Source organism: Barbus barbus (assembly GCF_936440315.1).
Source record: "Barbus barbus genome assembly, chromosome: 5".
NCBI lineage: Eukaryota > Metazoa > Chordata > Actinopteri > Cypriniformes > Cyprinidae > Barbus > Barbus barbus.
This window is the reverse complement of record NC_136733.1, coordinates 1,990,624-2,093,903: the sequence shown is the minus strand read 5'-3', so window position 1 is coordinate 2,093,903 and position 103,280 is coordinate 1,990,624. Positions and strand designations below refer to the sequence as shown.

The 103,280-nt window shown below is 35.4% G+C and overlaps 4 protein-coding genes across 4 annotated transcripts; 2 read left to right on the top strand and 2 right to left on the bottom strand.

Annotated features, from left to right (window-relative positions):
• Positions 1-16,769: 16,769 nt before the first annotated feature.
• On the top strand, positions 16,770-49,426 carry LOC306869436 (uncharacterized protein; the record flags this gene model as incomplete). Its single annotated transcript, XM_079416215.1, has 13 exons — positions 16,770-17,011; positions 23,890-23,991; positions 25,846-25,974; positions 26,470-26,547; positions 27,018-27,086; positions 29,138-29,173; positions 30,619-30,669; positions 31,137-31,244; positions 32,610-32,790; positions 41,944-42,197; positions 43,693-43,935; positions 44,702-44,824; positions 49,222-49,426. Exons 1-13 carry the CDS (start codon positions 16,776-16,778, stop codon positions 49,424-49,426), a joined length of 1,815 nt encoding a protein of 604 aa, XP_079272341.1. The 5' UTR covers positions 16,770-16,775.
• Positions 49,427-55,276: 5,850 nt separating this feature from the next.
• On the top strand, positions 55,277-59,697 carry hspb1 (heat shock protein, alpha-crystallin-related, 1). Its single transcript, XM_079416333.1, has 3 exons — positions 55,277-55,724; positions 58,045-58,108; positions 58,882-59,697. The coding sequence occupies exons 1-3, from the start codon at positions 55,319-55,321 to the stop codon at positions 59,045-59,047; spliced, it is 636 nt and encodes a 211-aa protein (XP_079272459.1). The 5' UTR covers positions 55,277-55,318; the 3' UTR covers positions 59,048-59,697.
• Positions 59,698-64,146: 4,449 nt separating this feature from the next.
• On the bottom strand, positions 64,147-78,603 carry ywhag1 (3-monooxygenase/tryptophan 5-monooxygenase activation protein, gamma polypeptide 1). Its single transcript, XM_079416987.1, has 2 exons — positions 78,411-78,603; positions 64,147-66,644 (listed from the first exon to the last, which is right to left on the bottom strand). Exons 1-2 carry the CDS (start codon positions 78,495-78,497, stop codon positions 65,988-65,990), a joined length of 744 nt encoding a protein of 247 aa, XP_079273113.1. The 5' UTR covers positions 78,498-78,603; the 3' UTR covers positions 64,147-65,987.
• Positions 78,604-81,275: 2,672 nt separating this feature from the next.
• Positions 81,276-97,646, bottom strand: LOC306870493 (scavenger receptor cysteine-rich domain-containing group B protein; the record flags this gene model as incomplete). Its single annotated transcript, XM_079417805.1, has 10 exons — positions 81,276-81,589; positions 84,568-84,669; positions 86,057-86,371; positions 87,006-87,077; positions 87,334-87,411; positions 89,876-90,190; positions 92,541-92,606; positions 92,744-93,070; positions 96,179-96,211; positions 97,529-97,646. 10 exons carry the CDS (start codon positions 97,644-97,646, stop codon positions 81,276-81,278), a joined length of 1,740 nt encoding a protein of 579 aa, XP_079273931.1.
• Positions 97,647-103,280: the final 5,634 nt, after the last annotated feature.

The window sequence follows — 103,280 nt, the reverse complement described above, 5'->3', positions numbered from 1 at the left end:
CGACTGCCTTCAGCAGCCCAGTAATATCTAGATAAAAAAAGGCTTTACGTAGATCTGACATAGATTTGCTTCTTACGCTGGAGATTATTTCTGATTTATGTCCTCACAAAGCTTCTTAATCAAGGATCTGACTTCCCTGTTTATAAGACCAGCTCAGACTGGTATGATTTTCCATTCTGCTTCAGACTGGTTTAGATTGTTAGAGACATTTAAAAAGAGCCGGTGAGTGATTTAAAGGGACAGTTCAACCAAATTAAACTTCTGTCATCATTTATGAACCAAAACAGCATCAAACAGTCAAAATATCCTCTTTTCCATTGTTTATTTAAATTTTATATAAATGTTAGGACAAAACATTCTTAATTTAATGTTTATGGAACATTCTTTAATATTTGATATACATTCTAAATATTTCATTTGAAAATGTTCTAAGAACATCATTCTAGGAATGTCCTCATGATGTTATTTGTACTTGATGAACGTTCTAAGAAATATTTTTGTAACCTTTAAGGAACATTCTAATCACGACAAGGAATAACATTCTTAGAACTGTTAAAAAACAAACATTATAATATTTGTAGAATGTTGTAAGAAATGTTTTTGTAACCTTTAAATAATGTTATAATCACAACAAGAGAAACATTTCAAAACGAATGTTCCCACAATGTTTTTATAACCTACATTTGTTATCTGGGTTTATTCAGAAGAAAGAAGGGCAACCAAATTAAACTTCTGTCATCAGATATAAATTCTAAATATTTAATATTTGAAAAACATTCCAAGAACAACACTCTATAAATGTCCTTATGATGTTATCTGTACTTGATTAACATTCCAAGAACCTTTCTTTGTGAAATAATGTTCTAGTCACAAAATAAAAACTAGACATTTTAACGTTCTTAGAAATAAGAATGTTTAAAAGTTAAACTAAATGTAAAAAAAAATGTTAAAACAAATGTTTACATATTGTTATATTTTGGGTCAAAATAAAGTTAGTTGAAAGTTGTAAGAAACATTTTGTAACCTTTTCATGACCAGAAAACTGGACATTTTAACATTCTTAAATGTGACCCTGGACCACAAAACCAGTCTTAAGTGTCAATTTTTCGAAATTGAGATTTATAGATCATCTGAAAGCTGAATAAATAAGCTTTCCATTGATGTATGGTTTGTTATGATAGGACAATATTTGGCCGACATACAACTATTTTAAAATCTGGAATCTGAAAACAAAAAAATCTAAATATTGAGAAAATCTCCTTTTAAAGTTGTCCAAAAGAAGTTATTAGCAATGCATATTACTAATCAAAAATTAAGTTTTGATATATTTACAGTAAGACATTCACAAAATATCTTCATGGAACATGATCTCTACTTAATATCCTAATGATTTATGATTGGCATAAAAGAAAAATGGATAATTTTGACCCATACAATGCATTTTTGGCTATTGATACAAATATACCCCAGAGACTTAAGACTGGTTTTGTGCTCCAGGGTCACAAATATTTAAAATAATCGTTCAGATTATGTTTTTTTTGTGTTTTTTTGGGGGGGGTTATAACTTTAGCAGAATGTCATAAGAAATGTTTTTTGTAAACTTTAAATAACGTTCTAATCATGACAAGAAAACCAGACATGTTAAAGTTTTAGAAACATTTTAAAACAATGTTCTCAACATTTTTATAACCTAAATTTGTGACCCGAGTAAAATGACATGAAACGACATGAGATGATGACAGAATTGTGATTTATGGGTGAACTGTCCCTTTAAAAAGTACATTTGAATTTCCTTTAAATCCCAAATCCTTCTGTTTATGTGGATCCTAATTATATAACATTTGTAGGTCTAATCATGCGAGCACATATGCACTGTGCTGTAAAAAAATAATGTTTTACAAGAAAATTCTATTTAAATCTTTCACATTTAGTTTAATGGTATTTCTTTACTAAATTTACTAGCATTTTCTAAATAAAAATGGTCAAAGTAGCCTAATTCCTACATTTACATTCCTTCTCATTCTGTGCATTCTAGATATTCTGATACAGATGGGCATAAAGCACACGCTAGTTAAGACATGACGCCCCGTCATCGAGTGCACATATAATCTCATCAGCATCACAACACGACAGCGCTGGGATTATGAAACAGAGTCATCATCACTCATTCAGACGTGGAGACAGGGGAAAGCATATGAGAGTTTATTTGATTCACTGGGTGGGCGCAATGCATTCATATTCAACATGCATTCAAATTAAATCCAAATTGACCCTGTTGTTCAAAAGATTTCTGTTTTTAAGGAAATAAATACTTTTATTGAGGAAGGATGCATTAGGCTGATCAAAAGTGACAGTAAATGCATTTATAATGTTACTAAAGAGTTCTATTTCATATAAATGCTGTTCTTTTGAGCTTTCTATTCATCAAAGAGTACTGAAAATGCACATATGATGCATCACAGCTGTTTTCATCATTGATAATAATCAGAAATGTTTCTTGAGCAGTAAATCAGCATATGAGAATGATTTCTGAAGAATCATGTGACTCTGAAGACTGGAGTAATGATGCTGAAAATACAGATTTGATCACTGGAATAAATTACCTTTTACTATATATTCACATGGAAAACACTTATTTTAAATTGTAATATTTGACAGTATTACTGTTTTTATGCAGCCTTGGTGAACAGAAACTTTTTTTAAGTCTATTTTCTTTTTCATTCTGCTTCACTCACTTATTTCTCCTTTGGAGGATGTTGTATGACTCCAGCAGGAGAACGAAGGAGAGAGAGAGATGCTGTATTGCTGTTTTCCGCATCACGGATGCTGAGGGTCAGAGCGGATAGAGCCAGATATAAGCTGTCAACAGCTTTCACCTGTCCGCTGATTGATCTCTCTATCAGTTTCTCTCTCTCTGCTTATTTCACATGACAATGCTCTCTTGTTCTCCCTTTGGCTCGCCTCCATCTGTCTCTCTTCATCATCTTTTATTATCACTGTCCTTTTCTCTTTGTATGCGGTCAGAATATTTCTACATGCACTTCATGCTTATAGCAGATGAGATGGAACATGTGCTCACATAATGTTGGATTATGTAATAATCATACATTTAAAGATATAGAAAATTCTGTCAGCATTTGTGTCTTTCTAAACCAGATTCTCACACTGGTAGAACCTTTTGCAGAACCTTTAGGTACTTTTATAAATAGATGTTTTGTTTGTTCATCTGCTTCTGTTTTGAGTTCATCAACTTCTCTGTCAGCAGAATTATTTTGCATTAGGAAAGAAAAGTAACATCTAATGGATAATCCATCCTATCTTCAGCCCCGCTCTAATTGAATGCACATATTTAATGTGGCTTTGCATGTCTGATCTGGTCCAAGTAAGACAGGATCAAAAGTTCTGCAACCGCTTGGTTCCTGCAAACGTCTTATATATTCATATATTTTCACCACCTGCTCACCAAGCCTGCATTAATTTGATAAAAATACAGTAAAATCAGTAATTGTGAAATATTATTGCAATTTAAAACACCCATTTTCTATATGAATATATTATAAAATGTAATTTATTTCTGTGATCAGCATCATTACTCCAGTCTTCAGCATCACATGATCTTCAGAAATCATTCTCATATACTGATTTGCTGCTCAACAAACATTTGTAATTATTATCAATGTTGAATTTCATATTTATTTGTGGAAACTGTAATGCATAAAATAAATTAAATATTTATACAAAATCTTATTGATTTATATTTTTTCATTTTAAATTAATATTATAAAAGTACACAGTTCTATTTTACTAGATGCATTGTATAATGATGCACACAAAGTGCAGACTTTTGATCAATTTAATGCAGGCTTGCCAATGTAAAATATTCATTTCTTTCCAAAAATTGTCCTGTGTGCCAAGGATTTTTTATTTTTTTTGCATTCAAAGTTGCATTCCAAATCCAGTTGGCTCAAAATTATGACAGTATAAAGTATTCCTGGAAAAATGGATTTCCTTGTGTGTGAGCTGTTGTGTTTTTCTCTCAGCGGTCAGCAGTCCCAACACCTTCTGCTTTTGTCAGATGCTCGGGTCGGTGCAGCGCTGTTGTCCTTGAACTTCCTGTCGCAGGCTCTCTCCAAACGCTAGAAAAGAATCCTGCTGTTGCCGTGGATACACACAGCAGCCGTCTGCACCTGCAGTTCACTATTAGACACCGACACCCCACCAGCAATCCCTCCATTACTCGCATCATTCCACTCATGTCTGTGCAAACACAGCAGCCTTGATACTTCACACATTTACAAAAAATCTTCAATATGGTGGTTCTGCTGAAAATCAGTTTATCTATACAGAAGATAAATGGGATTTTTACTACTTTGCTCTATAGCAAAAGATCTACATGTTGAGTATGAATGAATGTAAAACTGTGCGCTTCTCACTTTTTTGTTTTGGGTGGCTTTGGCAGTTCTAGCTTTTATTCAGCAGTAATGCATTGAATTGATCAAAAGTCTCAGTAAAGACATTTATAATATTACAAAAGCAGAAGAGACTTTTTTCAAAAACTTAAAAAATGAATTGAAAACGCAGTATGGTTGCTAGGCTGTTCTATATAGTTTCTTAATGTTTTACCTTATTTTATCATCCACCAGGCGATAATTATGCAACTAAGATGCAGAAATGATTTATTTTTAGTAGCAGAGAATTTGATGCCTGGCGTTGTTCAGATCAGATTCTAGTGATGGTTGACTTGGGAAACAGCACTAATTATTTTCCCACCTAATGTGAAATCCATCCTGAAGAGTCTGTGAAGTGCTCATGAAGATAATTACTGGGTTTCTGTTCTAAATCGACATCTAAACAGTGGCGTGGGCGGACACATCTGACCAATCACAGCAGAGCGTCATGCATGAGCTCGCACCGCCAAACGTGATTATCATGTTCCTTCTCGCTTATTCCTGATGATATGAACATGTGAATTCATGAATGTTTTATTAGCAGAGACTCTAAATGAGCTGCTATAATGAGCACATTGTTGCTGTTCTAATTTGGTCTTCATCATTTTTGTCTTTGTAAAGTCCCTGCGAGTCTTTTTCTGAACATCCGTCTCGCTCTTGCCCCATTTCTGTTGTCCTCTCGTCTCGTCTTCCTCTCTCTCGCTGGGAGATAGTGGGCATCAGCGTTACTTTGGCATCATGGAGATACTAATGTACTTTTTGTTTGTATTTTGAATTAGTGTTTTCATTTTATTTTAAGTCATTTTTATTTTATTTTTTTGTAGCATGTCTATGAAGTTTAGTAAATCAAGTTTTCATTTTTAGGTTTAGTTATTTCTTTAACTTAAACTAAACAAAATATTAAGCAACTAAAGTTTTATTTAATTTTATTTTTCAGCTAATTGTTTTATTTTCATTTTTTCATTTTAATTTGATCTTAAATTGACTATTTTTCTGGGCATTCGGTTATGTGCATTTTAATATCTCTATATTTTTTATAATTTATTTTTTTTTTTTTAGTTGTTTTAATACATCAAGTAAAATATTTCTATTTTGATTTTATTTAATTTCATAGTTTTAGGAATTGTATTTCAGCTCATGTTTATTTTATTAAGCAATGAAAATAATGAAAAAGATAAAGCATTGAAAATTCAAATGTCAGTTTAATTTAATTAGTATTTGAATTTGTTTTACTAATTTTCACGTGCATGTTTCATATATTTCATATTTATTTTATTTTATTTCAGTTTTAGTTTTGGTAATTTAAGTACTTCAACTTTTCTTTCTTTCTTTCTTTCTTTCTTTCTTTCTTTCTTTCTTTCTTTCTTTCTTTCTTTCTTTCTTTCTTTCTTTTATCAGTTAGTTACCAAGGCAACATTTTTCATCTAATATTTAATTTAATCTACATTTTTTTTCAATATTTTAATTATCGAAAATTATTTTTAATAGATGCAGTTAACAATAACACTTTCACATGCTTTATTTGCAATGTGCTAATCTGCAGTCTCTCTCTGCTCATTCTCTTGCATCTCTCACCCACATACATCGTAAAAGTTCAATATTCCATTAAACCTACAGTATAAAAACACAGCTGTGGGAGTAGAAGCAGAAAGACGACTCATTTCCTCCTCCTATTTTCTTTCAGATTGCTTCTGCTCCTGCCGCCACCTCCGCTTTCTCCTCGCTCATTGATTTCCGCCTCCATCTTTTCTATCTATTCATCTGTCTAACCCGTCTGAGACTTGTGTGTTTAGCTGTTTGTATCACTTGACTTTACGCGTTCGAATTTTAAGGTTGGAAATGGATACCGGCATGCATTTTATGACCCTGAACATAGAGTCAATCAAGCGTGATTTTCAATTATCAGCAGGCCTGCGCAACACATCCACAGGCTCCGTTCCAAACGAAGAGAGCTGCCTACCTAGACGGCGTTTTGGGACTTGATATGAAGGCTGTTTCCAACAGTAGGTGGTAAAATTATTCTGCCTTTTGATGCTAAATTCTAAGGAAACATCGCATGCAACCTTTCACAAATAAGATCATCTTAGAATGCAATGCAACAAGCTAAATTGCCCAAAATAGTGATACTATTTCATACCCAATACAAACGCCAACTTCTCACTAGGGTTTTGGAACGGAGCCGTGAGGTGCTGTTCATTTGCAAACCTTTCCAATATAATAGTCTGGTGTGTTTGAATCAGATCTTCTTCCAGTGAAGATGCATGTTTAAATAAAACATTGGGAATCAAAAGACTCTTCGCTTCTGCTTTTTGGGTTTATTCATCACTCTCCCTCTCTTTCACTCCCTTCACAGCTCTTGTTTACAAACTTCGTTCTTCAAAGTATGCTAATGGACGATGTGACCCAGATCTGTGTGTGTGTGTGTGATGGGAGGGACATCTGGCCTGTGAGGATGAGTGTGGTTGGACTCATTATGTTGAAGTGGAGGCTGAAGCCATAACCCTCATACTCTAGAGAAATCACTTTCTGCATTTGCTCTGAAAAATTACTTAATTATGTGTGTGTGTGTCTAGATCAGTCATAGTTATGTGAGTTACAGCAGATGCTTTATATCCCGTATGACTTGCACAAATAAAGCTCTTCAAAAATCTAGTGAGCTGCCTTGTTGGCTACTAAGTCAAATAAAGCTCGTAAGTGACTGACTTGGAGCACTAATGCACAGTAGTCATGCAACTCATAATGGACTGTGGTGTAGTTAGATGTTAGCATGTGTTGTAAGTCCTGAAAGATTTATACAGTATCGCTACAAACCTATTCTCAAATTATGAGTATGAATGAATGGAAGCTTGTTTCTGTCACGGGATAAAAAATAAAACCTGGTTACTGCGACTTTTTATCTCACAATGCCAAGAAAAAAAGTCTGAATTGTGTGAAGAAAAGTCAGTCAGAATTGTGAAAGAAAAAGACACAATTACCTGTTTTATTCTTTAAATCCATGGCAGAAACAAGCTACTATTCAAATGAATGTGAAACTCCATGGTCCGTTTTTTGCTATTATTTAATTCTCATTTATACCAGACTTTGAAAAATAAACATTTTTTTGGAGGAAACTGCGAGATGTTTTCTTGTGCAAAACTGCAAAATCAGTCACATGTCTGTTAGGATGTTGACTTTGAAGAGGCTTGAATTTTGAATTAGTGAGACTCTTTTATACCGACTGAAATGTTGAGAGTGCTGTTCAAAAGATTGATTTTTTTAAGGAAATTAATACTTTTATTCAGCAAGGCGGCATTAAATTGGTCAAAGGTGACAGTAAAGAAATTTATAATATTACAATAGATTTCTGTTTAAAAAAATGCTGTTCTTTTGAACTTTTTATTTATTAAAGAATCCTGAAAAAAAGTATCATGGTTTCCACTTAGGCCAACTGTTTTCAACATGATGCTGACAATTCAGATTTAAACACAGGAATAAATACATTTTACTATATATTCACATAGAAAACAGCTATTTGAAATTGTAAATATATTTCACAAGATTGAATGAATGAGGCATTTATATACTGTTAAAATTAAGGTTTTAACTGTATTTCTGATCAAACCAATGCAGCCTTGGTGAACAGAAGAGACTTCTTTTAAAAACAATAAGAAATCTTACCAACCCTAAAGTGTTGAATGTAAGTATATTTATTATCAGTAAAATGCATTATGTGATTACCGTCTTCCTGAAGTAAATGTGATTATCTTAGAAGGCTCTCAGTGAAGGTTTTTCTCAAGATCTCAGGATCTTTACCCTGCTCAGACACATTAAGGCAAGTGTTAAAATAATAAATACGCCCTTCGCTTCAATCCTGCACAGCTAAACTTAGTTTCTTTGGCACTATGGGAGTTTCTTTAACACTGCTGATTTTATTGGCTCTTTTTACAACAACAAAATCTTATTGATTATCATCTCCTTCAACCCTGTGAGACTGAAAGTAACCGCAAAAAGGAGATCTAGAAACCCTCATATTACCTTGACTATCATACCGGCAAAGTATTTGGTGTTGATGATGGTGATTTTATGTTTTTACAGTGATATTATGCACGTTGCATGCTGCTTTGCGCTGCATAACGTGAATGCATTCATTACAGTGTGTGTTTGTGGCCATGCATTTATTATAGTCTTTAGGTCTATCAGTCATTGGTTTAATTCACTGCTGTAAACACAGTGTACATTAGCAGTGAATTTCTGTTGTTTTCTACCAACAAAACCGCTGAAATATTCACACATTGTGTGTATGTGTGTGTTTCAGTAGGTAGAATTGATGTTCTGGGTCAATGTGTTGTGCCCGGTGAAGGTGACATGATGAATGTTTGTTGACTCTCTGGACCTGAAGCTGAAACAATTACCCCGCTATTTCTGAAAAATACACACAAGGCAAATTTACACGCTAGAAAGTCAACAGTATGCCCTTTAACTCGCCCTGCCTGCTTTATGTGTGTGTGTGTGACTTTTAGCAGAATAATCTGTTTTAGCATGGACCGAAGACAGTATGTGATGCTCTTTTTTTAGAAAGGTTTCACACAGCTTGAGCTTGAAAAATTGTTAAGGTTAAACTGAAGTTCATGAAACAACTTCAGCACCAAATCCACAGTGCGATGTAACCAGGTCAGTGTTATTAGTTCAGCAAACACGTCTCCTTTCATTGTAAATGTGGTGCATTAGAATCTGAGGTAGTAACTATTATTACCTAACAAGTAACTATGATTAGTAATTTAGTAAGTAATAGCGCTCAATTGAAACTGATAGTTCACTATTAGCTAATCAATAACTACTATTTTTTTTATATATATATCCTGGAGAACTACTAAGAACTACAGGTTCATAATGAATGTGAATTATGCATAATGTATAATTAATTCTAAAATGAAGATCATGGTAACCCATTAGTAATGACTCAAGTGTTACTACATCCTTCTGAAGAAATGACTAATTATTTGGATCAGTACTCTAAAGTGAAGATCACGGTAACACACTAGTAATGATTTAAGTGTTACCAAATCTAGCAAAATGAATTACTAACCAAAACCTTACAAAATAGTGAAATGCTCAGATTTCATTATGAACTTGATGGCTGAAGTCTTATATTCCTGTGAATGAACACTGGCCTGATTAAGTTTGCTTTCTAGACTCTTGCTCTGAAATTTTTGTAGAAGCACATTTCTTCTGAACTTTATGATTCGTTTTGTAGAGCGTTAGACTTATTTTTTGGTCTTTTAAATGCACGAGGCGACGCTGACACACAATTTTTGTCTCCTCAGAGCCGTAGGATAAAACAGCCCTGAGGGGAAAAAGTGAACAGTTTCTTCCTCCATAACTCCATCAGCTGTGGAGGATTATTCTGCTTCAAGAACAGCTTTCTTCTACCCTCAGATAATGGCACAGAAGGTTATTTCAGGTTTTCTGTGAATGGAAAACTTTTAGAACCGGTTTTATGTCTCTGTTCATTTTGTATCCTCAAAGCTAAAGAGAGCCCTTCAGAAGAAAATGAGAAAATGGTGGCGCGTTCGCCGTGTCGGCACTCTCTTTAAGAGAGGCAATAAAGCTGAGAATCATTTGGAGGAGGACAGCTGCCCTCTGGGAAAGGCGCTCAATCTCGGGGTCTTTCATTCGCTTCATTCTGTGAGATCGACCCGTCTTTAAAGGCCACGCCACTGAAATCAAGCTGATTCAGGTTCGCCCCACTGAGCTTCTCACGCTCTTCTGCTCTGGCAGAAGTCTTGTGTCTGAGATGAAACTATTGACAGCGTAACGCAGTCTGTGAGGAGAGATGCTGCAGTTCACTGGAAGTATTGAGGGTCTCGTGTAGTTATATAGACTCTTATACAGTTATAGACAGTATGTCCTGAGGGCCAAAGATCAGGCGAGATATTCATCTGGAGCGTTTTGAATGGGGGTTTGTCTCACAAAGATCAGTTTGATGCTCTCCTGGGCACTTTTTATCTTCATTATTTATTTACAGACTGTTTCCACCAGCCTAAAAAATAGCTGTGTTTCAAAACCTAGTGAGCTGCCTACTGAGACAGCATTTTGAGGCATAAGGAACGCTCCCGACACAAACATTATGCTTCCTATAATATAACTTATTTAAGACCAATTCTATGACAATAGTATACATTCACATACATGCATTCTCTGGGTAGATAGTTTATAGCATAAGTAAAATCCCCATATATGTTAATAATATATGGTGATAGTTTTTTATATGATATTACATGCAGCAACAATATAATAATAATAGTAATAATATGTATTACACATATATAAACATACATGCTATATGTTCCAATTTCTAATGTTTCATATATGTCTTTTTATTTAGGATTCTGTCTTAATAGGCTGCTGTCATGTATGCAGCATGTTGGCTCACTGCAGTTTTGGAGCATAGCTAATTTTTTCTGTGTGAGAAGCAATGATGCTTTTAATGTAATCAGCTCTAAAACAGAAAGTGTTTGTTCCTGACATTTGCCTGGGGAAAACATGAGTTAATAATAGATAATTAAAATAATGCCAGAAGATGTTTTTACACGGTCATCAAGGATACGCAGAGAGAATGTGGGCAGCCACGCCATCGTTTTCAAAAGTGTCCGTTTTGCTCCGTTTACACTGAAACGCAACCCCAGAGTTTTCAAACTAAAACGGGGTCTGCAGCGTTTTCAAAAACCTCGGAGTAGTGTAAACGACAAGCGTAACCGTAGCAAACGTTGTGCGTTTTAAAATGAAAACGCACTAGTGTAAGCGTAGCCTAACATTCACAAAACCTAGAAACAAGTTATTTCAATAAAAAACTGGGTGATTTAAACATTGAGGAAACATTCAAATGTAGTGCTCTTATAATGTTTTCAAAATGACATGATGGAATGTTCCTCCAATGTTTGCATAACCAAGAAGAAATCCACAAAAACTGGCAACAGAATTAGAATGTTTCTATGAACTATTACCTTTAGTTTTGGTTTAAACCCGTATGCTATTATTAACAGCATTGCTGGTGGAAGGAAGAGTTGAAGCTCTTTTAATGGGAGTGAATGTCTGCACAGACTGTGTCTTATAAACATACACTTAGCATCCTTCTGTCTCTTTGCTGTTTCTGCATTTTGCAGATTTATTCCAGGCCAGTCTATAGTCTGACAGGCGGCGAACGCTGTGACGGTCTCTGGAGTACTGCTATTCTAACTCAGTCTCATCGGGCACACCGAAATAAATGCACCACTTTCAGCCGTTTTATCCACACTGGGCTGGACGGCGTGCAATCGCTGTCGCTAGTTAGTATCATAGCTGCTGGTTACAAAGGCAGAATTAGTGCAGTGAGTGAAAAATAGGCTGTGTAGATTGAGGTTAGAAAGACCTTCAGAGCTCTTGAGGAGGACTTGAAGAATAACACAAGATTGCATTGATGAGAGCTGGAGCGAGGGATTTCATGCGGCAGAAATCATGCATTTTACATTCAGAGAAGCAGAGGAATTGAACAAGATCTAAAGTTCCCTTTTCTTTTGCTTTTTAAGGCCATTAATCATCAGTGTAATGATTCATAGTCATAAATCATCATTAAGTTGACTTTGAAGCAGAATGACGTTTAGGGAAAAGGCAAAAAGTGCCTTATTTAGGAATATGAAATAAAAAAAATTTTTTTTTTGAAATGATACTCTAAATATGAAACTAAAGCCTCTTGTATATTTTATATAAATATATATATAAAAGCCGAATGGAAATATATTAACAACTGATGCTTTTGTAAATATTATATTAAATGATTTATAAATTATACTGGCAGTTTTAGTTTCAAATTAAGAGCATTGTTTCGTTTGTAAATTTTTTTTCATATTTCAATATTATTTAGAAACACGAATACCCATTTATAACCATTATTTCTAAATCTACATTTTGTGATGTCCATGCTTTTCTCATCTAATAATGACTTTAAATTATCTTTTGGGGGGCAAATATTGATGTGCATTTAATTTGAAATGATCTAATTAATTGGCTAATTGAATTACTGCTAAACGAATTACTGCAATTGCAAAGCTTTCTCGAAGGAAACTGGGATCATTCTTAGTCATGTGTGTTATATAAAGCAGAGTATTTAGTATTTGTTTTGCCTGGAAGCAAACTGTAGGCATACACAGAATAAGATTGACCATTACAGGTCACTAGCGATCTCTGTGAGTTTATCAACACCCACTAGTGTTGTAGTCTTCATTTTGCTGACCAGCCACCCACTATCTGGTGCATATTGAGCGCTGCAGGGACGTTCACATTGACACTGATTCAGTCCCTGGAGGTCGGCAGGTCGCTGTAGAACTGGATGTTAGTATGCAATGCAACTTGACCACAGTATCCATCTTATTAATAGCACATATTTCAGCTTGTAACATGAAAAACTGACAATTTATTAAGTAATATTCTTATAAATATTCTTTTTTTCCCCTCAAATTGCTTTTATAACGATTCAATTTTTTGCCTGATTTCAGATTATGTGACACTGAAGACTGGAGTAATGACGCTGAAAATTCAGCATTGCATCACAGAAATAAATTACATTTTACAATATATTACAATAGAGAGCAGTTATTTTAAATTGTAATAATATTTTACAATATTATTGTTTTTACTGTATTTTTGATCAAATAAATTTAGACTTGGTGAGCAGAAGAGACTTCTTTCAAAAACATCTAAAACACCGGCTTAGCATCATAGTGCAGACTTTTGTATTTTCCTTTAAAAAATGTATGGATCTAGTTAAAACTGTTGAAAATGCTAGTGCAGAGTGCCTTCGTGCTCAGCTTATTTCTGACTGATATCAATCTCTTGTTCAGTCATTCTTGAGTTGTAAAAGTTAAATGGCACTGCAAGTCTCCAGGTATCACAGGAAAATGCTGATAAGTTTTTACCGGCGGTAAACTGACAGTCACTGCACTAAAGAGCTTAATTGCCCAGTTTTGACTCAAAAGTAAACAGTATTTTTTGTTTTGTTGAACTGAGTAAAAGGTGTCAGCACAAATTACAACGAAGTAGAGACTATGGGAACAAAACAAGACCATAACCAGCGGTTTTTAATTATACTCTGGAGAGAGAGAGTTAACCGTACGCTTATTCAGGAAGACATCTGTGCTACGTTTTTCCTCTAATAATCCAAAAATTAAGATTTATATGTATATGCAAATACATATGAATATAGTGTAGCACTATTTACAAGTTTAGGGTCTATATGTTTTTAAAAGAAGTCTCTTCTGCTCACCAAGGCTGCATTTATTTGATCAAAAATACAGTAAAAACTGTAATATTGTCAAATATTATTACTATTTAAAATAACAGTTTTCTATTGTAATATATTGTAAACTGTAATTTATTTCTGTGATCAAAGCTGTATTTTCAGCATCATTACTCCATCTTCAGTGTCACATGACTGATGCTGATTTGATGCTCATTTCTGATTATTTCTGATGCATTTATTTTTTAGGATTCTTTGATGAATCGAAAGTTCAGAAGAACAGCACTTATTTGAAAAAGACATTTTTCGTAACATTATGTCTTTACTGCCGCTTTTGATCAATTTAATGCATCCTTGATGAATATAAATATCAATTATTTCTTTAAATAAATTTACAGACCAAAACATTTTAATGGTAGTATATACAGTATTACATAAAAACCACCTCAGTGATATCTGTCAGGTAGTATGAGCATTTTATCAAATAATATCTTATTTTAATGACGATGAAGGTCAGGTTAGTGTGTAGCATTTTCTCTGTACTTCACAGCTAGTTTGTACTGACTTTAATAGAGATGGGGACTTAAATCTCATTTAGTATGTGAGAAGGGAATAAATCAGTACAGTATGCTGCTTCATGTGCTGTGTAATTGCTTTTACAGCCATCAAAGGTCACATGTCAGAAGACACAATGAATATAAAGGGAAATAATTCAGAGACTTATGGGGAGAATAAGTATTCAAGTCGCAGATATCTGAGGCAAAGATTTAGCGTGTGATGACTCCTCCTGCTGTTCCACCACCTGTTCAGCTCTACGCCACTTCGTGACTTTACCCACAATCCACGGCGAGCTAAACAACATGGAGAACACCACCCTCCATGATCAGTCCATGCTGGAAAACAAGCATCTGTAATCGAAACCTTTTAGCACCCAGCTCTGACTGCGTGATTAAAGAGAAAAGAGAATATTTTACACTCTACTTTCTATGCACTCCTGTTGTCTCTTCTACTGAATCTAAACAATAATATAATTTTTATTAAAAAATAAGATTTTTGAGGCCAAATCTCTCCAGGTAGTTTGTCCAGGTAATTCATATTTATATTTTAAATCTTTTTTGCTCATGATTTATATCATAACCCACATTCATACATTTGAAGATGATATGAAGAATTATCAAAATAAATGAATGAATTCCATTTTTTTATATATAATATTGTTACATATATTTCACACAGTTTGCTGGTTGTGGATGTTGAATAACATGCCCTTTTAATAAGATATATAGAAATAAATACATTTTTTATCAATGGAATGGAATCTAACCTATTTTCAAAGTAGGTTAAATGTTTTTTTTTTTAAATAGTTATGTACATAAAACAAATATTTCAGACATACATATGACATCCAAATAAACAGCAAAACCTTTATGGAAATGTGACCCTGCAGCAAGGACCTCACGCAGGGAAAGATCATGTGAGAGTTTGCGGTGACAGTGATGAAGGGAATGTATTGAACTCTATTTTGAAATACGAGACCATTAGTCGCAGGTTCTGGGATCTCATCCAGACGCTTCTCCTCCTTTCTCATTTTTGTGGTATATTGCCAGCAACCAATATGATTCGATCAACTCAGCAAAAAATACTGCCATTTATTATACCACTTCATTCAGATGAGAATATCTTCTTTGTGGATGGGAAATACTGGCCGTATGTTAATGTGACAATGGACTGTGTTATTCAGTCAGTCATTATACGTGTTCAACATCGAGATGCCTGTGAGTTCATGGTTTCTGTAACATAAAAGCTCAACTTGCATTGAAAGAGACATTTCCTCCTAATTTATATCTGTATGCAATTGCAGTTTGTGTCCTGTACAGAAGATATGGGCGAAAATAAAAGCTTGCATGTCTCTATTGCTGCTTGTGTTGTTATCAAGGCAGAAAACAGTCATGCCTTATTTCTTTATAGTTTCTGTCATCCTCTTAATGTGGAAGTCGTGGCCTAATGGTTAGAGAGTTGGACTTCTAACCCAAAGGTCGCGGGTTTGAGTCTCAGGTCCGGCAGGGATTGTAGGTGGGGGGGGTGAATGTCCAGCGCTCTCTCCACCCTCAATACCACGACTGAGGTGCCCTTGAGCAAGACACCGAGCCCCCAACTGCTCCCCGGGCGCCGCAGCATAATTGGCTGCCCACTGCTCCGGGTGTGTGTCTTTATAAGCCTTGGACTTCTTCCAGATTGCCGAGTATTGTTTAGCATCTGTCACTGTGATAGCTGCTTTACGGAGCCTGTCTTAAGTTTTCCTAGTCTAGTCTAGTCACAGTCTTGCCTGTTTTTCCCGTGTTTTTGATTCTTGCCTGTGTTTCTTAGGTTTATCCAATGCCTTGCCGTTTGGATACTGTTTGCCTCAGCCCGGACTATTGCTCATGTTTACGGATTACCTCTTTTGTCAAGCCCTTTGGATATTGTTAGCCGCCGATCGACCACGCCCGTTTAGGATACTTCTCTTGCCTTGCCGTCAATATACCTGTTTGCCATTGTCAGAACCTTGCATGTTTAATGACCACGTTTTTGAATAAAGCTTTGCAGATGGATTTTGCAGAAAAAATACAGGAAAAACAGCAATATTCTGAAATTATAATTAAAATTTTAGAAAAGTGTGAATATTTCAAAATGAAATTTATTTCTGTGATCAAAGCTGGATTTTCAGCATCATTACTCCAGTCTTCAGAATTCTAATATGCTGATTTGCTGCTCCAGAAAAATTTCTGATCATTATCAATGTTATTATCACAGTTGTGGTGCTTCATATTTTTCTGGAAACCATGATACATTTTATTTTTCAGGATTAAGCTAAAAAGGCATTAGCTAAAATAAAATGTTTTATATATATATATATTACTTTATTCCAGTTAAAATTAATTTTATTGCGATTAATGAATATGTTTTTTGTGAATACCTTTAATTTCAGTAGTAATATAATAACTCTGGTCTGTGATGTACTTCCTGAATCCCTCTGGAATTGTTGTTAATATCAGATCTCATGTCTCTGTGTTTGTGTCTGTCAGAGTGCCGTGGCCATGTATGATGGGGCGAGGGTTCCCTCCCCTGAGGACACCGCTAACGGGGTCCCATTGCAACCCGAGACACCTGCGGCCACATGTCCCAAAGCCGACGAGCAGCCGGAGGAGGAAGAGGGAGTCCCACCTGAGCCTGTTCTGGTGAAGAAGGCTCACCGTGAGATTCTGGACCATGAGAGGAAGAGGAGGGTGGAGCTGAAATGCATGGAGCTTCAGGAGATGATGGAGGAACAGGGGTGAGTGAGTCACTGATAGCACCATATGTGTGTGTGTGTGTTTAGCTCTGTTCCAAAACCTAGTAAGCTGCCTTGCCTATATCCAAAGCAGCATCCTAAATGGACAGGAGCCTCATAAGTGACTGGAATCGAACTGGATTCTGTAGCCTCTCTTTACAGTGCACAGGACCCATCTAGACACATTTGGCAGTAGCTTTCACGCTGCGAAATAGTCTACTAAGGGAACCAGTCCCTCGAGACTGGCATCTGGTGTAGTCAGAGCGGCTAGTTCGGTGCCCTGAAGCGGCGAACCAGCAGGGAACAACCGAACCAGCTGCTCTAGAGACCCCCAAAGGGGTGGCGAGCATCTCAGCTCCGCTACGGTACCGGGCGGAAGAGACTGAGATGTACGCTGAGATGTACGCTCATATTCCAAGCCTTAAACTGGCTCTTCTTAGCCATAGCTAAAGACAGACAACAGTAAATAAGACTGACAGAAACACAGAGCGCCTGCTGAATGACAGAAAGCTGGCGCCGGTTTCACCGCACGTGCTTTTATACCAGCTGGTCATTACGTCACCTCGCCCGTGACGTCCCTCCCATCCATTGGACAGATTTCATTGGTATTCAGAGCCGGTTACGCTGTAGGCGTTCCCCAAAGCGTCTCCTGACGCAGCTCGAGTTCCTGAAGAGGAACACTTGATTTTATGGATTGTTGCATTCTGAAATGGGTCAGAGCACAATTCATAATTCTCAATTGCATTCTCAATATTGCCACAAAGTCCTCTTCTGTGGTCAGTTTTCTTTTTCAAGTCAGCTATTGTCTTGGCAGTGTAACAATTCCAAGAGAATCCTGCAGGGTGAGTTTGTTAAAGTGCTGACATATTAAGATAACTAGTTATCTGACTAACATATCTGGCACAAACTATTGAAGGTATCGTTCCTTTTGAGTACTTTTGGTACTTAGTTCCTTTTTTGTAGTTACAGATTTGTGAATTTCTGTGAATTTCAGTTCATTTGAATTCTCCTTCTTTAAAAGTCCTTCTCAGTCCAGTTCTGACCGCGCCACAGCGCTGCAGGAAGCAGTAAAGCAAATGGCCTGTAATGCTGCTGTATTTGTGATGTGGTGGAGGATTTGTGGCCTGATTGACATCTGCTCTAATCCTGCAGACGTCTGCGCTCGGCCCGCGTCTGACGGCCTTCTGAAGCAGCTCTGAGTGTCTCTAATTAAACAGCAGCTGTGTGACCTTGAGGCAGAATGAATGATGGTGATAAAGCACACAAACACCGCCGTGGGGGAACCGGCTCAGCGCACAAAAGCTGATGAAAGATTTGCTTCAGTTCAGGATTAGAAATCTACTAACGTGCTTAAATGCTTAGTGAATGAGGTGCTGAGTGGGCCTGAATTTCTGCTTCCATTCATCAAGAAACAGAGGAAAGCATGTTTGGTTTATCAGCAGTTTAGTTTTGGATTCCATGTGTAGAATGGATAGTTTCAGTGCTGTCATCTGATTGGTCAATCCAGTGGGGATCTAGTTTATATCACTGCACAGCTGCCATAGAGAGACTACATTCGTTTACATGACAACACTAGTGGAAGAACGACACCAATCTTGACAAAGAAAATAAGTTTGAATGAAAATGCGTGTCCTTAAATTTTATTATAAGAGATAATAAAAAATTTACCTTTTAATTTTTTTAATTTTAAAGTACTTTATTGGCATGACTGTGTTTATACAATACTGCAAAAGCATTATATACAAAAATGTATATACAGTACAGTACAATATAACCGTAATATAATTAAATAGTAATTATAAAAAAGATAAAAAAATATGAGTCAATGAGATCCAGTGTTATTTTAGTGTTATTTATATTCTATTATAGTATTTATTAATATTTTGAATTAGCTTTAATAAAACAGCTCTTGAATTAGCTATATTTTCATATTTTAATTTTAGTTTGTTTTAGTAAATTTGTTATGTGCTTTTATCATGTTTATATTTCTGTTTAGCTTTATTTTATTTCAGTTTTAGTTTTAGCCATTTTGTACTTTGTTGTTCGTTTTTTATTTTATTTTATTTTTATTGGACTTTTTTATTAGTTGACAGTAACAATATGGAATGACATAAGTGAAAGTAAATGATGACAGAATTTTTATTTGGGTGAAATAGAATAGAATAGAACCAATGCTTATCAAAACCTAGTAGAATATGGCTCCTTTAAAAGCCTTCTGCACCACTAGCGCCGACCAGTGGAATTATGAAAATAATGACTGTTTTCAAACAGGTTTCCCAAACATTGCACGTCAGACCATCTCATGTTTATTTTCATGCTCTGCATCTGGAAATGGATTTTCGCTTGTTAGGAGCTTTGAGTAATAGTTATTAGATTGATGACGATGTTGTGGAGCAGGATGTTGGAGATGGAGGAGGGTGGTGGATCAGCCATCTGGCAGCGCGCACACACACACACACACTGCATGATTACTAATTGTGCTCTGCTTTAGGAGATGTTGGCTCTCCATATGTTCGTCCCGGTGTGAGTAGCAGCAGACGGCATGCAGCTCTGTGAAAGTCAGACGAGCTCTGTGTAGCGTTTGCTGAAGATCTGCTTTTCTTGTGTTAAACATGCTTCAGCGGCCGCGTGTCCTTTGCTTATCTCTGTTTGTACAAGAGACTTCCACATGCCATCTTTGAGGCTTTTTAAATGGACAGTTCAGCCAAAAATAACATTCTGTCATCATTTACTCACACTGCTGAAAAACTTGCTCTTCATTGTTGCTCTTTAATCTCATTTGCATTTATGCATATTCAAACGTGACTCATGAAGATGCACCGCTTCAGGTTTGACTTAATGTGCATCTCTTGATCAAGTTTGAATAAGTGTAATGAGATTTGAGAGCTTGTAGAACCAAGAATATTGCACAAACAAGAATAAATATAACCAAACATGTTATATGGATCTGAAAAACATTTTACATTTTAATTGCATAGTTTCTATTTTGTAAAAGTTTTTACTTTTAGATATAGTTTCCAAATACATTTAAATGTCAGTTTTAAATTGTTAAATTCTCTCAAACCAGTTGCAGTAGCAGTATATGATATTTACATCAACACAAGAAAGACTGTAGACTGTAAACTAAATACGGCCTGCAAGCGTTGGTGCTTCACACATCTTGTTGAGCAGAGGTGTGCTGTTCTATTCTAAGCGACTGGACATGCAGTTTTGCACCTGTCTGATGATAAACAGGTGAAAAAATCCAGCAGTAGTTGGTCGTCTGGCATTTTCACTCCAGCAGGAACCAATTAGTGGAGTGTTACTGTTGGAGTGGCGCTCTGGTTAATCGCTCCACCGCCACCGGCTACACCAGCAGCCCAAGGCCTCCATCTGCCCCCACCTCCGGGATCAGACCCGTCCGCGGCCAGAGAGATGTGACAGACAGATGGAGACGAGGATGAGGCTTCATGTATTATTGACACGCTCCCTGGAGAAACGTGCTGAGACTCACAGATAGATAGATCGACTCCAGTAAGGAAATATGTAGTTCATTGTGTAACTGGATTCCCAGATGAGTCTGAGGCTCATTAATATGCACGAGGGCTCCACGTGAACATTTTTATTGGACTTTAGCATTTAACCTTTCTGTAAACCACCAACCAATCAGATCAAATCATGCCACGTTAAATAAACACTTATTTCAAGTCAAGTCCAATGCCGATATTGGTTTTGAAAGTACTTTTAGACTTGTTTTTAGAGGTGGAGCGTATTGTTTTGAACATGCATTGTCAGGTTTTTGGGTAGAGGAATTAATTATGAATCAAATGATTTAGGAGCTGTTGATTACATCATATCAACATATTATAAGAAGGGAAATGTAAAAAGTTTTAGCATTGTGTTAATTTAAATAATACGGCAAGACACACTTATAGTTAAGTTGTTATTGGTGTTTCATAGCCATATGTTGTGTGCGGTTGTATGAGAACTAAATAGATAATAAATTCATATTTATGAAGCTTACTTTTCCTTCACTATATTCCAAAGCATAATATCTGACTATTTACTCCGCTTAATTCATGCTGTTTCTTGATGCATTACTCTTTTAAATGTTTTAAACACTAACAGGTCTTTCTCTTTAGAAAGAAAGACAGAAAGAAAAGAAAACAACACTAAATTTCAACATTTATTCTCCATATCCAGTCGTCTTCGCTGAGGTCAGTTAGCAATGTCCGTTTCAAATCTTTTGAGCCAGGTCTTTTTTTATGAACCACAAATTACATTTAATGCTTCATTTATGAATTCAGGTGATTTAAAACTTTCAGCAGTTAACAAAAATATTTTCTAAGAACTTTCTCTGAACATTCAAAACTTCCAGTTTTTTTAATTAAAAAAAAACTTTTTTTATGTTTCTTTTCCAAGGAAACATTCCATTTTGTAATTTTGCAGTCATTATGAGAATGTTACTTTTGAATGATTTCTGAACATTCTGAAACAAGTTACAAAAAACGTTAGATAAATGTCCAAATACAATGTTTCGGAAATAATAAATAATGTTTGTGCTAATGTTTTGAGAACATTATTAAAGACCAGATAACCGAACAAACGTTCTACTAACATTATTGAAAGAACAGTTGGTCGTAACCTTGAGAGAGCCTTTCCAGAATTTTAAACACCTAAATTGATCTTGTTCGCAATAAAACTTTCACTGAAATAAATTCTGCATGAGTTGACAATTTGTCAGTACAGTCTGCACCATCAGTATTGATATTATTGATCAATAAGCTGCACTTCCGGTTTGTCACGCAGTGCTCTATAATCTATCTCTATATGCTCTGCATTGAACCGCCGGCTTCATTAGGTGCACAGGGGAGTATGTGCTATTAATCGAGGTTAATCAGCGCTATCGATTCACGGTTAAACAAAACAGACAGAAGGTGCATTAATGTCCCAGGAGTCTTCTGCTAATGATTGCGACTTTGCTCTTGTCATTATCTAATTGGCTTACTAAGGCCTTATCCATTGTGGCCAGAATGTAGGTGGTGTGTGTGTGTGTGTGTGTTACAGTTGCTATTTCCAAACATGGCTAGAGCCCCCTGCAGGCCATGTTGGCAAAGGAGCCCATGTTCTGCCTTCCACTTATTTTTATAAACAGAAAGTGAAATAGCAAGTAATGTGCGATACTGAACAGCTCTATGCTACATATTGAATTCACTGAGTGGAAACAATTGTCATCTCAAATATACAGTTTGTAATAAATTATTAGTTTTATTCATCAAAGACACATTTAATTGATCAAAAGTAATAGCAAAGACATGTATAATGTTACAAAAGATTTCTGTTTCAAACAAATGCTGTTCTTTTGAACTTTCTATTCATCAAAGATCCTGAAAAATAAAATATCAGAGTTTGCACAAATACATGCAGCAACTGTTTTCAACATTGATATATTTTTGAATGGTTAGTGTACGCATGCTTATGTTATTTATTATACAATATTGTAACATTTGGAAACCCAATAAAATAATTGGTCACAAACGAGATATTAAAAATTATAGTTGATTTGGGTGTTGAGCGTTTCATTGAGAAAACATGTCAGATGCAATGGATACAGCATCTGTATTAATGGTAAATTTGTTCAAATTATTGTTATTTTTTGTCAATTTAAAATAAAACTAAATTGCATGGACAAAATTCCACATTATTGTGCAAATAAAACAGAATATATGATGATTCAAGTTACAGTTCCTTCTCAAGAATAGAAAATAAAAGCAAAAATACACCTGATGTATATTCGTTATTCCTCATTGTGTAAATGTAGAGAGAAATTTAGCATCTCTGTCTTACTCCAACCTGATTTGAACACACCTGAGGTCATAATGACGACTTCCAAACTCATAAACACACACTTCCCGGGAGGACGTGAACGTACCAGAAATGTCTTTAATCAGTAAAATTCCTAAAGGAAAAATGTACAAAATAAAGTTAAGTGAATTAAAAAAAATTTCAAATCATCAATGATCATGAGCTCGTTATAAAGACATTAGAAATATGTGCGTGCTTCTCTTTGTTCTACCCGCTGTCCTCTGCTCATATTGCACAAAAAAGCACAGAAATTCATTTTTATCTTGTGTGTGTTTGTGTGTGCGTCTGCGGTGACTCTCTGACACACATATTTCACTTCATATATTTGATAGATTTTTTTTCGCTCAGCTTGTTGCATATAACTTTGTCTCAGAATTTGATGAAAGAAGGAAGCACGTCTGTGATGCCTCAACATGTTGTGTACATAGGAAACCAGTTTGGAATTCAGTTCCATTTCTTTTTGCACAGTGTGGGTTCAAATGTTATCAAGCGTACACTGTTGTCTGTGTGCTAACTGTCAAGTCACTTTTGCCACCCACAGATTTCTGCATGGTGACATTGAGTGAATATAAAGAGTGTTTCTCCGGTCCGGCGCCAATCACATTACAGCCAAACTGGGTGGCATGACAGTCTTACACACACACACACACACTACACTAATCTTGTTTCCTGATGGATGCGTTCTGGAGAGAACAAGAATGGCCCGTTTAATATCCAAACCCATAGCACGACCGAATGTTTCCATGTTGCATTTATTCACACATTTTTAGCACATCTCTGAAAGAGGCAAGACTAAAACTAGACTTTCAGACTTTCTTAAGACATTGTAAGTGGTGACTGGTGCAAACGTTTTTCTGGGTGGTTGCTGGCAAGGTTTAATTATGGTTGCTTGACTCCCTCCATCAAATGTTTGCTGGGATTGTTTCACCTGTTTGATCATCCAGTGAGTGTAAATCACTCCAGACCTGAAAGAGTCTTTAAACCGTGTTTTATTGAGGAGATTGTTGTCAGTTGACTGCTTTCATTTTTGTTTGTAGATATTCCGAAGAAGAAATCCGGCAGAAGGTTGGAACGTTTCGGCAGATGCTGATGGAGAAGGAGGGTGTGATAACTCGAGAAGGCTTGCACCCACGTCCACCGTGAGTCAATCACACATGATGTTTGTCAGATAGTAAATGAGCAAACCATTGATCCGCTCTGATCCTATTTTCCACACGTAATTGAATATAGTGTGTGTTTCATGTAGAGACAGTATCGGATAGCGTTTGTGTGTGATATTGTATTCCTATGATTAATGATAATGCTGACCAGCACTGATAGACACCATCCAAAACACAGATCTCAGTGCCAGGGAATAGATACTGCATGTTTAATAGATAAATGTACATTAAATACAATTTCTAGAACTAGAAATACTTTAATTTATGTAACTTGCTGGAAAACCATTTAGCTAAATAATGCAATGCACAAATTCCTCACAGGGATTGAAATGAATCATTTCTATTTCTGGTTCATTTACATGACCTGTCTTAACAAACTGATTCACTGAAATTAATCTTTGGGAAGTGCATTCTCTATTTTTTAGCTACCGATGAACAGAAACCTTTTTAGCACTAGTGCATCAAAATGAAGCACAACTGATGAACATTAAAGACTTTAGCTATATAGTGTATTCTATAATCTAATGTTGTCATGGAGGATAATGGGAAATGTAGCTTTGTTGCCTATAGCATAAAGACAAGTCATAACGTTGGCTTACATGAAGTCATGTTGAAATAGGTTCATAAATAAGGCTGAATGTGTTTGTTTCAGCAGGTACACATACAAACTTTCTTATAGCTTGTGGGTGCAGGTTCTTTATCAGGAGCAGAAGAAGGCGATGATTTAATATTCTCTACAGATCATAAATGACCCTGTGTTAATGCCGTAGCACAGCCCAGAGGAAACCTCAGCGACCGTACATCACCTCCTTCACCCAGAGACCAATCTAATAAAAAAGCCTTTTCATCTTATACCTAACCTCCATGTTCTGGCCATTCTGCCCACAAGAACTCAGAGCCTGAGCCATTATAGCTCCAGTAACACAACATTCTGCTATATCTTACAAATCTTTTGTTCTAGCAGAGGACCCTTATGTTGTCATTTAACCCTTCTGTTCCATCATAGGACTATTATGGTGTCATTTAATCCTTCCGTTCTGTCACAAAACCCTTGTATTGTCATTTAACTCTTCTGTTTCATCACAGGACCCTTAAATTATGTTGTCATTTAACCCTTCTGTTCTGTCGCAGAACACTTATGTTGTCCTTTAACCCAAAGAACCCATATGTTTTCTTTTAACCCTTCTTTTAAATCATAGAACTGCTAGGCTGTTAATAAAAAGCACTTTTGCAGAAGCAGGATGGTGACATTTACCACTGTGATGAAGAAGCTGATCATTACAGCTTTAGATAATATTGCCTTTAGTAGTGGAATGCTAATTTATTTAATCAAGACACATGTTAGGAAGGATAATGAGGATAAGTTAAGGCTTGATAAAAAAGTAAGTGTGACAGAAAATTAGATCTGTTAGTACCTTGCCAGGAATTCTGTGAATTTTCTCATTATCAGCTGTCATTATCACATTGTATAATCACCTTTATTCTATTTCAAAGAAATAATTGTTTCTTTTTTTATTTAGAAGTTATTGGTATGGGAAAATAAATAGATGTTGACTTAACACAGAGAAAAATGCTCACAGGTTGCTCTTTCGTAGATCAACTTTGTCTCAGCTGTTTTTTTTTTTTTGTAAATCCCTTAGAAAAAAATAAAAATGAGCCTAGAGGTGACACACATTAAAGTATAGCGTAAAATGAACATACATTAGAGTAAAATGAAGACTTTCAAATCTGAGCACAGTTTGAGACACTGCAACAATGAGTCAGAATAGCTCATTACTGCATTTTAGACCAGCGCAGGTCATGACCTTTGACCTTTACCTCCTGCATGCACAGGGTTAGGCTGCTTCCTCATGGGGATGAAGATCACGTGGAAAATGCTGCGTACATCGAGGGCTATGAGAAAGACTATGATTGGGATGGAGAATATCACGAGAAAGATTCAGCTGCCAACGATGACTGCAGGTAAAAAGCTAAAAAAAAAGGAGCTCTGAACTCAACACCTACACACTGAGAGAAACTGAAAATAAATTAATGAATAAAATTAATACAATTAAGAAAATGATTTAAATTTCCATACATCTACTTAAATACTATTGAAAACATCTCCTTTATGCAGTTTAATGCAAAATAACTACACTTCTCACATTATAATCACTGAAGCTCAATCCAGTGATTGCCGCTGTATGCAAACATACAGGAAACACAGGACACAGGAAAAACAACAACTTCAAGCCAGGTGCTTTCATTCTGAAAAACAACAACAAAATGATAGCTGATGATGAGAAAAATAATGCAAAGCTAAAATGTGAATTTTACTTTCCAAAAGGAATTAACAATGTAACAGAATTGATTACCTATATTAAGTATAACATAAAGTAAAATGTTAATAACTTACCCCAAATATATATATATCCAACACTGCATTTGTTTTACTCAATTTCTTGTCTTCTACTCTAGATCCAAGTGGAAATCCAGCAGTTCACCTTCCCCTCGGCCAAAAAAGAGGAAAAAGAAGAAGGCAAGAAGACACAGTCGGTCAGTGTGCTTTCTGTGATTTAATGCAATGCAGCATCATGTACTGAAAAGTCAGTTCACCCGGCAGCCATTGTATACTGTGCATAGTTTGCAAATGTTCTGTATGCAATGCATAGAATACTTAAGTAATCTAAGACACTGGTCAAGCGAGCAATATACAACAGAAACACTGTTTCCAACAATGCAGTGAGCTAAAAATTAAACTTTGATTGCCCGTGTGATCTCTCGCGTTGAGTTTTTGAGCCAAAAATTGAAATTAAATGTTTAGACGTTTGTTCGGATTAAATAAATTCTAAGTATAAACAGTGCTAGTAATGCTTGACACTTTATCAAGAAACAAAAAGTTTTTTTGAGAGTGAAAAGGGTCAGGGAACATTTAAATATAATTCAGTGAAACATTGAAGAACTTGATGGTATGTGCTTGTGTGATATTTCATCCAGCAGTATTGTTGTGTTTGTGTGACCCACAGAGCTGACAGCCCGTCTCCAACCCGCAGAGACAAGAGGAAGAAAAGCGGAAAGAAACACAAAAGAGACAGGTGTGTGTGTGTGTGTGTGTGTGTGTGTGTGTGGTTATTCATTCACACAGGTATACATCATTCACCGATCAATTAACACTGATCTCCCTGCCAATATTCAATAGATTATACTGTATACTGCAGTATGCAAACTTTCAGTATCCATACCACACAAATACCAATATGACCTACTACATTAGTCAAAGTGTGCATTATACACAAAACACACTACATGAGATACTGCATCCTACAATGCAATGCACTAAATCTAAATTTCCATGTCTAATAACACAAATAAACTTACCATAATGTTATTAGCCACTATTTTAAATATGTTTATCACTTTATTAAATCTTCTTCACCTGTTATTTTCTTAGATTGCCTTAGATGAGTTCTGTTTATACACAAAATTGGATTAAAAATGCAAAATAACATTAAAGATTGCAGCATAGAGAGATCATGTGACAACAATGTTGCAGTGATGCACATTGCTTTACATACTTCTTCATATAGTAGGTATTAATAAACAGTATACTTTAGATGGCACTTTTGTATGCTGAACATAATAGTCTCAGAGTCTAATTTTAATCTTTGACAAAATAGAAAATGGCTCTTTGAAGAGTAGCTAGGGCAGATTTAAACTGTTCTTGTTCATAATTTATTATCAGCGTTTGTATTTTGACCAGAGGCATCAAGGACTTGAGCAAACTCAACTCAGTGTCCAAAAATAGCACCAGACATGAACAAGACAAGCCTGCTTTACACAAAGACCTTTACGCATTCATCAAATATTCATGATAGTGTTATGTCAGAAATATCTGCTGTATGTTGTGCCTTTGCAGCCTTAAAACGTCCTTGTCTAAATATCGATAACCGGACGTGTCAGCATTTTAGATGCTTCGGTTTCTGTCTTTCTATTATTATACGTAATGTGTATATCTGTGTATCACTATACAGGTTTCTTCTGAGTTTCCTCTTGTCATGACTTCTACTCTATTAAAATTCATAAGGTGGTTTTTCACACAGCAGTCTATTTTGAACATGCTATATGATTCTCTGTATAGTGGTCTTGACACAGAGTTAGCAATGCAATTCAATTCCCAAGGAACTCATGCTGATAAAACATAAAGCTTGTATGTGATGTTACTCACTGTGGATAAAAGCATCTGCTGAATGAATAATGAATATCCGGCTCACAGGCTGATAGAGTTTCATATAGCCTCTTAAGTGTATATTCAGTTTTTAATATTTTTTTGCTAATTTCTTCCAATTCAATGCAGTCTTCTCTGTACAGGAGTCAGGACAGATCATTTTTATTCATCTCACGTTACCCTGACGGCTTTATTACAGCTTTTTCTCTCCTGCCTTTTTTCCTATGTCAAGAAAACATGACAGGACTGACAGATGCTTGGGTGCTTGTGTATCTGTTTGTGTCAGATGTATATAATAGCGAACACACTACGGAAACATGGTGGATCCTTTTGTAAATGTCTTATCACAGCAGCTTCAATACTGTCAGACTGTGTGTGAGGGGAATAAGTGTGAAAGAGAGTTAGAAATTGAGCGTATAAAGTCATGTATTTCTCTTTTCAGTATAAATTGAGCAAAGACGTTTAAAGGTGAAAATGTGGTATATGTATTCTGTGTTAAATCACTCAAAAATCCGCAAAAGACACAAAATCTTCCAACTAAGGCAAAAGTTGGTAGGACAGATGTATTTTAACCATTGTCTTTAACGCAACATAAAAATATATGGATATTTAAACCACATTTAAAAATGAATGTTACTGCATTAGATATGAAATATCATATAAATGCCACATAATTTTTTCTTTTCACTAATGCAACTTTTCTTCATTATTTTTGCTCAGTGTCTTTTAATCAGCTGGTATTTGTTTGATTTGTAGTGGATGTCTGAAGTCAGTTGTCCTTGATTTATTAATGGGCAACAACACAAGATCTATCAAATACTGAATGCTGAAGCCTAAAACTACAAATTCTACTCATATAAACAGCAACCGTTTTCTGATAGTCATAATCTGATATCTAACCCAACATTTCCTCTGTGTCAGGTCCACATCTGGCTCAAGAAAGAAGAGGAGACACAGGTAAACACTGAGCTACCCTAAGATCCTTTAGATTTTATGGTTTGGGAACTGTGCTGGATTAGGTTTTGCAGAACCAACATCCACTTTACAGTTTTTTTCAAGAGTTTCAAGTTTATTTGTATAGCGCTTTTTACGATACAAATCGTTGCAAAGTAGCTCTTTATATATTTATATATTGCAGAACCTTAATATATTTAACTTATGGCAAAATTTGGTAATTCTGTATGTTGTCTGAGCGTTGGCATCCTCTGAGGTCCTCTGAGTGGTTGGCATCATCTTTTCTCAGGTGTTCGGTCATCTCAGATCATTTAAGGGTTGGATCCAGACTGAAGCGTCTGTCATTCCTACAGAAGAAACAAATACAGACATAATTAGCGTACCTGCTGTTCATCAAAGCAAAAATTATTTGTTCAACCCAAGCTAAAGAATAATAATAATGCACATTATAAGTACAAGATTATAAGATGCATTATGTGAATGCTTGGCTAAAGAGATGTGTCTTTAATCTAGATTTAAACGGAGAGTGTGTCTGAACCCCGAACGTTATCAGGAAGGCTATTCCAGAGTTTGGGAGCCAAATGTGAAAAAGCTCTACCTCCTTTAGTGGACTTTGCTATCCTAGGTACTACCAAAAGTCCAGAGTTTTGCGACCTTAGAGAGCGGGTTGGATTGTAGCGTGGTAGAAGACAAGTTAGGTACGCAGGAGCTAAACCATTTAGGGCCTTATAGGCAGGTAATAATATTCTGTAAATGATACGGAACTGAATAGGTAGCCAGTGCAGAGACTGTAAAATTGGGGTAATATGATCATATTTTCTTGATCTGGTAAGAACTCTAGCCGCTGCATTTTGGACTATCTGTAGCTTGTTTATTGAAGATGCAGGACAACCAGCTAGCAGTGCATTACAATAGTCCAGTCTAGAGGTCATGAATGCATGAACTAGCTTTTCTGCATCAGAAACAGGTAGCATGTTTCGAAGCTTGGCAATGTTTCTGAGATGGAAGAATGCTGTTTTTGTAACATGGGAAATATGATTTTCAAAGGACAAGTTGCTGTCTAATATAACACCCAGATTTTTGACTTTAGAGGACGTAACAGTGCATCCGTCTAGTTGTAAATTGTAATCCAAAAGATTCTGTGTACTGTTTTTTGGTCCAATAAGTAATATCTCTGTCTTATCTGAATTTAATAGGAGGAAATTATTGGTCATCCAATCTTTTACATTTTTTACACAATCTATTATCTTAGATAGTTTAGAAGTTTCATCTGCAGGTACCTTTTTTCTGAGATTTTAGTATCTTGAACAAAACTGAGTTTCAGAAGTGTTCACTGAAGCAGTAACATAATTTAACATAATTCTGTTTTGATTTTAAGACTTTAATGCTCCACACATAACCTCTAAATTCAATGCTTATTTAGTTATGTGTTTGTTTTCTCCTTTCAGATCTGGGAGCCCCAAAAACAAACACAAAGACAAGAACAAACAGAAGAAGAGGTGAGGGATGTTTATTCTGCTGTTTGCTTTTCTAAAAAAGCTCTATGTTCAGAATGATGCTTTCATGCATCATAATGTCTCAGCCTGACAAAGAAAATCCATTGCACTGATTACAGAGTTTAATGATTTAATGATATTAATGCTCTAAGCATTGTGATTTTTCACTTTGGATAGTAAGCAAGCAGGCAACAACCATCTAGAATACCTTAGCAATTACCTATTACTGACAACCACTTGAAACATTTTAAAAACTGCATAGCAACACCCTGGCAACCACCCTCAACACCCTAGTAACCATCTAGAATGCCACAATAAACACTAAGCCATTCAACTACATAGAATGAATGATGAAGCGGAGTGTGTGAGTGTGTGTGGTGTGACGTGTGTTTGTGTGTGTCCCGCAGGTGTTCAGTGGAGTCTCCCAGCAGGAGTTCTCAGCACAGAGGCAGCTGCTGTAGTTCCCGCAGGTGTTCAGTGGAGTCTCCCAGCAGGAGTTCTCAGCACAGAGGCAGCTGCTGTAGTTCCCGCAGCGGATCCGTCTCCTCCACCGCCAGCGTCTCCAAATCACCCAGCAGGTGCGGCTTATATTCGGCCTCTTATCTCCATTTCACAGGCCCTCCGACAAACCTCCTCTAACAAACATTTACTATGGTGAACATAGTTCCTGCCAAAATACCATGGTTACTACAATAAGACTGTGGTAATGTGGTGTTAGTCACCACTGTCATCACAGAAAGGGAAGGAATCACTATGACAGAAAGACAGAAAAGCTTTCCATAGTCATTTATTATGACTTTACTGCACTAACTATGGCATGGTTAATCTGTGTAATGACCTACACTACATTTCAACATTTCAAAGCTCAAGGCAGCATTTATTTGATAACAAAAATACAATTATATTGTGAAATAATGTTACAGTTTAAAATAACTGTTCTATGTGAATATATTTTAAAATATAACTTATTCCTGTGATCAAAGCTGAATTTTCAACATCATTACTCCTTCAGTTTCACATGATCCTTCAGATATCATTCTAATATGCTTATTTGCTGCTCAACAAACATTTCTGATTATCATCAATGTTGAAAACAGTGCGGCTTCATATTTTTGTTGAATGATTCATTTTATTTTTCAGGATTCTTTGATGAATAGAAAGCTCAGAACAACAGCATTTTGTAAAATATATATATTTTGTAACATTATAAATGTCTTCGCTATCAATTTGTGCTTAATTTCTTCTTAAAAATGGAAAGATCAGGGAATTTTAAAAATGTGATTTCCAGAATAATTTTTTCCCCTCCTGCAGTCCATATAAATTGTTTAAGTTTTTTTTTTTTTTTTAGTATTAGAGCATCTGCAATATCTGTAAATTCAGTTTTAAAAATCTGCATTGGTCAATTTCAGATTGATCCCAATTGATCAAATTTGAAACTTTTAAACAACCTGCAGTATGATGGACTATATAGTTTATTATACGTGGTACACAACAAATACACTGCAAAAAAATATTGTTTTTCACAATATTTGTATCAGTACAACTATCTAAACACTTACTTCAGTAGCAAAATTATTTAGGTTTAGTCTGATCTTGTTCTCTGAAATTATCAAAATCAAGTGAGTTTATACTTAAAACAAGAAAAATATCAGCCAGTGGGGTCAGAAAAATCAACTTCATTCAAAGGGAAAACAAGTTTAATTTTCCTTCTCCATTGGTAGACATTTGTTATTATTTAAAGCATGAATTTTAATACATTTTTCAGAAAATGATACATTTTGCTTCTCAAATAAATGTCTTCATTTAAGAATGTGTAGATATTTTACTGAAAAATAGTAAGACAAAAATATGATTATGAAAAATGATTTTCAGCAGTGCACTGCCATTGTACTTGTTAGTGAAGCGCTAAACTCAATCCTTTCCAATCTGACCTCTCAAACCAGATCGAGTGCAAAGTGCAGGAACGACAGGGACAAACAGGAAGGAAGCCACCCCAGCCACAGCCCACTGCCGTCCCCCAGCACTGACCAGCCAATCACGTGGCAGAATGGGAACCACAGCGTCCGTGTACGCAATGGCAAAGATTCAGGAGCCAATCACACGGAGGGGAATAAAGGGAACGATGTATGTAGTCTCCTTTACTTTACCTTCATCTGTTCTCTGCCGTTTACACTAATAATCCCACAAACACTCTCTCACACAACCACACACACACACACACACACACACACACACACACGCCAACTGATTCAGTCATATCTGTGTCAGCTGACTCTTTATCTCTTTTCCCTCTTTGGCTCCATTTTGTGAGTTTTTCTGTTCTCAAGCCATTTATGTGTTTTTTGGGAAGGGTTTTTGTTTTGTCGAGACATTTTCTTTCTGTAATAATGTCATGCTTTATTTCACGCACAAGCCATGTTGACTTTTTCAGTTCTAGAAAGAGAATGAATGGAAATATTGAGGATCCATTTAAAAGTTTTTCTTACAGTGGAAACTAAAATACAACTAATTGTTGAACATGTGGGATTTCATGGAAGCACCAGCTCCATCCCGAAGGCACAATCTTGCGATGTTTTTTTACATAAAGCATCTATTGGTAATTAATTCAATAGCTGGTGTTGGATAACATCCCATGAAAGAGACATTTGATGCCTCAACCAGATTAATTATAAATATTTTGGTAACACTTTTGCTTCATTTGTTAACGTTAGTTAACTAAATTAGTTAACATGAACTAACAATGAACAAAGTAAATGGGTGCCGTCAGAATGAGAGTCCAAACAGCTGATAAAAACATCACAATAGTAATCCACACCAGTCCATTAATTAACATCTCTAGAAGCCAAAAGGTATTTTTGTAAGAAACAAATCCATTTTTATGGACATTTTCAATTCAAACCGACTAAAATATAAGTCCATAATCCATAATAGCGCTTCCTCCAGTGAAAAAGTCCATCTCCTGTTTTCTCTCACAGGCACCCATATATTTGTTTAGAACTGTTCTGGACTGTTTTTACTTGTAAACAGTGCTTGATCTGAGCAGATATCGCTCCTGATTCAGATTAGATGACGTTTCACTGGAGAAAGCAAGGTAACACTTTATTTCGATAGTCCACTTTAGACATTGTACTAACAGTAAGTAACTTTGCAACTAAATAGCAGTCATTAGAGTATTAGTAGACTGTCTGCTTAATATCTTCTAACACTTCATTTTGATGGGTCCACAACATACTGACTATGAGAAACTTTGCAAGTATATGTCAACTTATTCTACTAACCCTAAACCTAAACTAACAGTCTACTCTGAGAGTTAGTAGACATGTAGTTGCAAATGAATGAGAATTAGTTGACATGTAGTTGCAAAGTTACTTATAGTTAGTAGATTGTCTAAAGTGGACTAGAAACAGTAACAGAAAGCAATATTATGGATGGAGGACTTGTATATTAGCCGGAAACAATGGTTTGAAATTAAAGCGTCATAACGATGGATTTGTTTTTTTACAAAAACACAGCTTTTGGCTTCACAAGACGTTACCTGATGGACTGGAGTGGTGTGGATTAATGTTATGTTTTTATCAGACTCTCATTCTGACGGCACCCATTCACTGCAGAGGATCCGTTGGTGAGCAACTGATACAATGCTACATTTCTCCAAATCTGTTCCCATGAAGCATACTCATTTATATCTTGGCTGGACAGAGGGTGATTACATATTCATTCTTGGGTGAAACAATTTAAAAAGATGAATGCTACTTTGAACAAACAATAACTAATTGTATTTATATTAACTAAGATTAATAAATGATTAAAAAATAAATTGTTCATTGTTCATCAAATGCATTAACTAATGTTAACAAAAGAGACCTTGTAAGTGTAACCGCTATTTTGAATATCAGTCTAAACTTCATATACAACAATGTAATTTAAATATGCATGACATATTTTGTATTTATTCATACAGTCACACAGTGTCTAATACAGCCACAATTATTCAGCTAATCTTTGACCTGTGTTTGGAGAGATATCAGATATCTTACTGTATCTGGGACGGGTTGCATGCAGTTTTTCAGAAGTTCTCATGCTCTCTTTCTCTCTCCTTTCATTTGCTGAATTCATCCCTCTGTTTTGTTGATTTCTTGACCTCTGTGAATTCACATGATCTCTTCCCACAAATAAATGCCCAAACTTTTCTGTCTTGTTTGTGTAAAAAGCACTCATATGATTTGGAACTGGACCGAGTAGATTAAATGGGTATGTCTACTAGTTTTTCTTGTCAATACAGTTGAAACTCTCATTTTCTGCTAAGTTTTACCGTAGCACCCTTTTCCAGATGTGTATCAGGTGTTCAAAGAGCCGATGATCTGTGACCTGCAGTCAGATCGTCCCTTATTATTGATCATTTTCTGTAATGTAAGGTGAAGAACTATTAATCAAGAGATGGTTTTCATTGACCAACCCCTCAGACGCTTTTAGCCAATCAGCTGTCATTCCTGGTTCTGCTGAGAGGATGAATGAGTCTGAATGTTACAATCACAGATAGGAAATATGTGGCTGATCTGGATTTGTCATTAGCACCGCCATCTTGGAAAGGTCAATGGATTGAAACATTATATAGTCCTTTATAAAGAGTTTATTGTATTCTTCAGTTTATGGAGTGCGTTTCAGATTAGGAATGTACAATTACAATAAAATGTTTTCATATTTATTATTATTATCAATTAAAAAAATATTCAGTTTTTTTAGTTAATTATTTTTAAATTTATATAATAATTCTAAAAATGTCAAATAATAATAATAATAATTATTATATCCATAAAACAACCTATTTTTGTTCATTGTTCATGGCCTCGTAGCTTTAATTATAAACTTCAAACAGTCAAAGCTCTATGATGATAAATTGTTGACCAATAAAATGTTCTTATTTTTTTATTTGTTTGTTTGTTTATTCATTAATTTATTTATTTACAACATACCACTGCCACTAAAAAACTGACATTGTTGGGTAATTAAAGAAATGCCAGTTTGGACATTATGATTTTGTATGGCTATGTTTGTTACTATATCTAAAAACCTGTTTGTTCATTTTATTTATGTATGGCCTTATAGCTTTAATTAGAAACTTTAAGCAGTCAGAGCTCTATAATAACAGTACAGGGTGTGTTATCAATACTCATTTTGTTACATTTTTAATTTTATATCATCTGGAATAAGCAGAATTGTATGGTGGTATAATTCTTATTGACCTTTCCAATATGGCGGACATGCTGATGTATTGTGGTAATTAGAATGGTTGCCAATTTGATTTTGCTTGTAAATACCAATAAGAGAATAATTCTGCATCATTCCCCCAAATTTTCATCCAAAACCAACAACAAAAAAAATGCCGTGTTGGGCCTGTTAATGCAGCATCTATATCTGTGATCAAAACAAGCTACAGATTCATGAATTCTCTCTTGGGTAAAGGCTAACAAATCTCCACTGACAAGGGCCGGTTCAGTGCCATTGGTGATTTCAGATGGTTTTCATCGACATGGTTTCTAATGCTCACTTTTCACTAGCACTTGCTATGTATAAATATACATTCTTATAGTGTAACTAGGTGTTTGTTTCCTTCCTGTCAACATTTGAGTGGTGTAATGTACGTCTAGATGTTTGACAGGGACAAACGGACGCTCTGTAAACATTAGCCGACAGCAAACTACACTAACTAGGGTCATTTAGTAAAGTTGTTACACTAAAAGGGACCCAAGCCATTTGGATTCTCTTCCTAAGCGAATGTGGCATCTTTGCATCCTTTGTGAAAGACTTTTGACAATTGCTGAGAGCAAAAATCTACTTTTAGTGTTAGTGAGTGCCAACAAACGAGCACTAAATTCTCATTGCGCAGACCGATCGATAACGATACGGCTTAACGAACGTGACTGGGGTCCCTTTGAGATGTTAGTCGTCCATCCTAGAAGTGACCACCCTCCACCCAACACCCCTCTCCCTTCACCCGTTCATCTGTGCTGTCCGTTGTCCCGACATGCTTTCTCTTTTCCCATTAAACCACATTGCGCATGCATGGCCATCGATATTTACGTTCCTTCTAGCAAATTGGATTTGTTGAGATTTTGTCGCACCCTAACGCTCCTTAACGTACGATAGAATGTGGCTGCACATGTGTCCAAGCGAAAAAGACAGCAATTCATGTAGATTGCGTTGGGGGTTTCTTATTCCTGATTCATTTTGGGTTCTTTGTTGTTTTTGATTTTTCCTTTTGTATGTCCACTCTTTTTTTGTTTTGCTTCGTTTTGTTGGAATTGTCTCCTTTAGTCTGTGGATCAATTATCTTAGCCTGGATACTAAAAGAATTCATTGTCTTTTTCCCATTTCGCTGCGGAGAATTTTCCTTTCTCCTTTTTGTTTTTCCTTTTTCTTCCTTTGTTTTGTTGATATTGCATACGTGTCACTGATTGAAGCGGAAGGTAGGTAACGCTCTGCCTACGCACGTGGAGAATGTGACAAGCACCCTAGCTTGACATCAGTGTCTCTCTCTCTTTTTCTCTCTGTTTATCTGAGGAAAACCAAAGGTTGGCAGGTTGTTTTTCATTGTTTTCCTTTTAGAACTGTTTGCTCTATTTTCATTCTTTTTTTGTTTCAATCTGAAATCTACCTTTGCTTTCATGCTTCAGTCTTCAGTACACTGCCCTCCCCACAGGTCCATCTCTTGTCTGCGTTTTACTTGATTTTTCTTATCATATTTCGGTAGAATGCATTTCCTGTCTGTGCCGCATTCCTTTTGTCTTTGGTGAAATGGTACATGTCATATGATTTGGTCACTTTCCCTCCTTCTTATTTTCTGGATACACAAGGGCTGTTTCTGAAGTATCTGGGGTTTACATTCAGTTGTGTTCATTTTTTTGTTTTTTTATATGATATTATTAATATTGTTATTTTTCTTTTTTTGTTTGTTTGTTTGATCAGAAATCCTTGCCTACCGATGGTAATAAAAAAGAAACAGATGGATGAATAGTGTAACACATAGACATTGCTGTGCTTAGTGTAATATTTTAGCCTCAATTTTCAATTCTGCTGCTAAAGATGATCAGTCTTAGCTGTGAAGTCTTTTTTTAAGGACCCCATGAAATCCAAATGAAAGTTTTGTGGTTTTTGGTTTATGTGTGTGAATTTGACCTGATCCATACATTGAACATTTGGTGTAGAAACAAACGGATATTGCTTGTAAATTACACAACCATCAGGTAACATATTAAATTGAATGTGAAATTTTGATTAGATCATATTGCACCTCAAAATCAAAAAGAAAAATAAATATGTATGTATGGATATATAAATTATATATTTTATATATGTGATGTCTTTTCAACACTTTTTGAAAATGTTATAGTACATCCATCCATCTATTCATCATTGTCTGGGATTGGGTCACGGTAGCAGCAGGCTGAGCAACGACACCCATACGTCCTTTTCCGTAGCCACTTCCTCTAGCTCATCCTGGGGAATCCCAAGGTGTTTCCAGGCCAGCTGAGAGATATAATCCCTGGATCTCTTCCCAGATGGACATGCAGGAACACCTCCACCAGAAGGTGTCCAGTAGACATCTCTACCAGATGCCTGGACCGCCTCAACTGGCTCCTTTCAACGTGGAGGAGCAGTGGCACTATTCCATGGCCTCAGATTTAGAGGTCCTGACCCTCATTCCTGTCGCTTCAGACCTCCCAAGTAAGCACTGAAGGTCACAGCCTGATGAAGTCATCAGGATGACATCATCTGTGAAAACCAGTGATGCCACCCTAAGGCTGATGATACACGGGAGAATATTTTAAGCAGTTTTGCTGGGCAGCTTTTTATGGGACATGTTGCTTGGTCACTTTCCCATTGAGAATGGGTAACAAATTTCTATTGGGATATTTTAGATCAGTTGTGGGCCCTGTGTCTCATCTGGTTGCCTGTTGCCGACAACATTGCTCAAAAAGTTTCCCCGTGTACCATCAGCCTTTGACCCCCGATCCGGACACTCCATCCCCCTGCTCTGCCTTAAGATCCTGTTCATAAATATAAAAAAACAGGATTGGTGACAGGGAACTGCCCTGGCAGAGTCCGGCACTCACTGGGAATATGCTGGTAGTATAGAGCACGCATGAACCTGGATGAACCCAGCACCCCATACTCCCGGACCACACCGCTGCAGTATAAGCAATCCCGGGGAACATGCTCATGATCCTTCTTCAAATATACAAAACACATGTAGACTGGATAAACAAACTCCCATGCCCCCTCCAGGACTCCTGCCAGGGTAAAAAGCTGGTCCAATGTTCCACATCCAGGACGCAATCCGCATTGTTCCTCCTCCAATTGAGGTTCAACAATTGGTCGGATTCTTCTTTCCGGTACTCTGGTATAGGCTTTTCCAGGCAGGCTGAGAAGTGTGATTCCTCTATAATTGGAACACACACTCCGGTACCCTTTTAAAAAAAAATGGGAACCACCACACCTGTCTGCCAATCACCAGGCACTGTCCCACATTCCCACGTGATGTTGGACAAGTGTGTCAACCACAAAAGCCCAACTTCATCTAGGGCCTTCAGCTTCTCAGGGCGAAACTTGTCCACCCCTGGCACCTTGCCACTTCTCCTCCCACACCCTGAGTCTTTTCTTCCCTGACCACTGTAGCTGCTGGCCTTCTAGCCTTCCGGTACCTGTTGGCAGAATTGGGAGACCCACAAGTCAACCAGACCCGAAAGGCCTCCTTCTTCTGCCTGACGAACTCCCTCACCGCTGATGTCCACAGCGTGTTCTTGGGTTTGCCGCCACAACAGGCATCAACAACGTTCCAGCCATAGCGTGCAGCAGCCATTTACGCAATGGAGGATTTGAACAGGGCCCACTCGGAGTCCATGTCTCCAGCTGTCCTTGGGAGCAAGGAAAAGCTTCTCTGAACATTGGGAGTAGAAAATATTCCAGACAGGATCTTCTGTCAGATGTTCCCAGTTAACCCTCACTATTTGTTTGGGTTTCCCGGGTCTGTCCGGTGGCCTCCCCTGCTATCTTATCCAACTCACCACCTGGTGGTGATCAGCTGACAGCCCTGCCACCCTCTTTACCCGAGTGTCCAGAACATAAGGACACAGGTTTGATGATACAACTAATGTAATCGATCAAAACCGTTGGCCCAAGGTGGTCTATTACAAGTACACTTTTGAACCACCTTATGTTTGAACATGGTTTTGGTCCATGCTGAGCACAGAAGTCCAATAACAAAACACCACATGGGTTCAGATCAGGCAGGCTGTTCCTCTCAATCAACCCCCTCCAGGTTTCTTCATCATCCCCAACATGAGCATTAAAGTTACCCAACAGAACTATGGAGTCCTCAGGCAGTACCCCTTCCAGGGCTCCACCCAAGACCTCCAAGAAGGTCTTGTTATAGGACCCCCCCCCCCCCCCCCCCCCCCCCCACACACACACACACACACATCACGAAGTGAGGCGACCCTCTCGTCTATCGGGCAAAACTCAACACCGTAGCGCCGAGTCTGGGACTTGTGAGTATTCCCAGCCCCGCTTGGGACCTCTCACCCTGAGCGACTCCAGAGAAGGAGAGAGTCCATCCCCTATCTAGGAGTTTGGTTCCAGAACCAGAGCTATGCGTAGAAGTGGGGCAACTATATCTAGCTGGTAACGCTCAACCTTCTGCACTAATTCTACACTAATTCTTTTCCCACCAGAGAGGTCACATTCCATGTACCAAAAGTCTGCAGGACCCCCCACTGCCTGCCACCCATAGTACATCGCACTGGTCCCCTACGGTGGTGAGCCCACAGGGAGATGGCTCCATGAGCCCGGCCACCAGGCGCCCACCTGCAAGCTTGCATTTATCTATCCATATGTGTAACATTATTTTGTATGTAACTATAAATTGTAAAATAATGATAATGATGCCATTATGCATATGTAATATTATATTTTTATTTATCTATCCATTTTGCATTACAGTAAAGGAAGTTTGAGGTACAGTATGCTTATTTTCTAAATTAAAATATTTTATGTAAAATATTATTTTTTCATTAAAGAAAATAAGATATTGACTTAAATAGACTTTATTGGCTTTATGCAAAATATGATTTATTTTCCTTTTCCTTTGGTTATGGGGTGCATTATGTCACAAACACGTCCCATGAAAATGCATGAACAGAAAACAACCGCTTGTTGAGCCATTTCATGGGGTCTTTAATTCAACTTATGGATAACCCATAATGCAAGTTCAGCTGAAGGTTTTTACTCAGAAACGAGAGCATCCATTCGTAGCACATTACAGTCACTCTTGAAGTTTTAAAACCCCACCGAAGAGTGAAACGCTGTTAAAATGCACTCAAACTGTCCGCGTTCCAGCCCACACACTGTGAGATCCGTTTGAATTTGATTTCTTTTGTGTGTCTTTTTCTCTCTTTGGTTTGATTTTCATGCATTGTTTCATACTCACTATCCAGGGAAGGGTGTTGTGTCTTTTTCTCTTGCATTTTGTGAATCTAATGATGCACTTATGTTGCCCCACTTTTCCCTTCTCTTCATACCTTACCTACTAAAGGAGGGAATGCCACTTTATTGGTAAGTGGATGTTAACCAAAAGGGAGTTGAAAAACAGAATAACCTTTTAAAAAAGCTATTAAAACAGGAAATGGGTCGCTGTTCACATCTCAGCAATTGTCTGCAGGACAAAACAAATCCACAAAGCAAGTTCTAATGAGTAGAAGACCAATTGTTTTCTAATTCGATTGAATCTATTCTTGTGACTCTTTATTTCGTTCCTTCCATTTCTGTGATGTTCGTCAAGTTGTCTTTTTTTTATTTTCTAGTTTTATTTTTCACCTTTTTTGTTTGTAGCTCTTTCTGAAATTGAAAAAGTCCTCTTTCTCTTCTACTGTATATTCTCCAGTCTCTGTCGCTCTTTATATTCTCTCTAAACTTTTTTTCTTTCAGAGTTTCGCATATTTTCCCTCTATCCCTTTTTTGTTTTGATTTTCTTTCGGGACTATTCTTTTCAAATCATTATGGTTTTGCATGCCGAGTATTGCATGCGCTGCACAATAGAGGACTGTCTATAAGCCAGAGAACAATCCTAGCACTTTCTTTTAGATATTTTTTTGCCAAGTACACGATAACGCTCTTCCACCCAGGAGGAAAAAGACTCTAATTTCCCTGTTCTCTTTCTGTTTGTTTTTTCACATTTATTTCTTTTTTCCCTTTGGTTTGTTGGTTATAATTCATCTACAGAAGCTTCGATCTCTGGCTCCGTCTGCCTCGAGCACGCAGACGCATGCATCGCCTCATCTAAGAGATGCTAAACACCACGCCGACCGGCTCAAGAGCCCCGGAGGACCAGCGGTGCAGACGGCAGAGGACGGCTGCGCAGACGACAGGCCGGCGATGGGCAAACCGCTCTCAGAGTCATCGGGGAGGCGTGGCGGGAGGCCGAGGGTGCACAGCAGCGACACTGAGCCACACATCAAAACCAAGAATCAGAAGAAGTAAGAACATTAACATTTATTCAGATGTATGCATTACTGGTCAGAAGTTATATAGGAATACGTTTTTTTTTTTTTTTTTTTTTGAAAAAGGCCTGTTTTGACCTGAAAAATTTTGATAATATATACCAGAAATGATAATAAATGTGATTTACTCACACTCAAGACATCCTATAGGTGTATGTGACTTTCTTCTCTCAGATGAATCCAATCAGAGTTATATTAAAAATTGTCCTGGCACTTCTGCTCTATAATTGCAGTGGGTGGGTGTTTCTGTTCTACAGTCCAAAAGATGTCAAATAAAGCGCAAGCATCCATAATAAAATGTGCCTAATAAAAACCCTTTGCATTAACAGTTTTTTTTATGCAAATATATTTTAAAATGTTATTTATTCCTGTGATCAATGCTGAATTTCCCGCATCAGTCTTCAGTGTCTCATAATCCTTCAGAAATCATTCCAATATACTGATTTGATCTTGAGAAACTGATATAGACCATCGTTCAAAAGTTTGGGGTGAGTATTGTTTTTAAAAATTAATGAAAAGGATAGATTAAATTGATCAAAAGTGACAGTAAAGATGTTTATATTTCTATTTCAAATAAATTCTGTTCTTTTTAACTTTCTATTCGTCAAAGAATCCTAAAAATGTTTCACGGTTTCCACAAAAAATATTAAGCTAAAACGTAATACTTAATGTTTTCAAAATTAACAATAATAAGAACCATAACTGATCACCAATAATAATTGATAATAGCTGAGCAGCAAATCAGCGTATCAGAATGATTTCTGAAGGATCATGTGACGCTGAATACTGGAGTAATGATGCTGAAAATACAGCTTTTCATCACAGGAATAAATAACATTATTATAATATATTTCTCTTAACTACTACTAATATTTCACAATTTTAACTTGCAATAATACTTCACAATATTACTGTTTTTACTGTGTTTTTAATCATATAAATTTAGCCTTGGTGAGCAGAAGAGACTTGCAAAACATTAAAAAAATCTAAATTATTCCAAACATGACCAGTAGGGTGTATCGCAAACAAAATATATTTGAAAACGTGTTTTTGCACCTTTCTGTCTAATACTGCATAAAATGCAGTTAATACTTATTTTATTATGTATGTATTATTTATTCTGTTCACACTGAAATCAGATACATGTCCAATATATTTCCATATCAGAAGGTTTCCCAGATCATAATGAAAAAGATTAAATGTGATTTTCCACATTCAGTTTCAGCTTGAATGTAGCTGTGCAAAGATTTGCCAAAATATTTAACAAACAACATCTGCTATCAAAGGTTTTTCATGCTTCACACTCATTTTATAACTCTGTACTCTTACTGGATGTCAGTTTTAGTAAGTTTAAGAGAGACATATACAGTAGATCCCTGAATAAAGCACAACTGAGAGCTCTTTTAAGTCTCTTGATGATGAAAAGCAAGCATATCGAGCACCGTTTCTCAAGCATTGTATTCTCACACAGAACGAAAGGATCTCATTCGTCTAAGCGGCACCATCGCGGACACGGTCAGAATCGCCACCGGAGTTCCTCTGTGTCGCCGGGTCGGCACAAACACACGTCCAAGAAGAAGAAGAGCAAGAGTCACGGGACGGCCCGGCAGAGGAGCAGCTCCTGGAGCAGCGGGAGGTCGTCATCACGAGCTCATTCTAGAGAACGCGGATCCAGCAAGAACAAATCACCACACGTCCGACAGAACAACTCCAGGTACACACACAAAGGGTTAATATTGTTTCGAAAATATATTTTTACAAAAGAAACTCATTAATATTCATGGAAGAAGTGTGATTTTTCAAATTAGTATTTTTGCCTTGTTTTCCAGAACAAATATCTAAACATTGTCAAATCAGGATACGTTTACTTTATAAGCGAATTTCTGAAAAAAAAATAAACATGCTTAAAACTAGAAAAATTTAGTCAGTAGGATCAGAAAAGTAATCTTGTTTTCCCTTTGAAAGAAGTTTTTTTTTCTGACCCCAATGGCAGATTTTTGTTCTCATTTTACACATAAAATTATTTAATTTTGATGGATTTTTTAGAAAAGAAAACTTAAAAAATTAAAGTATGTTTTTGTCTAAAATTTGAAAAAATATCTGCCAAAGAGATCAGAAAAATTTAGTTTTCTCTTTGAAATATATTTTTTTCTGATCTCAGTGACAGATATTTTTTCTTGTTTTACACATTAATAAAAAAAAAATTTGAAAACAAAAATGTTGAAAAGTAAATGAGTTCTTGTCAGAAATAAGAGAGAAAATGTGTCAATGAGCCAAGTGACACGCTCATAAACCTCAATACATGTTATGCTTAAAACAAGAACAAAACAATCCTTGAAAAGTCCCTAAAATAAGTGAAAGTCAGATGCACCTCAAGCGATCTTCCTGCAGTCTCTGTCAAATAAATCCAGTCATCTGAAGGAGCAGACCGTCCTCAAATCCTCTCGATCCCAGCATGCTTTGTGTCTGTCTGTCTGCAGGGAGAGAGACAGTCCTCATCACTCGGATGCAGAACGAGCTCGCCGCCGCTCACGCAGCTATTCTCCCATCCGCAAGAGACGGAGAGACTCGCCCAGCTTTATGGAAGCTCGCAGGATCACCAGGTAAAGGCATCTCACACTGCCTCAGGAGTCTGTGGGTGTTTCTGCTTCTGTTTAAAGTGCAGTAATGGTTTTGTGTGGGAATGCATGGTCATTTCTGCATTTACAGGCTGTTTTCAGGTCTGACTGCAGGTCGCCTCTGCTGGTATATGTCATAACTGCACCATCCAGAGGCAAATGTTTCTTTTTTCAAGCATATTTCAAGTAAATATTACATTTTACTACAGTAGATCAAAAGTTCCTAGCATGAAATGGATATATTTTTTCCCTGTCTGTATTTTTTTTTTGGACATCACAGCAGGACAGTCGCTAGGAAAAGTCGTTAGTGAAGGCAAATCAGTGTTTTTTTTTTTTTTTCTGCAGTAATTAGTCACATGAAATTTACTGCTTCGGTGATTGGTGAAAAGGAATCGACACCTTGAGCAGAACTCTTTCAGTCCCAATAAATAATTACCACCTGAATCAGTGCTATTTTAGTGTCATTAATATTATTAGAGTTTTTGTTAATATTTTGAATTAGATTTTATTTTGATATTTTCTGTTTTCACATTAATTGTAGTTTAAGTTTTATTAAATAAATAATAAAAATTTTAATTTCTTATAATTTTATTTAATTTTGTGTTTTTGTCATTTTTATTAGTTTTTTTTTATATATGTCTATAGTTTTTATTATTTTATTTTATCCTGAAGAAGGCTTTAAAGCCGAAATGATTTATTTTAATGATTTAGCCCAGTTAATTAAAGGCTTTTTATTGTTACTACGAGTGCCTTGGAGTAATTTATATTTTAGTGCTTGAACTTGTTTTAGTTGCCACATTCATTTATTTAGTTTTTTTATTTTAAGTTTTTCACCATTTTCTTTTCATTAATTTCAACTTTATTTCAATTACTGAAACAGTTAAAAGATAGTTAACTGATTTTTATTTTATTTTCAGTAACAGCGCTGATATTGACCAGGCAAATGAAAGAAACACCTACAGGCCAGTCTGTGTACTGCAGAATTTCTGCACGCATTCTTCGAGTGTTTACACCAATAGCAACTCATTTTAGCACTAGAGCAATACAGTGCAAAAGCCAAGATTTAGATTTTCCTAACACAAATCTCTTTTCATATAATATCAGCATTAAAAATTGGAGTGAAAAGTTTTGTTTTGTGTGTGTGAGTTTTAAGTGTCCTCACTTTTTTAGGTTTACAGTAGGGACTGTGTGCTGGAATGAATGTTCATAAGCATTATAACGTGATTTTTCTGTACTCATGCAAATTATGAAACATTTTCAAATGATTTCCCTCTGCTCTGATTGGTCAGGATTTGAACTTACTCTATGAAGGTTTCCTCGACGACCTCACACCGGAATGATGCTAAACTGCAGGCACGGTTACCATGGTAACTGTTGCCATGCATCAGGACCCCCTGGTTTCCTCCTGAAGCAGCTCTCAGCGTCTCAAGAGTACAACTATATCTGTGTCTCTTTACTTCCTTTCTCTCTGCTTTTGTCGTTCTCACCACTAAACGACTTCTCTTCACAGATTAAGACTAACGATCCCACACAGTTCACTGACACAGAGATACTGAGAGCCAGAATGCACTGCGATGAGCTCAGTGAAAACATCCATCCAGAGTTAAATGTTGACTGAAAATATACTTCACTGTTTATTGAATAACACTGAGAAACAGTGATACTCACTTGAATCATACAGAAGAATGAATTCACAGTTGATTTACAGATTTTATATCAATAACTCCTCAAATAAGCATAGTCTAACTATGTATCTTATTGTTAGATTGAACTACTTTATCAATGTCTTAGTGTTAATCAGCTTTTCCCCTGAGCTTTTAGAAGTGCATTCTGGCTGTTGTGAAAGAGAAGAACACTTCAGCATCCTTTCAAAAATTATTATTGTTATTATTATGAGTGTAATTTTTAGCAGACTGAATTTAATATTTTCCCAAAAAATATTTTAGACAATAATTTTTGGTGAACTGAAATATACTTTAATAACATTTCTATTGAAACTTGTATTTAAATATATTTATAAATTACACAATTGTAATGATAAACTTGCAATTTAGAACATGTATGTTAGCCAACACATCAAAATAAGTGAACTTCTATAAAGCTTCTTTGATGAAAGATTATTAAAACAGAATGACATGAAAGTGTCTTAATAACCTAGAGCAATCTATGAAGCCTTAGAACACTGCTAACTACAGTAGTAGGGTACCGTCAGATCTCTCTCTGTGTTTACAGAAACTAACAGCCACTTACTGCAAACACCGAACGCTTCTGAAGTGTGAATGTGTGTCTAACATACTGTACGAGCTGATGTTTCTCTTTGAAGACAGAGCCCATGTGTGTATTTACAGCCTGTTTACATGATGATGATGATGATGATGATGCGGTTAACACTCACTAACCAAAGCTCAACCTTTTCCAGACATTTTCTCTTACAGAAACTAATCATCACTGCAGCAAGCTAGCACTTCCACCGCTTTGACCACAACAGTGTTTTGTTGGTATATATGTATATATGTTAAGGCAGAAACCTGCTGTTTGATGGTCAATGGTTCTGCATGGTTTCTAGCTGGTCCAATAAGCTGGTCTAGATCAGGGGTTGTCACACTGGGACCTGGGAAACGTCTCGGAAAGGATAATGAAAAAATAAAAAAATAATAAAAATTAAATGTAAAAAATCTGATTAAAATAAATAAATACAAAATAGACAAAATAATAATGTAAAAATAAGTATAGAATTCAAATAAAATTTAAAAATAATTAAAATCATTCAAATAAATAAAAATTTGATTTAAATAATGTAAGTAAATAAACAATAAATAAATAATTTGACTTAAAAACAATGTACAAAATGCAAAAAATTAATATATTATAAAATACAATTTACATAAAAAAATAAAATAATAAAAAAAATTGAATAAAAAAATTTAAATTGAAAATTTGAATAAGTATATAAATGATTAAATCATTCTACAGTGTATAAAATATATATAAATAATAATAATAAAAAATTATTAAAATAAATAAAAATGTGTTTAAAATGAGTAAATAAATTAATAAATATACTCAAAAACTGTGTACAAAATGTAAAAATAAATAAATAATAAAATTCAGATTAAAATATATACATAAAAAAAAAAAGTGTCCTGTGCGAACCTCCTGCACCCCTGTTTGGTGCAGGCCGGGGCTCGAAACCACAAGACCAGTCACTGATGTCGTAGCACTACCCACTCAGTGAGATTGGATAACACTGGGAAAACGTAACCGTTCCACTTGGAACAGGAACTGTGCGGAAGCCCCATCCTTCCCGAAGAAGGTTTCGGAAGCACTTACACATATGGACAACCGTTTAGGTGCATATGGAAGATTTAGAGGTGGTTGTAACCCTCTTGGGAAATGGCAGAGAAGTCTGCTGAGGGGATGGAGGAGCTCGACAGGGCCTACAGTACGGGCACTCTGGAGCTGTTTAGCAAGCCGGCACTAAACCGGGGCCTCTCAGTGCTTCTACCCGTTTGAGGTACGGCCCTGCTGTAGTGCTCTGAGCACCAGAGTTAGGTCCCAAGAGGTTATAGAGGGAGGACGAGGAGGATTTAACCTTCTCACTCCCTAAGAAACCTGATGACCAGGTCATGCTTCCCTACCAACTTCCCCTCCACGGGGTTGTGATAAGCGGAAATAGCAGTGACTTTAAGGGTGGAGGGAGACAGCCTTTGCTCCATCCCTTGCTGCAGAAAGGAAAGCACAACTCTGATCGGGCATCTCCAGGGATCTTCTCGGTGAGAAGAACATCACTCAACGAACAGGTTCCACTTCAAGGCCAGAACTAATGCTTCTTGTGACAGCAACCCCCCGGCCTCTTTGGCAAAGATGTCGGTCTGTGACAAGGGGGCCTTGAGGAAAGTAGATTGGCCTTTCTAGCAAGATCCCCAATTCGTCGGTCACCAACGAGACGTTGAGAGTGACCGACTGAAAGGGAACTAAATATTTTCCAAATAACAGTTTAGACATATGTATAGTTTTAATTTTTCACAGTATAAGTTGGTTCTTTATTTAAGATTGTATATATAAATTGATTGCTAAATCATCTTGGTCAGGCTAGCTAGACCACCTTGGACCATCAAGAAACAATCTAGCATGTAAGAAAATTAGAGTAAATTTACTAAAGTGACCATAGTTACTACCAAAATACCTCTAACGACACTCAAAAATTAGATTTGTTTCATATCTTATTTGTAATGAAATAGTAACTATGGTAATTTTTATAGAAAGTGATGGCACAGCACATATTTGATGTTATCGAGTGGTCAAAGTGGTATTAAAGTGCTTATTATTATTAAAATTACGTGTCTATATTATACGATCTCTCTCTGCCATCTTTTCCTCAGCGCACGGAAGCGTCCCATCCCGTACTATCGGCCGAGCCCGTCCTCTTCCAGCTCGGCCAGCAGCTACAGCAGCTCCAGTCGCAGCCGCAGCCGAAGCTACTACAGCTACAGCAGTTACAGCAGCTATAGCCGCAGCCGCAGCCGGAGCCCGAGCCCCGCGCACAGTTACTACAGCCAAAGCAGCTATGACAGCCCCGCATTCTGAGACCCAATGAAGGTACGGAGGGGAGACGAAACAAACATCGCAGCCGTGCAGGATGCCGTAGGATCTGTGCTGGAGAAAACACTATATAACGTGCAGATGTAGTGCAGCGGGTATCAGGGTTTCCGGAGGGTTACCTGACAGGACGCTCCATACATACATGCTAGCATGCAAAAACTGAACAGAAATGATGTGATATGTTAAAGGTGAAGTGGGTAATTGCACTTGCAATTGCTTTTGTCTTGTATTACAGTACAAATGTATATCCAGTACAAACATTATGAAATCAAAATACAATTACTTGAGAGGGCAAATTTAAATGCAAAATGTTTTATGAAAAAGATTGTCAAAATGAAGTGAGTTTATGTTTAAAACCAGAAAAAAAAATTAGTAATAATTAGTAATAATAATTTAAGGTGGAAAACATCTTTATTTTCTTTACCACATTTGGTGAAGACTTTTTGCTTCTTAAAATTAAATTTGTTAAAATTTGTTAAAATATTTACATATTTATACTGGAAAATAAGACAAAATGACTGATTTGCTGTTTATTTAATTATTTTATTCATTATTTTTTTTTATATATCTGACACAAACTTGGTTATATTTATTATATTTAATATTATATTTAAGAGAAAACATGCTTATTTTGTGACTTTGTGATGCAGAAATCACACCCTTCACCTTTAACATAGGCTTTGTTCAATCAGAAAGCAAAAATCATTATTAATTTTATTATAATTAATTAATTTATATATTTATTTATTTATTTTTTGGTGTATCTAACTCAAATCCACTCTGTCCAATTTGTACTTTAAACAGCATAAAAATGCATAATATCAGATTTTTCCATCTTTTAAAAAAGATGTTATCACTATGGTAAATTATGTAGATACACCAGATATAATGCATAAACTACACTGTCTGAACAAACACGTCTGATGAGAAATGACATGCAGACTTGAAGAGTGGATTTGAGTGTTCAGTGTGAACAAAAGCATTTTAGGAAGTGAATTGGGAAATAACTGCAAACAATATATTTGACATTACACAATAAAACACGGGCAGTCTGTACAGATTAAAATCATTTTACTCACCAAGAGTTGCTGACTAACGTCAAATACTGCAAGATGCTGACACACACACACACACACACACACACTTATGATGCTGTCAGCATTCAATGTTACAATAGATCCAGTGTCTCTATTTAAAGACTAAAAAGGCCTGAAGAACAAAGATGAGATGAGCGCTTTTTCCTGAAATTCTTCCACGCTGCAAAAATAACCAAAAACTGGGTTAACAATGAGAGACTAATGTGATGGAGTCTAAAATATTCTCCAAATCAAGAGACTTTATTCCTACAGTGAAGATTCAGACTCAACTTGATGAACGAAAGCAATAACAAATGATTTTACAGTAGCTTATGATTTGGGTGAATCTCATAAAGAAATGTCCATGTCAAAATATATACATATAATATGCATACACACACATTAATAGTACTTATACAATATTTTATTTAGGCTAATGACAGTTTGGTGGTTTAAATCTGTTTAATTGTTAATAGTGTTTAGTAATCTTGATTGTGTTAATTATGTTTAAAAAGATTTTTAAAATACAGGCTTTTATTATTATTTACTTGTATTATGCAGTTTATTTTTTATAAATTTTATTTATTTATTTATTGATGATTGGGTGGTTTAAATGTATATAATAATAATAATAAACAAAAATCTTTTTTTATGCATATATTTTAATTTTTTTTGACAGTTTTTGTGAGATTCACCCATTTAGTATTTAAAAAAACTCATGTTTTTTCAAGTTGTATTATAATGATTGTATGTCAGGATGTTTCAGTTTGAATATTTCCGCTGCAAGTTTTGGCTGTAAACTATGCACTGTATATTCCAAGTTCTATAGCGGATTATATAAAGGCTTTGTATGTGGAAAAGCTTGGCATGATGCAAAGGAGAGGCTGCGTTTCTGGGTGTCAGTCCTTTACTCTCCGATCTCTTTGGTAAATCCATATCTGATGCACCTATAATGCCATTCCATTTTGGAGATGTGATATTTCTTATTATATACAGTATTCCACTTCTATTTTGGCTGTGTTTAGTGCATATAAATAGAGCTCTGTCTGTGTTATATAGACACCATGTACAGTTCTGATCTGTTGTTTTTAAACTCGCGTCTCTAGTGTAGGTGCACTTTCCTGAAACCAGGCTGCAAAAACGTCTTTTTCAGCATATTTATTCAGTGACTTATTCATGTGATGCTATTTATTTATTATTTGTTGTATAATTATTTTGTTATTGATTATTTTTTGGCTCTGAGAAACTGTTTTTTATAAGGACTTCTCTGTTCGCAAAGTATGTTGGAAACACATTTTGGATCGTTCTGCGCTTTTTAAAGTCAACATTGAATCAGAATTGATTCAGTTTACTTTCTTAATGCTTCTAGTCTTATATGATTCATCGATGCACATTATTCCAAAAAAATAGTCTTTATTATTTTTCATCTCTGAAACAACTTCAAAAATGCATTTTACCTCTCAAGCATCTGCCAACTTCATCGTCCAATTAATTCCTGATGCATTTTCTGTTTTGCTTTTTTTCTATAATTCAAAAAGTTGGTGCATTTTGAGAATAAAATGAGCTTCATGTTGACCTTAAATGCAGAACCAAGATGAATTGTTGTGAAATTATTTTTTCCAGCAGAAGACAGATTGTTGTTTTACGAGTTTGCATTTCGGAAATATATATTATGATTTATTGTTCTATTTTTTTCTGTCATTCCCTCCTTCAAATGGAGACTGATCTGGCCTTTATCAGTGATTTCTTTCTCAGTCTTCCTGTGAGTTCTGGAAAGAGCTAATAAAGGAGCTGGATGACAGTGAACTTTAACCTCGTAATGCAGGAATCGGCCTCAGTCTTCCTTTTTTTCAGTGTTATATGATTTTACAGACACCTGTTGAGTTACTCATGTGAGTTGATATGGCTCTCACTTCCCAACTGTATAAAGTCAGTAGATTTAGTCACCAGTCATAATTAAACACATAATAAAAGTCTCTACAAATGGTTCATCTTCATGTGCTGTTCTTGATTTTGAGTTTCCCTTTGTTTTTGTCAGGGTTATTATCATAAAATACTACTATTAAAATATTTTTGTTGAAATAAAGCTAAAATAATATATGAATGTTAGATGAAAAATGGACTAAAACCAACTAACTTACTTGAAGCACTAAAATGACTAACGAAATAAAAACTAAAATTAAAACTGAAATTAAAATAAATGAATCCTAATTAGTAATATTGAAAAAAAAAATAGCAAAATAAAGAAAAAAATAAATAAAATAGCAAAATATAAAAATAAAAGCTAATTCAAAATATTAACGAAAACTTTAAATAAAATATAAATAAATAAATGAATCAAAAAAGTAATATTAAAAAGAATAAAACAGATGAAAGCTAATGATAAAATGACTAATAAAGCTTGAAATGAAAACCAATAATAAATAAATAAATAAAAGTAAATTCAAAACATTAATGAAAACTATGAGTGTATAAAAAATTATTAAATAAATAAAAAATTGAAATCAAGCTAAATTAATCTTAATATTTATAAAAGAATAAATGCAATAAAAGCAACAAATAAAACAAAATGACAAATTAAAATGGAAAATATAAAAATAAAGGCTAATTCAAAACATTATTCAAAACTATAATAGATTATCAATTAATCAATAAAACTAAAACTGAAATAAAACTAATTTAATCTTGAATAGTAATATCTTTTTAAAAGAACAAAATACAAAAAAAATTACAAAAGCAAAAATCTGAAAATATAAAAAGCTAAGTCAAAGCATAAATAAAAGCTATAATAATATCTAAATAATAGCACGTTTCTAGTGCTTAGAATGGAAAACTAGCACATGGGATGTTGTACAGTGTTGATTTTTATAGGACATGCAGCAGAATTTGCAGTCATAATACGCAGTATGCTATTCTGAGCACTGTCTTCAGCACTAGATGGCGTTACTGATGCTGTAGAAGATGCTCATGTGATCTGGATTTGCGTCTGGAAGTTTCCTGCTCCTTCACAAACTCCAGCTGATCACCTGGGAAAATGGAGCAGTTGTATTTTTAAACCAGCAGCTCAAATGACTTGTCTAGCCATTCCTACTGCCTTCCATTAGTTTCTTCCAGAATTTGATTTACGGAACATTTCAAACTCCATAAAACCACTTTTTTAATCAGTTTGTAAGTTTGGATGAAAGTGTGTAAATGAATTAATTTGAGTGAAAATTTGCATTCTTTTTATCCTATTTATTAGTCTTGATATCTTTATATCCACCTTCATTATATTTTCACAGTTCTTGTACCTTATTGCACTGTGGTACTTCAGTCTGAAACCATCTGTACAATGGATGTACTTACATTAATCATTTGACAGACACTTTCATCCAAAGCGACTTACATTGTATTAAAGGTGTACATTTAATAGTCTAATTCATGCATTTGCTGGGAATCGAACCCGTGACTGTGACGTTGCTAGCACTCTAGTGTTTGACCTCCAGGAATGCGTTTTTTTGTTTTTGCGAGGCGTCGATGCAGGAATGAAAGCATGTGTTCCTGCAGTCAGGAGATTTACAGTCTTGAGTTTAATGCAGAGCTGAAATCAAACTGCTGACACACTATTTGAGGGTTTCATTAAACATCTGAGTGCTGCTTTACTGATACACATGCGCCATTACCCTATATTTCACTGTAATATAAGATATTGTTCATGAAGATGTCATGATATTGTCAGTGAGAAGCAATTTTTCTTCAATTTTAGTATATAGTTTTTGTTAATTTTTTGGTTTTCACTTTTAGTTATTTTGTTGTTTTTGTCACTTTTTTTAATTCATTTCTATTTATTAATTAATTAATTTCTAATTATTTTATTTATATTTACTCGTTTCAGTTGGCAACTAGCTGAAATAAAATAACTTTAAGCTTTTTTATATTTTATTTTATTTCACTTAACATTTATTTTTAAGTAAATTTTTTTTTTTATGGTTTTATTTTTAGTTAACGATAATAACCAAGCTTCCAAGACATCCTCAGAAGTAAAAAATTTTCATAAAAGAAGTAATTTTTCTAGCTTTTTTGTTGTTTGAGTTTGACAGTCTTGTCTGTTTCCCTGTTTGTCTTCAGTGTTATTTTATTTTATACCATTATAGTTTTCATTAATATTTTAATTTAGTTTTTATTTTTAAATTTTAATTTTAAATAAAGTTTTAATAATTTTGTTGTAGGTTTTTATAATTTTTTAGCTTTTTTATCTTTTAACGTTTTATGTATATAATTTTATTTTCTTCAAAATAAAGATCAACAAAAATTAATGAACATTATTATTATTATTATTATTGTTATTACTATTATTATTTCAGCCTTTCTACTTTAAATTGTGACTGTAATTTGTGACCCTGTTTGTCTTTATTTGAATTTGTTTTGTGTTTGCAGATTGACTGAATTCCTCCTGTGAATTAGCGCATGTGTGTTTGGTCACCTGTTGTATCTTTGGGTTATCAGAAGGCTCGGTTTGTGCTGACCTCCAGATTCCTCCACTCCTGTGTCACGACAAGAGAATGTGTTTGTGAGAGAGGTTCAACCATCCAGAAAAGGAACGGTGCCGGCTTTGGGAAGGCCTTTGCCTTGGATTCCATTCTCATGCGAGTCCGTCCATGAATAGACATTCTAGTCACTTCTATAAATATCTGGATGGGAGGGGGTGTTGCATTAGTGTGGAAAAGGGGTGTCGGCTAAGAACGTTCTTATAAATCTCAGCACTCCCAAACAGGACACAGCACTTGCCAGAAAACTTTCAGAGCAAGAACAAACTTCAACCATGGCCGAGAGACGCATTCCCTTCACCTTCATGCACGGCCCATCCTGGGACCCTTTCCGCGACTGGTACCAGGGCAGCCGGCTCTTCGATCAGACCTTCGGGATGCCACACTTCTCCGAGGAGATGCCCACCTTTCCCAGCACACACTGGCCCGGATACATTCGGCCCTTTGGATTTCCAGAAATGGCTTCTTTAATGCAGAGCCCAGTGGCTCAAATGCCCATGTCGCCCACCGCCACCATGATGCACGCCCCGACCTACAGCCGGGCCCTGTCCCGACAGATGAGCTCGGGAATGTCTGAGATAAAGCAGACGCCAGACGCATGGAAGATCAGCCTAGATGTCAACCACTTCGCCCCAGAGGAGCTGACGGTGAAGACCAAGGATGGGGTGGTGGAGATCACCGGTAAGCACTTTGCTTCGTAATTTCTTCATTTAGCCCAAGACTATATCTCATAAAGTATTTGGACACAAAAGTCACTCTTAAAAATGTCTGAATGTCATTGCATTAGATTCCATAGTCTAAAAGCAAGTGTTGTTTATTGTAGAAAAAAAAACATGCATTTCACAAAAATAGGCTTGTCCATGCTAAAACAATAGATACCAGTATTGTTGGTTTGTGATTATTCAGTGGATGATGTTGCTAGTTAATGTGATTCTTTACACCTGCGTGAACTGATTTGTATTGAACATCCACTAAAAATCACCAAAACACCAGCTGATTTCAAACATGAGTCTTTAAACATGATGCAGAAAAGTGAACTTAGTGAAGGGAAAAGATCTTCAACAATGAATAGTAGTCCAAAGTTGTGTGTGTCCAGATGCTATAGCATGTAAAAACTACTATAAAAGTTCATATTTCACTTTCAGGAAGGAAATTCGAGCTGGTTTGTTTAGTTGTTTTGGAAGGGAAATGTCCAGGAAGAATAGAAGCCCATTTTTGCTACATAAGAATTTTTTTTTTTTTGATAAATCATAATTCTGATATAAAAATTATTATGATAAAATCAATGACAAAAGAAGTCAAAACTACAAGATAAAACTCATAATGATGATAAAATCTGACTGTCATAATAATTACCTTTTACGTTATACTTATGACTTAGTATGACATTTTTTTCATGATTTAATATCTCATAATTTTGAATTTTTAATGTCATAATTTCAACTTTCAAAATAATTACTTTGTATCTCATATCATTTTGTCATAACTGAGTTTTTATCACATAATTATGACTTAGTATAATAATTTTGACATCATCAGATTGACTTGAATTTTTATCTCATAATTATGACTTAGCATCTCATCATTTGGACTTTCTTTTTTTCTCAACTTTAATTAGAAAATATAATTTCCATAATTTAAATTTTTTTTGTCAGAATTGAGTTTAACCTCATAATTATGACTTAGTAGGTCATAATTTCAACTTTTAGAATCATCATTTAAAAAAAAAATTTGTCAATATTTTAACTTAATCTCATAATTTAAATTTTTTGCCTCATAATTATGGCTTGTGGTCATTTTGCCTTTTTTTTTTTTATTTTTTTTTTTTTTTATAATTTGGATATTTTGTCATAATTGTGACTTTTTATCTCATAATTATGATGTGCCTTTTTGGGGGGGTTCTATTTGTGGAAGAAATGGGCTTCCCTAAGGAAGAGAGGTGGTCGAATGAATGAATGAATGAATGAATGAATGAATGATGCATTTATATAGCGCTTTATTGTGAAATGCCATACACCCAAAGCACTTTACAATCATGTGGGGGGGTCTCTCCTCAACCACCACCAGTCAAGTGTGAAGTAAACAAAAGGCTGCTGAATAACAGGCATTGCTGGGAGAACTTTCATCATCTGTAGGGTGGGAGCTGATTTTCCTGAGAAATTCCTGAGATATTACATAACCAGAGCACAAAGCAGTTAAAACAGCATGTGCAGAATGCAGAGGCCAGAGCTTGAGACATTCAAGTACAAACATTTTTACTGTCTTACATTTTTCCTTTTATTTCATTTGGAAATGAATCAAAATGAATAAAATGGGGAGCGTTTCATGTTGAGCTTGTGAAGTAATACACACTGGACTCCACTCTCTTAATGACTCTCATATCTCATCCGTCACTGTGGCCATCTGTCAGATGGCGAGGGTCTTCTGAGGTCTCAGTCGCGTTGTCTAAACAAACAGAGCTGGTGCTGAGTTACCCGGCAGGGTTTCAGCCAGAGTTTAGGGCTTTGAGGAACAGTCGCGAGGTCAAACGCACAATGTTATGTTACAGATTCAAGAAAAGGAGCAGATACTCGTCGCCAAACTGAGGAAACTTAAACATGACACAATAGAGGCAAAGCTCAGTCAACATGTGGTGAAACACTCCCCATTGTCTCAATCAACTACCATCAAAACTATATCAGAATCGTAACACTAATCAGATTTTGCCAATATAATCAGATTTACATATCTGAATAATGTGAATGGTGATTGGTTGCCAAGATGTTGCTATCCAGTTGCTAAAGAGACCTTATGGTGGTTTCTTATAAAAATAGACACAACTGAGACAGTTGATATTCAGCAAGGGTATGTGGATAACAGCTTAGATCCTTTGATCCCATTTTGATGAGAAATATCCATTTGCTCTTCTTTTAATTCAGTCTTTGCTGTTTTGAAGAATCTGAGCGATATTTCATGTGTTTTTTCTTTTCCATGTGTCTGTTCTCGTCTGATCTGCATGCAGGCAAACATGAGGAGCGGAAGGATGAACATGGCTTTGTGTCCAGATGTTTCACCAGGAAATACACGTAAGTACGGCACACTTGATAGGGAGGATCAAGAGTCACAGTGTCCCGAGAATACTAAGAGGGTGGGACATGTTTGAGATAATGGCTCTTGACAGTGATTCATGCATCACATTGCATAATATTTCACATCTGCTTTTGAAAGAGCTGAAACTCTCTGTGGAGCTGTGCTCATATTTTGTGTTAATTTCTCTTGAGTTTCAATGGCTTGGAAGTGCCTTAAAAAAAAGAATTCACATTAACTGCAAAATGTGTGTGTGGCAGATACTCCTATGAAAAAAAGTGCACTAAAACTGGTATAGAGACAATTTTCACTCAGAAATGGCCAGTAACACATTGAATTAGACAAGTAATTATTTTTTTGAAGTAGAAATAACTTAAATAAAACTGAAATAGAATATATATTTATGTGTATATATATATATACATATATATGACAGATACTTCAATGACAAAATTAGGTTTAGAAACAAATTTCACTCAGAAATTGCTAGTAAATTTTACAATTACAGCAGAACGGCAAGTGAAACATATTATTAAATGTGAAATTTTAAAGTGGAAAAACTGGAATAGTATTTTCTTGTAAAACATACTAGTTTTTGTTTTATTTTAGTGTAGTAGTTTTTGACCTAAAGAAATATATAGTACAAATTTAATATAAAATATCCTCTAGATAAGTCAAATAGATTTAAAACTTGATGTGATGCCTGTCTAAAGATGACATTTTGTCTGGAGCTGTGATTTGTTGAATGTCAGGTGATTGTCTTGTGTTGCAGTCTGCCCTCTGGTGTCGACTCTGAGAAGATCACCTCCTCTCTGTCTCCTGAGGGCATCCTGACCATTGAAGCTCTGCTGCCCAAACCTGCCATCCAGGGCTCTGAAATCAACATCCCTGTAAACACAGGCAGTGCAGTGACTGCCAGCAGTACAAAGAAACCCTGAGCACTACAACACACACACACACACACACACACACACACACACACACACACACAGGCAGATCACAGTGGTTCTTTGAGTTTGTTTTCTTCAGCATGAACGCAAATGTTCCATATTAATGTCTTGATACTTCTATTCTTTGTAAACTGCAGGTCGGAGAGGAGGAATTGCTATATTGCATTCCCATCTCATTTTTTACATCACTCTTTTTCCTCATTGTCTCTTCTTTTTATCATCCTCCTCTTTTCTACTTGTAGTAAATCAGAACGACTGTGTACAAACCAATCTCTAGAAAACATGCTCATCTTTCACCCCTAAATCAAAAAGATTAAATATAAAATTATATTTTGCACAAAGAAAATTAAGCCTGTTTTATGTGCAATCTAGATTTATATATATATATATATAATGCATTGCAACATTATTTTTTCATGACAATTAAACATTTTACCCCATTATTGAAATATGTATTATTTACATATTAAAGAACATAATAAAATATAATTATGCATATAGATCCTGGTAGCATTTTTTTAACTGTCTGGAGGGATTGATTTTATTCAATATAAATGAGATGTTTTTGCACTACATCAGTAATGTAAGAATTGAAAATAATGTAACAATGCAAATGGTCCTAAAAATGGATTGTCTTCAAAAAAAAAAAAAAAAAAAAAAAAAAAAAAAAAAAAAAAAAAAAATATATATATATATATATATATATATATATATATATATATATATATATATATATATATATATTAATTTGATTTTGAGGTGAATTATGGCCATGACATTTCTTCCGGAGCTTCACAAAACTGCAGTTTTACCATATGCTGGTAAAATGTTGGTTTTTATAATATGTATTCATCAAAATGTAATATGTTGCTCTGCCTGAAACCTTTGTTTTCTGCTATGTTACCTTGTCCATGTTAGCTATTAGTTAATGTTGACAAGTAAATACTGTAGCTTTTTAGCCATTGTTTTAGGCTACAATATTGTAGCTTTTTTAAACCCAATCTAACTCTATTCTCATATGAAGCTGAAGAAACTGAAAATGAAGGATAGCCTGTTTCCTTTTGAAAAAAAAAAAAAAAAGTTTACTCTTGAATTTATCATACAAATAGAATCCACCAGACATCGCCATGCTGTTTAACTGCAGGAAGCGCAACAACATGGTTTCCTCACATCAGTCGTCTCAGCAGGGAGTGTCTTCAGATTGCTCTCTTTGGGTTTTGTGAGGCATTGCATAATGTTTTAAACGACTGTAATAAACGCTTTCCGATCATGAGCTGTATTTCTGAACATCCTCATGGTTGAGTTGGGAATAAACATAAAATCAATATGGTTATTGACTGTAACTGTAAGAGGTGCCTTAAAATAGCAGTGATGAGACAGAAACTGGTAGAAACCCCTTTAATAAGTAATGCACATTGTTTGAAATGTTTTATGCATAATGCATTTCATAGTGTAGTCATGCATGTAAGCTTCATCTAAAGTAGCATCTTTCATGTTGACTGCACGCAGTTTTCATTATTGTCAGGAAAATCCTTGTGTTAATATTACCCGTGCACTTCTGTGGTGAACAAATTACAGATGTTTTTAACCCTGCATGGTGCTTTAGGAGATAATGCAGATCTAAAGGAAGCTGCACTGATGAACTGTATTGATTCTGACAGCTCTGAACAAAGATTGCCTTAGTACATGAGCCATCAGACCACTGAAAGTGCAATGTGCTGTTATCATTATGTAATTTTCAATTTACCAACTGTCATGCATTTCATGTTCATTTTGTATATTAAAATGACGACGCATTATAAAAACAATTATTTGGATGGTACAAAACAAATCTGTACAGTATGCATAAAAATTAATGTGTATCTTAAAAATTTTTGGCTAGTCCAGATGAATTTAAGTTGTTGTTAAAATACGCATATTCTAGCTTTATATGCAGAAGCAACTGTGACCTATTCTTTGTGTAATGTAAAAATATTCCTAGTGGCCTGACATTGGCATAAACCAATGGCATGAGATTGAAGGAAATTGTTTGTCCAACTAACTCCAGATGGAAACCAAAGACATGATTTGCTCTATGTTTGACTGCACTGTTCTTCTGAAAAGCTTTACCTCTTTCCCATCTATTGAATCCATCCATTCCTTATTTTGCCAGCTGTCCTTTTCTGAGCTAGTCCGGTCTTGTGTAGTGAAATGAGCCGAGGGTTTGATTGGAGGAACCACAGATGCGTGCGCATGCACACCATCAGCTGAAACGCAGAAATAGGTCAGCTCTCCTAAGACTCTGTCTCACTAACTCTCATTTCAATAATATTGATACGACTGCCAAATTGTTATAAAAGCAATATGGGGTGCAATTTATCTATTATATTAAATACAGAGAGAGCACTGTGAATTGGCCAAAGGAGAACATAAAAATTTAATTTAAAAGGACTGAGTGCTAGATCTGATTAAACTCTAACCCTTATGGATTAACAACTGGCAAAATTTCAGCATATGCACATTTGAGGGATGCTTTATGGAAACGATGCACTAAGGAACCTAGAAACAATATGCCTTTTTCAACATGATAGATCAAGTTGGTTCTGTGTAGATCAGCAAATACGGGACTTGACTTCAGAACATGTTTCAAGATTTGTCTAAAGTTCTTTATCTAATAATTACACGAAAAGAATGAATTCTGCAGCATATGTTTAGGATTTTCTTGGTTTTAAAAAAATGGTTGAAAGACTCTGTTGAAATTGGTTGAAATTCTTTCACATCATGTCATTTTATTCACCCACACTCCAACAAACGCCATTGCCCATGAGACTGTATTTTGGCATAAATTGATCAATCTCTCTGCAATGGATGTTTCTGCCATGTAGCCTATAAAATAAAAAACTTAGTATGTTTATAGCAGCTTCAAATTTAGTGTTCGAGGTACATGAGGTGTATCATTTAAATAGTAGGCCTGGTGCAAAATGTAAATGCAAAATGTTTTTTTTTTTTTATGTAAACCACAAATATATTATACACTGTACATCCCCAAAACATTTACATTACACAAAAAGATTGCGTAGTTTATACTTTTTTTTTTTCAACCGCGTGGCAGCTATGGTCCTATTGGATGGCGCGTTCACCTCTGCACCATTTTGATTGGTCCTTCAAATTGTGTCTCGAAATGAATCAGTCGCTTTAGAGCTGTGGGATCTAAGAAATAGAGGTAGTGTTTATCCATACCCTCCGATATCCTCATTTCAGAAATAGTCGAATCTCACAATATCAAAAGAAAAGAAATAAATGATTGCATAAAGACAATGGTGAAATTGTTTTCAGGTGCAAGCAGGGACAGTAGTAACTTTTTGTTATTTAGTAATTATTTTATTCCTCAGTCACTAATTACCTTGCAAGTACTAAGTGTGCAAGGAATTGTTTTGTAAGTGAAAGGTCTATGCAAAAAGACCGGTTTTGCAGATCATATTATCATTAGTAATGGGGTTTGGAAGAAAGCGATCAGGCACCCTTGTGCGACTGGCAGGCTTTGCCAGACTCGCTGGCCTTGCTTCTTTTGTTCGTAATCATTGATTTCCCATTCTCTGTCTTTGCCTGATGGTATAATGTTCACACAAACTCATCAACCCCTCACCGAATCAATATTTGCTAGTGTTGTAGGATTTAGTTCAGCGTGCTTACGTCTGCCCTACTGGCTCCATCTTACTCAGGCAGATTGCCTGCTTGACTTTGGACTGGAGTTGGTGGCGTATACAGCTATCCAGGAGCACAAGGGCACCATTTCATTAGTATTTGTCTATGAAACATTTGTACTTTGTTGCAGTATCATGATTTTTGCCTTTCAGTGACATTCTCGCAAATGCATTGATTAAATGTCACAGTTTAAAAAAAAAAAAGCATTTAATTAGTGTATCATTAGCATATTTGAACTGGTTTACCATACATATTGATGCTTTTTGTAAGGTAGGTAAGTCTCAGTACAGAAGTCTTTGTTATAGAGCTAAGGGTACAACAATGTACTACAAAACGTACTACATAATGTTTTTCCTTTGCGTTTTTGAAAAGTTTTGAGTACAGATGACAACGTTGACAAACCGATCCCAGTTCATAAAGATCCTCAAAAACTACTAAAAATCCTGTATTATAGATGCCAGGCCAGGCCAGTAGTTGGCAATGTCACGTTGTAAAGAAATTAACGCATGCCTATACACTAAACACGAAATACTCATGCGTGTAACATCACTGCATTTTTATAATTTACACAGTTGCTAATGGTATTGTTTCCAAAAATGTGCACTTTGAAATCCGTTTTCAATAGTTTGCATTTTTGGGCCCCCAAAACACCATTGTCATGTATATAAACAACCAAAACGCATAAAAAGTGTTTCGCATGAATGCTTCCTTGGATAGAGTCATAGCTTTCATTAGCACACTTAATGAATATTAATTTATGGTTGCAAAGGGGTTGAATATTTCTGGAAATTTCCAAAACTTTTTCAGCCCCTTTGCAATAATATTACAAAAGTGATTATCTCACTCTCTCTATACCCATCTTATTAATACCTTTGGAAAAGATTAAGTTAAAAAGAATTTAAAAATGTTTTCAAAAGATATTTTAAAGAATGTGGATAAACAAATGGTTGTCGGTGCCATTGACTTCCCTAATATGAAAAAAAACATACTATGGAAGTCAATGGGGACCAGAATCTTCAAAATATCCTCTTTTGTGTTCAGCAAAGGAAAGAAATTCATAGTTTTGGAAGAACTTGATGGTGAGGAATCATGACTGAATTTTCATTTTTGGGTGAACTATGCCTTTAAAGAAAACCAGCTTCTGCTAAAGCAGAGCTGTTGGCACTAACTGTGGGGCAGATGCTAGCATTAAGCAAAGCTTTAGCAGAGACAGCCTTCAGCTATCTAGGAGATGGCACAGGATGGCACCGAATGGGAGGGGAAAAGCAGCTCAAACAGAGTTGTTCAGTATTATCTGACTACTAGACTAACCACTGTGCCATTGGATGTGCACTTATTAATAATAGCACATCAAGTTTTTCTGATGATGTCAACAGGAAACGACTCAACAACAGCACTGAAATGATGGTTAGAAGAGCACAGTCGTGTTTTAGTTTTTAATTATCATTATTATTATCATTATGTTTCTTTTGTGCAACCGCTACATGACTCACATTTAAGATACCAGTAGACGAGGAGAAAGAAAGAAAACAGAAATCATAAGAATAGGTCATGTTCCATGAGTGAAACCCATACAGAAACAGATTCTGAGGAAAAAAACAAACACATATTACAGCAAATCTTAAATATCTCACAGTAGAATTTGACAGAAGAAAGCACAGAAAAGGAAAAGTCATTTTAAGAACAACATTAATCGTTTCACAATGTAATCGTAATTTACCGTGAACAAACACCAGACGTGGTTTTTTCTTTTTTTTTGTCTTTTCGCTTCCTTTTTTGTTTATTAAAAACCAAATACAAGAATCGCATGTCACTAGAGCAATATCCATAGCAGATTATTTCATGGTAAACACGCACTGTTTTGGTATAGCGTACTTCAGCAAGGAAAAAAATCATAACAGATTGAAACAATCCAATAGAAAGTAATAAATAGAAAATAATCAGATTAAATTCTTGTCATTTCTTGTTCATATGAATACATAACATCTACAGATTTTAAAGTTAATAAAGTCGAGCTATGGTATATAAATACATCACCAGCATGCACAATATTGTATTATCAAGAATATTGGAGCTGTAATCGTCCTACACTGAGAAACAGTATAATAGGCAAATGCATTTCATGAGAATTAAAAAGGACAAAAGCAATTTTATGCCAGTGCACTGTCAAAAACTCAAAATAAATTAACTGAATAACAAAAAATAGTCTATGGTACCAGTAATATTAATTGAGTGTATCAAACCAAGTGATTAGGCATTACTTTAGAGAGGTCTTTTTTTTTCTGCTAAGCATTGGGCGTTTTCGTAAATTTTATTTTTCGCCTGTACCGTCATTTGATTAATTTATCTATTCGTCAGTGCATTCAAATCAAATCTAATTTTTCTCATACAGTGTGGGTCAGGCTTGACGATTTTTGAAACGCCATCCATAATAATAATGATAATAATAACGATTGGAAAACGGTTTTAGCTTTGGACTGAAAAGGCAATACATGTACCAGGGAAGTCTTAACTGTGTTATTTTTGCACACCTAATCAACATTACTGTAATACAGCAGTATCGTGTGGTTCTGAGGTGAGATGCATACTAACGATGTGTATCATAAATGGCACAGATAACCAGTTTGTGGGTGCGATTCAGAATCCCTATGAACGTATATATCAGACAAAAACACGACCATTTACGCCCAGTGCAGCCTGTTTGCAAATACCTACTTTTGCGAGGTGATAACATTCAAGTTTTCACTTAAAGATTTTTTTTTTTCATTTACGCCCACCTTTGACGCTTTAGAGTACTCTTTACTCACAATGTAAATTAATATAAGCAGCTCCGCTTCGTATTTCACTACAAGAACAGTCCCTATGCCAGCGGGTTTAGCGTAACCCTTCAGCCATTTAGAAACGACTGACGCACTGACAAGCTTTTTCCTCAAAGTGTTGAGTAAACGTCACCGCAAGAGAGGTTTAAGTTATTCTTTTTAAGCTACTTCTTAATTTATTTTGAGACATACCATTCTTTGTAACTAGCATATTTCTCTCAATTGGTAATTTTGTGGAAAATAAAGAAAACTGCGCTGCTTTGCTATCAGCAAGCGTGGCTGACACAGTTCCATCATGCCCCCTTTTGTGAATTTTTCATGTAACTTATACTTTTTTGTTTTTCTTTGTTGTGTGAGCACGCGTGTTTTATGTTACGGCTGAGAGGAAAAGGGTCTCAAAGATCTTCTCTTTTCGTCTTCAACGCTTAATTGTTGCCTTCGCCTCCCTCGTCGTCTTGTTGATCGCTCGTCCAGAGCGTCAAGTTGTCTCGCAGGAGCTGCATGATGAGCGTGGAGTCTTTGTAGGAGTCCTCGTTCAGGGTGTCCAGTTCGGCGATCGCGTCGTCGAAAGCCGTCTTGGCCAGATGGCAGGCCTGCTCGGGTGCGTTCTGGATCTCGTAGTAGAAGACGGAGTAATTGAGCGCCAGGCCCAGGCGGATGGGGTGCGTAGGCTGCATGTGCTCTTTGCTGATCTCGTGGGCCTCGCTGTAGGCCTTCTCAGAAGACTCCACCACCGTGGCTCTCTTTTCGCCCGTGGCCACCTCCGCCAGGTAGCGGTAGTAGTCACCCTTCATCTTCAGGTAGAAGACTTTGCTCTCGTGCTGGGTGTCGTTGCAGTTCTTGATCAGGAAGTTGTCGAGGAGGTTGAGCACGTCTTGGCACACGGTCTCCAGCTCCTTCTCGATTTTCTCACGGTAAGCGCGGACCATCTCGATTTTCTTCTCGTTGCCGTCGGCGGAGGTCTTCTGCTCTATGCTGGAGATGACGCGCCAAGAGGAGCGGCGCGCGCCCACCACGTTCTTGTAGGCCACAGAGAGCAGGTTCCTCTCCTCGTTGGAAAGGGCCTCGTTCAGCTCTGTTACCTGAGAGACAGGGAGGAGGAGGAGAGGTTACTTAATCATTCTTTCAAAATTTAACAGGTTTGCAAACTGACAAACAGGCCCAATGATACATGTTCCTCATTCAAATGTTCTTTATGAATAAAATGGTCTGATGTTTTGAAAGAAGTCTCTTCTCACCAAGGCTGCATTCATTTGATACAAATGAAGTAAAAACAGTGAAGTTTTTGTGGAATATTATTACAATTTAAAATAGCTATTTCCTATGTTATTATATAAAGATGAATTTTCAGCAGCAGTGAATCTTCAGTGTCACATGATCCTTCCGAAATCATTCTAATATACCGATTTACTGCTCAAGAAACATTTCTTATTATTAGTGTTGAAAACCAAGTTTGGGATAAATACGATAAAAAAAAAAAGTTTGTTATATATTTATTCAGGAATGATGCATTAAATTGCTCAAAAGTGACAAAACATTTCTATTTTAGATTGTTCTGTTGAACTTTGTGTTCATCAAAGAATTTATCACTGACTTTACAAAAATATTACGCAACAAAAACTGTTGAAAGTAAGAAACATGTATTTAAGCACAAATATTAATTGAAAATTTTGCACCAAATCGGAATATTAGTCTGATTTCTGAAAAAGAATGCTTTGCCATCACAAGAATAAATGACATTTTTACTGTATTTTTAATCAAATAAATGCAGCCATGGTGAGCACTTACTTCAGAAAAATAAAAAATCGTAATTATTCCAAACGTTTGACCGGTAGTGTACATGTATGCATTAGGCAGGCACTTTTATCCAAAGCGATTAACATTGCATTCAGTGTATACATTTCATCAGTTTATACATTCTTTGTTTATACATAATTTGTCCAATACACTCCAGGTTAAAATGACAGTCTTCAATGGCATTGAACTATGGTGCAGTGCAGTCTTATTTTATGAAATCATCTTGTTTTCTCCATCGTCTTCTACTTCAGGAAAAGGAAGGGAAGAAAACCTGCTGTACTGCAGTATGCATTTTGATGACATCTGCTTAAAGCATCGCTTGCAAACCAAAAAAGCACACTAACTCGACGTTTAGTGAGAGAGCTGTTTATGCAGCATTAGGGTCACTCATAATCCTCCTTCATTTGCATGGGTGAAAACCGAATGGAGAAGATTGTCTTTATACACTAATCTGTGTCAACTTCAGCCTTTTCTTATGTACATAACATTTGAATAATGAACATTTTAAGGACGTGTCATTTAAGTACAGAATAGCAGCAGAGATGTGGATAAAGTGTTGTGTTGTGAATGGTAGTCCACAATGTCCTTTTGTGAGTCATTCGGGTGAACGGTTCAAGTAAGCTTCAATGTGGTGTTTTGCCAAATGCCTATTTATGGACATGGCATCTTCATTGTTCGGTTTCACCAGCACATATACCACATGTCCTAGTGTAGGCTGGAAGCGGTGTAGTAAATCTATTCATAGAAGACTGGCAGCGCTTCAAAATGAAAGATCCGTTTGGACTAACATACCACTTGCTTTGTTTAAAAACACATTGCAACCTGAATTACTGTATGTTGTTTACTGTGCGACATAGTGAAAAATTAGCCTACACATTCCTGTGCAAATGAAAGCATCGCAGCACATCGTCGCAGAGATGCTTTGATTTAACAGATTGGCAGTGGGCGGATGAGCTGGTGCCTACAGATCTCTCTCTCGCTCTCTCTTCTACTACTTTCAGATGCAATTTCCTGCATCCTTTGGAGAAGCTCCATGATTTACTGCATTTTTTGCTGCATCATTCACTGTTTGCGTCATCGTTAACCAAACCGCAAGCACAACTAAATAGCATGCCGATGCATCATACTCAAATTTAATACAGAGAACAGCTGGTGATAACACAAGCGCTCATCAACAAAGCAGGTTGGATGTTGCTATTATTCAGATCTTGTTTAATTTGACCTAAATTATTTACTTGAAATGCCCAGAGATTAAGTTATTATTTAAATAATTTAACAACACATGCTTACAGTTCTCTGTCAGTGGTTAACCCCCTGGTGCTGTTTAGTCGTTTTTGACCGAAACATTTTACTTTTTTTACTTCATCAGAATGATATAAAACTTGGTACAGGTTTTGGCAATTGCTATGTGAACACACACACACAAAATCATGGACATGATTCGGAAAGGTTAAATTATCTTTGCAGTCAGTCAAAAATGAGCGCAATGGAAATGAATGGGAAGTGAATTCCATCTAGTAGAAACGTTCGGTACTGCACCCAAAAAGCTCATTTTTTGATTCAGTATTTTTGTGTGTTTTTCACAATAATAATTCTATAACTTTTTTATAATTATAAGTAATAATTAGTGTCTTCTTTAAAAATAGACCAAACTTAAGAGCTACAAAGCATTCAAGATTTATGGAAATTGGGCCTGGTTTCACAGACAGGGCTTAGACTAAACTAGGATTAAGGCATAGCTCAATTAGGATCTTTAAGTAATTTTTATTAACATGCCTTAGAAAAAAAACATTACTGGTGTGCATCTCGACACAAAACAAAGGCACTGATATATTTTAAGATCAGTCAGTGCAAGTTTCGGTAAAATTACAGTTTAGTCTGGGACTAGTCTTAAGCCATGTCTGTGAAACCAGGGGTTTAAGTTGGAATTTTAAAAGTGGTACAGATAATAAATGGATCATAAATGGATTTAGTACCAAAAAATCCCTTAAAATACTAAATATTAAATAAAAAACACTTTTAACTAGAACATGGTACCTTCATTTAATCTTTGACCTTCATATGAACAACAGCAGAGGGTTAATGGACACATGACATGCAGGTAAACGTGTGCAATTTTAATTGTAAAAATTTTAATAATTAATTTTAAAAAATCATAAAAATTATTAATTAATTTAGGATTAAATGAGATTTTCATCAACCCCTTGTTCCCTCACAAACCTCAGTTTGGGAAACGCTGTGTGATTGGTTCATTGCTGGCAAAACTGCTTTTTTAACATGACATCTTTCTAAAGAGACATCTAGAAAAGTTTTGTAGTAAATGGCACAACTGATTCATTGATTCAACTGGTGCTTCCTCAAAAGAACCAAATGAATCTGAATCATTAAATGGATTCAGAATCAGAACCATAATTAGGGTTGGACATCATTTAAATTTGAGTCTGATAATGAATGATTCCCAGTTTCGATTCCAATAATGTATTAAATAAATAAATCAAAACATTTAAATTATCAAACATATTTACTCCGGTCTTTTTTCAGCACATAGGGAAAAAAAAATCAGCACATAGGAATGGATAAGCGGACTCGAAATGCACAAATCGTCTCGAATCCACGGTTCTTGGAAATGTCTCAATACCCAACCCAAGCCATAATCGATTTCTCTCATTCCTACATAGGCCTACATCATGTAAGGGACACAAATGTTCAAAGCCGTGTTTAGTGTTTGGTTTTATTAAATATGCACTCGTTTATGAACAGACACACAATCCGTTTTCTGCATCGGACTGGGAACAATTTACAGTTTTACCGATCAATTATTCCACAACTTCGTTCCTTCATCTCAAGCACAACAGCCATTAAACACCCTGAGATTGAATCACCGTGTAACACATTTACGGATATTGCAGACATAGTTTTGGTTGTGTTTTGTTATGTTACCATTTACAAACTGCCTTTAACCTCTTCCGCACATAACCTCCCATCCAGACAGAGGAGGGTATCTCCCGTCTCCATAGAAACACGGCAGTCGTCTTTGTTTGGATGCAATCGACTATCTCTGCTGCTGCCGTGGCAACAGCAATGATGTCCACGCTTCTTGCGTCTGTGTGTTTGGGGAGTGAGTTGTAGATGTGTGTACGTGATGCACGTGCGAGCTTGTAGGTGGATGTGTTGTGCTGTTTTACTGTCAGAAGAATCTGCAGATGTGTGTTAATCAAGCAGTGTAAATAGAATATCCTGGAATTTCACTGAATGCTCAAATTTTTCTATGTACATTTTGAGCTCAACTTTAAAATTATAATACAGTGTAATTGTGTAGAATGTAATGGAAGCTTATAGCTTATCTCTTACATTTTTTTTTGGTTCCCGCTACAGAGGTTACCTCACAATTGCAAGTTGATGTCTCACAACTCTGACTTTTCTCCTCAGAAGTTTTCAGAATTGTGCGAAAAAAGTCAGAATTGAGAGATATAAAGTCAGAATTGTGCAATTAAAAATTTGCAATGAAGTTTATTTTTTAATTCTTTGGCAAAAATATGACTCCATAGAATGTTTTTCCGCATTGTCACCACTTATGATTGGATCGCCTGAGACAGATCAAAATACTAGATAGAAATACTAGATATAAAGTTCATGTGATGACATAAGCATTTCTGTACAGTTTGCACAAGTGTACATCAGTGTTTGGGTTTGATGAATGAAGATGGGCTGCGCTTATGTCTTTTCTTCCTGGTGGAGCCTATTAGCCTTTTCATTTCTCTCTCCTGGCCTGCCCTTTCCTCTTGATCTCACTGAAGTAAGCTCATAACCTTAAAGTCAGCTTGAAATCAAACTTGTCATCAACCAATGGGTGAAACTGATTTAGTTTCTTGTTAAATATCCTATTTCACTCAGCAATATGTCACATTATGGTCATCCTTTACCCACTATAATGTTGTTTGAAACCAATAGGAACAAACAACACAATGCTGTATGATTCATGACAAGTGTAATGGTTTTAATGGAAGGCAAATCTCAAACTATTTAGTTTTTATGATGCCTTGTCAATTTCTTAGTACTTTGTTGGCATGCAGCTTCGAGTATATAAATAGTACACAACCTATGCGTGGTAAAGCACTTGATTATTTGGCCTAATTAGATACAGATGCATTGAGCAGTATTGCATAACAGTGCAATGATACAGCTCTAATTCTGTCTGTGAGCCCTTTGTAGTCTCGGTAATCTCAGGGCACTTGCAGCTGGGGTTGCATCATAAGACTCCAATAAAGCCGCCAGCTATTGCAGCGAATGTTCGACGACTTTTAGCCCCGGTTGTAGATTATGACACACAAAAGGGTGAAGAAAAGAGAGATGGACTTGAGATGGCAGGATGTAAGAAAAGAGAAGTTTATGGCCATCAAAATCTAGTTAATGTGACTTCAGTTCAGTTCAATTCTAACACTCTTTTCCACTTCATTGCTTAATAACCGAGAAAACTCCTTTAATGAGTTACTGAGCCATGTAGCCTCTCTCATCAATGAATATTATTGAAATTATGGATGATATCATTGTGGACTTGATGGAGACGACTAGTGCCGTTTCCTGGTAATCTGGTCTGTGACAACAGAAATGTGTCTATCTGTAGAGATTTTGCTATACTGTTTATGACTCGTTAGCCTTATTTGTGCAGAAATCAGTGATTTACATTATTTATGCATAAAATTGGCAAAGAAACACAAAGAATTACGAAACACTTCCCAGACAAGTTTCCACATTAACATTCGATTTGTGCAATGAAGTCGAACTTCATTTGTTCTAAAGAAATCTGATATTTTGGTTTGCAACTATCAAGTTCCATATAAAAAGAGAGCTTGATCAAAATAGAATTAATTAGTTAAAATTATCAAATGACTGTATACATGAAAAGTGGGAGGTATGAACAATATTTTTCATTGATTTTATCTGCAGGTTACATCATTGCACCAGTAGGTTGCGAGAAGCGACCGTCTTTAAGAGTAAGTCAAAGATTCACCGTCTTTATGAGTGAGTCGTTGAATCGTTCACTCAACCTATTCATTCAAAACACTGATTCATTCTGGAACAAATTAAGGGACTGTCTTTATGAGTTAATCATTGAATCATTAATTCAATTAATTCATTCAAAACAGTAATTCGTTCCACTACTGTTTTGCTCATTCTTTATTATTATGCACTAGGGCTGGGCAATAAGACCTAAAATCAAAACCTCAATTAATTGAACACTTTACCTCGATTACGATTATTAAACGATTTATTCATTCATTCTTGCCCTCATAGTTCATTAAAGGTGTGTACTGTAAATATACTCAGAGTGCATTTCTTATCTTTGTGATTTTAAAATAACTGAAGGAAACAAACTATTTGTGGTTATTTGTTGAATAGTTCGAATTAAAATCTAGCTTTCTTGAAATGAAGACATCTTATGAAAAAAGTCACATTTCAGTTTTATTGTAAAAAGCAAGTTTCCTTTCTTGCAAACAAAATAAATGAATATCGCCACGTCAAAAGTAGAAAATAACCAGCATCTCTTGCAAACAAAATAGCCTACTTTTTAAATATTGTCATGCGAAAAGTAGAAAATAACTTATATCTCTTGTAAATGAATATTATGGAAAGTATTAATAGGATTAAAAAAACGAAATAACTTGAGAAAATTACGTCGGTTAGAGGTTCTGAATTTCTGTTTTGATTTATTTTCGATTAATTGTCCAGCCCTATTATGAACAATATAACAATATGACAATTCATTGTATAGTATATAATATGATATTAAGTCAATATATTAATATTATATATAAAATCAAAACTTGAATATTAACTTCTTCCAGCAAACAATAACTATATAGTCATATATACAGTATATACTGTTATCACGATATACAATTACTCGCACAGTGAAAGTAAGATATTGGTCATACTGCCCTCTCCTTTTTATTGTATTTGGCAAAAGAAGAAAGCAGATTGATATTTATCATAAAAAAAGAAGAATCATGTGGAGTATTAGACAGATTTGACTGACTATAGGAGCTATTGTAAGCCTGACTAGTGCTATGGTGTTATCATAAGCACAAAGGCTCTTTATTCTCTTCTACAACCTGACAGTCTTATAATTCATGATAATACAAAGTAGCACATTTTAAACTTCAGGTTGTATGAATGTAACAACATTCAGGTCTGAGGTAATAAGTCATTTAGCCTAAGTTAAAGTCAAATATGCTAGTGCATCTCAAATCAGTGTCTACTGAGTGAACAGGGAATCAAAACAAAGCTTTGATTTTGATCAAGTTGTGGTGTTAAGTTAGGAATTGAATTTAAGGCTAAATAATAATCATTCCTAATTCAAATAGGTAAGCGGAAATGCCCAGTCGACCCTTTGCCAAGCCTGTCGAAGTCTCTTTCAGGTAAGTTAATGTGCTATTTTCTGTGTAGCTAATAGGCATACAGGTATTTTGGTCTATGGAAAGTCCAAATGTGTGTCAAAAATGCATTTCAATAACAGATTTCATGTCAGCAATTAAATTAAAGAATATTAAAGCACAGTGCTATAATCATCTTTAATTATGGATATTGCTTCAAATCAAAAGTTGCTTGTTAAAAGGCACAGAAATGAAGTACCTATAGACTGAAGTATTTCCATGGTGATAGTGGAGCAGGAAGATGGGGATGTTGTAAGGATGGAAGAAGAGGATTCTTACTTAAAGTAGCTCATTGTTGTTATATAACCATCGAGTGATTGCAGACGTTTTTTCAAGAAATGTTTTTGCAGCTGCTGCAGGCTTCTAAAAATAAAATGCATAAAAACTTTATGACCATACTGTTTTGAAAAAAAAAACATGAGTTACTGTCTTAAAGCCACGTCTATGGTAACGCCAGATGAAAGACAGCGGATGGAGGTGGATGTGGGTTGAACGCCACACATGTATGATGGATAATTCAGAGCATAAGCAGAAATTTCACAATCGTTTAAAAAATGCAACGCCTCTAAAATTACTTTCCTTTTTTATGCAAATCCCTGTTTATTCAAACTACATTCTGGTACGTAATGTCAGAGACTGTATAATGGAAACAGTCCGCTTGTAAATATTTAAACCCCTCAATATGACGTCTGTAGTCCCACATTAGTTACAAGAGTCAATTGCATTTTTCATAGCATCGCAACACAGCTGTACGAATGAAAGTCCTGCTCACAGTTAAAAGAGCCAATGTGTCGGTTTCTGTAGAACAGGGATTCCCAAACAGGGGTTTGTGAAATCATAAAAAGCTAATAATTAATTACATGCAAAATTAAAATAAGATGGGCTGCACAATAATCGCAAGAAAGCTTTTGTGCGATTATCAAATCAAAGGATGAAATTTAATTAAATAACTAGTCTGACGCACTGTGTGCTTCACTCTTGAAACATTATTATAATTAATAATCTTCATTATAATGATCAAATATTGACTTTTTTATTTTACAGTACAGCTGTAATATATATGCATGCATATATACACACACACATCTAAGGGGTTTGTCTGACAAAAAGGGTTGTAGATGTGCATTAGTATGAGCATAATAAATAAATAAATATTTTGCATGATAAATAAATATTATAAATAAATATTTTGCATGATTTGAGCTTAAGAAATAAAATATATAATACCTTTGTTGAAACAATTTCAATAAACAGTTACAGATTTTGGTCTTTCCTTGATCAAGTACGAGTAGGTGCTTTACTTAAATGACTACATATTTTGTAAAGGAATGCAAGCTGAATTTGCTTTATTAGTATTTTTCATATCGATTTTGATTATGATTTAAAATCACTTTTTATCCCACACCTTCTCTCTCTTCTGCTTATGAAAGCAGAAAACGGTGTATTTCTGCTGAATAAATGTATGCAGTCTAAAGGTTCAAAGCTGTAACTGTGACAGATTGGGCACAACATGTCAGAATAAATGTACTATAATTAATCAACTGTGTTTAAAACAGCAACAAATGAATAAAACTCAATGCATGCTTAGAAGACTAAATTAAAACACACCTGACATATCACAGTTTGCAAGAGTCAGAACATTATAGTCTGAAAGCTAGTAGCCATCAGCAGTGGAAGTAATTAAGTAATAATTTGCATTACAAATTTTTGTGTATTTTGCATTGAGCAGGATTAACTGCGCTACATCTCAGTTTCATAATTAGCAAGGTATCTGATTTCTTATACCAGGCCTTTATGGGCGTAGGCTGCCAACAGGCAGTGAGCATCGCCGCAGTGATGAGAGTTTCCTCCCACAGTGAGAAGAAGACTGAACACACACACCCCTGAGCTGCTGAGGGACCTTCCAGCTAGCTGAGCTTTCCGGTCAGCTGAGGAGTAAATCAATACATGGACAAATCAATCCATCCTCCAGTGCGTCTCAAAAAGAGACAATGCCGAGTAAGTTGCATCAATCCGTTTGCATGCATAAGCACACTGAATGAAGTTCAAGTCAGTCACTTCTGCTCTGCTGTATTGTATGGAAGCCCATTTCTGCCACTAAATAAAAAATTTGCAATAATTGTACAATTCTGCCTTTTTCTTGTAATTGCAAGTTTACATCTACATCAACAAAGTTGCGCTTGCATGTTATAAAGTCAGAAGTTTACATCTGGCAATTCTGACTTTATTCACAGAATTGAGAGATATGAACTCTCAATTCTCTGAAAAAGTGCCCTTTAATTAAGATAAAATTCAGAATTGAAAATTCAGACACTGAATGAAAAAAAGGTAATTACAACTTTATATCTCACAATTCTGACTTTATAACATGCAGTTGCACGTTATAGTCACAATTAGCATTTTTTATTTATTTTTTTTAGTAGTGGAAATGGGCTGTCATATGTGTGAGATCAATTATGGACCTTATAAATATTTAAGATTCACATTTGAGCAGAAGAAAGTGACTCTTGAGAGCCAACGTGAACCCAGACGGGGTTGGTACATGCCATTAATGGCCGGTCGGAATTATTTATTAGTATAGACCACGTAAAAGCAAACAGTTTAGAAAGATGATGGAGATCTGGGGGAGCTAATCATTGTATAATATTTGAAATACATAGGAGTGGAAGCAATTTGTCAAGCTCATCGTCTCAGAATGAAAACGGTTTAGTAGAAACCATTACATGAACCGCACTAATGGCAGACCGGTGTATCAGAGGCACTGTGCAATACACCTTATCATTTCCCCTCAGTAATACTCATCTACCCAAAGCAGATTGACTATGACTGAGCATTTTTCAGTAATGGACAGCATCCATACTTAGGAAGTAACTCAATGGAAATGCACTTTCCTTTTTATTTAAATGGTTGCAAGGAGTTCATTAGCCCAAATCAAAACTTGACATGCAATGATTTGCAAACCAATAGCCTTTTTTTTATAGCTGCAGGCAACCTACACCTTAATGTTATGACATTACTCTCATATTCTGTTTAAGTATGAAAATGGCATTTTTAGTCCCTTTGTCTAGTTTTAATGTTTTCATCGCATTCTAATGCACATGTTGTCTTTGCAACATTTATTTAGGTTTAGTTTGGTATTTTTTTTCACTCATAACATTTATGGGAACTAGGAGTGATGCAAAAAATTAAATGCATTTTATTTTCTGTGATATAATTTTATCTGCATAAGTCTATTGTCCATTTGAAAACTTGTTTATTTCCATTTTAATGATTGAATTGATAACTGATTTAATTTTATTTGTAAGTGTCACTCCTAGTTCTCCACATATATTGATATTTCAAGTCGACTTAAAGAAAACCTACGCGGTTGATGTTTTCACATGTCTTAAACGTTCCATTTTGATTATTATTTCACTTTAAACGTGGTTTCTAGAACATATTACAAAGGTAGTAGAGACTCCAACACATGAAATGGGTGTGTCAGATAAAGGAGACATGCAAAACTTCCATGACAGGAGTCAGAAGGTAACAATGATGAAATATGATTTTTAAAGCACTGTATTTAAAAATCTGATGCAAACTACTGCCTCCTTGCATTATGGCCCTATCAACTTTCAATGCAACGCCCTTGATAGAGAAAGAGAGAGAGAGAGAGAGAGAGAGAGAGAGAGAGAGAGGGGTTGGTGATTGGACTCTATTGGATGGAGGCTGATGGATCGGATGAAATGGTGCATTACGGACACTGCACCTTGGCACACGTTGCGACACGCCTAGTGCGAGTGAAACTGCAAAACCACATGCGTAAAGCCACATGCGTAAAACCACATGCATGCGATCGCTTTGATTTTCACGAAATCTTCAAACGCGAATCGATGGACGCATCTGTCAGCGCTGCGTGTTCAGTAACTGCTTCGGATCGCCTCGTTATATGAGACAAAGAGAACAGCGTCAGTTTAAGGGTTTTTCATCATTAGCCAGCGTTATTAGCCCTAATAATGCTTATAAATCACAAAGCGCTTTATTATGGCACGGTTTCAGACTCCCGCACTGGAGAATACGGCTTTGAAATGGCATAGATGCGTAGGCTACATCATTAACGACAGCTGATTATAAGCAAAACTGTGTTACAATTACGTCCATGTGCAATAATGAAGTGTCATCCTGTGGTCATGTTGTCCAGCTCGTTCGGATCTCGCAAAGGCACCGCCCAAAGTTCCGCTGCCAGTTTCCAGTTCAAATCTGGATTCACTTCAATGCTGCATTTTACTCTGTTTTAATGAATGACGGACAGTGACATATAATATTCCGAAATACGCCTCCTCATCATTTCAGCAGGACTGTGCGCTGTCAGTCGATCCGGATCAACTTAGACGGGCCTTTAAACTGAAGAACGCGCACTCGAATTCGAATCGATACAAGAGCTGGCAGATCTATAAATAAATACATTTAAAAAAAGACTCGATCGCGAAAATGAGCGGAATTTCCAGTGGCAATGCGACATGACCAATGCATTATTGTAAACAGCTAGAAACAAATAACGTGAAGATAACTATCTGAATAGCTGAATCGTTCATGAATTATGAATGTATATAATAATGAAGCAAAAGTTGCACTTACCGATTTCATGGCAGCAGCCATATCATCATATCTCTCAGCCTGCTCAGCCAGTCTGGCTTTCTGAACCAGCTGCTCGCGGTCGACCATGTTTAAGTTGCTTCAGGAGCTGTGTGTGGGTGATCGAGGAGTATTTGGTGAATATACAGTCTTACCGCTGCAGCTGCTCTCTGCTGTCTGCGCGACGCGCGCGCGTTCCGATGCAAGACGCCCCCCAGTTCACTTTCACTGGATTGCGTCATCAGTTGGGGGGGGGGGGGGGGGGGGGGGGCTCAGTTTAGTGACGTCATTATCATGGGAAACTTGCGCGACAGTGACTTGCCGAATCATCCAGTAAAATTTAAATGTGACCCTGGAGCACAAAAGCAGTCATCAGTAGCACAGGTGTACTTGTAGCAATAGCCAACGATGCATTGTAAGGGTCAAAATTATCCATTTTTCTTTTATGCCAAAAATCATTAGGACATTAAGTAAAGATCATGCTCCATGAAGGTATTTTGTAAGTTTCCTACCGTAAATATATATAAAAATTTATTTTTGATTAGTAATATTCATTGCTAAGAACTTAATTTAGACAACTTTAAAGATGATTTTCTCAATATTTAGATTTTCAAATAGTTGTATCTCAGCCAAATATTACCCTATCCTAACAAATCATACTTAAATGGAAAGCTTATTTATTCAGCTTTCAGATGATGAATAAATCTCAATTTTAAAAAAATTGACCCTTATGACATTGTTTGTGGTACAGGGTCGCAAATGACTACTTACACATTTTAAGAGATATCGACATAGATTGTTCTCTTTGTAAAAGTCATCCTGAGACTGTTGTTTATATTGTAGAAGTACAGCAATGCTTTAATCCTCATGCATCTTAATGCAAACAGCATACATTTTGTCAAATTTGTGTTTCATGTGATTGCACGCTTTTGTTAGGTTTGGCCTATGAGCTTTTCTGCTTCTGCTGAAAAAAGGCATACTAAAATAATGATGCACAAAAATAACAATGCATAAATTAATTTTGTTGGTAATCCCTACTGTAGGCAAATGATACATCTACTGTAATAAAAAAAAAAAGAAAAGAAAAGAAAGAAAGAAAAAAGCTATTCTGGTTAGCACTTAGAATATGGAAAATAATTAATTTATATATCAAAATTTTATGTCCCAGAAAAATAAATTCATTGATTTTTTTTCTGCCTTCAGTTTTTGCTTTTCCATGAAATCTTCCCTGATGGTTTTTGTTTTTGTGTGAATCTATTGCGATATCTTATGTTTGCTCTTTTAAAGTGTCTTATATGTTTTTTTAAAGAGATTAATTTAAAAAAGAATAGCCAAATCATAGTCAGGCTCAATAATTAGAGGATTATTTATTTATTTATTTTTATATAGGTTATTAGAATATTGAGAATTATAGTGTTACCAGTTTGCTAGCCTTTGCATGATAACCGGGGCTAGTTGTCACATAGTAAATTTTACTCCAGTGAATATTTTTTTATGGTTGATTTATTTTTTTTGAAGTCATTTTCTGTAGAGATACATAAGCAATTGAAATAAAAAGAGTAAAAATCCAGACTCCCTTTATAACTAGTAATATGTTAATTATAACTAGTAACTTAGTCATATGTTATGTATTGCATATTCATTATTTGATCAAATTTGTTTTACAGTAAACACAGATAATTAAACCTATAGAGCACCTACAGTAAGAATAAATAATGTGTTATTTTCACTTAATAGAAGATAGATGTTTCAATAAAAAAACAGCTTTAGTCCACCTCTGTTAATAATAAGAGATTCATAGCTTTATTTCCATATATGTTGACAAAAAAATTTACGTTTCACCCCAATATTTTAGGAAAGTCTGTACAGTAAAAAAAAGTTACATCAAAAACATTTGATCAATTGTCTTCCTTTTCTTTACTTTTTACTTTTTTTTTTTTTTAATTTAGGATATCAAATGTTTAATCGTATATTATATATAAAATATCTTAACATCATTTTTGCCCCAAATTTCTTTCCTAGCTCATAAAATAACCACTTAATACACTAAGAGGTTATGCAATTAGGCCAATGACATGGTTTAGTTTCCTCAATGGAAATGCAATATTCCTTTTATCCCATTAATTTTTATTCTGTTCTCTATTCTACTCAAAAAATGACAAAAATAGACAACAGAAGAACAGAAGTATATGAAAACCATTTTTTGCATTAAAGCCATTATTTTTCCCAGTCAAAATGGACCTAAGAACATTTTTTTCTAAAGCCAAATTATTATTATTATTTTTTTCAGACTGAATAATGAAGGCTATTTTTCATTCAACAAAATGTAAAGATCTACACTCTTAACTTTTAAGATATGCAGCACAACAGTCTTCAAATATTTAAAATATTTTATGTTTTACTTTTAGCATTCAGGAAACAGATCCAGTAGAATCAAACTTTTTTATAATCTGAAAAGTACTAGATGTACAGTACATACGTTTTTTTATGGCATAATAAATTTGGTGCTTGCAATTAAAATGACGGGCTAAAAAGAGTCTAAAACTTTGGTTTCCACTGTATATCAATAGTTTAAAATATTTTCAGCGTATTTATTCACCTATGTGTACACATTCTTATAGTTTATAAAGTGCATTCATTCATAATATTTATTACAGTTATCTATATAACAGTATTAGCATAATTTATTTTTTCTTGTTTCACACCCAATAACTATTTAATTTTTAAAATCTCCTTGTCAGGGTTGGCGTGAGGTGTTATGTACAACATTTATACAAGTCCTGGAACCTCTTTCACCCCCACTGCATTCACTGGACCTGGGTGGTGGGTGTGGCTTGTTGTGGGCGTGGCCTGCGGTGGGTGGAGTCATTAGAGTCCACATGTGACGCCTGCATCCTCTGAATGGTCACAGTTGTGGATGTTCCACGCTATGTGAGAGCACTGTGTGAGAGCAGCTTCTGTGCCTGTGCACTTCAGATTGTCCATCTGGATTGTGCCATGGCCGGGACCGAAGTGGGCCATCACCTGGGCGGCTTTAGGCAGCCCGCAGCCTATCTGCCTGCACACCACCTTTGCATCCGCAAGATCCCAAGCGTCATCACACACGGTTCCCCATTCTCCTCTCAGGAATATCTCCACACGGCCCTCGCAGCGGTTCAGGCCCCCAATGAGTCTGATGGTACCTTGAGAAGAGAAAGAAAGGCATAAGCTGTGTGCCGATTCAAACACTACTCATCCTAAACAATACACTCTTAAAAATATAGGTGCTTCACGATGCCATAGAAGAACCTTTATGTCTAAATGGTTCCATAAAGAACCTTTAACATCTGAAGAACCTTTCTGTTTTACAAAAGGTTCTTTGTGCTGAAAGAAGGTTCTTCAGATTATGAAAAGGTAAGGAAGAGATGGTTCTTTAAAGAACCTTTGACTGAATGGTTCTTTGTGGAACCAAATATGGTTCTTCTATTGCATCGCTGTGAAGAAATTTTTAAGCACCTTAATTTTTAATTGTGTAAGTGAGATTAGAAATAGTGTGTCCTAAATCATTGTATGTAGAAAACAGATGGTCAAAGGTGAAACATTTGTAGTTTTGTAGAAGTGTGCATTTAAGCATGCCTTTTATTATTTTCCACAAACCCTATTATATTTTTGCCTTGTTTTCCTGTACAAATATCTAAACATTCATAAATCAGTCTTGTTTTATGAAAAATCTTAATACGCTTAAAAATCTGCCAGTGGGGTCAGAAAAATAAAATTAATTCAAAGGGAAAATTGGATTATTTCTCATTTTTTTCTTGAAAGATCCAGACTTCTATTATAACTAATAACATTAACTAATAAAATTTTTTAAAGTATCTTTAAAAAAGAAAGAAAAACATTTCTGACCCCAAACTTTTGAATAGTTTATATTGTAACACAAAATCTCTATTTTGACTAAACACTGTTCTTTTTAACTTTTGATTTTTTTAAATATCACAGGACCCAAAAAATAGAGTATAAAAAATAAAATAAAATAAAAAAGCAGTACAACTGTTTCCAACATTGATTAAAAATCAGCATATTAGAATGACTTCTAAAGGATCATGTGACTTTGAAAATTAATTAAATTTTAAAGTATATTAAAATAGAAAAACAAATATTTTAAATTGCAATATTATTTTGTGAAATAATATTCAGTATTTTTTATATATTTATTGCTCAGCAAGAAACAAATTAGAGGGAACATTGCTGCCACGGGTCCTTAAATTTGATACAACTAAACTGAAGAGTTTTTAAGGCCTTAGACAGTTTTAAATACGTTAAATGATATAAGAAATAATTTTTCAAATTGCCTTAAATTAAGAATTCTGCAAATACCTTGTAAATAGTAAAATAAAACTATTTCCTTGATATTCGTTGATATTTGTGTATTGAGTCAAGTCACCTTTATTTATATAGCGCTTTTTACAATGCAAATTGTGTCAAAGCAACTGCACAATATCAAAAAAAAAAAGGAAAATAATGTGTCAATAAGTTTAAATAGTGTCTTTGCAATGAGGTCGACGATATCGCTGGAAATGAAGCGTCCCCAACTAAGCAAGCCAGAGGCGACAGCGGCAAGATGTATTGAAAATGTTTTTGATTGACATTTATGGTCTTTATTTTATTTGGGCTAGTTAAATTAATTTTCGGGCTACCAAAATCTGAAGAGAACCTGCCCGAAGGGCTACCTGGGATTTCGAAATTTTGCGAGCCCTGTATATATATATATGTATATTAAGAATGGGGCTGCAAAACAATTAATCTTGATTAATCGCATTCAAAAAAAGTTTGTTTACATACTATGTGTGTGTGCTGTGTATATTTATTATGTATATAGAAATACACATATTGTCACAAATTCGGTTCGTGGTCTTTTGTCCAACTGCCACAAGAGGTCGCCTCTCCATCATATTGGCTCTCACACCACACAGACTGTCATATATTGCCCTGGACTGCATTTCCCAGCATTCATTGCACACAAGTACACACAGCTGTCTCAATCACACGCTCACACCTGAGAACCATCTCACAATCACACACCTTTTATAAACCATGGACTTCTTTTCACAGATCGCTGTGTATTGTTCTGCGTATAGCACTCTCCAAGTGTTAGCTGCCTTACCGAGCCATTCTGTGTTCTCTAAGTCTAAGTCTAAGTCTAAGTCTAAGTCTAAGTCTAAGTCTAAGTCTAAGTCTAAGTCTAAGTCTAAGTTTAGTTTATTTTGTTTATAGTCTCGTATCCTGCTTCCCGCCCTTGTATCGTGGATTTACCCTTGTCTCACCGTTTCGGACTCTGTTTACCTCGTTTGGATTATTGCTCAGGTTATCAAACTACCCCTCTTCTCAAGCCCTCTGGATATTGTTCACCGATCCAGGACCCATGTATGGCCTAGAATTTGTATGTATATATACAGTATTTATACTTGTATATAATTTATATTATATATAAATATAAATATTTTATATATATCATTAATATATACATGTATGTTTGTGTACTTATATACATAATAAATATACACGGTGTACACACCTATAGCATGAAACAAACTTTTATTTTGAATGCGATTAATCACGATTAATCTTTTTTTGCAGCCTCTAGAATATATAATAGATTCATAGCGTTCTTTATTTCTATATACACTGGCAAAAATGTTGCTGTTTCTGTCCAATACTTTATGAAAAACTGTACATTTAAAAAAAAAGTGATGACAAAAATATTTAAAAAATATATATAACTATATATTCTGAACTTTTTTTCTTTTTTTTACTTTGTTTAATTATATACAGGGTTTGTGTTAACTTTGAGCATGAAGTCTTAAAAACGAAGTCATGGCATAAAATGTGGCATGCAAAAAACATCAGTATTTTTGTTTTGCTTTCCAGTACAAATGTCTGCATATCCTTAAATCAAGACACATTTATTTCAGATGAACATATGAAGACTTGTTTTCTAAGAGACTGAAGTGAGTCAACAGGAACAAACATCTGTCAGTGAGGTATGAAAACTTGTTTTCCCTTTAAATTAAGCTTGCAACTTGGCAGATCATTGTAAAGGGATAGTTCGCTCAAAAATGAACACAACGCATGTTTCTGCAATGTCTTTAAGGACGTTAAGACTGGAGTGTGACGTTCTTACCGTCCGCTGGTGTTGTGGTTGTAGTTGCTCTTGTAGTTGTCAGAGGTTTCTCTGTGATCCCGATGCCAAAGTCTCTTCCAACTACATCAAACTCCCTAGGTGCTGAAAGAATGGAAACACACATTTAGTTAGAAACTTCTTTTGATTATCTTTCATTTACTGTAACTGAACATACACTTTTATACACATTAAGCTGTGCTTCTCATTCATGAGGTGGTCTAAGAGTTGTTACTTTCATTCCTTTATCTGGTGTTTATTTTAGTCTTTCCCTCTTCTCTTAAATGCTCATCTATTAGACGCATGCATGCATATATTTATGCGTTAGTGGATGCATGTGGTCTGTGTGGAGGACGGCTTCCCCTGCGGGTCTGTGCTGATGATGATTTGCTCTGACGGGCCTCTTTATTTTTCATGTAGACACAGCGACTGGCGTACAGAGGATGACAAAGTTGTTGCAAATTACAAATGCTGATCTTGAATCAGTTGGTCGAGGGGATTTCGAAAAGAGACAGCGGCCAAGTAAATGTAATGGATGTGAGTTTGTGTGTGTTTGAGAGTATTGCTTATTGAAGAAGGAACAGTGAATGACGGACGTGTGTGTGTGTGTGTGTGTGCGTGTGTGTGTGTAAAAGAGGAAGCGTGCCAGAGGAAAAACTGCCCTGGAGACTTGACTTAGTCCAGTAGAACATTGTGTTGCTGTGAGGATTGTGTGTGTGTGTGTGTGTGTGTGTTCTTTCATAGTGAATAAATGCTGGTGTTGTGAATGACTGGGTGAATTTCATGAATGAAGTACTGACAGCACACATTATTAAAATAATGGTTTTCTATTTTAATATTAAAATATAATTTATTCCTTTGACACAAAGCTGAATTTTCAGCATCATTATTCCAAACTTTTCACTTGATCCTTCAGAAATAATTTTAATATGTTGATTTATTATCAATGTTGAAAACATTGCTCAACATTTTTTTTTTTTTTTTTGTAACGTCTGATACCTTTTTCAGGACACTTTGATGAATAAAAAGTGAAAAAGAACAGCATTTATTTATAAATAGAAATATAAAACTTTTGTAAAAAAAATATATATACACTACACACTACCATTCAAAAGGTTTGGTCAATGCATTGTTTTCTTTCTTTTTTTTTTTTTTAAATAAATTCATGCTTTTGTTCAGCAAGGATGTGTTAAATTGATAAAAAGTGACATAAAAGACTTATATTGTTAGAAATTATGCTGTATTTAACCTGATAAACAAATAGTTGTATGTGTATTTTTGCCTAAAAGTAAATGTTTTTGGGCTGAAATGTGACCTGAACATTTTGTATGAACTAATTTAATATGAATTATTGGAATAATGTTTTTGTCTACATATCTATGAGTACATTTAAATAAGTATGCACATTGTACTAAAATGCATGGCTTTTCAAAACTATTCTTTGCTATGTGATCATTCTGTGAGACTGTAATGTGTGTCATATTTCTCTTACGTGCACAGATGACTCCAGCGTCTTCGTAATGGCCGCAGTTATGCTGTCCCCAGCCCAGATTGAAGCAGTCGGACAGCTTTTGCTCACTGCCTCTGCAGTCCACGTTATCCAGCAGTATGGGTCCGGAACCATAGCCGAAGTAAGCCAGAGGTTTGGCTGCGATAGGCGGCCCGCACCCCATCTGTCTGCAGACCACCTGAGCGTTGTCCATATCCCAGTCATCATCACACACCGTTCCCCAGATGGTGAAGTAAAGGATTTCCACTCGGCCCTGACAGCTGTTGAGACCATTCACCAAACGGATGCCCGGCTTCTCTGAAAGAGGCATGGAGGATGACAGCATACACTACTGTTCAAACGCTTCAGGTTGGTAAGATCTTTCAAATATTTTTGAAAGAGACTCTTCTGCTCATCAAGGCTGAATTTATTTGAACTTAAACTGCAGTATTGTGAAATATTATTTGCTGCTCAAGAAGCATTTCTGATTATTGTCAATGTTGAAAACAGTTGTGCTGCTTCATATTTTTGTGGAAAATCTGATACATTTTATTTTTCAAGATTAACAGATGAAAAAGTTCAAAAGAACAGTGTTTTTATGAAATAGAACTCCTTTGCAACATTATAAATGTCTGTACTGATCAATTTAATCTATCCATCTAAATACATAAGTAAATCAAATAATTATGATAAAATAATAAAATAAATATCTGGATGGATGATCTAATTAAATATGTATTTAATGTATTTTATGAAACGTAATTTAATGTAATTATGTATTTAATGTAATTATGTATAGGAAGATAAGTAGATTTTTGCTATCTATCCATTTAAATGCATAAATAAATGTGTAATTTAGATTTTGCTGTCTACCTTTTTAAATACATAAATACATAATCATTTATTTATGGATGGATGGATAGATGGATATGTGTCTTATGTGTCTTACTACCTTTCGTTGTTGAGGCTGTAGTGATCACCGTGGTTACTGTTTCAGGTTGTGCTGGCACTGGCATTTCTGTCACTAAAGAAAACAGAGAAAAGTGTCAGGAAAGAAGGAGGAACAGACAAATTAAGTGTGCTCAGTGATGTTTTGAAAAGACGCCATCTGCTGGTGCTTGAAGAGGGTTCTGCAGGACGGTCCTGTTAGCAGTCAGTGTGTGACAGATGGTCAGGCACAGCAGTTAATAACAATGAATTGGCTATTAATTCAACCGTGCATTATTGAAAATAGCAGGTGAAGTTACAGGCCCTGTGTACTGTATAGACGGTGTTTATACCTGCTGTGCTTTCAGGAACGGGGAAATCTCTGCCTATAGTCTCTGTGTTGATAACTGGGACCATGGTGGAACTGGCACCTGAAATATATGAGAGAGACAGAGAGAGGTAGAGCTGCAGTCAAACGAAATACAGCATTACAGAATATGCACATACAGTCAGCTCTGAAAGATCACATTGAAAATCAGTTGTTGTACTTTTTGGTCGGATTTAGGCCCCCTCATGTTAGATATGATACATTTTTCAGTTACTCAAGGCTCATTTCACCCATCTATAAATATAGCTGTTATTTCTCTCTTGTTAAAAAAAGATAAAGATCCGACTTCCTGTTCTAGTTACCGCCCACTTTCTTTGATGGGGACTGATGTTAAATGATATGCTAAAGTACTATCTCGTCGTCTAGAGAAATTTATGAATAGGCTAGTTCATCATGACCGAACAGGATTCATTAAATCTCGCTCAGCTTCGGATAACTTACGCAGGTTATATCATATTATTAATTCAAAGAATAGTTTGTCCTCTCCTTGCTCAGTATTATCTCTAGATGCGATGGAAGCTTTCGATCAGCTAGAATGGAACTATTTATGGGCGGTTCTTCAGCATCTTGTTCTGGGATCGAGTTTCATAAATATGATAAAAGATCTGTATGCCAATCCAGCAGCCACTGCTCGCTCTAACCCATTCTTTATACATCGAGGTACTCGTCAGGGTTGCCTGCTGTCTCCTCTGTTATTTGCCCTATCCTTGGAACCCTTAGCTCAAGTGGTCCGACAATCTGAAACTATTTCTCCCATAAATATACAGAATACTCATCATATATTCACAGTTATGCAAAAAGTGCTGCTAGGGTGTAAAAAATCCATTAATCGGTGCTCTTTGGATGCGGGATTCTTTCGTATCATCAAAAAACTCATGAATCCAAGGCACTCGAGTAGTGTGAAAAAATGAAAAAGCCTTTATTCACATGGCTTTAGAATTGAAAAACAACACATTTGTTCCCTGACGGGTTGTGGCTAACTCGACTTCATCAGGGTGTCAATTTACAAACACACACATTTAAGCAATCAGTTCATCACATGAAGTAGTCACCGGAACAGGTATCGAAGTAACAATGAGAGAATTACGTATCATAGTCATAATCCATAATGAAACTCCAATGAAAAGTTTTTATATGAATCTGTCGTCTTCTCCTGAGTGTAATCTCTGTTCTCAAGGAGTTTTAGGCACGTTTTTGCATTTTTTTTGGGAGTGCCCCTCTCTCTCACCTTTTTGGACTCAGCTCTCACAGGACCTATCGTATTTGTTGGGTACTGAGATATGTTTGACTCCGCGCCAATTTTTCATGAATGACTTTTGGGACTTCACCTTGTCCGTCCAACAAAGATCTTTACTGTTAGCTGCTCTCACAGCAGCAAAAAAATAGCTGGTCAAGCGTTAGAATCCTGACACAATGGACAGATGAACCTGGACGGTGTATTTGTTGGACATTATCTCGATGAAACTCTCTACTTCTCATATACATGGATCTAACGTGAAAACTGTAAATTCATGGCATTCAGCTTTTAATGTGGTGTCTTCTTTTCTAAAATCTTTGTAAAAATAATTTTATTGTTATTTTTTTATCTATTAATATTAATTAATGTGTTTATTATTATTATTATTATTATTTATGTTATTTTATTCATTTATATTTTTTTAAGTCTACCAAGGGGTGGGATGGGTTGGGGTGGGTTTTAAATTTGTACAGCTGATTTTTGCTTTGTACTACTGTTCCACAGAGTGAAGGTCAATAAACAGTTGTTAACAAATAAAGAAAATCAGTTGTTGTTTTTTATGTAAAAATAAAGTTTCACATAAAAAGCATCTGCTAAATTAATAAATGTAAATGTAAACAACAACAACAACAAAAATGATTTATATATATATATATATATATATATTTTTTTTTTTTTTTTTTTTATTTATATATATTTTTTTACTTTATATATATTGCAATAATTCAAGTGATTATGATGATCATATAATTATGGGATATATTATAAAAAACTATAAAATATAATTATAAAAAATTGCAAAATAAAATTGCAAAAAGAAAATAATTATGCAAATAATTATGCAAATAATTATGCAAATAATTATGAAAAAATGGCAAATAAAATCACCATCTCATAAAAAATGCTAAATAAAATTGCAAATATAATGGAAAAATTATGAAAATGGCTAAATTGTAAAAAATTATGAAAAGATTGATAAATATAAGCATTTCTGTTGGACCCCACTTAATACAGTAGTTCATCTGAATATGGCTTATTTCAACAGAAAATGTGGATTTTATGTGCAAGTTTTGTGAGTTTCAGTCATTTATGCTGTTTGCAAACTGGTTTTCATACTATTTTACTCATAAACACACTGGTTTGTAGCACAAGTAATATTCTTTAGTTATTCTTGTAGTTATTTACCTATAGTGATTAATGAATCAGAAGTCTTGGAGATTCAGAGAAAATAGCTGACTTCTGCTTTGTGAAAGAGGAGAAGTAAATGCACCTGAGCAGATGACACCGGCGTCCTCATGATGGCCGCAGTTATGAACTCCCCAGCCGAGGCTGTAACAGCTGGCCAGGCTGCCCTCCTGTCCGTTACAATTCACGTTATCCATCAAAATCCGTCCCGTGCCGTAGCCGAAGTAAGCGTTTGAAGGTGCGCCGACAGCCAGTCCGCAGCCGATCTGTTGACACACGACTGTGGCGTCCGCCATGCTCCAGTCATCATCGCACACTGTTCCCCAGCTGCCCTGATAGTAGATCTCCACCCGGCCCTGACAGCGGTCCCCTGTCCCCACCAAACGCACCGCTCCGTCTCCTGCAGCACAGGACGGTCAGATGTGGTTTTAGGAATGATGACAGGCAGATATGAGAGTAGACAGATCATCAAAATCTAATTTCTATAATATTTACTCTATAAATATATTTACTGTATATATTTAATGTTTAATATATTATATTTTATATTATATTATTTTATTAATTTTAATTTTGATGATTTATTTTAGCATTTCTCATCTGTGGCAATGCACTATTGCTTTTCTATTAGTATTGCTTTCTAATGCAGGATAGATGTGTTACTCTCAAAATACAACATTTTGGGAAACAAAAATATTGAGAATGGTTATATTCTTGTTTTGAAGTAAGAATTCATGCCTCAAATGGTTAACCCTTTAAAGCCCAACATACGAAATAATAATCAGTTTATTGTAATATAATAGAAAACTTTTTTTTTTTTTTTTGCTGAGTATCATATTTGATACATCAGCTTTTTATGGCTCATATAGTCTGATATAGGGAGAATATGGAAGAAAAAAAACAGCTCAATTTTATTCAGAGATTCAAACTGAAATAAAATATGAATTAGCTTCAGATGCTGATTTTGATCCAAACATATAATGCAATGCAATCCAATGCTGATTGAGAGATGAAGAAATAAACAGAAATAAATCAGATTTGAGACGCACTGATTTTTCTAAAAAAATGATTGATGGAGAATCAAATAAAGCCGAGCTGCTTCAGTCCAGTAAGTGTTCATCTGGAAATATGACTGCAGTTATTCTGATGTTTACTTGATCAAAATCAGTCAAGATTTGACAGCAGAAAGATACTGAAGCAGCAGCTGAAGCTGGACATTTCTACAATTACACTAAAAGAGCTTTGACTGGATAAAGAAGAAGAAATCTGACAACAAAAGGCATTCTTGATCATTTAGAAGTCTTATAAATTCATGTATTCACTTTGCTGTTATCTATTATGCAATGCTATTTTTTCAGAAACATTATGAAATCATCACAAAACGCCTGTTGTTTGTCCAACAGAAACACTAGTCCAGAATTATCTACACTTTGCTCCTAGAAATCATATAGTTTTGCCTAGGGTGTGGGCCAGATTCTCGGTAATATTATTCTGCTGAGCATAGTTTGCCATTGAATATGAAGCTAACGGAGGGCTACGGTTTCAAGCAAATACACACTGATGTGCCTTGTATTGTTTTATTGAGTGATGCCACCACATGGACTGAAAAGCCATTCTCGTATTGCCAGAGGAACAAAGCCTCAGCGGTGATTCCATACTACGAAAATGCCATTCAATTCCCATAAGGCTTTGTTACTGTTTTTAGATGTCATAACCTCTGAACTAGATATGGGCAGCCACTTCTCCTGACTGAAACAGGACAGGATGAACATGATCCCTCAAAAAGAGTTCTGCTATGATCTTTAGTTCATCGCTGTGCTTTTCATATGGGATAAATTATAACTATAATCAGAGTAATTACAGGTAACCAAAACTAAAGCAAAAAATAAAACCATAACTAAAAAAAAAACGCAATTTATGTTATAAAATAGAAGTTGAACTGAAATTAAATAAAATACTAAAATAACTAGAGCAAAAAAACTAATTCTATATAGCTATATTTAGAAAAACAATAACTAAATCTATATAAGCATTTTTTTATTATAAGAATTACAAAAACACAATGAAAAGTAATGTGAAAAAAAATATAAATAAAAACTCATTTAAATTTAAAATAACAAATAATGAGGACTTTTGTGTCACATAAATTAAAATATGTACAAAAAGGCCCTAAAATTGGCAGTACGTCATGCATGTCTTAATATATTAAATAAAATATTAAAATGCATTTAATTTATTTATGAAATTACTAACATTACTAAATTATGTAAAATATATTATTTACATAGTAAATACAATCTTAAAAAATATTCACATTCAAAGATGGAAATCAGATTATTTTAGTTTTAATCAAAATATCACAATGAAGTAGATATAAGAGTGAAGACACAAATTTTTGGTTATCCTTATTCTAATCGAAATGTGCCAATTAAACATTGTTTTAATTCATTATCAGATGTCCTTAATATAACTTTCCATTCTTTCAGTCTGTTGTAAAATCCCAAAATACAAGTTCCTTAGAATGACATCCTCCTCCTCCTCCAGGAAGTGACATCATTTTGGAGGGAAATCAACAGGACAAACAACATAAGTATCAGATGAATTCTGTGTTTTTGTCTCTCTAAAATGTTGCATCTTGTTTAATCCAATTAGTTTGTTGATATTGACATTTCACGAAATATGTTTAAATAAAACACCGAAATGAACTTCAAGTTGAGTTTAAAAAAGGCAGAATAAACTGTGCAACTCACTTAAAGCAGAGATGAGACGGGACGGTGTGGTGGGCTCCAGGCCTCGAGGTTCCACCACATTATTGCCTGTGAGAAATGAAAATTTAATGATCTCACATAAATGAATCTTTAAATGAATATAGTTGACCTCATGCTTTAATACACTATAACAAAAGAAGTTTGTTTGATGACAGCAGCTGTTTTCCTTGGCTCACTCCACATACCTTTACAGGTGACGGCCACATCTTCATAGTGGTAGCAGTTGTGGACGCCCCATCCCTGATTCCTGCACTGACTCAGGTCCATCTCTCCTCCTTTACAGTCCACGTTGTCCAGCAGGATGGGCCCGGAGCCCTGGCCGAACTTGGAGCTGCTCCCCACGGCCACGGCCACGCCGCAGTCCAGCTGCCGGCAAACCACGTTAGAGTCCACCATGTCCCAGTCGTCGTCGCACACCGTCCCCCACGTCCCGTTATGAAGCACCTCCACACGCCCCTCGCAGTGGCTCCTGCCGTTCATCAGCCGCACTGGAGGACCAGGAGCACCAGATCATTACGTGTTTAGTATTACCCAGAAGCTATTATAGTTTTCATTAATGCTTTAAATTTCTTTAATATTTTCCATTTTCATTTTAGTCATTTTTTTAAACATTCAGTTTTAATCAGTATTTTTTATGCTTTGTTTTAATTAAATATAATTACCCTGGTAATGTATGTTTCAGTGTTATTTTAGTATAATTGAGATACTTTTATAGGTTTTATTAATAGTTCTAATTAGCTCTTATTTTTATATTTTCTGTTTTCATCTTAGTTAAAGTTTAAGTATTTTTTGTGTGTTTTTTACTTTTTAGACAAACATGTCTATATAGGTTTTTTTTTCTTTTTTTTTTTTTTTAGTTCATCAAGTTCAATTAAATAAAAATGAGAAATTTTGTCTTGGCAACTATCTGAAATAAAATAAATTTAATTTTACATTTTTTATTTCAGCTTTAATCAGTATATTATTTATGGTATTAGTTAACTATAATAGCCCTGATAATTAGAAAAACATACAGTATTATTTTAGTGTCACTGAAATACTATTGTAGTTTTTATTCAAATTTTGAATGAGCTTTTAATTATATTTTCATATTTTCCATTTTCCTTTTAATTTTTCATGATTTAATTGTGTTTTTGTCTCTCTTTTTTTAAATTCATGAAAATGTGAAATGTTGCATTGGAAACTAGCTGAAATAAAATAAGTTTATTTTGATATCTTATATCTCAAGTAACAGAAGTAATGGTTTTAGTTGTAAGTTAACCATTATAACTCTGGTATGTTTTTTTGTGTGCTCTTAGACTTTAGGAACTAATTTTACACCTTAACCAAGTTTACGATTAATAGAACATTTTTATGGTTTACATGGACATGGTAAACATATGATGCACCGATGTACTTTAGAGAATCCAAAAAAAATTGCATAGTGCAATATATTTATATCATATTTATATTTGCATGAATTTACAAGAATCCCATTGTAATGCCATTATATATTACCACGGTATCTAAAAAAAAAAAACATGGTGCATGTCCCAAAAAAGTGAATTATTCCAAAATAAATAATCTTTTATGACTTTTTGGTCCTTTTTTGCTGGTGTTCATCATGAAGTGCACGTGAAAACTGCAGGTTTCTGAATAGCACAAGTTGAAACGCAGAGCTGCACGGCTCAAATATAATGACATAATGAAGCCTGTAAGAATGTCTCTAATCCCCTTCAACTTAACGCACAATAATAAGTCTAAATATGACATATGACTCCAAAAGGAGAGCGAGAGCATAGCGGTGGGGAAGGGATTGTGTAAATTGAGCGAGAGGAAGTGACCTGTCTTTTTTCCTGTGCCTTAGAGGCAATTATGATCCGGTCCTGCCGTGATCCTGCCAATGGGCGATGGCAAGCGTACCGTTTCTTAAAAGGGTGTGTTCCTGTATAAAGGCGCAAGAAAGGGTGAGAAAGTGAATTGCGAAGACGTTCACCTTGAGACCATGCTGTCGCTGAGGCATTTGTGGTGTTGGCTGTGATGGGGAAAAAAAAACAGGAGAGAAAGTCAGAGAGAGAGAGAGAGAGCAAACAACGATTGTGGTAAATTATTTGTTGAAAGGAGGTTCTTGGCCCTCCAGAGCTGCAGCCCTCTATATCTACTACATCTATTTTCCTGTAATTTTAGACTGGTGAAACAGGAAGACTGTGAATTCAGCTCGGGCTGTGATACAGACTCACTGCAGAACAAACAAATAGAAGAAAATCACACGCCTCTCATAATGCAAGATTGGATACTGAGATATGTGCGGTGAATCTGATCAGATTCAGCTGATAAGACGGTGGATATTGAATCTCAAATTATCAGTAATTCTATTTGTTACCAGTCTAGACCTCTGAGACACATTAATGAGTCAACTATTTTAGAAATATGAAATAAAAATATGAACAAAAATTATCATTATTAAGACACTTTTTTTTTTTTTTTTACCGTTTTTTGATCAAATAAATGAATGCAGCCTTGGTGAGCCTAAGAGTATTCTTTCAAAAACATTAAAAACTCTTACTGAATACAAACTTTTGAGAAACGAAATGAAAAATAAATTAATAAGACATATATTTGAGTGCATTTTTTTCTCTGTGACTAATCAACTCCAGTGCCTCTGTCAGAATAGTGTATGTACTGTATGTATGTAATGAATAACATATAGTTCCAATCCAAATATATTTGTAAATCAACAGTTTATGACACTTTGCTAGACTTTGTGTTTGTTCAGAACGTTCTGGTGTTTCTCACAAAGCGCTGACCTCCCCGTCCCTCCTCAGACACACTTTCTCTGGGGTCTGTTTGTCCTGTGTTTTGTAGCAGTATTGAGACGGCTAATGCTAGTGTCTATACAAGCTTTTGTATCAAACTGTGAATCGATGGTGTTTGATTTCAGCGCCTGACAAAGACAGCAGAAAAGAGTCTTTTTTCCATCACATCCCATTTAGGTCAATTCACAGGCTTCTCCTCCTCCTTATTAATGTGTATGTCACTGAAATGTTAGTTGCTCTATATATAGCGCTTCAGACGTGTGGGTTAATTCACACGTGCACTTTAGTATTCATATAAAGCATGCAGTTGGAAAAAACTTGGTGTAGAAATAATTTTCAGTTCGAAATTGGTCAATTTCAGGATTAATTACAAGAAGAGCATGTAACTTAGAAAAACTGAAATATTTGATGTCAACAGTTACAACTTTGAGAAATATTTTTATTTTTTTGTTGTGCTATTTGTGACTATGGAAACCCATTTCTGTGGAATAAAAAAAAAGGTAATTGTGACTTTTTATCTCACAAGTGTATATCTCATAATTCAGACTTGCGAGGGAAAAATCTGAATTGCAAGATATAAACTCAGAACTGTGAGAAGCAAAGTCTGAATTGCAGAAACAGGTTTCCAGTTTTTACATTGTACATTTTCAAAATGCCGCTACAATGTTGCAAGTTATTTAGAATGTTGCTTCATGGTTGCTATGGTGTTCGGAGTTGTTTTTAGAATGTTGTTATGCGGTTGCTATGGCGTTTTGTGTGGTTTCTAGGATGTTGCTTATGAAAAGTCACAGGAAATGCAAAGGTTTAGTTTCAAATGATACTTACTGGAATCTGATCTTCGTTGGAGTTTGATATCTTCTGCACAAAGAAAAGATCAAAACAATTATAAACATCATCATCAAATAACTTAAATATGACACATACTGTACACACATTATCTCCCATCTTTGTTGGTGTTTGCGTCACTGGCGATCATGTTAGATCCATTGAAAATCATTGATCTGCTGGGAGTGTACAATAGAGGAAACCACCCATAATGCTCTGAAACACATACTCATCTTCTCAGATGTCCATGTCCTCATTAAGTTCAGCGGTCTTTTTACAGGGTATTTCCCGCTGTAGGCTTTACATCCTGATGAATTACTCCGATCGTTTTGTCCCACCAGGATCCATTAAGCCTGGAGGCTGTTGATTTAATACGTTCTGGTGTGGTGTGGTGGTTAAACCTTAATCTTGGTAACTAAAGGTTGCTGGTTCAATTCAGTTCTAGATTGTTCTGAGTGGTTGAGTCCACTCTTTACTCTAAGGGATTTACAGAATTTTTTTTTTTTTTTTTTAACACTTAATAAAGTTACAAGACACTTGATGTGAGGTTCATTAATGATCGTGGCTGAATTATGCATCAAAGTTTAGTAATGCAAATATTCAGTACAGTTTCTCTGTATGAGGACATAAAACCTGCATGCATATTATATTATATTATACTATTAGCAAAATGCAATTTTATATAGTTTTATATGGAGTGTTTCATACAAACTGCTAATATATAATCATACATTACCAGTTAAAACTTTGGAATAAATATTTTTTTATATTTTTGAATCTAAAATATCTTTGATCTTCTGCTCAACGAGGCTGCATTTATTTGACCAAAAAACAGTAATACTTTGAAATATTATTACAATTTCAAATAATTGTTTTCCAATGTAATACATTTCAGAATGTAATTTATTTCTGTGATTAAAGCTGTATTTTCAGCATCATTACTCCAGTCTTCAGGGTCACATGATCTTCAGAAATCATTCTAATATACTGATTTACTGCTCAACAAACATTTCTGATTATTATCAATGTTGAAAGCAGTTGTGCTGATTAATATTTTTGTGGAAACTGTGATAAATTTTATTTTTCATGATTCTGAATAGAAAGTTCAAAAGAACAGCATTTCTTTGAAATACAAATCTTTTGTAACATTTTGTAACAAAATGTTTTTGTCACTTTTGATTAATCCTCGATGAATAAGGATTCTTTTTCACAGTGTTACTGTTTTTACTGTATATTTGGTCAAATAAATGCAGCCTTGGTGAGCAGAAGATCAAAGATATACTCTAAATCACTCCAAATGTTTGACCGCTAGTGTACAATCTTTCTTGTATCAGTAAAGCTCTGACTCACCGCTTGGAAGGAAGCTGGTGACGGCGATCAGTAAGAATGATGCCAGCAGGCAGGTGAGGATCCAGGCAGCAGACTTCCAGCATCTGCGCAGACCGTCTGACACACGCTGACTGTTCATGGCAGAATAGATCCAGCTGGATGCCTGAAGCACATACAGACACCTTCAGTGAGTGCTTTAACTTCTCAAGATCAGTTTATCTGCGTGCAGTTTGATTTTACTGCTGCTTCTTCTCACTGACACCACACAACGAGGTTATTACAGTAACTAGGCTACTACTGAGTCTGCTGGTCAGTGATTGGACAGCTTCTCCTCAAAGTACATTATATAAAAACACACATGCACTCACAACATCAACAACAACAAATGCTCAGCCTGCAGGCCACAGGCCGTTCTGGACAGACATGTATTGATACACGAGAGCAGACCGATCGGTTGTGTGACCTGCTGCTAATAATCTGTCCAGAGAGGTTTTTATGCTCCAGAGATGGTGTAAAATGTGACTATATGTAAATGAGTGATGCATTTGTATTTTTGCATGTGAAAGTTAGATGTTTTTAGCTTGATTGCAGGTCCGAGTTTGACCCATTTTCACAGACCCAGATAAACACATTCAAAGCACTAGCTATTATGAGTACACAGACGACATGAAGACCAGACTTTAAAGTCAACAAGAAATCTTTCCTAATTCATATTCATAGTCTTATTGTGAACGGACAGTTTCTGCACAGAATTTCAATGCAAAGCATTTTTTGGCTAATGGCATTAATTCATGTAGTTCAAACAGTAAAGCATGATGCTCACAATGGCAAGGTCATGTTATTCATTTGATTATTAGGATATGCAGCATGAACATATCCATGTAAACCTTGAATGCAATGTAAGTTGCTTTGGATTAAAGCGTCTGCCAAATACATATGTGACCCTGGACCACAAAACCAGTCATAAGGGTCAGTTTTTCCAAATTTAGATTTATACATAATTTCCATTGATGCATGGTTTGTTAGGATAATAGGACAATATTTGGCCGAGATACAACTATTTCAAAATCTGCAATCTGAGGGTGCAAAAAAATCTAAATATTGAGAAAATCGCCTTTAAAGTTGTCCAAATGAAGTTCTTAGCGATGCATATTACTAATCATAAATTAAGTTTTGATATATTTGCAGTAAGAAATTTACAAAATATCTTCATGGAACATGATCTTTACTTAATATCCTAATGATTTTTGGCATAAAAGAAAAATCTATAATTTTGACCCATACAATGTATTGTTGGCTATTGCTACAAATATACCCCAGCGACTTAAGACTGCTTTTGTGCTCCAGGGTCACATATGTAAATCAAGCACTTTTCAAGTCCCAATCAATTTCTGATGAATGTAATCCAGTCCTGCCTACTTTTTCTTATCCTATTTCACTCAGAAATATGCTGTATTAAATGTTAAATGCACTACAAATATTTCATGTTGACTTTAATATAGAGAGGAGAATGCCTGTTCACGGTTGAAAACACTGACCTTCATGACATTTCTGACAGTTTTTGTTTAATTTAATTTCAATTTTTTATTTTATGTGCCATTTCTATTATTATTATTATTATTATTATTATTATTATTATTATGTTTAATATTTCTAAATAGTTTAAATGTATTTTTATTTCAGTTTTAATTTAATCTTTTTTCATTTTAGTACTAAAACTTCAACTTATTTTTTCATCTATTTACACTCTTAAAAATAAAGGTGCTTAAAAGGTTCTTCACAGCGATGCCATTGAAGAACCATATTTGGTTCCACAAAGAACCATTCAGTCAAATGTTCTTTAAAGAACCATCTCTTTCTTACCTTTTTATAATCTGAAGAACCTTCTTCCAACACAAATAACCTTTTGTGAAACTGAAAGGTTCTTCAGATGTTAAAGGTTCTTTATGGAACCATTTAGACAAAAAGGTTCTTCTATGGCATCGTGAAGCACCTATATTTTTAAGAGTGTATACACACACACACGCACACACACACACACACACACATGTTGGTTTTTGTGGTTTATGGGGACTCTCCATAGGCGTAATGGTTTTTATTCTGAACAAACTGTGTGTGCTATTGCCCTACACCAACCCTACACCTAAACTTAGCCCTCACAGGAGACTTTGTGCATTTTTAGATTTTCAAAAAAACACCATTTAGTATGTTTTTTAAGCCTTTTGAATTACGGGGACATAGGCAGTGTCCTCATAAACCACCTTCATATTGTAATACCTCTGTCATACCCATGTCATTATACACATTTGTGTCCTCATAAACCACATAAACATGCACACACACACACAGACGCACTCTATTAAGATTTGATTGATGTTTTTCTACCAGTACCTAGTCCATCTAAAGATTCGAACCCTTTGCACTAATTAACGGATTGCTTTCTGAGGCTGCGAAGTGATTTTTGTAGATCTATAACTGAATTCAGCTGTTGTGAGGTTACATGTGATTTCGCCCTGTTTATGACATTGAAATCGAACCTTGGATCTCAGAGTAAGTTTGTCATTATCAGTTTTATAAACGCAACACATTCTATATTCAAGTTCATAATATTTCTTTCTCTTTTTGTTTTTCCCAAATCCCTCCTGACCTTACGCTGGAATGCGTGTAAATGGCGGGATTGGACTCAGGATCTCGGCTCCGGGGGAGAATATGATATTCCGCGGCGCAGATAGTGAACATTCCGGGCCTCGGGCGCACAAAAAGACATTTCTGCTGTCTGTGGTTGCCATCGTCAGTGGCTAAACGCTGCTTCCTGCGAATCTGTCACTGGGACCGTCCTGAACGCTCAGGCACCGATGACACCACTGGGGCGCCTCTCGGGTGCGGAAGGGGGGCAGGTCGTGGAGACGGGACAGAAAGCGTTTAGCCCTGGTTATACCTGTGAGAGCCTGGGTTATCGTAACTAAAACCATAAAAATATTTATTGTTTCTTATAAAGATTTTATTTTTATTTAGTTTATTTTTAATTTATTTAAAAAAAGGAAAAAAAATACACAACAAAATTACTAAAACTTTGACTAAAATTATGAAAGCAGAAAATATAAAAATAAAATCTAATTCAAAATATTAATAAAAACTCTATCAGTATCTTAATGATGCTAAAATAAAACTGCTGAGAACTAACCATCAGATCAACATGTGCTTCAGCCCAGGGTTATTATAAGTAACTAAAACTACAACTAAACCCATAAAAAAAAAAATATTTATTTAAAAAATTGTTGGATTTCAGCTAGTTGCAAAGTCAAATAAAAAATAATTTATTTAAAAACAAAAATAATAAAAATGACAAAAGCACAACATAAAGCTTTAACAAATATTAAAATGAAAACAGACTAATTCAAAATAATAATAAAAACTATAAAAGTATCTACCAAAATAGCATTGCTTCAGCCAGCAGTTGGCATAAATGGATGCTCAAAGGGAAAAATTGTATTGTAAGAGATCTCATTTGATACAGGTGCCTCAAAAGTCAGAAACCTTGCAACAAGCATATAAGGCAGCCAAAATATAATCTGAATCTAAACCTCTATCCGACAGCCACAGAAAGCACCTCCTCACCGGCCAAGAATAAAATCCCATTCGCATGCACTTTCTGATCTGCTTGCATTTGAAGAGCTAAAACCCTGACGTTCAGATTGTGCAGCCAATTAGCTGCTGAGAACTTTCTAACGCGAGCCTGCAGACAAAATGGTGCGGTTGTGAAGGCCTGAAAATGAATCTAGTCACCAATATTATGTTTTTCAATACTCCATTCATGGCTGGATGCAGCATGGATCCACGAGGGAATAATGTTGGCTTTTGTGTCGCCTGTGTTTGCCCTCCCTCTCTCTCCTTCTCACGCTGACAGATCCCAGGCGCTTGCGAAAATACCCCAAGATAAACCGAGAGAGAACTGTCATCTCGCTTTTGACTTCAAGCTGATTCAAATTCACAGTCAAAAGATTAACTTTGATTGTTTTCTTGTTTCTGATGTCATTTCTTTTCAATTAAGACTTTAAAGAAACAGGTGCAACAGGTTAACCTTAAGTCTAAATAATTGACATTTAAAAGAAGCTACTTTTGAGAATTAACTTGAATATATGTGTGATTTAATATATATAATTTAATTATATATTTAAAATTATATATATATATATATATATATATATATATATAATTGTGAGATATATATGTATATATTATAATTAGATAATTATAATATATTTATATATATATATATATACATTCATTTTATATATAATTTTGCATAAAGCAACTTGTATTTTAAGAAGCAATCATTTCAATAACTTTTTCCTACAATAACAGAATTAAAAAATATTATTTTTAATTTAAATAATATTTTATTTTTGCATAAAGCACATTTTGAAAAGTTGTTTTTTAAGAAGCAATAATGTCAACATTTCAAAATTGCAATACAAGATTTTAATTGTAAATGAGCTTAAATTCTGCCCCATAATGAGAATGATAAACATACCTTAGTTGAAAAGCAGTTTTCTTCACAGACACGAGAAAAGTATATTTTTCCCAACGAAAATATAATTTTTAATGACTATTTTTCTCACAAAAGTCCACTGTGCTTTATATTCAGATGGCTTGCAGCTCACAGGACGAATCTCTAGCTTGCAGAGTTAAACCTTGGCTGGGAAAAGAGAAAACCCGTAGTGTATCCAGCTGAAGAGCCACGAGGTCTTTCATCTCACTAACCTTGTGAGTCTATAAGTACCTGGCTGCTCCAGTACGTATTACGTAAAAAAAACAAAAGACAACAGCATTGTATGTTAATGCGCTGACACCTAGTCCTGCCTGGTTTGTGTGAAAGAAGAGGAAAAGGGAGGAGGAAAGAAGACAACACTGAAAGCCGGCCCTTCACAGCTATCCCAGCATCTCTGGTTTCAGCTTGCGCTCACGAAAGGTGCGGTTCATCCAAAGCGCTCTACAGGTGTGTGCTTTTGCATTATTACTGCCTAGCTTTCACGTTTTGCATATAAAACCAAATTTTGAATCTTTATTATCAGGCTTTAATGTTCTGGTCATCAGAACTGTCCTGCTCCTCTGCTGGATCAATAATATCCAGCCACAGCCAAAATATAGAGTTTGGACAGCTTCCATAATCATTACTGCCCATGTGTGTTTGTGAAGTGTTTTACCCCAACCAGCCTTCGACCCATTGCAGTTTCAATCCATACACCACAAAGCCTTAATGGACCAAATACTACAGGTTGTGAGAGATTGACAACTTACTAATTGTATAATGTTATTGTAATTTTCTGGCTCTGTTCCACAACATTACGAGTTACCTAAATATATATATATTTTTAAAAATCCAAGATGTTATTTAAAATGGGAGAAATAGTGTATTTAAGATTAATTTGTTTAATACCAGATAAAACATTTTAATCTATTTAAAAATTGTATGTTTTGTACATTTTTATGCCTAAAAAAAGACCACGATTAAAATTAAAGCAATCTGCATGCTCCCAGCTGATGAAGGTTTCAAAACCAAATCAGAGGTCTGCAATCTAAATAAATGTCTTTTTGAAGATATTTATTTAATTCATAGGAGTGAAGAAGGCTTTCAGCCAAAATGTTAGTGTAAAAAAAAAATAAAAAATAAAAAATAGGCCCAATATGTAAGATTTTTTATACTTACTGCATTAAAAAAACATTCCACTCCTTTATAATTCAAAGTTTTAACATAAACTAATGAACTTAA

Bases quoted from the DNA above. Each gene is read 5' to 3' on its own strand.
- hspb1 (XM_079416333.1), top strand. From the start codon at position 55,319: ATGGCCGAGAGACGCATTCCCTTCACCTTCATGCACGGCCCATCCTGG. The intron at 55,725-58,044 runs GTAAGCACTTTG...ATCTGCATGCAG, and splicing joins TGGGGTGGTGGAGATCACCG to GCAAACATGAGGAGCGGAAG. The intron at 58,109-58,881 runs GTAAGTACGGCA...CTTGTGTTGCAG, and splicing joins TGTTTCACCAGGAAATACAC to TCTGCCCTCTGGTGTCGACT.
- ywhag1 (XM_079416987.1), bottom strand. From the start codon at position 78,497: ATGGTCGACCGCGAGCAGCTGGTTCAGAAAGCCAGACTGGCTGAGCAG. The intron at 66,645-78,410 runs GTAAGTGCAACT...CCTGTCTCTCAG, and splicing joins TGGCTGCTGCCATGAAATCG to GTAACAGAGCTGAACGAGGC.